At 40.4% G+C, this 125,856-nt stretch overlaps 2 protein-coding genes across 4 annotated transcripts; one reads left to right on the top strand and one right to left on the bottom strand.

Annotated features, from left to right (window-relative positions):
- The first annotated feature begins 16,409 nt into the window (after positions 1 to 16,409).
- SOD1 (superoxide dismutase 1) lies at positions 16,410 to 24,028 on the top strand. Its single transcript, XM_030880753.2, has 5 exons — positions 16,410 to 16,590; positions 19,714 to 19,807; positions 21,494 to 21,563; positions 22,379 to 22,496; positions 23,609 to 24,028. The coding sequence occupies exons 1-5, from the start codon at positions 16,519 to 16,521 to the stop codon at positions 23,714 to 23,716; spliced, it is 462 nt and encodes a 153-aa protein (XP_030736613.1). The 5' UTR covers positions 16,410 to 16,518; the 3' UTR covers positions 23,717 to 24,028.
- Positions 21,766 to 82,544, bottom strand: SCAF4 (SR-related CTD associated factor 4). Of its 3 annotated transcripts, none has more exons than XM_030880749.3 (20): positions 82,104 to 82,544; positions 61,404 to 61,487; positions 60,454 to 60,498; positions 58,780 to 58,941; positions 57,486 to 57,621; positions 57,020 to 57,159; positions 56,225 to 56,395; positions 51,521 to 51,741; positions 51,058 to 51,166; positions 49,470 to 49,634; positions 48,852 to 48,937; positions 47,981 to 48,171; positions 46,947 to 47,047; positions 46,384 to 46,497; positions 45,370 to 45,526; positions 43,604 to 43,761; positions 41,810 to 41,975; positions 41,634 to 41,720; positions 41,286 to 41,477; positions 21,766 to 27,526 (listed from the first exon to the last, which is right to left on the bottom strand). In XM_030880749.3, exons 1-20 carry the CDS (start codon positions 82,131 to 82,133, stop codon positions 26,613 to 26,615), a joined length of 3,429 nt encoding a protein of 1,142 aa, XP_030736609.1. In that variant the 5' UTR covers positions 82,134 to 82,544; the 3' UTR covers positions 21,766 to 26,612. The 3 variants fall into 3 exon arrangements, with proteins under 3 accessions (XP_030736609.1, XP_030736608.1, XP_030736612.1); XM_030880748.3 differs by having other exon boundaries at positions 56,225 to 56,401; positions 82,104 to 82,451; XM_030880752.3 differs by having other exon boundaries at positions 21,767 to 27,526; positions 41,286 to 41,411; positions 56,225 to 56,401.
- Positions 82,545 to 125,856: the final 43,312 nt, after the last annotated feature.

Below are 125,856 nucleotides of genomic sequence, written 5' to 3'. Positions count from 1 at the left end.
TTTTTTTTGCAGTACGTGGGCATCTCACTGTTGTGGCCTCTCCCGTTGTGGAGCACAGGCTCCGGACGCGCAGGCTCAGCGGCCATGGCTCACGGGCCCAGCTGCTCCACAGCATGTGGGATCTTCCCGGACCGGGGCACGAACCCGTGTCCCCTGCATTGGCAGGCAGACTCTCAACCACTGCGCCACCAGGGAAGCCCTATGCTTTGGATTTTGAACTATGTGAATATAGTTCCTTTCATAAAAATAAAATTTAAACAATTAATAAAATATCATTCTACTTCTTTCCCTATAACCTAGTTGTTTGGGTTTTATTTATTGCACTTTAAAGTTACAGTAATGGAGGACAATTATATTGAGTTTTTTCATAACATTTTGAATTGGAAAGATCTAAGAGATTGCCTAGTGTGGTAGGCAGAATAACGGCTCCCAAAGATGTCCACATCCTAATCTCCAGAACCTGTGAATATATTAGGTTATATGGCAAAGAGGAATTAAGTTCACAGATGGAATTTAGGTTGCTAATCATCTGACCTTAAAATAAAGAGGTGGGACTTCCCTGGTGGCGCAGTGGTTGAGAATGTGCCTGCCAATGCAGGGGACACGGGTTCAAGCCCTGGTTCGGGAAGATCCCACATGCCGCGGAGCAACTTACCCCGTGCGCCACAACTACAGAGCCTGCGCTCTAGAGCCCGTGAGCCACAACTACTGAGCCCGTGAGCCACAACTACTGAAGACCGCACGCCTAGAGCCTTTGCTCTGCAACAAGAGAAGCCATTGCAATGAGAAGCCTGTGCACCGCAACAAAGAGTAGCCCCTGCTCGCCACAACTAGAGAAAGACTGCGCGCAGCAATGAAGACCCAACACAGACAAAAATAAATAAATAAACAAATAAATTTATTTATTTATTTTAAAAAATAAAATAAAAAAATAAAGAGATAATTCTGGCTGAGCTGGGTCAATGTAATCACAAGGATCCTTACAAGTGGGAGAAGGAGGCAGAAAAGTCAGCGTCAGAGTGATGTAATGTGAGAAAGACTCAATTGGCCATTGCTGACTCTGGCCTTGAAGATGGAGGGAATGGCCATGAGCCAAGGAATGCAGGCAGCCTCTAGATACTGGAGAAGGCAAAGAAATGGATTCACCACAAGACACTCCAGAAGGGAACAAGGATCTGCTAATACCATGGTTTTAGCCCAGTGAGACCCCCATCTGACTTCTGACCTCCAGAAACACAAGAAAATAAATCTGTGTTGTTTTAAAACACTAAGTCTGTGGTAATGTGTTATAGCAGTAACAAGAAACTCATCCATCTTGTCAACCCCTCGTTCTGTAGAAGAAGAAACTGAGATACAAGAACACCAGAGAAAAGAATCAATACTCTACCCCAGAGATCCTGGTTAATAAGGGTGTTTTCACTATAAAATGTGTACACGAATAATTAGAGGATAAACTTCCTTCCACCTCGTACACATTTTGTCAAAATCAAACTTTCCTGGAACATTTAAAAAATGATTTGCTCTTTGAAAAATTCAGCACATTAACATTTCTGGAATGTTTCTCATCTTCAAAGCAAAAATAAACAGTAGGGACATTCCACACTCACTCTCAAACCAACTTATTAAGAAGCACTTTTTTAGGACTTGCCTATGGTTCGCCATAGTTTACCGTCCTGAATGGTAATTCCTCTGCTATTCCCAAATGAACTCATTTTCCTGTTGACATAACTGGCTCTTAGCAAAACCAAACCGAACAACTTTTCCTCCCAGCGGAACTGGTTTGACTTCCCTTCCTGGTAAAACTGGACTAAATTTCTCACTTCAAACCAATGCAGTTTTTATTCCAATGCCAATGAAGAGCTTTATGAGAAGAAAAACACACCATGCGGGTTCACACACAATGAATTGCACATGTAACAGGATTGCTATAAATTTAAATACCTGTTAACTGTCAAGAGTAATAAAAAGGTCACTTCTAGAATTAATGTGATTCTGAACCCTGTTATATAAGGCATTAAAAGGTTAACTCAAAGCACGTTTGTAAGAAAACTGGTAAGGGCAAAAACAGTCTTGATCAAGTGGCATATGAAAGAAAATTATTGTTATCTTGAGTAACAGAAAACCAAACATACCCTAGAGACCTTAGGTATTTAGTGTGTGTTTTGTTTGAATCCAGACACATGGGAGTCTTACAATGTTTAGTTACTTTCATCATGCTTAACATGTAAAATTAGAATAACCAAGTAAGAACAATGATGTCATTTTAGACTTTAAAACAAATTTCATGGTGTGGGTCAAAGAGTGCCGGCCTGGAATCTACCCTGGTTCGAGTCGGGGTTTTGCCATTTCTAGGCTGTGATCACCTCCCCAAAGTCTTAATTCTCAGTTTGTAAATTGGGAATATGCCTGGCCTCCTAACAGGCGCTTGTGAGCACAAAGTGGAATAGGAAGTGTGAAAGCAATTCATGGACTTGACTCTGCGCCTAGGACAGTCTTGTGTAGGAGGGCGGAGCTCGGAGTTGACAGGAGATGATAAGGCCTTGGGCACAGATACCCCTACAGTGTAAAACACCGGCCCTCTCTGGCAAAGAAAAAGTAGAGACCTATGACAATACAAGCAGTTTCTAGTTCAAGTTCATAATCCAGTCAGTTCTTTGCACTGGAAATTGCCCTGCTGCTGGTACTGGCCTGACCTTGCCAGTGACAAACGGGCACCTTAATCTACTGCCCTGAACTTTCTGTGGTTTCCTCCTCAGGATGACTTTCTCTCCTTCCTTTGTGTACCAGTTAGGATGCTTTAACAGGCAAGTGAAGAAAACCCTTCTCAAAGTGGCTTAACGAATCAAGGGGTGCGTTATCTTGCGGAAGAGATCCAGAGAGAGGATGGTTCCCGTTAGTTAACTAATGGGCTGGAAAATGCTATCTTTCAGCTTGACCATCCTCAGCTTGTTTTTACTCACATCATGTTTGCAGGATGGTTGCCCTAGGACATCCAGGAGAAAAAGCCAGACCAATTCTTTCTGTAAATCTTTTTTAAAGAAAGAACATTTCCCAGAAGCCTCCAAATGACTGCCCCCCACGTCTCATTGACCCGAATTGAGTGGGCGTCAGGCTTACCCTTCTACTCCTCACTGACATGCAGAATGGGGTGACCCTGGCAGGTTTAGACAACCAGCATTTTCTCCAGTCACACAGGTGAGGTTAGACACTGGAACAAAATCAGGGTTCTGCCAGTGTGGAATAAAGGGAACAGGACAGTTGGGCAGGCACTCAAGAGTGCCTGCTGGAATTGGAAAATAATCTTTATAGTTCTGTCTACGGTAATGGCATAGAAGTTGAAAGGGAAGGTCCATTATTACCTTTCTTATCTTAGATATTGAAAAGACATCACAAACTGTGTCCAAAATGAATCTACTGATCTTTTCCAAAGAAAACCTGCTCCATCTACACTCTTCCCAACCATCCTAATTAATAACAACCTCATTCACTGAGTCAAAACCCTGGAATCAGCCTGGACTCCTCTCCTCTTGCACCCAATATTCTAACCATCAGCAAATCCTATTTGTGTTGCCTTCAAATTACATCCAACTTGGGACTTCCCTGGTGGTCCAGTGGTTAAGACTCCATGCTTCCACTGCAGGGGGTGCAGATTCAATCCCTGATTGAGGAACTAAGATCCCACATGCTGCATGGCGTGGACCAAAAAAAAAAAAAAAAAAAAATCCAACTTGGGGCCCAGGAAACAAAGTGTGGCAGGAAGTTGGGGGAGAGGCTCTGCATAAAACCCAGCCATGCTCTGGTACCAGAGACGAGGGAGCACCCTTGGCCTAGAACGGGGTCCCCATGATGGGAAGCTGCAGGAGTGACACTTCTCCAGGTGGCTCTATGGACTACGGATGGGAACAAGAAGCCTGAGCAGAAGAGGAAGGACAAGGCCATATGGGGGCTGCAGCTGACATTCTGGTTTGTGGGCACTTGTGAGCTGCTACTTTGGGCATGCCCAGAAATAACTAAGGACACGGGGTGAGGAAGAAAAGGGCTAATTTCCAATAGAGCTGGTGAGGCTTGTGCCAGGAGGAAATGCAAACTGCCTTTATTTTGTGCCCACAGGCTAGTTAGGCGCTTTGGTGCTATAGGCGGTTAACTCCAAATGTATATACAGGAAGTCCCCTACATACGAACGAGTTCTCTTCCGAGAGCATGTTTCTAAGTCCAGTTTGTTCGTAAGTCCAACAAAGTTAGCCTAGGTACCCAACTAACACAATCGGCTCTATAGTACTGTACTGTAATAGGTTTATAATACTTTTCACACAAATGATACATAAACACACACACACACACACACACACACACACAAGAAAACATTTTTAATCTTACAGTACAGTACCTTGAAAAGTACAGCAGTACAGTACAACAGCTGGCATCCAGGGGCTGGCATCGAGTGAACAGGCAAGAAGAGCTACTGACTGGAGGAGGTAGAGGAGGTGGGAGATGGTAGAGCTGAAGGGTCATCAGCAACAGGAGACGGAGGGCTGCAATTCTACTCACACCTGACGCTGATGGAACGCACGTTCGCCTCTTTGAAAGTTCGCAACTTGGTTCGTATGTAGAGGACTTACTGTAATGGGGATATGTTTTGAAAATATTAAACCACTGTGTTTTGTTTCCCTCTTAAATCACATTCCCTGGCAGTCTTCCATCTCCAAGTTTTTTTGTTTGTTTGTTTGTTTTTTGTTTTTTTTTTTGCGGTACGCGGGCCTCTCACTGTTGCGGCCTCTCCCGTTGTGGAGCACAGGTTCCGGACGCGCAGGCTCAGCGGCCATGGCTCACAGGCTTAGTTGCTCCATGGCATGTGGGATCTTCCCGGACCAGGGCACGAACCCGTGTCCCCTGCATTGGCAGGCGGACTCTCAACCACTGGGCCACCAGGGAAGCCCTTCCATCTTCAACTTTGAGCCACCAACCTCTTTGTCCCAGGGAGGGAGAGCTTGTTTATTCCTAGAACAAGGAAGTAATTGCTTTGAGTTCCAAAGATGATTTTCTTGAGGCCGTAGCATGGGGTGAACAGGCATCCTGGTCTGCCTACGGCAGTCCGGACTACTCTTGTGGTCCTGGCATTATTATTATTATTAACCCATTTAAGCATCAAAGGTATCCCTGTCTGGACAATAAATTATAGTCATCCTCACCTTAGAAGATAATAGTTTGAAAATCTTTTGTTGAGAAGAAAGGATTTTCTAAGTCCCTTTAGCATCCATTAACAAACCAGGTATCAAGTTTTGCGAAAAGACAATAGGATTGTACTTGAGATCGGGGTAGCAAGAAATCAGGGTAGAAGGTAGACCAGTGGTCCTTAAAGTGTGGTTAGCACCAGCAGCAGCAGCATCTCCTGGGAACATGTTAGAAATGCACATTCTCAGGCCCCATCTCAGACCTGCTGAATTAGAAACTCTGGGGATGGGGTTGAGTCATCTGTGCTTTAATAAGCCCTCCAAGGGGTTCTGATGCAGCGAAAGTTTGAGATCCTCTGAGGTGGAGAAAGTAAAACACTCTTCCTTCAACATTATGGGAAGGGAGGGAAAAGGAGGGAGCTGTAGAGCAAGCAAGTGGCGTGTGCCACTTGGGTCCTCACTTCCTCTCTCCCTGTGAGTGCTGAGGGCTGAGGTAGAAACACCCAGATGAAATGGAAGATCTTGACAACTTTAGGAATGCCGCTGGCATTCATACAACGGTGGGTGGAGGAGGAACAAAGTTTTAAGAGAGGATCCATGTGGATACATTTCAACATGGTGCCCGGGCAGGGCAGTGGGGTGTAGAGGGAGCTGTCAGGATAGAAAAGTTGGAGCAGTAAAATGTGGCCTGTGCCTAGCACCTGACGTTCCTGTGGGCCCCCTTGCTGGGATACGAAAAGGCCGAGTTGACTGGGGACCAGCAGAAGACTGGGGGCCATGCAAAAGAAGTGGAGATTTGGTGACAAGATGGCAGTGGTCGGAACCACAGATGATAGTGGTGGGACGAGTCACGCCATAGCTGTCACCGGTCCAGAAGCAGAATGGACCAGCTGCTGTGCAGCAGAAACCAACGGGGATCCTGATGACAACACGTGGATAGGCAGTGCCCTCCTCTATTGCTGCCTGACTTCTGCCAACTAGATGCCCAGAGTCCATCCTGGGGTGCAACAGCTGGAAAGGGAGGAAACTCGGCATTTACACATGAGAGAGAAAACTGTCCACTTCCACTACCTGAGGAGGGCCGTCTGGAGAAGAACAGAGGGGCCTGGTAAAATCAACAACCTCCTGTGGAAAGTGTCTAGCATTCCTGATAAAATAATTGAGCAATTTTCTTGTAGACTCTGATGAGATTAAGAGCTCCCGTGGGCTGCTAGACTTACTGGCGTGTCTTGTTATGAATCACCCGAATTGTTGACCATCAGGCTGGTGTGAACAGAGAGTGTTTCACCCGACAGGCCTGTCTTGAAGCTAATGTTAACAAAATTATCTAGTAACCTTTACTTCTACCAAAAGTTTCCACCAAAAGGAAATATCTGAACTGGTTTTATTGGATGCCTTGTTCCCCTGCAGCAAGTTTAAAATAAAATTTTATGTGTGCTCATAATGAATTCATATCTGAGAAAGTTGTTTTCACATCTGAAAGAGATTGATTTAACCTAAAGCAGTGGGTTTCAAAGTGTGGTCCCTGGGCCAGCAGCATCAGCATTAGTATTACCTGAGAACCCATTAAAATTCAAATTCTCCAGCTACACCTCAGGTCTAATGAATCAGAAACATGGGGAGGAAGCAGACTTCCGGCTACGGCCAAGTGAAATGGTTAGCAAATCCTCTCCCCAGATAGCAACCGTAAAGCTAAAAAAAATTGACAAGAACAACATTTAAGTGCCCTGGAAATTGACCAAAGACGCACGACAATCTGAGAAGTGTTTATGTCTGAAAACTGCTGAACTTCGGATAAGAATAGTGGATATCCGAGGCATGCTTCCCAGTACTGCTTCCATCTCCTCCAGCCCAGTGGGTGTGGAGGTTCTGCCAGGGCTGGCCAGGCCGTGAGAACTGGCACTTATGGTGCTGTGATTAAAGGGGTCTCAATTGATCGGGTGTAGTGGGTGATGCTTACATCCAGGGGCATTGTTAATGGAAGTGATGACAGCCTTGCCTTTCAAGACATATTACAGAAAGTCCTTCAGACTGAAAGGAAGTGACATCAGATTGCAATTTGAACACATGGGAAGAAATGAAAAGCACTGGAAATGGTAAATATGTGGGTTAATATAAAAGACTCTATAAATATATTTTCCTTATTTCTTCTCCTGATTTCTTTAAAAGACATAAGATTGTGTAAAGCAATAATCATAACACTCTATTGTTGGGTTTATACTACATATAAATGTAATACATATAACTGTAATAATATAAAGGTGAGAGGAGAGAATGGAGGTATACTGGAGCCAAGTTTCTATATTTTACCAGAATTAAATTAGTATTAATCACAACTGGATTTTGGTAAGTTAAGATGTTGCAATCTATAGAGCAACCACTAATAAAATAAATTTTTAAATAGTAAGAAAATTAACAGAGGAATTTAAATGATATTCTAAAAAAAATTTTTAACACAAAAGAAGGCAGTAAAAGAGGAACAGAGAAACAAAGAAGATAAGAGATGTATAGGAAACAAACAGCAAAACGGCAAAAGTAAATCCAAACATATTATTAATTACATTAAATTTGAATGGTCTACAATCCAATCAAAGAGCAGGGATATTCATATTGGACAAAAAGGGTAAGAGTCAACTATGTACTGTCTGCAAGAGAACACCTTAGATTCTGAGACATAAATAGGTTGAAAGTAAAAAGATGGAAAAAGATATGCCATGAAAACAGTAACCATAAGAGAGTTGGAGTAGCCATACGGGTATCAGCTAAAATAGATGTTAAGACAAAGAAATATTACTAAAGACAGAGATGTTCCAAAATGATAAAAGAGTCACTACATCAGGAAGGTATAACAATTATAAATATATATGCATCTACTACCAGAACCTCAAAAACATGAAAGAAAATGGAGAAAATTAAATGGAAATGTAAACACAAATAATAAATGTGGAGAGGGTGTGGAGAAAAGGGAACCCTCCTACACTGTTGGTGGGAATGTAAATTGATACAGCCACTATGGAGAACTGGCATGGAAGATCCTTAAAAACCTAAAAGTAGAGTTACCATATGGTCCAGCAATCCCACTCCTGGGCATATATCCAGAGAAAACTCTAATTCGAAAAAGATACATGCATCCCAATGTACATAGCAGTACTATGTACAATAGCCAAGACATGGAAGCAACCTAAATGCCCACTGACAGATGAATGGTAAAGAAGATGTGGTATGTATATATACATAATGGAATACTACTCAGCCATAATAAATTGAAATAATGCCACTTGCAGCAACATGGATGGACCTAGAGATTATCATACTAAGTGAAGTCAGACAGAGAAAGACAAATATCGTATGAATCACTTATATGTGGAATCTAAAAAATGATACAAATGAACTTATTTATAAAACAGAAACAGATTCACAGTCATAGAAAACAAACTTATGGTTTTGCCACAGGGGAAAGGGCCAGGGTTGCGGGGGGCAGGGATAAGTTAGGACTTTGGAATTAGCACATACAAACTACTATATATAAAACAGGTAAACAACGAGGTCCTACTGTACAGCACGGAGAACTGTATTTAATATCTTGTAATAAACTATAATGGAGAAGAATCTGAATCACTTTGCTGTACACCAGAAACACAACATTGTAAGTCAACTATACTTCAGTCATTAAAAAAAGGAAATGTAGACAACACAATAATAGTAGTTGGAGATTTCAATATCCCACTCTCAATTAGTTATAGAAAAAGCAGACAGAAAATCAGCAAAGGTAGGGAGGACTTAAAAAACACTATCAACCTACGCAACCTAATGATATATGTAGACTATTTCACCAAACAACTGCATAATCACATTCATTTCAAGAGCAGGTGGAACATTCTCCAGAAGAGATCAAGCGCTAGGCCATAAAACAAATCTCACTATATTTAAAAGGAGTGAAATCATACAGAGTCTATTCTTTTAACTCACTGTGGAATTAAATTAGAAATCAACAACATGGGACTTCCCTGGCGGTCCAGTGGTTAAGACTCTGCCCTTCCAGTGCTTGCACTGCAGGGGGTATGGGTTAGATCCCTGGTCAGGGAACTAAGATCCCACATGCCCTGTGGCATGGCCAAGAAAACCCAAAACAACAACAACAAAAAACACAACGGAAGGAAATTTGGGGAATCCTAATATTTGGAAGTTAAGCACTATATTTTAATGCATGAGTGAAAAAAGAAATCATGAGAGCAATTAGAGAATATTTCAAATTATATTAAAATGAAAATGTGACGTATCATGTTATGGGTGTAGCTAATGCAATGCTTAGAGGGAAATTTATAGTTTTAAATACCCACACTAGAAAAGAAGAAAGATTTCAAATCAATAAACAATGCTTCCACCTTAAGAAACTAGACAAAAGAAGAGCAAAATAAACCCAAGGCAAGCAGAAGGAAAGACATAATAAAGATTAGGTTGGAAATCAGTGAAATAGAAAACAGAAGAACAATAAAGAAAATCAGTGAAACCAAAAGTTGGTTCTTTGAGGGGAATTCCCTGGAGGTCCAGTGGTTAGGACTCCACCAGAGTTTGATCCCTGGTTGGGGAACTAAGATCCCACAAGCCGTATGGTGTGGCCAAAATACAAAAACAGAAACATAAGTTGGTTCTTTGAAAAACGTTAACAGAACTGACGACTGTTTAGTAAAGATTGAGCAAGAAAATAAGAGCAACAAAGAAATAGGCAAAATCAGTAATGACGGCAGGGACACTACTACCACCCCTATAGAAATTTAAAATTTATAAGAAAATATTATGACCAACTCTATATCAACGAATTACACAATTTAGATGAAGTGGACAAATTCTTTAGAAGACATACATTACCAAAACTGAATCAAAAAGAAATAGAAAATCTAAAATGAATTCTAATAAGAACTGAATTAGTGATGAACAATCTTCTCACAAAGAAAAGCCTGAGTATGGATGGCTTCTCAATTCATTCAATGACACCAGTATTATCCTGGTATCAAATAAAGACATCACAAGAAAATAACATTACAGATATTAACAAATCAAATTCACAACACATACAAAGGATTATATACTCCGTTCAAATGGGATTTATTACAGGAATGCACGGTTGATTAAACACCTGAAACTCTATCAATGTAGTACACTAGATAAATAGAACAAAGAACAAAAACCACATGATCATCTTAATAGATGCAGAAACATCATTTGACAAAAGCTAACATCCTTCATGTAAACAAACTAGGCATAGATGGGAATTTCCTCAACCTGGATAAAAGGCATCTATGAAAAACCTACAGCAAATATCACACTTAATGGTAAGAGACTGAATGCTTCCCCTAACTATTGAGAACAACCCAAATATCTCAACTCTCACCACTTCTGGTCAACATTGCACTGGAGGTTCCAGCCAGTGTGATAAGGCCAAAAATGGGAATAGACTGGCATAGACATTTCATCAAAGAAGATATATAAATAGCTAATAAGCACATGAAAAGATGCTCAACATCATTAGTCGTTAGGGAAATGCAAAATAAAAGTACAATAAAATACCACTACATACTCACTGGAATGGATATAATAAAAAAAGATAAATAATAGCAAGTGTTGGCAAGGATGTGGAGAAAGTGGAACCTTTGTCTTGCTGATGGGAATATAAAATAATGTAACCACTGAAATATTGTTTGGAGGTTTTAAAAAAATTGGACAAAAGTTAAAAAGCAAACTAAAGAGAAATGAAACTGTATGTCCACACAGATGTGTATACCAATGTTCTTGGCAGCATTATTCATAATATTCAAAACCTGGAAATCACCTTGCATTAGTCTGCTAGAGCTTCTGTAACAAAGTGGCTTACATAACAGAAATTGAATTGTCTCAGTTCTGGAGACTAGAAGTCTGAGATCAAGGTGTCAGCAAGGTTGGTTCCTTCTGAGGCTGTGAGAGAGAATTTGTCCCATGCCTCTCCCCCAGCTTCTTGGGGTTTGCTGGCAATGTTTGGCTTTCCTTGGCTTCTAGAACCATCACCCTGATCTCTGCCTTCATCTTCACATGGTGTTCTCCTTGTCTGCCTATCTGTGTCCAAATTTCCTTTTTATAAGGATACTAATCATATTGCACAAGGGGTCTACCCTACTCCAGTATGATTTCATATTAACTAATTTCATTTCCAAAATCCTATTTCCAAACAAGGTCACATTTCGAGGTGGTTAGGACTTCAACATATGAATTTTGGAGGGGACACAATTCAACAACACAAATGTCCACCAACCTGTGACTGGAAAAACAATTTGTGGTATATTCGGCAATGGAGTACTCTTTTAGACGTAAGGAGCAAACTACCAAAATATGCTACAACATAGATTAAGCTCTAAAACATTACGCTAAGAAGCCAGGTGCAAAATCATACACTACATACTGTATGATTCCATTTATAAGAAATGTCCAGATTAAGCAAATTTATAGAGAAAAACGTAGATCAGTGGTTGACTAGGGCTCGGAGTGGGAGAATGGCTTAAGCAAAAACCAGATGACGAAATCTCCTATGCTGATGGAAATGTTCTAAAACTGCATTTTGGTAATGGTTGCCAATTACATAAATGTACTAAAAATATCGCTTAAGTGTATACTTACAATGGGTGAATTTTTTATAGCATATAAACTATATATTAATAAAGTGCTTTTTTTTTTTTTTAAAGAAAAAACTTCTGGGGTTGGGGACCAGCAATCTGAGTTTTAACAAGCCTTCCAGCTGATTCTAAGGTATATTAACGTTTGAGGATCACTGCTCTAAAGAGACTGTTTAAACCAGACGAACCCGAGAAAATGTCATTGATGCTTAAGTCTCACCAGTTGCCTACCCAGAGTGGTAGGGAATCGTGAAGACAATTATATCCCCTAAAGCGAACGAGTAACTACATTTTCCTTACAAATCTGAATAGCACGTGTGTTGAGTTTGATATAGAGCCTACACTTAGGGGTGACCCTGAGGTTCACATCTGTGTCCAAAAGGACACTTCCAGCTCAGCGCTTCGAGGTTTCTCAGGCACCCAGATGCACCCTGACCTCACCCATGAACACAATCAAGCTGCTTCCTGCTAAAACTCCTTTTGTGGCTTCTTATCTCATCAGTTAGAAATTGTTTCGACCTCATGTAACAGAAACCTGGTTATGCTTGTTTAATCAAATATAAGTTTATTTTCTTCATGGGATGGAAAGTGCCAAGGTAAGCAGCCTATTTCCAGTGAAAACCATTGTTGGTATCTTACGTATCTTACAGCAATGTAATGTGCATTTACTGTTTAAATATATGCAATTTGAAGCTGTGAATATAATTGGGCCCAAGCACACTGTTTTCAAAAATCTCCCAGGTGGTTCTGAGGTGCAGCCACTGTGGACAAGCACTGTACCCAACCCAGGTGCCTCTGATCTACAGTTGAGTTCTAGAGAGAATTACCCAAGATGATACAGTGGGCCAGAGTGGGCCTGAGCCCAGGCTGCAACTGCTAAACAGAGACCGTATGACAGGTTATAGCCAAGATTATTAAATATACAGCTAACTCTCAATTATAGTTTGCAAATTTCTAATCCCAGGCTGTTCACTCCTGTTTACTAACAATATAAATTAATTTTTATAATTTTCCCTCTCCAACTTTCAAAAATGCCTCAGAGGGCTTCCCTGGTGGTGCAGTGGTTGAGAGTCCGCCTGCCGATGCAGGGGACGCGGGTTCGTGCCCCAGTCCGGGAAGGTCCCACATGCCGCGGAGCGGCTGGGCCCGTGAGCCATGGCCGCTGAGCCTGCGCGTCTGGAGCCTGTGCTCCGCAACGGGAGAGGCCACAGCAGTGAGAGGCCCGCGTACCGCAAAAAACAAAAAACAAAACAAAAAATGCCTCAGATACTTTGTGATTCTGGGATATAATCTTCTCACAGTGTTTACTGGTAATAGCTTCCAGTTTTTGAAATTTACTAGCATTAAATATATGCAGGTAGGACTAGCTAATACTGCCTTTAACTGTTTTTAATTTGCTTCCTAGTTATTTTGTTTTTATTTTTTGGCTGCACCGTGCAGCATGTGGGATCTTAGTTCCCTTACCAGGGATTGAACCTGCACCCCCTGCATTGGAAGCGTGGAATCTTAACCACTGGACCACCAGGAAAGTCCCTGCTTCCTAGTTATTAGTGCATTTATTTCTTAGCATTTAAAAAAGCCTCTCTTGGGACTTCTCTGGTGGCGAAGTGGTTAAGAATCCGCCTGCCAATGCAGGGGACATGGGTTCGATCCCTGGTCTGGGAAGATCCCACATGCTGCGGAGCACCTAAGCCTGTGCGCCACAACTACTGAGCTTGCGCTCTAGAGCCCATGCGCCACAACTACTGAGCCCGCGTGCTGCTACTGAAGCCCGTGCGCCTAGAGTCTGTGCTCCACAACAAGAGAAGCCACCACAATGAGAAGCCCACGCACCGCAACAACGAGTAGCCCTCGCTCACTGCAACTAGAGAAAGCCCGGCGCGCAGCAACGAAGACCCAACGCAGCCAAAAATACAAATAATAAATAAATAAATATTTTAAAAAGCTTCTCTCTTTGTACTTTGCTTCTTTTGTATTTTCCCTAGTTCTGACATTTTCCTACAATTCATATAAAAACATATTTTCCATCAACAAAGGTCTTGGTGATAATCCCTTTGTGATGTGTGATGTGAAGGAAATTAAAAAACTACTTATTTCCTGAGCATGAGGAAGGTGTAAAGGGGGGAATCACCTTGGGATTACAGAAGAAAAAAATGATTTGGGGAAAGAGAGAGATGAGATAAAGGAGAAAGGGGAAGAGTGAGTCCTAAGAAAGGAAGGAGAGGAAGAGAAAAGGATGGAAACACCAGACCTAATTTCTGGTCTACCTTCTTGCTTACCTCTTAACCACAGAGGTCCCCAAACACCGATTTTCATCCCCAGGAATGCCAGAATGACACACGGTAAACTGCTTATTCATCCGCACAGGCTGCCTTAGAAGCAAACAAATACTGTTCAAGATCACATATTTATATTCCTTAACCTTGTTCTAGAAGGAGGGGTAAAATTCTGGGTGGAAGCATTTTCTTGGCAAAACACCCCCCAGGGGAAATATGGCCTGAGAGGAACAGAACAGGGTCCTCTAAAGTGTGGGACCCCCTTGCCCAGGTGTGAGGGTGGTCATAGGAATAAACCCCAGGGGTCCTCTAATCCTGCATGACACAAGCCCTGGCACTGACCCAGGCTTTGTCTACATATCTCAAAAGAGGAGGGACTCAGGGTCCCAGGGCCACTCTGTACATGGGCTGCTTTGTTGGCCAGCGAACTGAAATCTGATTCCAACTTCCTGGAATTTTGAAGCCAAAGAGAAACTCTGGCCTTGGGCAAAGACCCTGTGGCTGGAATTTGCACATTTATGCAATTGCCTAGCACAAGTCAGCTATCTGGGAAATGCTAGTAAGTACAACAAGCAAAATTACAAATATGTATACTTTCAAGAGGATGATAAAAAAATGTGGATTGTGTATCTCTGACAGAAGATGCCTTTGAGTCCAAGGGTGTAATTCAATAAATAAGTTATGGACAGCCAAGATGTGGTTGAATCAGCTTCTGCCTTGTTTCACTCTGGCCTTGAACTACGTGTCAGTGTTTCATCATCCTTACAACTAAATCCTCCCTACGGAGCATTAGAGGGAAATGCAGATTGCATTGGAGTTCATGGGGAGATGGGAAGGATTTCAATCCCACAAAACAAAAACAGAAATCCCCAGTAGCCAAAGCTCTTCTCCCTTAGGTGTGTCCCTTATTGGGTCCCCTTGACTCCAAGTTTCTTTTCGGGATGCTTTCTCTATCTCCTCTTTTGAGTCAAGTAGGTTCAGCTCTTGCCCTCAACTTGCATACTTCACTGGGCATGAACAACACCTGCAAGTCAGAGTTTCTCAAAGTGCCAGCATCAGTGCTACCTGGGCACAAGGTAGGAATGTAAATTCCAGGTTCCCACCCCAGACTCGCTGAGTCAGAAACATAGCAACCTGCAGTTTAATGAGTTTTCTGGGTAAGTCTAAGGCATACTTCCAGGTTAAATTAACCTCACCTCTGAAAACAGTTCACTCATCTTTGTTATTCAGGCAGCCCCGAAGGGAGGGAAGATGAAAATCCTTCTCTTGATGCTCCCCTCCCCAGCCCCCTGGTTTATCAAACTGTTCTGCCAACAAAAGTATGTGTGTGTGTTGGCGGGGGGAGGGGAATTCTCATTCTAAGCCGAACTGTGACAGACAAATGCACATGTATCGTAAAAAAATTTTTTGAGAGAACATTAGTAAAAGTTTAATTTGCACTCCCCAAAGGTACCCACCCATAGTCTCTTTGTACATCTTTCTAGATTTCTGAGCGCACAAGTAAATATGTGTATACTTTTAAATAAAAACCCACAGAAGTAGTTTGTACTGTTTGCTCATTTCATGTTTTTGAAGTCTTGTCCTTGAAGGATAAGAAATACTCTGAGCTACGGAGGTATCATAAATTATTGACCCCTTCTACCCTTTTCCTTGACATTTGGGGCAGCAGAGTCAGACAAAACGCAGAGGTATGGAGAAATCAATCAGTTGACATTCTTTGGTATTTTCACGTTTGCGGCCTTGCCAAACAGGAAATATTCGAAAAGAATACACAATTCTGATAACCAAGTAACTCTATACGTTTAGGACTACGAAAATTGCGGGGAAGAAAAGGTGAGACCAGGGGCTGAGATGCGTGGACTTTACATACCCTCCGAAACCCAAAACACAAGACAATTAAAAAGTAAAAGCTATCAAAAGCACCCAGCTTGACAGTCCCAACTTTTAAAAAAACAAATGCGACAATATTATGACCAAAGTCAGTTATAACTAACTACATTTCCAGACAAAGGGACTTCAGATCTTCAAGGCGTGCCGCGTATACCTCATTTTCCTTATTTTGTGTACTGCAATCCACGGACTACACCCTTTGGAGGAGAAGGGCTGCTATTTTTCGCCGTTCCAGGTTTCTGGGCGTTTTACGGGCGCCGGGCGGAGGGAGCCGGCAGCGCGAAAGGCAAGGCGCCCCAAGCAGCCCTTTGGCCCCGCCCCCGGTGATTCCCGGCCACTCGCGTCCCGTGGGGAGCGGGCTGAGAACGCGGGCGGCGATTGGTTCCGGGCCAGGGTGGGCGGGGTGCGGCGGCCCGGCATATAAAGGTGCCGCGGCTCGGCGCGGTGCTGCGTCCTCGGTTTGCGTTGGCGTCCTCGGCTGTGTTTCCCGCTTCTTCTCTGGTCTTCGCAGTGGACCGGAGCGCGTCCCCGTGAGTCATGGTGACGAAGGCCGTATGCGTGCTGAAGGGCGACGGCCCGGTGCAGGGTACTATCCACTTCGAACAAAAGGCAAGGACCGGCGGGGGGAGACCGGCGGCGAGGCCGTGCCCGCACACCTGTGCCCGGGAGCGGCCGGCGGGGCCTCGGGCCGACCTCGCCACGCACCCGGCGCGTGGGTCGGCGCCCCCCGGGTCCTCGGCCGTGCGGCGCCCTCAGAGCCGACAGCCGCGCGCGGCCGCGGAGTGCTGAGTCACCGGGCGAGCCCAGCAGCGGCTGTGCGTGGCGAGGCCTGGGCGGGAGTGTAGGGAGGGAACACCCGGCCGGCCCGGTGGGTGCCGACCACCGCGAGTTTCGGAAGGAGAGAAAGCGTGAGAGGAAAGCCGGTTGCCCTGGCGCCTCCTCGGCGTCCGTAGGCCCGGGCGGAGACCTGAGGTGCTTGAGGACGCTGTGGCCCTTCTTGCGGGCTCAGATTCTGGGTCCTGAGATACCGCGGATGCTGAGTTGCGCAGTCCGAGGCCTGGCCGGTCCTTGAGACCCGGGGGTGGCGGATGCGGCTGGGCCGTTTGGGTTTCGTAGCATCCGTATCCGTTTGGGACTTTCCACCTTGAACTCTCTAGTTCAGGTGGTCTGCAGACTGCGGCCCGCGGGCCTAATCTGTCCCGAGGCGGTGTTTGTACAGCTCTCGAGCCGAGTGGCTTTTATATATTTATGGTTTTATATGTTTGTGTTTAAAGGGTCGTGAAAACAAGAGTAGGTGACAGTGATCCTTTACAGAAAAGTTTGCTGACCCCTGCTCTAGGTCAGGGTCATCCTCTAAGGGCAAAGAGGACGGCCCTGGTCAGAGCTCCAAAAGCCAGAGATCTAACAGCCTCCATGGTTGGGGGTTTTCCAGAGGAGCGATTTTTAACTCTGGGTGCACAGCAGACTCATTTGGGGAGCTTTTAAAATACAGATAGCAGGGCTCAACTCCGGATCAATTACATGAAAACCTGATGGGGTGCAGTCTGAGTGTTGCTCTTTTTAAAGCTTCCAAAGTGGTTCTTAACAGTGCACGGAGGATTGAGAATTCCTGTTGGTAGAGGGTAGTGGATGAGGTTTGGAAGTCCAATGTTAGGACACCTAGAGTATTTCCATTGCATGGAATTGTCACTTCTGTTCTTGGAGCATTCGTTTAAACAAATTCCCTGTAAAGTGACTTTGAAATTTCTCTACCCGTGGGCCTGTTAACTGAGATGCAGGTGGATAAACCCGTGAACAAATCTTGTAAAGTGTACAGACATACTCATTGATGACACTGCAAAACACAGGTGTTGTGAGGAAGGTGCTTGTGATAAGCCTGTCCCCCCAGATCTTAGTGAGGTTACCAGTGGGTGGAAGATTGTTTATGTTGGCTTGTTAATCATGAGGGAATATGAATGAGATTTAGTCGTTAAAGTGGTTTATGGAAATGTGAGAGGACATGCAAAGTAATCTAGGTAAGTGTCCCCCATCTGTGAGATTTAAACGAGAGAGCTTATATTTGAGCTTAATTTTTTTCCTTTAGGTGGTTTCCAAATTTTCTAGAAAAGGCTCTTTGATATTTGACTGAATTTTGCTGTTTTCATTTGCAAGACTTTGTTTTGTCCATCCTCTCTCTCTCCACTAGAGAACCTAAGAAGTCTCTGAGGGATTCTTGCCCTGTGGCCATTGAGAAAACGGCTCGTGGTGTTGCATTCAGAAGTTAAACTGGTTTTTCCACCTTCCCTGAGCAGCTTCTATGGCCCCTCCTTTAAGTTCCGGCATCATTTTGGTGGTGCTCTTTGTACCTGATAAAGACCCTTGGATATGCAGATGTATTAAATTGACAATAAACTGTATTTCTTGGCCTATTGAGTGTTTAAAAGTTTGGATTAGTTTCCAGTTTTCAAAAATCGGAAATTTTCACCTATTAAGTCCAAATTCTTAGCTTCTCTTGAAAAATCTGGAGATCTGCCCATACTGAGCCTTCATTAGCCCAGGGCAACGCTGTGCTGGACCAGTTTACATTCCTCCTGCTTCCCTGACCTGTTTTACTCATTTGAGACAATAGCCTGGTCCCTGCAGGGTTGTACCCAGGCAGCTTACTGTTGAACTTCTTGTGCTCTATGCATTACCAATTAAGTGGAGGCTTGGAAGAACCTGCCATGTTTGTCTGTCTGTGCTCTTGATAACATGGCGTGTTTGGGGGAATTACTTTCACATTTGGGGTTCTCCAAAATTAAAGGTTGTACGTAGAAGAATCATAGTGTATCTATTCTCAAAAAGAAACACAAGAGGCAGCAGTTGCCAGGCTACTTCCGTTGAGCAGTGGTATCTAGCCAGTGGAAAGTACGATCTTCAAGGCTAACACCTCTTGTAACTGTTGGCCCTGGCTTTTTAAAAAACAAAGACACCGTCGTGTATTACTATATGGTGTGGATGCTGTGTCTATTTTATTTTACTTCCTAAGATCTCTTTGTAGCTGTAGAAGTAACTTCTTTGATTTCTATATGTAGCATGCGGTACCATTATCCATCAACATTGCCTGAATTGCAGTGTGTTTTTTTTTCACCTGTTTTAGTGTTTCATTGTCCTTTCTTTTTGGTCTCTGTAGTGGAAAGGTTATGTAGGTTTCAATGCCTAAAAAGACTTGAGAAAGCAGTACTTCTGTTTGGACTAGGATCAGTCCCCCAGGTGCAGTGAGGTAGGATATTTTCTGGCTGTAAATCAAAGATATCCACGCCGGAAACGGGTCAACACCCCTCTGGTGGAGAGTGGAGAACAGGGATCCTAGGGTAGCAAGTTGGATATTGTTTTTCTTTTTAAGGCAGATTTGTATGATTGCTAACATAGAAGAGTGCATGAAGAAAGTAGGGTGCTAAAAAGTGTATGATGTGCTAACATTTGGGTTCAAAAGTTTGATTTGTACACATACACTCACTATGCGCAAGTACGACCTATTCGAAATATTTACATAATAAACAAGAACTTATTCATATTACGTATGAATAGAGTAGCTTAGCAGCTTGCTGGAGGTTCACTGCTCCCGGCGGACCTGGGATTTGGACACAGATTTTTCGACTCCTGAGTCCATGTTCTTTTCACTTTCCTGTCAGTGGTAAAGATAATTCAACTGTTTTCTTTGTTCAGAAGCATTTGCTGTCTCAAACTTCTTGCACTTTTCTTTGAATAAAGGAAGATGGGACGGTCGTGGTATCGGGATCCATTACAGGATTGACTGAAGGCGATCATGGATTCCATGTCCATCAATTTGGAGATAATACACAAGGTGGGTGCTGTGCTGGTTTAGTGACTGACAGTTATTTCACCTAGTAAGATACACCGAGTAGAGTTACCCCCAAACATTAAAAACTTGTGACAGTTTTTTTAAAAGTCAAGTTAATATGACTACTAAAGTCGATCTCAGGGATAAAAATGGCTTTTGACTCTTCCGTGTGGAATGGAAGGAGAAGGAGTTGATGTTTTGTGATTATGGGTTGATTATGTAAGAGTCTCAGGTGTGTTTTAAGTAAAAACGCAGCTTCTTTCTGACCTTCCCCTTTACTCCCAGGTGTTGGTGAGCTGAGGCTTGAGGGCGGGTGTGGCAAGCAGGGTGCATTTATCTGCATAACCCTGCGAGGTAGCTCTGCGCTTCTAGCCTAAGGGCCTTAGCGGGGGCGGGGGGGGGGGGGCAAGGTACAAACTGATGAGGGGGTGTAAACTCTTCACACTTTGGATTGTGCTTCCATTTTCTCAAGTTGGGTTTAGAAGCAAGTCAACAAAAGCTTATGGGTTAAATTGCCATATTTGAGTAAACTTAGTGTTTAGACTTTTTATGGTGAGAACTTAATTCATTGTGCTGGAACGTGTGTGTGTATTGGAGTATAATTGCTTTACAATGTTGTGTTGGTTTCTGCTGTACAGTGAAGTGAATCAGGTATATGTATACACATATCCCTTCTGTCTTAGAACTTGTTTTTAATGTTCCATAATTTGGTTTCTGTAAATAGTGATTTAATGATCAGATTTGATCCATTTCAACAATTATAAAAGGTCCTGGGACTTCCCTGGTGGTCCAGTGGGTAAGACTCCACGCTCCCAATGCAGGGGGCCCGGGTTGGATCCCTGGTTGGGGAACTAGATCCCGCATGCATGCTGCAACTAAGAGTCTGCATGCCACAACGAAGACCTGGTGCAGCCAAAATAAATTATTAATTAAAAAAAACCTCCTCACGTCGTTTTTTTTTTTTTTTTTTTTTTGGTTTTACTGCTTCTGCTTTGGGAGGTGATTGCTCTGTGGCTTTGACTTACTGTGCTACTTCCTGTAACCTGCATGTCTTCTCCCTGGGTAGAGGATGGATAAAAGCTGTAAACAGGGGAAACTTTCTGTCAGCTGTTGAATGAAGAACCATGTCATGAAAGAGCCTCCTGCATTGTCGTGGTTGTGTTCTATGTGAACGCTGTTCCCTGGTGCACTGGAGTGCCATTTTTACAGAGTACAGTCTGAATGCCCCAGAGTTGTGCCGGGCAGCAGCCCTTGGATTAAGGTGCCGTTTTATATTCTGCACGCAAAGTAAAGGCCATAAACAGGAGAGCTGCCTGGTAGTATGTTGCTGGGGAGATAAGTTTTTTGTAGTTGAGGTGTGGTGTTGTCTAATGAAGTAGGATCATAATCATGGGATTTTAACAGAAGAACTATTGAAGATCGAGTCTTGGCCTTCTCATTTTACAGGGCAGTGAAGAAACCAGAGACCAGAGAAGGGTATTAATTTAACTTCACCAGTGTTACACAGTAGTTAGAATGTCTTTACTCCCTGCCTGTTTAATGTGTTGCTTTCTGTTTTTATTAGCCTAGAAGTCACAGTGTGGGTCAGTACTTTCTCCATTTGAGGTTTTTAGCAATGACCAGTTTCTTTTGAGAACTTACTTTGGAATTTTGATTCATAATTTAGCACTTTTTTTTTTTCGTAAACAGGCTGTACCAGTGCAGGTCCTCACTTTAACCCTCTATCCAAAAAACACGGTGGGCCAGAGGATGAAGAGAGGTGAGTGACCTTAACTCTTTTTGAAATAATAGCGACAGCTTTGAGGGGGCAGTATGGGTATATGACCTGCAGATTGCATGCTAAGATAATTGCACCTCTGCTCTTGAGTTTGTTGCCCCCATGTAACCCCTTGCCCCCAAGTGCTGGAATGGCTTACCCCTTGGGCTAAGGAATTAAATAGGGACACTTAAAACGATTTGGTTTTGTAGCATTTATTGAATATAGAGCTCATACAAGTGTCAAAGGGATCTAATACAGGAAATGTCATGAATAACAGTACTGTCAACCACTAGCAAAATAAACCATTGTGAAACACTGGAAGGTTTGTAGGTAAAAATTTGATATTGAAAATTCAGTGAGACTCCCATTTGTGTTTGTTTTCTGAGAGCCTTTCAGGAAAATATTAAATTTAAGGACAAGGATTAATTTATTTTTATATCAGAGGCCTAGGGGCATAGCTCTGCCATGCCAGGAAGTAACAGGCGTAACTCAGTAACTTAAGAGTTTACCCTTTGGTCCTTTACCTGTGAAATTAGAGGTGCACCCCATCCTACCACTCTTCCCAGAGCATTGCTTTATAGACTTGAAGCCTGTGTTTGAAGAGCTGTGTGTCTAGAACATCTAGTTACTTGTTTTTAAACTTACATGTTTTTCAGGGTTTTGTCAGTCTGGAAAAGTGGGTTCCATTTGATACAGACTATATCCACCTCTTAGCCCACCCTTACATATCTGACTCAGTCCATTTTTAATTTAGCTCATGAAGTAAAGTTAAATAGAAACCAGTCCTGATCCCTCTAACGCTTTTTCAACGTTAGGCATGTTGGAGACCTGGGCAATGTGAAGGCTGACCAGAATGGTGTGGCCGAAGTGTGTATTGAAGATTCCGTAATCTCACTCTGTGGAGACCATTCCATCATTGGCCGCACAATGGTGGTAAGTGTTCATATAATAAGAATATGCATAAAATTACTTCTAACACATGGTCACATATGTTTTCATGATTTCATGATTATTAGTCCTGGTTTCTAAGGATCCATATAAATTGTACTTTTAGTTCAGATTAGGAAAAGCAATTATTTTATTGGATGATTACAGTGAAGAATAATTAATGATCTAGGTCAGTTAAGAACACTGTTTTGCTAAGATGCGGTAATAAAGTAGATTACATTAGATCGTATTAATTAGATCTGTGTTACAGAAACAGGAGTGGTCTTCATCTAGTTTTTAAATGGCCAGACTTTCTTGCCACTACTGGGTTTTCCCCTTGTAGTTAACCAGAGCGTCTTAAGTCTGAAATCGGATGGACCTCAGTACTAATACTCATTCATGTCTGCAGGTTATCACCACTTATTTAATACGTGGGAAGCAGTTGCCCCAAGTTACGTAGAGCTGCGTCTGGTTCATACAGAACACCACCTAGGATAGGCTCCCTTTTGCCTGCCCCAGAGGACAGTTAACATTCAGGAGACACCTCCTTTCAGTTGACCCTTTTATTCTTAGAATTTTCTTCACCTGTAGTTGTGAAGCAGAAAAATCACGTATCAGTGTTTGATGAGCAAAATTTAAAATACTACTGCTCGAATACGTCAAGATATTTTTAGGATTACCTCTTGTTTATGGGTCCGTAATTAGGCATGATTTTGATGTTCTTTTTTGTTGTTTACTTTTTTTCCCCCCAAAGCAATTTATACAATAAAAGAATGACTACTGTAACTGAGATTACTAGAATTTCTCATGTTGGATTCAGCATGTGGCAGCCGTGTAACCTAATTGTGTGGGTTTTTTGTATTTCATTTAGAGATAGCACTGCTTACCTAGTGTTTGAGGGTAACTATTTCTTTGCTTTATCAAGAAAAAGCTTTGAGGAGTAGTTTCTACTTTTTTACTATTAGATTACATATTAGTATACTTTCCTCCTAGTAAAATTATTTTAACATGTTATTTTCTAGTATTAAATGGTTCTTAAAAGTCTTTTGGGTATTGTTGAGAAGATACGGTAATTGCTTGATAGCCCTAAGTTAATGTGTTCTTAAAATTTTTTAAAGGTCCATGAAAAACCAGATGACTTGGGCAGAGGTGGAAATGAAGAAAGTACAAAGACAGGAAACGCTGGAAGTCGTTTGGCCTGTGGTGTAATTGGGATCGCCCAATAAACATTCCCTAGGAGGTGGTCTTGAGTCCTAGTAACGCATATGTTATCTTGCTAGTTGTAGAAATTTAGAGAAACATTAAACACCGTAACCTTAAAAGTGTATTTTGTGTGACTTTTAATTGCTTTAAGTACCTGTAATAAGAACTGATTCATGATCACTTGAAGATTTGTATAATTTTATAAGACTCATACTCAAAGTGTCTTGTTTCAGTGGTCTCTGTATTTTGCCAAACTTAGTCACATATGGATATTATTTGTCTGAATTTCTTCAGTTCTCAAGCCTGCAATAAACATTCTCTGTGGCACTACTGTATTTTGAGCCTATTAAAGTATCTAAGTTGAAATTCTAAATTAGCTCTGATACTCATACACAGAGCTTGAATGGAACAGATTTAGTAATATGTTGACGGGTATTAACTTCCATAGAGCTCTTTTTTGAAAGTGTTTGTTCTAAATGAGATCAGAATGTTTAAAATGTTAGCAACTGGTACATTTAGCTAAGACTAAGCTGAACTTTAATCTCAGACAAATAGGCTATCCTTTGTTAGCTTTAGGGAAATTAAAGTGGTACCTTTATTTTAAAAAGTAGATGTTACAGTTTAAGAGAGCCCTTTGATAACTTTCAGTGAAATTGTGAATGGCAAGTTAGTTAGAGCTTCAGGTAGCTGAGAAGACTTACCTACCTGTCAAATAGCACATACTGCATTTTTGTAGAACTGTGAACGTTTAGTTTATAATAAAAGTAGAGGTTGGCACAATCTGCTTTCAGATAAGCTCCTTAAAGAAATACATTATGCCACTGTAAGGTGGAAGCAAAGAAATGTTTGATTGTGGGTTCTGTTTGTTTAAATACAAGAACTGACACACCCAGTTAGTGAATTCAAGTCTGTTTCTCTTAATGGAAATATGTACCTGTAAGAGAATGCTTTTAAGTGTTAATCTAACTCAGGTTTGACGGTGGGTTATAATATTACTTCTGATAGGGAAGCCAGATAAGCAACAGTTTTGGTTGGTCGTAAATTATATGATGGACTTTATCAAGCGAAGGTCACTTAGGAGAGGAAAAGCTAATTTAGAGTAAGAATTTGTAGTCTGTGTGTGTTTTCAAAGTTTTAAATTGGTGATAACAGTATGCTCACAATAATGGTTACAACTACCATCAGGTAGGGAATTTAAAAACAAACACTAACAAACAGATTTCATAATGTACAGTTTTGTTACATAAATGGGATAAGACTCAAATACAGGACTTGCTTGTGTCCTTTAAAGCCTCAAGTGTAATTACTACCACTTGGTACTTTCGGGGTTTTGTCACGTGCAAATAGGGTGACCCTTAATACTTTCAATTGGAAATACAGGGCTGCGAGTCCTTGAAATCTGAACACTAATCAGTCAGGTGTATTTTTATTTCCAAAAGCAGTTTCAGCTGGGACTTTTAAACTTCTCAGTGGGCCAACATAAAACAAACAGGATAAATTTTATAACTCAAATCTGCATATATGAAACCGGATTTTCTCTTACTTTCCAAAGGCAGGGACTCAAGAACACTGCCCTAGATAAATACATTTTCCCCCCATCAAAACAAACAAAGGTCTTGCTGCAGAAAACTCAAAACCAAAGTAATAAAGCAGCTTCTCGCCTGGGTATGAGGGTAAAGAAAAAAGTTATCTTACGCACACTGAAACAATGACAGTTTAAAAATGTGATTTAAGAAGAAAAAAGCTTCAAGGCCGAAAGTACTAGGATTATGTTAACGGTCTTTTCCTTGGCACTAGGTAAGCAGCTTTATGTAACTGCTTTTCTTTACTATTTCAGGTATAGGTTTGATTTGGCTTTGGATGTGTTCATGTAATAGCTCTTGGATAACCTACGACTATTTTTCCTAGTTAACCCAACAATTTTAAGGAAAAGAGAGAAAGTACTTTGTAAGTGGCAAAAAGTTCAGTTTACCTCTGCCCAGCAGGGGACTTTAAAAAATGGTAAAGAAAGGCAACAGGCGAGGCTTGTAGAAACAATAGGTTGCATTTAAGTCCTTAAACAGGTAAGACCATAAGCTCTTAGGTTGCAAATACTAACCTTGATTTCTTTCACCCTTTTGAAAAATTTCATGGGATGGTTAAGAAAAACACCCAACCTTCTTTCTAAATAAGTAATACCCAGGCAATCAGATAATTTATAGTACAACGGGTAATGTTGGGGTCCAGTTTTTCCCCCAGCGAAAAAATTTTTTTACAATTAATTATTTAGGGCAACATTTACCACAAAGTCAATGGCAAAAAAAGAAGACCTTGACTGAATTCCAAAACAAGCTTTTCAGTTAACATTAAAACCACTAACCTTTGCCTTATGATTGAAATGCTAAAAATAAAAAATATTACAAATGAAGTGTTTGAGACTAACTACATAAAGATGTCTATTTCCATCAAATATACAAGTCTAATTTAGACTCCAACACAGTATTAACAGCTCAAACTTTGATGGTGAACAATCCTTTTCCACCTTAATGCAGTGTAGGAAGAATAGCACACATTAAAGTTTGTTACGAAAATAGAGTTTATTAAAAACATCCCTATTGTTTTTGAGGAGCTTTCACCGTTACCTTGTCTTAAATTAAAAAAAAAAAATAGAGAGCACTTCTAATTACGATTTGTAAACTTTTTAAAGTCAAAACTTTTAAAAAGTTACAGCAAAAAGGGTAATATTTATTCATATTTTCAGTATTTTTTGTTATTTTGTGGCTATTTTTAAATAGAAGGGAAGCAATCAAATTGCTTACAATTCCCCACCAACTACTGCGGGGCTGTGATATAGCAGGAGCAAGTATAATACAGCATCTGTACACTTCAAGCTCTACACTCCAGGAAGTGTCACTGTCACATGTGGACAAATTCCAGTCTCTAACGAGGAGCCTCGGCTGCTGAGCCAGAATCCTTTTCAGGTTCAACGGATGAGGTAGCCTCAGCAGGTAACTCTTCAGAAGGTTTTACAACTGCAGACTCAGACTCCCCCTTATCAAGTTCTGAAACAGTGTCTACATTTCCCACTTGGCTAATGGGAGGTTCAACGGTTTTGTTACCGCCTGCCCTGTCTGTCACCTCAGGCTTCTCCTTGCCTCGGTTTTCCTCCTTCTCTCTACGAGACTCTCTATCTCTAGAATCTCTCTCTCTGTCTCGATGCCCACTAGAGCGTCTATTCCTCTCTTCCAAGTCTCTGTGCCTGTCCCGGTCAGGGCTCCTTCTTCCCCACTCTCTCCTTTCACGATTACTATTCTCTCTATCATCATTACGGTTCCCATACCGTTCCCGGTCATTTTCCACCCTATTTCCAAAAGATCTTCTTCCAAACCTTTCTTGGTCTCTACCTGAAGTGAACTGCTGCCTGTTATCGTTTCTAAACGGCTGTGGCTGCGTCGGCGCCGGCTGCGGTGGCTGCGTCGGCGGCTGTTGCTGCGCCTGCGGTGCCGGCGGCGGCTGCTGCTGCTGCTGCTGCGGCTGCCTTCCATCTCTGTCCTCGGGACCCCCTGGGCCTGGCCCTGGGCCCCCGAGCCCTGGCACTCCACCAGGCCGGACAAAGGGGCCGTGGGGAGGAAAGGGACCTTTCATTCCATGAGGCGGAGGCATCCCGAAGCCCCCGGGGCCTGGTGGCGGACCTCTATGCATCATATGCGGAGGCATGGGGCGAGGCGGCATCAGAGGAAAGCGTGGCAGGTGAGGTGGAGGCATTCCTGGCGGGCGCTGGAGTGGGATCAGGCCAGGTCGGGCACCAAGAAGACCAGTGGATGGGGCTTGGAGCCCAATTACTCCTTGAGTACCTGCAAGGCAATAAAAATTAAAGTGTAAATAAAATAACATAGAAGACAGCATATTCTATTTCCAATTATTTCCTGTGGGGCTTGAAGCAAAATGAAATTCAACCCCAAATTCAAATTTCATACTGTCTGCCTGTCTACCTAGCAGAAAAATGTGACAGCCCAGTAACAAGGCAGGGCAAGCAGTCCTGGAGACACATACTATGTATACACGTCTACCTAATATAGATACAGGTCAAAATAAGCTGCAAAAAGAAATCGTAATATACCAAATTTTGGAAAGAGTACGTCAGAATCTCCTTCTATAGCCTTGACTAGTAGCTGTTTACCACTCAAAATACTTGAGAAACACATGTGCGCTGAGATAAAAGAAATAATGAGATAAAGAACTGAACTATTTGACCCAACTGAAGGTTATTTCAGGTGTACTCTTAGAAGAAAACTTCTTACTCTAAGTCTTAATTTGACTTTTTACTAGGAAAAAATGGGATCAATGACCCAGAAAATCCAGTGAAGAGGGAGGTTTCTTTGATTCTGTCATTAAAATGCTTTGTGCAGTTATTATGCAGTAAGCATTACTTTAATGTTTATAAAATAAAGATCCATGCACAAACATAGTTTATTTTTACAAGTCCCTCTTCAAACCACAGCATAACGTGTAAACTGCTATGCCGAAATGACTGCTGAACAATGCTGCGTGCCCAGCCAGTCACCTTCTATTCACTTTCCCAAAGGTGGCAAAACTGATAAAGTTAGTGCTGCTGCTGAAAGTGACAATGCCTTTATTTCCCATTTACAGGAGTGTGCTTATGCTTTAAGAATCAAATTCAACCCATCATTTATAATACCATGGAAAAGGACGATCTGTTGTGGTTCACAACTTAAGTAACAGGTATCGTGGTCTCTCTCAATTTATTTCTCTGCAAATATAAACATCACAAGGCAAATACTATGACCAACAAGAGTTATTCTAATAAAGGAAAATGTTCCAGATATTGTCAGAATGTGCCATTTACCCATGTACTGCAGAAATGCCTTTGAGCAAGTTGTGCGTTATGACCATCAACTGGCAATGGTGAGAAAAATGCTTGCGTGACACTGACAGAAAAACCACCAGAGAGCAAACCCAATACTTCACCTTTTTGTCCCCAGCATCATATTATTTTATGTTTACGGTTTCAATCACTTCCACTCACTTTAGCAAACATTTAACAAGTCCTATTTGCTCCTAGATTTTCTGTATAAACAATTAATACTAATATGATAGACAAGAATTTCTACTTCAGTTTTTGTTCCTCAGGACATATGGTCCAATACTATTCTGTCAGACTTAGGCACCAAACAGAGTAGACTGGAAAATGTTATGTGCATCAGTTTATAACTCTTAACATGAAGACTCACCGCCTTGGTATTTACTTAAACAGAGTACCTTCTTTTAAATGCTTAAAGAGAAATACATTCAGTGAAAAGGATCTCACATAGGAGCAACCTTGGACACATGCCTCAGAAATGGGGATAATAATACCTGCCTGTTGTTGAGATTAAATGGGATAAAGTACATAAGCATGAGCTCAGAGCTTGGCACACAGTTAAGTGCTGAAATTATTATTCTACACATCTATTTTGACAGACGATAAGTATCCTAACACTAAATATTTCACTTTGCAAAAACACATTTTTCTTTTCTGATCATTGAGATCTTACTGGCCTCTCCTGGTCCCCCAATATCCACCAAGCACTTTGGTAACTGGGAAAAAATTATGCTTCCATATGTCAGGCCTAAAGTTGAGAAATGCTAATTACCATAGTGAAAAGCCAGAAATGATGAATTGGATGAACAAGGCCAAGACCCCATAGACTCTTTACACTCTCCTCAGGAAATCCCAGACAATGAATATATTACAGAGCTTATACTATTATCTCAGACTGATATAAAATTCATGGCAAACTAACATTCTTCATATCATTTAGTGAACATATATTGAGTACATACCATACAAGGGACAACAAGACACCTAAGATATGTCCTTGCTCCCACCTTTTAAAGAAATCGTAGAGCCGCAACATTTGTGGACTTTAACTTAAAACAAGCAACATAAAATGTGCACCCATGTACAGCCTCCTTCAATAGTCATCATATAGAGAAGCACACTTCAACAAATTGAACTTTACTTTCCCACCAGCTTTACTCAAGGATGAAACCGGTAAATGTTTACTCTGTTAAAGACTTGTTGTGGCACATTCCAGTACCTAACGATATGCTCAAGGGGCCAATAGCAAGTTTTAAATAACACTAGAAAAATGAGGAAGGGGTTCAAAGCATCTTATTGTAACAGAAGAATTAAGTTCAGATGAACCTTTAAGAGGAAACAGACCTTTGCAGGACAATGGGAAGGTCCTATTCCTGATTTCCCCATAATGATGGCTTCCTCAGCTACCAATCTGACAGCTTGCCAAAGGAAGCAAGGCCAACCTCAATCTTGTACAGAAGAGAGCAAATGGGCAATGATTCTTTGTAAAATATAAACCGATCTCTAGCAACACATCTCTAAGTTTTTTATAACATGCATTTGAGGGTACATACAGGTTCATTTAACAGGGTTAACTTTTACAGTACCCATATATTTAAAACTCCTACAAAGCACATTTTTTATAAAGAGAAAAACATAGCCTAATTCATCTATTCCATATATGTGGATATTTGTATTTGGGATTTACTTAAAATATTATTCAAATTCTTTCCCTCTTTTGTAAATAAGCTGATTTCCTTTTAACCCTTTACAGACCAACAAAGTTTACAGATTCCCCCAATAGAATTCCCACAGCTCCAAATGTTGGCCTTCAGGGCACAGAAGTGGTGGAATTAGATATTTTTTTCTCTTCTGTTGTTCTGCAGTGAACAAAAAAGTACTGCTTTTATAATAACAGTTATATTTAATTAAAAAATATATCAGGTGGCATAAGCCCTTGGTAGGCATAAGAGCTGAATTTCATTTTTATTTTTATTAGGAAAGCTGTCATGATGCATATACCAATGGAATACACAGTGAGTTACCCAAGTCTAAAGGACATTCAAAGCAATTATTCATTTTGTTTGGAAGTATGACGTGAAATACCTGACAAGTTTTCTAGAGTTAAAAACTTTATTTATTCATACATATGTTGAACATCTAAGCTTTACATTATTAACATATTTAATGTGCTGGGGATATAAAGATTAAAAAAAGTAATAATCTTTTCCTTCAAACAGCACATAACCTAGTAGAAACAGACAAATGTCAATTGCTGTCAATAGGAGACGGCACACACTATTATGGTGACAAAGGTGGAACTGACAAAGTCAGTGTGTGTGAATCTGAGCGGGAGTCCCAGGGGAATGTCTGAATTGGGTCCCAAAGGAAAGGAAGAACATTCAAGGCCAATTTAAGGAAGGACATTACTGGTTAAAGAGAACAGCGGCTTCTGGAAAGGCCTATTATATTATTAGCAAAGTGAAGCAGTAAAGTGTGTTGTTCTGAGAATTGCAACAGAATGTCTTTTGATGAGAATCAAGGAGAGAAAAGATGAGGTTTATTATTGAAGCAGCAAGAAAGAATCTGTATGAATACAGATTGCTATCAATTAAAAAAGAAACAAATGAGGTTTGTGAGGCTGAACAGTTAGGCCGGGGCAATCCAGGTCTTATATGCCATGGAAAGGAACCTGGACTCTGATCTAGAGTGGTGGGAAAACCGCGGAGAAATTTTTAGCAGGGATGATCCTCATGTTCATTTCTGAAAGACCTCTCCAGCAAATAGCATACAGGAAAGCAAGGAGGCAGAGGACACTGAATAGTAGTTAGGCTCTTATTCCAAGAATCTAGGGAAAAGAGGTGAGAGACAACTGAATGACGTGCGAGAGATGAAGAACAGACTTAAGCCCTTTAGTAGGCAGGACTGGCAGAATATGAGATGGAGGAACATAGCTGCTTCGAATGAGTGGGTGGATGAAGGCATCAACTCAATGCAGGAATTTAGAAAGAGGAACAATTTTCGGAGACAGACAACAAATTTCACATGTTAATACTGAGAGTTGGAGGGGCCTAGGCTACACCTGGTGGAAATGTGCTGAAGTCACTGATTAAATGTACAGAGCTCAGAAGACCCATGGTGTTAACTTATCCAGAACATGGATGAAACAAAAAAGGGAAGAGTTCAGACCTGGGGAAACTCACACTATAGACAGAAGACTCCAAATTTCCTAATACAGCAAGATTTTAAGGCAGACCAAAAAAGTGACAGCCCCAAATGTCTCTACTTCAATTCAAGAAGTATAAGAAATACACTGAAGTTTAAATAACCAAGGCTATTTCCTATGATGAATCAAAAAAAAACCACTTTCACAAAAAGTAAAAATCAAGATTAAAGGGGAGGTACCAGTGCTTTCTATAGCGAAGACGTTGGTAATTATGGGAAATAAAGAACAGGTATGTTAAAAGATTAAAGGGGTGGTGAAGGAGGGGAAGGCTGATATCATGACTGGAGACCAGTGTGGACCTTGAAATGTCAGGAGAATCTTTAGTTGAACCCTTTCATGGAGGATGTAAATTTAAGTTGGATCTTTCACACACACAAAAAGGAAGGGCAGAGAGAACATCTGAAAAGGGAAATCAGTAGAAAGGGCGGTTCTTCTACCTCTTCTCCGCCCATCATCTTGTCTTGCATTCTACCACAGCCAACGCCTCTAGGAAGTCCTGGACCTTTCATTACAAGTAACTTTATCACTTCTGAATTCTCATTTTCAAGTACCCCACTCTCTGACCCTCTTTCCCAAAACAACCTTCAATCCCACTAGGATCAAGTCCCCAATGCCCTTCACGTCTTTACTTTCCTCCTTACCTGTCTTGGAGTCCACGGTTCTCCCTTACCATGTTGCCTGGAAAAACCTCAACACTGGCTTTAAATGCAACTCTTCTACCTAACCTGCACCTGAATATGGCTGGGCACCACCTCCGACATGCTGACTGGTCTCATTTTATTTATAACTACAACCACAAATGCTCCCTTAATCCTGGCCAGCAATTCTAATTTCCCTAGTCAATTCACATTCTTATGTTTCTGGATATCTATTTCACATGTTCCTGTTTCTCCTTAATCCTGTCTATTCTTAGCTGGTTTTATATAGCTTCTGGGAGGTAAAATTCACATAGCCTACAATTCACCCACATAAAGGGTGTAATTCAATGTTTTTTTTAATATATTCAGAGTTGGGCAACCATCGAAATAAATTTTAGGACATTTTCATCATCTCAAAAGAAACCCTGTATCCATTAACCATCATTTCCTGTTTCCCCCCAACTCCATCCCAACCCCCAGGCAACCATACATTTTATTTTCTGTCTCTATGGACTTGCCTATTCTGGACATTTCATAAATGTGGAATCATACAATACGTGACCCTTTGTGACTGGCTTCTTTCACTTAGCATATCTTTTCAAGGCCCATCCACGTTGTAGCATGTATAAGTACTTCATTTCTTTTCATTATCAAGTATTGTTAAATGGAAATACATTTTATTTATCCTAGTTGGTATATATTTTTTAAAAAAAGGACTTTTAGAAAGGCTTTTTTAATCCACCTACCTACCACCAAATCTACCGATTTACCTGCACCTGTATCTGTATTACTCCTTCCATCTGTCAACATCTGTGCCCCACGTTCAAACTAAGAATCCATACCCTCACCTACATAATATCAACCTAGAGAATATCTCTTCTTTCTTGCAACAAAAATTTCCCCTCTACTGGGTTTTCCAATAATGAACATGCTAGAGTTGTCTTTTAGAAATAAACACGAAAGAACTGCCCTCACCTTCTATCTCCCTTCAGCTCACCGCCGTTTCACTGTTCCCCTATATAGCACATCTCCTCAGAGAGATGTCCAAAATCATTGTATCCATTTCTTGTATCTCTCATTCTCTCCTGACCCTATCTATATATACTTGTGAACCCATCACTCCAATAAAACCACATTTCTCAAGGTCATCCAGAAGCCTTCATTTTGATAAATCCCGTTAGCAAGTCTCAGCACTCTTCTTTGACCCAAAAATGGCATCTGATAGTTGATCTCTCCCTCCTTCCTAGGAACTTTCTTTACTGGGCTTCCGGAATACCTTCCTCTACTTTTGCTTCCTAGCCCTCTAGCTGCACCTTCTCAGTATCCTTTGCTGGATGGAACAGTAGAGGACAGTGGTTAAAAAGCACAGGTGCTGGAATAAGTGTACCTTGAATTCTAGGTGCTGCCACTGGAGCTGTGACCTTGGGCAGGTCACTTCATCTCTTTACGCCTCTGATTCCCCATCTACAAACTGGGGATAACTGTGTTGACTTCAAAGAACTGTAAGGCTTAAATGACTGATATATATACAAACTCCTTAGAAGAGTTCCCATCATGTCTTAGCTCTCCGTATCATATCTTCAACTGCTAAATGCTGACGTTTTCCTGGGCTCATCCCTCTCACTACATTCCCTCCCTAGGTAATCTCACATACTCTGGTGGCTGTAAATATTATTTTTATTTGCTGACTACACCAGAATTTACATCTTTAGACTTTACGAGTTGTTTAGTTGTCATCTGCACCTGAATGTCGAAGTTAAAACATCCAACATTTAACTTGACATCCTCATCCTAAACCCACTCCTCTTTGAGATTTGCCCATCTGAGGAATGGCAATTACACTCAACTAAATTGCTCAGGTCAAAAACATAGTCGTCCTTGACTCCTTTCTCTCACATATATAATAAGGCCATTCTGAAGGCTGTATCTTCAAAATAAGTTCAGAATCCAAATGCTTGTTACCTCTGCTGTGCCATCCTAGTGCAAGCTGTTAGCACTCTAATCTCATCTACTCCAGTGGCATCCAAACCAGTCTCCTCTTTCCACTCTTACCAACGCCTGTAGTTTGCTTTCTATAGAACAGCCATCCATAATCCTTTGAAAAATGGAAACCAGATTTAAAGTGTTTAAGACCTATACTTCTTGTTGTACTCTGACTGGCCCCTGACAACCAGTTCTGAACTCATCACCTGCCGCTCTTCCGTATGATTGCACTGCTCAACCCTATCAGCCCACTGTAGTCCCTCCAACAAGCCAAGTCTGTTCTCAGTCCAAGCTCCCCTTCTGTTCTCCTCTAAATGAGATGTTTTCCCTGTGTCTCTATGGCTCTTTCCTCTATTATTTCTCTGTATTACCTCCTTAGAAGCCTTCCTTGGCCATCCTATATAAAAGAGTACATCTCAAACGCCATTCCTCCAATCCCATTCTCTGCTTTACTCTCTTCATAGGAATAGCTTCATGGGAAATTATTAGTTTACTTACTATCTAAGTCCCCACTAGAACGTAAGCTCCAGGAAGAAAGGCCCTGTCTTGTCATTCAGGGATCTCTAGTACCCAGAAGGGTGCCTGGCACACAGTAGGTACTCGAGTAAATACATGTTGAATGTATGAATGAATGAATGGTGGTGGCATAAGGGATGACTAAACTCATCAACAAGATACCTCTCGGGGGGCAAAAGCAGTGGCTACAAGGTCCAGGTCTCTCCCCCAGGGCGGTGAGTCTCTTTCCATTGTAAACCTATGAATATCTGAAATTTTGAGAAAAGCTGCAATGTTCTTTCACAACCGCCTTTTCCGCTCCTAGTCGCAGTTCCACCTTTTCTTGATTCCAAACGAATGAATGTCACTGTGGCATTGTGCATGGACCTAACTCAAAATTTGTTCATACAAGGAAAAAGATATACCAGCCACTCTTATCTCTCCCACCAATGCCCTGAGAGCCCCAAGGCATATACATATATGTATTTGTTTAATCATTAAAAGTGTTTGTTTTTTTTTTTTAACTACAAACCTTTAGAAAATTGAAATAACAGTACAACCCATACATGTATTTCCTTCGCCTAGATTCACCAGTTAACTACATTTAGGCCGTAATTATTTTGAAAAGACTCCCAGGTGATTCTTACAGGAGGCACTGTGATGGGAGAAGGGGAGAATGGAAAAATGAGGAGCTAGTTTTCAAAAGAATGAGAGAGAGCACATTTTAGATTGCATTATACATTACTATACCAAAAAAAAATCGTTCTTAGAATGGTAGCAAAAGATTGCTAAAAGAATTTTGAGTTTTCAATAACATATAGTGCAGGCAGACTAACACGTGTATCTATTTTTAGCATGGGGCACATTATGTTTTGATAAAATCTAATACATGAAAACCATAATTTCAAATGAAGAATCAGAGACTACTATCTCTTTAAAATGTCTCCTTGGATTTTTTGCAAAATAACGTACAATAAGGTTTGGTCAATTTCCCTATGGCTCATTTATAGTCGTTTTTTAAGAATTTGTATATGAATTGCTATTTTATTGTAACTGGCAAAGTATAACAGCTGTGACTTAAGAGTTAAAGAGTTGTACTATTAGAGTCAAGAAGCTTGGGATATACTGGTAATCCATCACTGAATGAGATCATCCATAGGAAATTTTATTTTCAATGTTAGCTGGAAAAAATCTTACCTGAAATTCTTCACAGCATTATCTTTGTCTACCAAAATCAATCTAGAGCCCAGAGTTTCTGCCCCCTCCCACCTTCCTCAGGCCCAAAGAGACGTCAGAGAGATTTAAACTTAAAACAGACTCTTTAGGCTGGAGTTCTGCAGCCTAGGAAGTGCAGAGAGAGATGGAGACAATATGATAAGCAGCTTTCAAGTTTTCGTGCAAGACCTTCTCCATGTTTTGTTTGAACTGCTTCGCCTTCTGAGAAAATATAGTGTGTATTCATGCATAAATTCATATCCAAGGTAAATATCTGCTGTGGATCGATCACTATAAAAACATTCATTGAACAATGTTATATACAAAGTTGATGGCACTGTGATGAGTATTTGGGAAAAGAAACATAGTGGAATAATATAATGCAATATTTAGAGTACCAATTCAAATATTTTAAAGCTTTCAAAGAACACTTTTAAAAGGATAAACAAACATCTGGTAGACCCCTCTGGGTTATAATTTAACATAACCAATATTATAACAAAGTCTACAATAAGGAAGAATATTAAAATGCAAAAAGTGTTTAAAAAATTAGGTGTTACCATTAAAAAAAACTTTTGAGAATTTTCTTCAGGTTTCCTTTGAATGTTATTCACACTAGTAGATTGGTGCTCTAATGTTCTAATTTATAGTGTTAAAAATTACTAATTATAAAAGTATCAAAATTCTAGGCAGAAAAATCTAAAGCTAAGTGAAATCACAAGTCAAATATCAATTTTAAAGTACAGTTGACCCTTGAATAACACAGGTTTGAACTGTACGGACCCACTTATACACAGATTTTTTTTTCCCCAGTAAATACGTACTACATGATCCGTAGTTGGTTGAATCTGCAGATGTGGGACCTCGGATATGGAGGGCCAACTATAAAGTTATGTGTGGAGTTTTTACTGCATGGGAGTTGGCGCCCCTAATCACTGCGTTGTTCAAGAGTCAAATGGAATTACAGAACTTGATAGTAAAATTATTCATCTTCAAGGCAGTCTTAAGGATCATAGATAGTTATTGCATAAAAGCAAACACGCCTGTTGAATTCACAAACCAATTCTGTCTACATAATTCTTGAAGTGTCCAAAGTTTGGAACATCAAATGCCTATCGAGGCCAGGCAAGGATGTGTGAAAATCAAGCATGAAGTATACATCATACTACTGCCTAGCAAGTCAGCCTGTAGGCTACCAATCTGTGACTTTTGCTTTAAATATCTGGTAACAAATATTATCAATAAGAAGCAATCTTACACATACCCAATTCTTATTTATAAATTTTACCATCATCTATAGCAGTGTGACAAAACTGTATTAGAATCTCTGTATAATAATAATCAATGAGTAAATGTATCTGGCAAGAGAAGAGACTTTAATTTTCCACAATAGGAATGAATCCGATTTAGCTTAATTTTTCCTTGAAAAGATATTATGGATATGCTGGTAACACAATAGAGATATGTAACACAAACAAACATTTTTTTGTGTATTTTTTTATTGTTTGGAACACCAAAGTAACCCAAATTTCACATTTACAATGAAATTTTAAATAAAAATATGCTGTACATTGTATTAGAGATACATATACAAAAGTTTGGAAAAGTAAACACATACACTTATACAGTAAAGAGAATGTACTGATGAATTGCTATCACCTTTAATATGCCTTCTCTCCTAAATGGTCAACAACTGTAAACTGTTTCCTTTAGCTTTTATGAAATGACCACTGCTCTAGCTATTTTGAAGTGTGAGGTACTAAGAACAGATTCCTTTAAAATCAAGTGATAATGAGTGATTATTGTGCATCGAATAGTTTTATGTTTTCAGATTATCAGTTACTAAAATAATCAAAATCTCTAAAAGATGGAGGTGGTTCCCTACAAATCTGGCTGCGAGGGCTACTTCAGCCCAATTCAAGAAACAGGTAGTCATCACTCCCAAACTAACATCCACACTTAAGTCTGATCATTCAGAAAATTCTTTACACCAAACCATCCTTAAAGCACCCCACCACCTCCTTCATAACCAGGGCCTACAACAGAATTTCGGAAGATGTTTGTTGAAATCTTTTTTTTGGCCCCTCTACTTTAAAAATATAATTGCCACATTTCAGAAATTAGGATCCAAGAACTCAGTTAAGTCTCAAGGATACATTTAGCTTCCATTGTAAGAAAACAATTTGAGTATCATTAATAGGAAGAATACAGATACCATATTGTGCTATTTAAATGAAATGCCACTATGACTAACACACATTTTCTCAGTAAGCCAACTGATGGAACTTTAATACATGTGAACTTATCTCCTGGTCTAATATACCATGAAATATCTGAGGCAACCATGCCAAGATACATACTTTCCTAAAAAGGCTGCTTCCTCTGCTGACAATTATAACAGTTTTAAATAAATCACAAGTAAGTAATATAATTTTAGAATTTCCAGTACTCTTCTCTAGGTATGCTAAATATCGTCTATGACATTCCTTACCTGTAATAAGCACCCACCATTCACTGAGTGCCTACTCTGTGGCAGGCCCCATGTCAGTTGTTTATATATGTTAGCCCAACTGAATGATCACAACACCCCGGTGTGACATTTCATTCCTTTTCTCACAGTTGAAGAAGCAAGTTTAGTATCACCTTCTAGGCTTAAAGTTTTCTGTGTAGTATAACACTGCTTTTTATTATCGTAAGAGAAAACATTAGAGCACCAAGAGAAAACTTGAAAGCATCTTAGTTCTAGTATTCTGTTACTTGGTTAACATCAACAATATTCAACCTATTTACTGATCCCTTAGTGCTACAATATTGCATGTGATTACAATATTCCTTTATCAAAATGATGGAATTGTGACTAGTCTTTTGGTTAAATCCTTTATTTGCATATGCATTAAAAAGTCTCATTTCTATAAAAGGTCAAATTCATGGGATATTCTTTTCAAGATTTCTAATTGAAGGAAAATGGAAGGCTCTCTTTCTCATGATTCAACTAAACTACTGCAGTTTAGTTAAAAGTGCCTATTTTAACAAAAGTTTTCATTTTTATGTTATGTCATATTTTAACCTTTCCAGATCTGGAACAGCCTTCAATTTCTAAATTTTGTTTTGTAAGTTACAGACAAAGATCATCATCAGAGGTGAAGTATAAACAGTCCTACACTGAAAACCATCCATCCACTCACTTACATAATAATGTTCCTCTCTCATGGAGCTTCCATTCTTGGGGGTGGGAGGAGATGGACATCCAAATAGGTATGTTAGATAATGATAAATCCTAAGAAATTTAATTATTTTTCTAGCAGTGACTAGCTTACTAAGTTTATTTTTCATGCTCACCAACTTTTGATTTGTTTCACATGTTGGCTGAGAGTTTAAATTATACATTTCAGTAGTGATAAGAAATAAAAGGGCAGAGTCTCCAAGACCTAAATGTTAAATAAAAGGCAGGTAATTTATTCTTTTTTTGGGCGGGGGGGGGGCTGCACCGTGTGGCTTGTGGGATCTCAGTTTCCCGACCAGGGAATGAACCCGGGCCACAGCAGTGAAAGCCCAGAATCCTAACCACTAAGCCACCAGGGAACTCCCTGGGTTATTTGTTCTTAAAGGTTGTTCGAAAGTAGCAGTTATTAAAGTCTTGGAGATGAGGAAATCTTTTCATTCATTCAGTGAATTTACTAAGACCAGAAAAAAACCACAAATGCATGAAATTCTGTAAACAGTCTCAGGTGGCCTAATACCCATGGACACCAGAGTAGGAAACTTCATTTCAAAGAGAATTCACAATCAGGAGCATGCGTGTGGGGTGGAGGAAAGAAGCTGATCAGAAAATTCTACCCAACTTAGATTCTTTGATTCTTGTGTAACCATCTTATTACAAATATGGGGGGGTGGAGAATCATAACAAAACTGAGATCCAAAGATATTAAGGTTTCCTGGCTCCTAGTTCACTGTTCCTTCTACTATGACTTCCATTAGGGCACAGACCTCTTAAGCAACTTCTCCATTAAACAAATCATTTTCCATCATTATGATGACTACACTACATTACTTGTGACAAATTTTAACCCTAAATCCTCTTTTACCATTACCCAGTCTGTGTACTAAAAGAAATAAAAATCAAGTTTATTATCAGCCTAAACTCAGTCTTGGAGAGGGCAGAAAACAGCATGCCATTTAAAAACAAATTGAGTTTTATTATAAATGTAGTACATGCAACGAAGTGAAAATTTCCAACAGTACTGAAAGCTGTAGGTGAAAAGTAAAAGTCCTACATCACAAACCAATGTCCCACAGTCCTACATCCCACAAGTAACCAATATGCTCTTTCCTTAAAAAACCTAAGATTATGAAAGCGAACATTTGCACACACATACCTCTGAAAAATACAATGGGCTCATAGGACTAGAATATTCTAACACTAAGGATGAATTAACTACCCATTAGGAGAATCAAGTGTTAATTATAAGTGGCAATACCACTTCAAATACAACAATTTATTAATTGTTATAGGATGGTCACTATAACAAGTATATGACATATTCACTTATAATTCAAGCAAGCAAGGGTAAGGCCTCCTAAAGATGTAAACAATCTAAACCACACTTCCATGGATCACAGAAGTAGAGTTGTGGGTAAAGAATACAACAGATGAACTCTTGCAGGAGAAAACTGAGGGGTCAGTGGAAAAAGCATTGCCTCAGGCTGTGTAACTGTCACTCAGGTAACAAAGCCATTTTTTGGCAATGTATCAAAGATAATTTCTTTGCTAGCCCACAGAGAATGCTACCAAAGTCCAGGGATTTTAAATGTATAAAAATTAATCCAGACAGGGAAAAAACCCACATTGTTAAAGAAATGCTCTCTCTTATAAAGCTGCGATGTCTGGGGTTTTGTTCATCAATGGACTATGTACCAACTCCTTTTTATAGAGATTAGTTTAATCACTTTGCTATACCAAATTAAGATGTGCAAATCCAAACTTTTATTCAAGACAGACAAACAAACATGATTTCATTTTTGAGGCTGTCTCTTGAGCATATTCTTGGTAAAGACTAAAGTACACATATTTAAGAGAAAGATCTTCCTCAAAGAAAAATAGCCTCAGAGAACGTTTTACCAAAAGTAGCATTGTTTATATAAAAAGCCTAACTTGGGCAGGGGAAAGAAAACTAATGATAAAAAACTTAACTTACCAAGAAGTGAAACAGGCTGGGTTACAGGAGGGGTGGGCAGATTCGTGGGTGCAGCAGGTGGCACAGCAGAACCATACATTTTCACACTGTCACCAGACTCGGCGTTTCCTCTAGCCCCAGACACCACTGTTGGAATGGGATTTCCAATAGATAAGTCTTTTGTAGTGTCTTCATTTATACCAGCGATAGTAGCTAAGGAATATAATTACATCAACATGTGAAGCTGAATAAATAATTATCTCCCGGTCAACATTCTTTTGCCATACTATAGGTCCTATTACTGGTCCATTCTCCCTCCTACTCTCAATTCCAAGAGGACAAGTGAACACAAAGGAAAAACATGCTTACAGTTTGGGATGTTTATTGGTGGAGTGTGAGGAGGAGGAATGGATACTGGTGGAGTTATAGGAGGTGGGGGTCCAGGAGGAAGAAAACCTAGAATAAGAAAAATAATGTCAACTGAAGTTGTGTCACTTTATTTCAGGCTCTAAAAAAAGAATGTCTTCTCAAATAACTTAGTGTACCTGGTGGTAAATGCATTGGGTTGAATCCTGGGCGCAGAAATGGTGGAGGAGGTGGAGGAGGAGGAACACCAGGACCAAAGCCTGGAGGGGGAATTCCCAAAGGAGGCGTGAAAGTGGGTGGCTGGAGAGCACCAACTACAGGAGGTCCCGGCTGATGTGGTGGGACCTAGAAAGAAAATGGAAAATGAAGGCACAAATCTAGCCACCCTCCCACCCACAGTGTGTAGAGACAAAGAAAATACTTTGTTGAGAAAATCTGAAAAAAGGAATCTCTAAATTGTGCTTATTATGTGAGTACACTTATTAGATAACAGGTGGTAATCTGCACCTACCCCTAAACAATAGAAACCACATATTTTTTCCCTTTTTCTATTTGGCCGCACCGCGCGGCATGCGGGATCTTAGTTCCACAACCAGGGGTCAAACCTGTGCCCCCTGCAGTGGAAGCGTGGAGTCGTAACCACTGGACCGCCAGGGAATTCCGAGAAATCACATATTTACTCTCTACTTTATGACAGCAAACTCACACTGTAATTCACCAGCACCTGTATTGGTGTTCTGCTAGAATATTAATATGTTAAAAAATGTCTCATGGTTAGGTCAATAAGTTTGAGAAATACAACTTTTTTTTTTTTGCGGTACGCGGGCCTCACTGTTGTGGCCTCTCCCGTTGCGGAGCCACTGCGCCACCAGGGAAGTCCCGAGAAATACAACTTTTAAAAAAGCTCCCTGGTGGCGCAGTGGTTGAGAGTCCGCCTGCCGATGCAGGGGACACGGGCTCGTGCCCCGGTCCGGGAAGATCCCACATGCTGCGGAGCGGCTGAGCCCGTGAGCCATGGCCGCTGAGCCTGCGCGTCCGGAGCCTGTGCTCCGCAACGGGAGAGGCCACAACAGTGAGGCCCGCGTACCGCAAAAAAAAAAAAAAAAAAAAAGGTACCTGGTAATCTGCACAGTGACTAAGATCACAGGTCCTTAGGGTCAAAGTGCCTGGTCCCCCTTTCAGGTCATTTTGTGACCTTGAGCAAGCTACTTACATTACACTCCCTAGACCTACCTCACTCATCTGTAAAATGGAAAAGTGCCAACCTCACATAATTATGGGGATTAAAGAGTGAATAAATATTAAGTGCTAGTGCCTGGCACTTAATAAATACCCAACATATGTTAGCTATTGTTACAAAAAAGTATAATCAATCTTAAGAGATTAGTCAAGTTTCTTTGACTTTCATTGAATCTTATTTAGAACCTGCACTGGAAGGCATATCCAAAAGGTCAGCTAAAGAGTGCCAATTTGAGGACTCCATTTATAAAATATCACAGCTAAGTATGTATCAAAGCATGTAATTTTCTCCTAACACTAGGAAAAATGAAGAAGCTAGGCAACCCAGTTTTGTGATAGCTCAGATTTATCTGATTCAGTTTTAACGTGAGAAATTGGGGAAAGAAGGTATTGAAAGAAAAGAAAAATCTAATGGATCATACATAAAAGTATGGGTCAAATATTTATAATTTTTACCAAAACATTACTTACTTAGCTCTTAACATGTAACAGGAAAATCACATCTCAAGTCAAAAAGGTTATGAGGTAAGACACTGAATAATCTCGACAGATGTAAGGCAATATGAAATTTATTCTGGTTTTTAAAAGCATTTATAAATAATAGGTCTGACATACCAACACACAAAAAATTAATATGCACTCATATCTTTGACTATGAATCTAGACATACATCTATAGTAAGACTTAGAAAGGTATCTTTCTAAAAGTTTAAACAATGCCCCAAATAGTCTTACCTGTGGAGGTGGTACTGTTATAGGTGCAGGAACAGGAATAGGAGGGACAGGCACAGGTAAAGGCTTAGGTATGGGTGATACTGGTTCTGTGTGTGAGGTTTCTGCCCCTCCATTTTGAGCAACTTCATTTTCATGCTTTTTGGGAATTCCCTTCCAATCTATGAGAGTTAAAGAAATTTAACAAAAGCTTACATTTCAGCTTATAACTTTAAACCCAGAAATGATTTTTTAAATGTTGATATTAAAATCAGAAAGCAGGACTTCCCTGGTGGCGCAGTGGTTAGGAATCCACCTGCCAATGCAGGGGACGTGGGTTCGAGCCCTGGTCCGGGAAGATCCCACGTGCCACGGAGCAACTAAGCCTGTGCACCACGACTACTGAGCCTGTGCTCTAGAGCCTGTGAGCCACAACTACTGAAGCCTGAGTGCCTAGAGCCCGTGCTCTGCAACAAGAGAAGCCACCACAATGAGAAGCCCGTGCACCACAACGAAGAGTAGCCCCCACTTGCCACAACTAGAGAAAAGCCCGCACTCAGCAACGAAGACCCAATTTATTTTTGGCAGCCAAAAATAAATTAAAAAAAAAACCAAACCCAAAACAGAGAGCATTCTGATTATTAAAGAAATGCCTATGCTGATCTCATAAACATTAATTATTTAAATTAACAATAGCAAACATGCAAAAAGAATGCTTACTTACGTGCCAGGCACAGTTCTAAGCTATATATATATTTATTTAATTCTCATAACCATCTATAAGTACCATCTATAAGTAGGTCCTACTATTATTATTCCCATTTCTCAAGAGGTGAAATCAAAAGACAATTTGCCCAAAGTCACATACCTAGTAGTGGCAGAGGTGGGATTCAACCCAGGCATATTTGGCTCTAAAGTCTCTGTTCTAAACCACAACAGTGTATTGTTTGGATTAAAGACCCTGGGAGGGAGGAGCAGGATTCTTTTTACCCTGGACCAGAGTCTCCCAGAATGCCTGGCACATAGTAGACCCTCAATACCTGTCTGCCTGAACAGAAACCTAGTCCGATCCTTAGGCGAAGGCATTACGCACCAAGGAGGGAGGAGGTGGTGTATGGGGAAAGTCCAGCATTGTTTCACTGCCTTTTGGCTTTTCAAATCATCACTCCTGACTGAAGTTCTTTAATGCTTTAAGTATTTACTGTACTTTGCCATGCCACCCTGTGCTCCTTTCATCCTGCTATCTATCAATCTTCAGGTTATGCCCCCACAAGCTGCCATTTTTCCTAATGCAATTCCACTATCAACCTGGCATTTTTAATATTCAGCCTACAAATAACTGCACCTCCTTGTCTTACACGTTTACTTTTGATGGCTTCTCTGGACATTTAAACATTTTCTAAGAAATTACTATGAAACAGTGGATTTTACTAACAATGTTCAGTTTGAGACTCATTTGATCTGTTAGGTTTTTACAGTGAAAAATTCTACCTAAGATCCACTTAATACTATAATTAATAATTAAGCCCATAATCAGTATTTATTTGTGTCTGCAACTCTCCCACTAAATGTAAGTTCTCCCACTAAATGTAAGTTGCATAAGGGCAAGGACCACATTTGTCTTATTCACTGTTGTTTCCTCAGTTTATTATAATGGAGAGACTGGCACCCACATAGTGGGTATTTGAAAAATCTCGAAATTCAGATCCTAAGGCAAAGAATAAACATTTGTCATAGCACTACCAAGGAAACAGATGAATTTTTTTTAAAAAAATTAAATACTGCTTTACCTGGATTAAGTGTATCACTGTCCAACATTCCTCCTTCACAAAAACTCTCCAGTTCTTCAGGCTTGACTTTGTCCCACGGAATATAAGTAACACCAAGTTCTACATCCCAATACTGCTTATAATCTGCCTTTATTCCTTTGTTTAAGGCCCAGGCAATCTATTTCACCATTTGTTAAAATATAAAAAGAAAGGAAAGGAGAAGAATGTCATAAATTGAGAGTTAACTGTTCCTCATGATTCTAATTACTCAGACTTTGTCAGCAAGGGAGCAATCTGGCCTGGCTTTCTCTGGATCTCACTCAAAACTTTATTCGGTGCTAAGAAACTGGTTACCCTACCATCTCACTTTGTTTCTCCTAGGATGGAAATCTGACTGGCAATCACTTCCTTACTCACTCTTCCAACCACCCACCACCCCGCAAACCCAGGCAGCATAAAACTTAAGAGAAAAGGAAAAAGTTTATCAGGGACAGGCTGAAGTTCCCTATACAACTCAGCATAAAAAAGTGGGGAGCACTTTTAAAAGTCTTGGGTAACTCGGAATTACTCAACATCAGACAAAATCCTTTTGCGGTGCGATCCAAGGGTAGAACATGGTATTATAACATTAAGGAAACACTGACTCTGGCCCCTCAGAGTAATACCCATGTACCTATATCTTTTCCTCTATCTTCAGTGAGTATTTTTCATAGTTCTAAGATGAGATGGCAAACTTTAAAATTAAAATGTGAAGAATACAAAATTTTCTGAATGACAAAATATTTTACAAAATGACATTATATTTAAAGCGCCAAGTAAATACCTTGATGAACCTACCTACCTTTAAAAAAAAAAGACAAAATTCTACCATGCACCTAACATTTAAAATTTTATTTTAACTCTTAGGAGATAACCTCTTTAAAAAAAGATGCACAGATAATGCCCCGTGTCCAAAATTACAGTTTTTTTAAAAAAGTCACATAATATTATATATTAAGTTTTAAAAGAAATGAATTATAAACTATAAAACAGTACCTTTATGGATTTCTGGTTCACTTTATAGTTTCCTCGGCTCAGTTTCTGCAGGGCACGGTTAGCATCTTGCCTATGAACCATAACAATATAGGCACAACCTCTGGGAGGAATCATCTGCTCCAAAAGATTTGAATATTATAAAATATAGTAACAAAAAAATAAAAAAGCAACAAGATATAATACTACGTAATCAGTTCCAACAAGCCCAATTCAAACCCCCTGCACCCTCCAGAGCCAGAGTTCTATAACTGGAGATTAAATTAACTTGTTAAATTGGTGGTTCCAGTTTGGTCTCAACTTCCAATTATCGACAAATCTACAGTTCCCCAAGCTTTGTTATATAAAGACTTTTTTAGAAAAACTTTTTAGAAAAAGGTTTTAGGTTAAACTTGGTGACCCAAGAAATGTAGTTAAATGCTAAACATGAACTCAGAACACCTGAACGCTAGCCACATCTTCTACAAACATGGGAAAATTTTAACTTAGGTTTCAAGTCCTTAATTTCATAGAGTAACATTAGTCACATCTAACTACTGTCATTAAGTGATTTAATAAATACTCACATTAATTGATTCAATTGGACCAAACTCTTCTAAGAGACTGGCAACATCCTGCTGAGTAGTCCTTTTGTCCAGCTGTCCCACCCAGAGTGTAGTACTACAAACTTAAAATAAAATTATAATCATAAAAATATACACATTCGATAATGAACAGCACTGTACTTTACATGAAAAAAATCATTAAAGAAGATATGCATGAGTTACATTAAGATACCACAAGTTTAAGTAGAAAACCCCATATACATTTAAAAAATTCTAGAAAGTTGTGGTAGTACTTCCAGAAATGGAACCAGGATAGTGAAAGGTAAACCTATGAGTTGGTAAAAAAAAATTGGTCTTTTTGAAGACACATCTGAAGATTTCATCTACGTAAACTAGGGCCAGAGAAGCAGTATTTTGCCCAAGATCGCCCTTGGCAAGTGAACACAAGAGCTAAGACTTGATCCCAACTATCTTGATCACCAACCAATTCAGTGCTTTTGTTCACTGCATGTAGCTGTTCCTTTCCAACTGTCGAGAGTATATGAGTTTTGTTTCACGTTGTGTCCTCGGTAATAAGCCTTGCAGAGTCAGAAGTTTTATATATGCCCTAGTTATACTATAAATTAAAATTTCATTAATAGCTAGAGTTGTATCAAGAATATGTCTAGCACACCTTATTAAACATATTCTAAACACATCATGAAATTTAGGAGATAATGTAAGCTAGTACATTCTGTAAATCATAAATCTTTATAAAAGAGGGCACTAGTTATTCTAGGGGGAAAAAACCCCACCTTTCCACCATGTGTAGGAGAACTAGTTAATGACTCTATTTCATACATTCGATTCAAGACACACTTCCTCATCATTAGTTTGGTTCGCTCCTCATTGCTGCTTTACAGCTGGCTTAATGTACAAAGGCAAATCCAAGGGTATATGCCAAAGCACAAATGAGTAAGACCTCATAAAGTGGTATTCTGCTAACAGTTATAAAACATTTTAAACTCATGACATGAAAAAAAATGCAGGAAATTTGAATATAAACGTTCACGTACCACTAGCAGTTTCTGGTTTGATTTGAGGAAGGCCTTTTTGTCGGCGCTCTCTTTCTTTTTCCCGATCCCTTCTTTCTTGGGATCGAGATCTAGGAGAATGTCGGCGTCTATCTCTGGACCGAGATCGAGAACGTCGATGACGAGACCTTCGAGTTCTAGAACCAGATCGAGATCGTCTCCTTTTTGGTGACCTAATATTTTCAGAACAAGGGAGAATGGATTAACACATGGAGGTAAAAAAGAAAATGTAAGCACGTGTTAATCTGAAAAAGAAAAAATACAACTAGGTAATTTAATGTTTGGGTATGTAAGAATTTGACAGCAGGGAATTCATTTTAAAGATTTTTAATATGCTCAAAGTTAGAAAGCACAAATATATTATAAATGAGATAAATAAAGATGCTAACTTATAAAAGTACCTCCCATCTTTGATACCTCTGGTACTATACTAAATAACATCTTTATAGTGAAGAAGCTAATGTCATCATTGAGATATACTGACTACTATTCTCTATCTTCTCAGTAAAGTCTTTTCTGTGGGAATTAAAACATGTAATCCGATTACAGTATTATTTATTCTCTTTCCACTTTTTTGGGTTGATAAATTGGTAAAAGAACTCTGAATACATAAATCTTATGATTCCATGTATATCTGTAAATAGGCATTAAAGCAACTCAAAGGGAAAATATGTGGGTTAAGATGACTTAATTTTTTAAAATTAATACTTCTCCTACCCCCAATCCACACATGCATACAAACATACCAAGTGTTATTTTATTAGTCCTGGGCATCTGAAAACAATCCAACTAGATTTTAAATTCTATCACTCCTAAAACATACATATTTGGATTAACATTTTCTATAAACTACCTGGATGCTGATCTAGATCTTGACTTTCTGTTATCGGACATGTGCCGCTTAACCTCTTGAATACAAGGTTGTTCTACTTCCATTTCCTTTAAAAAGAAAAACAAAACACAAAACCCATCATTAAAAGAGAAAGTGGCAATTATAAATAGAAAAAAACGGGACAAAAATCTAAAAAATGCTAAATTACAAATCTCTTGCCCTGAAAGTTCTCTTTTGGTTACTTGAGACCAAATTACTAGTTTAATAATGACTGGCCATGAGTGGGAAAAGTTTTTTTTATATGGTTTACAAGAGTAGAAGAAATACTGATCTACTTCTGGAAATTATTTCGTAAAAGTTACATACTGTGTTTACCAACCATCACCTAAAGCAGTGAATTAGGCACTGTTTAAACATTCTATACTCTATCTCAATCCTCACAAACCGTATGGAAATTTGTAGTATTATTATGTCCACTTTCCAAATGAAAAACTTCGCTCACAGAGAGGGCAAATCTGTGCCCGAAGTAATAGTCTTTCTTCATATTCAAAATGGAAGATAACAAGCCAACAGGCAGCAATCTATTTATAAATCAAGGGAACCATAAAGATAATCAACAATCTGAGAATGAAGTTTTACCTGATGTGCCTTTTGTGTAAGTGGTTCACTTTGTGCCTGAAAGGAAGTTTGGAAAGGCTGCTGCACGGGTGGAGTTGGAGGAATCACAGACTGAGCCATGGGAGGAAATGGAGGTGTAGGAAGAAGGCCAAATCCTGGCATCTGTCCATTAGGAGGAAGTGGAACCTTTTGTTTTTTAAAAAAATTGTACAAGCAGACTTTAAGTAATTAAAAAAAAAAACCTTGATCACGGAACCATGACTGACAATTCCTATTGGTACAATCTCTATTCAAAGAATTGTTATATATCCAAGAATACAGGGTAAAAATCCTACAACTCGTTTTAAAATTATGAATACATGATCTGGTTTTATAATTTAAAAACATAACTTCATTTATATGAGGAAGCAATGTGACAGACTGAACTTAAACTCAAAGGTACTCTCTATTGCAAACTGTCTCTCTTCAACTTTAAAGGCAATTAAGCTTTGGGGGGAGGAAAAGTGGCTAGAAGAATTGACTTCTAGGTATATTTTAAACATTTTACGCCAAGGGGAGTTTCAACCAACATGCCTAGGGTTGAATACATAATACTTAGGGTTTGATATTTAGGGTTTCAAATATCATAATAATGAGAGTAATGATGCCACAATGTAACAATTTTCTACATGTGACATTCCAACGCTAATAGAATTAAAAGTATAATTGTAATGCCATTATAGTATCCCAAAATATTCTTTCTAAATTATTAATAAACTTTCAGCAATTGTTAAACATCTGGAAATAAGTTCATAGGCTTTCTTTGTATTTTAAACAGGCTTATAAAATATTTTTCAAACTTCATTCCTCAGCAAGTCATTAAAATCACAATATCAATTTCATATGACCAAATACAGGCACATCTCAGATTCGATTCCAGGCCACTGTAATAAAGCGAATATCGCAATAAAGCAAGTCACATGAATTTTTTGGTTTTCCAGAGCATGTAAAAGTTATGTTTACACTATACTATAGTTTATTAAGTGTGCAATAGCATTATGTCTAAAAAAATCAACATATATACTTTAATTAAAAAATACTTTACTGGGCTTCCCTGGTGGCGCAGTGGTTGAGAGTCCGCCTGCCAATGCAGGGGAGACGGGTTCGTGCCCCGGTGCGGGAGGATCCCACATGCCGCGGAGCAGCTGGGCCCGTGAGCCATGGCCGCTGAGCCTGCATGTCCGGAGCCTGTGATCCGCAACGGGAGAGGCCACAACGGTGAGAGGCCCGCGTACCGCAAAAAAAAAAAAAAAAAAAAAAAAAAAAGCTTCTCACAAGGGAAATAGCTGTATAACTAAACAGGCCAGTTCCCTGAAATAGAACCACAATCTCTCTCTAAATTATTTAAACAAAAATGCCTATTAAATTATCAGCATGTAATGTTTAGCATCCTTGTTTTAATTAAAGCAAAAGCAACTCAAATCAGTTATGTACTCAACAGCTTTTACTGTAGCTATAGTATTTAGCCATGCACACAGCTAAGTAACAGTGGTCTGGGAAGTGCAACCCATATGCTCTAATGAATAGATCTTCAGTTATTAAAACTCAGCTATAAGAAAAATGCCTCTACCTGATGGTGCACTGGATCCTGCTGTATTGCCATCATTCGAGGTTGAAACTGATCCATGTTTTGGTGCTGGGTATATGCTGGTTGCTGCATGCCATCTCCAGGAAATCCACTAAAAAAGATGAGTAGTCTTTTCACCCATTCGAAAACACATGAATCTTAGCCACATTTATACTACAGAAACTTAAAGAATGCTGTTCAGGAGTTATTAATAATCAACACTTTACTGAATCATATATTTGCCTGTATTAACTTAAACACAGCATTTTCCCCAAAAGTCATTTTTAATTGTAAATCTGACAGGATCTCCTCTCCATTCAGAAGAAAACTCCAAATACCACAATTTAAAAAAAGAATTTTAAAAGACTATATGAAAAATGATTTCGTTATTAACTGTTACTTGCATTATGCCTTATTATGACTACCAAATCCCTATCTGCTGAGGAATCAAAAGAAAGCAACTCACAAGGGTGCCTGTGGAGGAGAAGCAGCAGTCGCAGCAACAGAAGGTACAGCAGCAGCAGATGCAGGGGGCGCAACAGCAGCAGCAGGTGCTGTGGTGGCGGCGGCGGCGGCAGCGGCGGTCGCAGCAGCGGCGGCGGCGGCAGCAGCGGCCGCAGCATCTTCCTTCTTCGATTCTTCCACAGCTTCCGGCTCATCGTCGTAATCAAATCTATCAAGTAGCTTCTGGAATAGGTGTGTATGTCAATTTTCCATTTTAAAATTCAGACTGTGATTCACTGAACAAAAAACTTTATAAAAACAGATATTTACCACCATCTATAATCCCGCAATGCTGTCATGTACAATTTCACCTTCCCACATGCCTCTTAGGACCCTAGTTCACAGACAATTTTTACACAAATGCCATTTTGAAAAGACACTTTAAAAAATTCTGTTTTTCTTCCCCAATTCTAAGTACAGTGTTTTCTTTTTGACTATTTTCTATATGATTTTATAACTAATAGTGATAGAAAGATTTTACCCATTCATTTTCCTAGACTAAAAACTTTTGGAACTTTGCACATATGAAAATGGGTACACATTTTCAGTCGGCTTTGTAAAATGTACAGAAAGAAAGACCATCTTATCCAATCATTATAAATGCCTACAGAAAAATGTCCACATGCCGCTTGATCGAGAATATGAAAAATAAGAGAATGGCACAGACAGGGCTGCAAAGTCTACCTGTGCACTTGCTTCTTTCTTAAAACTTCACAACCCACCTTAGATTACCAGAAACTTTCATTAAAAAAAAACCAAAAAATCAAAAAAACCAATCAGTGCACTTCACAGGATCACGTGTCTAGAAGAAGAGCCATTTAAAAATATGGTTACATTTACTCAGAAAAGAAGGAATGAAAGTAATGCAACCACTACTGTGTTTTGATAGATTATACACAATATTTCATCATCAAAAGAAACATGCAACGTACATATAGCTTCTTCTTCTTACAGACAAGGAGACTAAGGCTCGGGTAATTAAGAAACATGACCAAGACTGTACAGTTAATACATGTACAATTAGGATGTGGACAATGGTCTTTTCTACCTCAAAGCCCTCAGTCTCTGGCATCCAACAAGGCTGTCATTTCTCTCAGGCTGTGCCCTTCCTGCTCATGGATTTCCAACCTCAAATTCCTAAATTTGTATTGTTCTGTGATAGTTCTGCCTGGAAATTCTGGTTCTACTTTATTGGACAACAGATTTTTAAATTAGGAAAGGAAGTCCCCTTCTTGGACAACACTTCTGTTTCTTTCTTCATAATTCTAGGCCACGTGACTAAAAGTTCTTATAACAGAGCGATCTAACATGGCCCAGGCACCTTGCTGCTTTACGCACGTTAGCTTACTTAACCCTCATGGCAATAAAAAAAATATAGGTACTACCATAGCTCTTTTACAGTGGTACACAGTGAATACTAACTCAACATCAAGATAGAGTCGATGACAGGAGCCAAAATTAAAACCTGGGTCTAAACTGTCTACAAAAAAACCACAAAGCCTATGATCTTTGCAGTTTATCGCATATACACATGTTCCTTAAAGTTTTACGATTTATACCTATTGCTTGGGAGAAGATTTGAAGCAATTAAAAAATTAAACTGAGATCTCTACTATCTAAAGACATTTCTGTTGCTTTTTAGGAAACTGAAGATCTATGAAGCAGCCAAAATAGAAAAACTGTTCCCAGTCAGCTGTCTGACTAGCTTAAAATAGACCTTTACAGTCAAAGGAAAAGCACAGAATTCCTTTTTCTAAACTTAATATAACTAACAAACATTGGCCAACCCACTTAAGATAAAACACTAGAGGAATTAGTTGTAATTCAAATTAACAACAAAACAAGCATGTCAGTAGCACTGCTATTACTCAACATTTCTTTTTTGGAAGTCCTAGCCACCAGAACAGTAAGAAAAGAAAAAGAAACAGGCCTAGATGTTGAATGGGAAAAGTCAAATTTAGTAGCCTAAATTTTCTCTTAGAAAGAAGTAGCCTTAGATTTTCTCTTAGAAAATCTAAGGGAACAACTAGAAAACTAAGCTTCTAATACCATGATAATTTACAACATAAAATAAAAATCAGTAGTTTTCCTGTATGGCATTATTAACTAAACGAAAGTGTTATGAAACACTAAACATGAAAAATGAGTAAACATCTAAGAATAAATGACACAAGAAATGTATGACATATTAAAAATCTAATAAATTGAGATTCTGTGTAAGAAATTATCAGTACTTGTTAAATTAACCTATAAATTCATAAAAATTTATGCTGAAGTTCATCTGGTAAAGTATGCTGTGATGATCAATTATATGTGTTAACTTGGCCAGGTTATGGTGCCCAGTTGTTTGGTCAAAGATTAATATAGGGCTTCCCTGGTGGCGCAGTGGTTGAGAGTCCGCCTGCTGGTGCCCCGGACCGGGAAGATCCCACGTGCCACGGAGCGGCTGGGCCTGTGAGCCATGGCCACTGAGCCTGCGTGTCCGGAGCCTGTGCTCTGCAACGGGAGAATTACTATAGATGTTGCTGTGAAGGTATTTTAAAAATGTGATTAACAGGGAATTATTCCCTGGTGGTCCAATGGCTGGGACCTGCCCTTTCACTGCCATGGGCCCAGGTTCAATCCGTGGTCGGGGATCCCCACAAACCACATGTGCATGGCCAAAAACAAACAAACAAAACAAAACAAAACAAAGAAAACATTGGGAATTCCCTGGCGGTCCAGTGGTTAGGACTCTGTGTTCTCAGGGCCTGGGTTCAATCCCTAGTTGGGTACTAAGGTCCCATAAGCTGCATGGTGCAGCAAGGGAAAAAAAAGTGATTAACATTTAAATTAGTAGACTATGAATAAAGAAATACACTCTATAATGTGGCTGTGCCTCAACCAATCAAAGGCCTTAAGAGCAAGGACTTAGGTTTAGGTTTCCCAAAAAAGGCATTCTCAAGACAGCAACATGAAAACCTTGCCTTGCAGAATTCAGACTCAAGACTGCAGCATTAACTCTTACCTGAATTTCCAGCCTGCCACTCTGACCTACAAATTTCAAATTTGCCAGCCTCAACAACTGTGTGGGCCAATTCCTTAAAGAAAATCCCTCCCTTTCTCCCCTTTGTGTGTCTCTGTGTATAACTGGTTCTGCTTCTCTGGAGAACCCTAACACATATGCCCAAGAATAGCCAAAGAATGCCTGAAAAAGAGTAAGGGCAGAGAACACATCTAGAAATGAAATACAAGTTGCAAGTGTTTAAACTGTTATGTTGCAGAAATAAACAAAGATATTAGTGGGACAGAACAGTGTCCAAAGACAGACACAGAAACAAATGGGAATTAAATGTATGACAAAAGTTGTGAGAATTGGCTATTTCCAAAACAAAGATTTAACTATCTTGAACCATATTCTAAAATAGGTTCTCGATAGATTGAGACAAACATGAAAAACAAAAATATAAAACTACTAGAAGAAAGAGAATTTTTAATACAAGTTCAGAGAGTTTTCCTCATCACAACACAACACAGAAGACTAAAAAACAAAACCACAATACATAACAATTTATGTTCACATATGGATGGGAACATACACAACTCTGTTCAAAGCAGAGTGGAACTGATTTCCCTTTCTACTTTAGAACTTTCTGTATTATTTGCAATTTTTTCCCTAAAAGCATGTACTTCTTTTGTACTAGAATAACAAGCAGTAATTATCATATGGATTCTTAATTTGGACTACCAGCAATAAAGTTTTGTATCTTAGAATGTTAGAAAGAATCAAAAATTTTAGAGATGATTGAAAGATACTTCGTTCTAGGATTTTCAAACTTTTGTGGTTTTTGCACTGCAACTTGTAAAATGAGATGAAACTGTATATAGTCATAAATCCAGTAAATAGACATGACATAAACAGACAAGAGTGGAGTTGTCTGGGCTAACATTTCAACAGGAAGCTCTAAGCTAGGCATATCCAGCACATCTATATCCTTAGTGGCAGCTCCTTAAACATAATGAAGGCCCAACAGAGAAGTTGGAAGACACTCAACCAACCCAAACCCTCATATTATAGATATGGTAACTAATGTTTTTAACAGCAGAAAACAGAAAGCAACTTAAATGTCTATCAATAGGGGAATGGCTAAATTGTGATGTCTCTGTGTAATGGAATACTCCTAATAAGCACTCAGTAAATGTGTAGATTTACATCTATTAACCTTAACAACAAAGAGACAAGAGGATTAATATCAAAACAAGCAAGTTAAAAACAGTGTGTATGTATATATATGTGTATATATATACTAAAAACACACATTTTTATATATGCACACACATATATAATGACCAAAAAAGAAAAGCATATATCCAGGCAATTAATTCTGAAAAGATACACAGCAAAATGTTACAGTAGTTACCTTCACGTATGGGGGTTAATGGTGAATGTTCCCCTGTTTACTTTCCTTTACACTGTTTACTTTTCCTTTATATTGAAAATTGTGCAATGAGTATATATTAGATTTTTAACCAGGAATAATAATCAATGTTTTGATGTCGAGGGGGAAAATCCCTCAAATTACAAAACAACAAAATGAACAAGCCAGAGAAGCTAGAGAAGGGGTAACTTCCACATTCCAAGTTGAGTGATGTAAACAATGGGGTGGGTTATGTGAGAGAAGCATACCTTGTCAAATGCAGTTTTTTGTTCAGGTTGGGGGAAAGCAGCTTTTTGTTCAGGTGGTTGTGTAGGAGCTGTCTTTAACTGAGCTGTGATAGCCTGAACCTGAGCCATCACAGCATTGTCAATGGCGGGAGACTGTGGTTTTGGAGGCTGTTGAAAAGTCTGAAGGATCTGCTGAAGCTTAAAGAATGGGAAGACTGATAAACCACATAATAAAGTATAATCACAGTATCAAAAGTTAATTTACTAAAAAAAAACCTTAATGGTGACTCAAAATAGCATAGGCACAGAGTAAACTGGAAAAAGGAACCAACCTTTTAATAATGGTTACGTTTATTGTGAATGAATGTATCAGGGATATAAGATGTGTCACTTAAGGTTAAAAATGTATGCTGATACCCCAACAGTAGAAAATGATGGTCAGAGAAAAGAGAAAATACACTGAATTGTGAACAAGGTAAATATGTTTTCTAAAAAAGTGTAAAAAAAATCATCTCCACCAATCCAAATAATTTTGAAATCTGGAAATGCTAGAATTGTGAGCAACAATACCACCAGTCAGCGGTTCTGCAGTTCTCTCCAAAGGGGTACTGCTATTTCTCAGTGTGCTGTTCCCTTGTTTCCCACATTTCCCCTATTATCCCTATGTAGTATCCCTTCCCTTCCTAGTAAAGGCCTTTCTATTTGAAAAGTAGAAATATTTCCTCCCCACAATGTGCTCATTAACTAGGAATGAAAAATAAGAACTGACAACAGTACCTAACTGCAAACAATTTAATCTTTGGATAGGCAGTTTACCTGTTGACCTTGAGTTGTCTGAAACAGTTGGGCCACAGCAGCAAAAGCATCAGAGCTGGGCAACTGTGGTACAGTTGGTATGGAGTTTGTAGTGGCTTGTGAGGGTTCAGAAGAAACTTTAACTGGAGGTGGAGGTGAACCTAAAAAAGAAAAGATCATTAAGCACTCGGTAAACTTTAACTCATAAATATTCCTTTTAATCTCCATTAAGCTTCTTTACTAAAATAATACTGCATTCAGTTTAACATAGAGTAAAAAATACAGATTATGGTAATACAGCCTATACGGTAACAAGCACTGAATACTTTTATTAGAAATAAGAATTATGGGAAGAAAACTATACCTTCTAAGATGTAAACTCAAGTTTCCTTCTTATAGAAAACTTCCATCACTATAAACAGACTCCAAACACTTCATGCACAAAAAATTATACCATCTTCTAAGCTCACAGATACATCTGCCATACCTTCATTATTAGTAACATTTTCTGTTACTGGGGCGGCATTACTGGTTCCTGCTGCCATGTCCAAAAGCGGTTGAATGATTTCAATTTTGAATACTCCATTTTTTTGCCAAAGGTTCAGCACACGAACTATTTTACTCTGTTATGTGTGAGAAAACATAAATATACAATAAATATTTGCATAAATAATTTATTATACCTCTTACAAAAAGAGGAGGAAAAAAAAACCACCCCAGGCTAATATTTCCATGCTATATCTGTTTTCATAAACAGAAAAAAATCTATCATCAGAATTACAACCTGGTTAAACTACACTAACTGACCTTTCTTCAGTAGTGCAATCTAGAGTAAGAAACAGAAGGGCGGAAAGAAAGAGAAAAGAAATATAACCTAGAGGATCAAAAGAAATGCATTATAATACTTAAAAATGTATCTGAAGTTTCCATTATATTTTACTTATGAGTACAAAGAAACAACCATTTATCTTACAGAAGTGAAGAATTTCCCGGGATGACTATAACAGTTAAAATATTTAAGACAATTATTGGCCTGTAATTGTTAGGTAAATTGTTTTGTGGACTAGTAAATATGAAGGAGATCCAGAGAAAACGTGTTATTCATGGTTGTAACTCTTATTTCCTACTCATGGAATGATCTTCTTTTCTCTTGTATATTTTCCCCACAAGAGCATTCCTTCAAGAATATACAGAATCCATAACACTCAAATTTATATGCCGTTTATTGTAGTCTCCAGTCTTCATTTTTCTGAGTCTACCAGTGCATTTCTCCCACCTACTGGAGTCTAGTTTTCTGTCTATAATGTTTTTCTATCTTTTTATAGTACATAGTAAAACCAGCTATAAATGTGAGGAATTAAATACTGTAGTCTGATTGCTAATGAATACCATTTACATTCTAGCAGCTCCATATGCTGGGGAAAGCCATCAATTATTGGTCCCTTCCTTTTGGAATAAGCAACAATCTGAGATAAGCACTGCTCTCCTCTACTTGCAGAATTTCTTTACCGTTCAACCACAAGAAATCTTTCCAACAATGTCTTCTTAAAGCAAGACTGTGCTCCTTTTATATTTCAACAGTACAACATTCCTGAAGGACTTCCCAAGAAAACAGATATGACTACTATAGAAAAAACTGGGTTTTGTTTCAAGTTCATGATTATCTTTCTAGTAACACAGAAGGCTTTAAATATCTAATATACATTTAAATAGATTTAAGTAGATACAAAAACAAAACCAAAACAAGAATACAAGCTTAATTTAAAAATTATAAACTCTACCTTATCTTCAGATGGACAAAGATACAAATATTGGAATGTGGCAGTTATGTTTTTAGAGAATCTTGGCCCAAAAACATCTTTATCAGTTCCAAACTGATGACGAGACTGTCTCACAATTGAGTCGATTACATATAATCCCGGAACCTTGTATTCTGGTTTACACTACAAAGATTAAAGATGTAAATTCAATACAGGAAAAGCAAATCACAATTTGACACCCATTAATCTCACTTTCATGAAACTATATATCCAAGAATTACTTCTATTTAGAAACTACTTGAATGTTTAGTTCTCACTGGCTAGCTTGTCAAATTTCCCACAGGTCTGTACAGAATTGCCATTCTCTTGATACTTCAGACCCCCAATATTTCACTTTTCTCTGATCCCTCTGTCTCCCCACACACAACTTCCCAAAATCAACATGACTTTACCAATCCCTAAGCCACCTCCATACAAATCCACTTATTATGGATAAATCTCTGCTGTAATTCATCCTGCTCAAAAAAATAATTTTTACCTTTTAAAATTATCAAGGAGATCATTTTAACAACATATCAATTTCAATTCTATTAAAGTACAGTACCAGAGAAACAAAAACTGAAAGGAGAGGTCATTTTTGGCCTTTCAAATTGACAAGGTAAAATGAATAGACAGACACCTGCACACATTTCTGGTGGTACAACCTTTACAAAAGATTTAGCAATAAAAGTAAAGCCTTATTTGATCCATCAAGTCTATTTCTAGAAATTTATCCTAAGGAAAACAATTAAGATGCCTCTGAATTTTTTCCACAAGGCTAGCCACTGAAGTGAAATGGCCAGTAATAGGGAACTGGCTTAGTAAATCGTGAAAAACAATCATATGTTAGAATACTTTGCAGATGTTTATAATAAATTCCGTGGGAAAAGCAGGTTATCCATCAGCCTATGTCTTCATTTTCCTTTTATAAATGTACATACTAAAACATGAGTAAATATTCATCATAACTGGGGTGGTGGCATATAGGTAATTTTAATCGTTTTTCCGTTTTATTTACTGGTACTTTGATTTGCTACTATAAAAACCTCTATTGACTATACTTTTTAGTCTGTTGGAGCTCTAACTCCTATCTCACAGCCAGTATTAAATGGCCATGGACCAGAGACACTCCCACACACATTTATTAGAGTGTACTACATGGCATAGCTCCAGGTTGGGGGAGAAGACAAGGATATCTAAGTAAGCCTCCGTTCTCAGTCCTTTACTGAGAAAGACGTGTGCTAATCACACCATATAATCGTAGAAGTGAAAAACTGTTTAATTATGAAGGGAGCAGGGGAAAGTTGGAAAAACTTTAAGAAGTGATTTCATTTGAAGTACTCCAAGATGAGTTAAATGTCAACAGAGCAGACAGGGCAAAGGGGAGAGAAAGCACATCAGGCTCAAGGAAGAGTCCTGTTCAGTAGAGAAGAAACTGTTGTTGAATCCTACCTCATAGTAAGTGCTCAAACAGTACTGCTATAAATTTTTGTTTTGTTAGAAAAAAAAAAAAAAACTCTAGTGATTAAAAAGAACTTCTAGTGACAACTTTTCTGTAGAGTGGCTTTAGAAGCAATTATCCAAATTACTATTTACAAAGTAAATTACAAATACTGATCACAACTAAAATGAGGTAATAAATAAATGGATAGTTACCTTTTTGATGAACTTTTCCACTATTTGAACTACATGCTTATAAAGCTGAAAAGAATGAAAAGAAAATCATTATCCAGTTTACATACTTCTACATTCCTTGTAATTAGAAAATACTTAAAAATCTTGAAATTTGCACAATTTGAATTAATTCCCAAGATGATACTGAAAAAACATGGGAAATAATCCAGAGTCAACCCATAGTCAACAACTGAAAACATCTTAACACATCATAATGAAACTACAAACTAAAACAGAAAACTACAAAAATTCCCCCAAACACAAGGTCCTTTTCTTAGATTTTTAATCAGTGAATCTTCATAAAGTAGTTTATTAAGGAACTTTATGAGAGGGCTAAGAACAATGGAACTGGAACTAAATAATGCAGTTTTTAAAGAGACTCACTTATTCAAGGTGTGACTGGGTAAGACATTTAATTTCATGAAGTCCAAGGTTTTTAAATAAAAATGAAGCTAATACTCCACTGATTTATGATAAGAATTAAATCAAAACAAAACAAAACAAAACAAACAAAAAACCCTCTGCCATTCTACTCTCTACTTCAATGAGTTCAACTTTTTTTAGCACCACACACAAAAAGGCAATTATGTGAGGTGATGGACGTGTCAATTGGCTTAACTGAGGTAATCATTTCACAATGTACATGTGTATCAAATCGTGTTCTATTACATTATATTACTGAATTTGTCAATTATACCTCAGTAAAGCTAAAAAATATAAAGGGAAAATATTAACAACAAAACAGGTTTTGAAATAATATGTTACAACATAGATGCACCATACTGTATTATTATGTACTTTCAGCAAAACCTGGTGAGTGTTCTTCGATTCAGGCCTGAAGTAATTCACAAGATGAATTCTCACATTTAACAATAACATTTTCAAAATTTCAAAAACATTTTCCAAATTAAATACATTTCTTTTACGCTTACCTTAATAGCTTTAATAGCAGCTTTCGTGATGAGAATCATCTTGGCTCGAGAGATGGGAGGCTTCATATCCATAAGTGAAAAGAGCTTAAAAAACAGAAAAAGAGGAAAAAAATGTTTTAATTACAAGTAAAATTAGAGGTTAATCCTTCAGTTCTACAAATATATCTGTAATATATTAACTAAAAGAATAATAAATTTTGGGGGCTTCCCTGGTGGTGCAGTGGTTGAGAGTCCACCTGCCGATGCAGGGGACACGGGTTCGTGCCCCGGTCCGGGAAGATCCCACATGCCACGGAGCGGCTGGGCCCCTGAGCCATGGCCGCTGAGCCTGCGCATCCGGAGCCTGTGCTCCGCAACGGGAGAGGCCACAACAGTGAGAGGCCCGTGTACCACAAAAAAAAAAAAAAAAAAAGACTAATAAATTTTTGGAACTAAGTTTAATAATTCGTCTAGTAAAGAAAAACAAGAGCGTTCCTACATACTGGCATCACCACTTCGAAAATACAATGGGAAAAAATCATATTAAAAGTAGCAAAAGAGGGGGAAAAAGGTAAAATATTTACAAAATCTGTAACAGAAAAAATTACAAAACTTTGCTGGAGAACTCAAAAATGATTTGAATGGAAACAAACACACCATGTTCCTGTACTGAAAATGGCAATACTGTGACTCAATATTTAATATTTCATTCCAAACCTCATTGAGATTTTGGAGAACTTCAAATAATTCTAACGTTCATTTGGAGAAACACATGTATTACATCAGGCAAGAAATTTAACATGCCATTATAAAGCCTGAATTCACAATTTCTTGATTTAGTCAGGAATAAAAATGACACCATATTTAACAAATCTCACTACAGTAAATCCAGCAATCAGGTGCTCACAGGAGACTTAACCACACATGCATACTCCTTCCCCCTGAAGTTTAAATCCAACCAAGATATAATGATAGCCCATAGAGGGTTACAAAGATAAAAGACATTAAGCTTATATCTAGTTTCTTAAATTCTTGTTTTTGTTTTGTTTTAATCATAGACACACACATACTCTTCTAAAAATACATCTTGAAATAAGTTTCAGGGCTTCCTGAGCATTATCAACCTTATATGAACCATGTTTCCATTTCTTTCTAATTAATGTTGGTATTTCAAATACGGAACCCCTAAGACATAGACCATCTTTACTAGACCACTACTAAGAGGCTACCCTAAAGAACAAAAGTCTCCTTTCCCAGAATAAATAGCCCTACCTAGCAACATACCTTAAATTCCCTGGCAACAGAATTTTCACAGCTTTTCAAAACTACAGACACAATGGACTACAGACAACGGTAACAGTAATTTTTAGAAAAAGTACGCAATGAAAGATATACTCAATATAAGAACCAGATACATACCCTGCCTAAGCAGAGAAAAGCAGAATTTTTCCATAAATAATACTAAGATACAGAAAATGGGAAAAACACAAAGATATTAACACAGAAATTCATTTTTTAAAAACAGATTAAGTAAATAAGGTCATTCTTTATCATTTTATTTACCAACATAATTAAAATTCTCCTTGAGAATAAAAGCTCACTAATTGAAAAACAATTAGAAAGGAGACAGTAATCTTTGAAACTATAAAAACTAATGAGAAAATACGAAATGATTTAAAATATTTCAACTTCAACACAAACTGAAAAATATCAACACTGCATGAAATATACAGCACACATTTTATAAAAGGGCATGTTCTGCCCATTTCTAAGTTATAAAAGTTATTAAGACAGTTGTTTATTACCGTAGTTCTATTTCCTTCTCTGGACCTTAAAGCAGAGAAAGGGGAGACAAAAAAGTTTACACATGGATCTTAAGAATAAGCAACAGTGGGACTTCCCTGGTGGCACAGTGGTTAAGAATCCGCCTGCCAGTGCAGGGGACATGGGTTCAATCCCTGGTCTGGGAAGATCCCACATGCCGCAGAGCAGCTAATAAGCCCATGCACCACAACTACTGAGCCTGCGAGCCACAACTACTGAGCCCACGTGCCACAACTACTGAAGCCCACGGGCCTAGAGCCTGTGCTCCACAACAAGAGAAACCACCGCAGTGAGAAGCCCGAGCACCACAACGAAGAGTAGCCCCCGCTTGCCGCAACTAGAAAAAGCCCACGCGCAGCAACAAATACCCAACACAGCCACAAAAAAAAAAAAAAAAAAAAGAATAAGCAACAGTGAGAACTACTTCTCTGGCCATTAAAAGCTTAAGAGACTCATATTTCAATGAAGCCTAAGCCAGAGCTAATATTCATTTAATGTCCCAAATAGCACTTCTTGATTATTTCCGCAGTAGGGAACTCCCCATATTAAAACAAAACAAAACAGACAACTGAGCACAGAAGACAGACCAGTGGTATCTTCTGATGAAACGTTCCACAGTTTATACTTAAATCATAATTTATTTAAAAAAATTAAAATACAGACTACAGGCAATAGAACAGCAAGAGAGCATTCAAGTGCTACCATCTAAGAGACAGAGGAAGGGTGTTTATTCCACTAAAGAAGGCACAACTCAGGAAAAGAGGAGGGAACCAACACTGAGTGCTTATGTATAAGGAAGAATTACCTTTGGTGGTACATTATCTCATTTAATCATATTAACAATTAACATAGATTGTTACACCTATTTTGAGATGATACCCAAAGGGATTGCATCTGTTTCGGATGATGCCCAGGGAACGGGTCTGGACTACAATTTGTTGATTTTAAAGCTTACAATCCTTAATAGCATAGTCATCTCCTTATACAATTGCTGCTTATTGACTAAATACATGCAGAGACCATTAACTACGATGGAGAACACAGACAAAATATCAAGTAGGCATCTGTGCCTGTCTATATGTATACTGTATTGATTCAGGGATAATGATAAGACATAATGAATTTAATTTGGGATGCCTACTGAATATTCAGGTAGAGCTATCAGCAGACTGGAAAATGCATCTTGAACAAAGAAGAGGTTCTGCTAGAAACTGAAAGGTCACAGAATCAAAGCCATGAGGATGAGTAAGACGAGAACAAAGATGATATAATTAACTAGGGTATACCAAATATTTCAATGTGGTACAGAGAAGGGAGTTGCACAAAGGAACACCAGGAAAATAACAGAAATTAAAGGTATTTGGCAAAGTCAAATGTTATAAATTAGCTTTTGTGTATGAACGACTAGTATATCATCTGCAACAGGGCAAGTGCCCAATAAACATCACTAGGTGCAGTGTTCTCCCTGTTATTACAGATCTGCATTCAGAATTAATGTAATCTGTCAAAGAAAACAAATGTGTCAAAGCAGCCAGAGAAAACCATGCAATTCTCTTATATAAAATAATAGCAGCAGTAGGACCCAAAAGGTACAAAACCTCCTTAGAAAGCCTTAGTAAGAAAAAAATACTTGTCAGCAACAGATATAAGTTTGTCTTTTTGCTGTCACCAGCTAAATAACTATTAGAAAATACTAAATATGAACACTGCTCTGCTGGGTGCCTGATTTACAAAGTATTCTAAAAATTATGAAGAATCACTCACAAGGATCCCTTATATCAATAAAGAACAGTTTCAAAAGAAGGAAGGAGCATATTTGGCCCATGACACCTGTAGAATTCAGTGTTTGGGGGTTAGTCAAAGTAACATGATACTCTGCTATTTATTAACAGTATAAACATTGACAAGTTTAGTTAACCTTTTCTAAATATCAAGGATTTCTGAAATCTGAAAAAAAGGATTAATAGCACTCACTTCACCTCGTAAGACTGTTAAGATTAAATGAGATAATGTATATAAATCTCTTAGCCTAGTACCTGACATATAAATGGCTCAGTAAATAGAGGTATATAATGCCCTGGGAATCTTGACACACACCTCGAGTTTAATTTTTTGTTATGGCTTACCATAATACCTTTTTTGTATTACATCTACTATTCAAGTGCTGACTGAATTTAGAGAAATTTTCTCTATACTGAAAATACAGTAGTATCAAAGAGTTTTAAAGCTGTATAGCACCTTAGTATGTAATCCAGTACTCATACCAAATTCAGAACTGCTTTCACAATACACCCGGCAGGTCCCATATTAGTCCACAGGCTTAATAACTCATAACTAACCTTACCCAACGGTTACAGCAGTCTTCTTTGTACTGACCCCAAATCTCCCTTCTGATAACCTTCCCTCCGTCTCCTGTTCTAGTTTTGCCTCTGGAGCACAGAACAACAGTGATCTTTCTCATGTGATAAAATAAATATAACTAAGCATGTTTCCCTTTCTCTTATCTTCTTCAACTACTAGCCAAATGATATGATTCCTAGATCCGACTATCCTGGCTAATTCCTTTCAAGTATAATAAACCAAAATAAACAAGAGCCCGGATATATTCCTGTAGAATCTAGTGGATTGTCTTTTGTATTAGTTTCCTATTCCTGCAGTAACACATTAGCTTAAAACAACACTTTTGGAAGTCAGAATCTCCAGACTTCCCTGGTGGCGCAGTGTTTAAGCATCTGCCTGCCAATGCAGGGGACATGGGTTCGAGCCTTGGTCTGGGAAGATCCCACATGCCACGGAGCAACTAAGCCTGCGTGCCAAACTACTGAAGCTTGCACGCCTAGAGCCCATGCTCCGCAACGAGAAGCCACCGCAATGAGAAGCCCGTGCACCACAAGGAAGAGTAGCCCCCGCCCACTGTAACTAGAGGAAGCCTGCACGGAGCAACAAAGACCCAACACAGCCAAAAATAAATAAATTTAAAAATAAATAAAACTGTACCTTGTTTTTTAAAAAAGAATCTCACTAGTCTGAAAACAAGGTGTTGGCAGGGCTGCCTTCGTTCTGGGTGCTCTAGGTCAAAATCTATTTCTTGCCTTTTCTAGCCAAAGTGTGCATAAATTCCTTTGGCTCATAGCTGCTTCTTCCATCTTCAAAGCTGGCAGCATAGCATCTTCTCTCTTCCCTAACCTCTGCTTCCACTGTCAGAGCACTTTCTCTGACTTTCCTGCCTCTCTCAAGGAAGGACCCTTGGGGTTACACTGGGTTCACCCAGATAATGCAGGATAATTAACTCAACTCAAACCCTTAATCACATCTGCAAAGTCTCTTTTGCCAGGTAAGGAAACATATTCACAGGTTCTAGGATTCAGAACATGGACATCCTGGGGTAGGGGAGATCATTTATTATTTTTTAAAAATACTGCTTAATTATGAACTCACATTTATAATCAACTGAAACCCTCAGTCTGTTTTCACTGGAATCTTTATCAAAACTAGATCTTCATGTTGATTTTATGTTGGTTTCTGACAGTACTTTCAATCTACTTAGGTAGTCTGGAAATGATTTTCTGTTTTCAGTGTAGCAGCTATTCCAATCAGTTTGCAAATTTCACAAACTACTTTATATGGCTTCCTCCAACCCCATGGTTTTTTAAATATTAAAAACAGGACCTACTTGTAGGATGACCTTATGTGATATTCCTTGGGCCCTGCCAGTCAGCTAAAATTCACTTAACAATACTCTCATCCTATGTATTTTTAAAATTTATTCATGATGAAATCATAACAAATATCTTTCTGAAATATTTGGTTTAGAGTCATCACTAGACAAACTTTACAAAAGAAAAATGTTTAATTTGGCCTGTGAGAATCTGTTCTGGCTCCTAGTGACTAGATATCTCTAGACAGAATCTCTTTCAATGGGATACTTACCCCTACCTTCCCCCCACTTAAACTTTTAAGTATTTGCTTTCCTTAACTTTATTTTATAATGAATTATACTGATTATATCTAGTACTCCTTCCTTTGCTATTATGACCTCCAAGATGATAAATTCTGGCTTAAGCTCCTGTTATTAATAATTACAAAGTTCAATTTCAGGAAAAAATTTGAATGCTTCCAAACAGAAATACATACACTCACAGTAACAGGCTGGTACTCAAATCTCCCTTCTGACAGATAAAGATATCAAAGTGTTCAAGTCTACAGTCTTCCCTCCTCTTTCGTTCATCTGACTCATCAAATCTGATACACTGGCTTCAACCAAATCAAGAGTTAAAGCCAACATAACTTAAATGTTTGCTTGTAAAATATATTTTATAAAAGTACACATTAGGGCTTCCCTGGTGGTGCAGTGGTTGAGAGTCCGCCTGCCGATGCAGGGGACGCAGGTTCGTGCCCGGGTCCGGGAGGATCCCACGTGCCGTGGAGCGGTTGGGCCCGTGAGCCATGGCCGCTGGGCCTGCGCGTCCGGAGCCTGTGCTCCGCAACGGGAGGCCACAATAGTGAGAGGCCCGCGTACCGCCAAAAAAAAAAAAAAAGTACACATTAAATTTAACAAAACAAAACTTAGTGGAAAAATCTTTTAAAATCATCATCTCCACAAAGATGCTTTTTTGTCCATCTAATTATAGCCTGAAGATAGCTCCGTAAAACACTTACTGCTAGAACAATTACAGTCCCTTCTTACCTGGCATTTCAGTTTATGCCTTTACCAAAAGGTAATACTCTCTTAATACTGGGCATTTAATGTGATGGGGGGAACAGGTGTGTGTGTGTGTGTGTGTGTGTGTGTGTGTGGAGGGGGAGGGGGAGAGAGGTGGGGCACACAGGGAAAGGGGAGATGCAAGCACATGCTAGACAAGTATCATTATGCCACTCTACCTGAAAGCAGAATATTGCATATGAGTTAATCAATAGCACATACAAACAGTAAGAGAGAAAATAAAACTGAAAACTGTACATAGGAGAGTAACTCAATTAACAAAGAGAACCCCAAACTAATATAGAAAAAAAAATGTTCAGTCTTATCAGTAGTCAAAAAGGTATAAATTAAGACAATGAGATACAGTTCTTCAATTATCTAACTGTCATGAATGTAGATTAGCATGAAGCAAAGAACTAAAAAAGTCCATATCTTTTAAACCAACAATTCCACTTTTAGAAATTTATCTAAAATAATCAGATGTTCCCAAATCTCCCAAGATGACTTTTAAAATTAGAAGATAATTCATGTTATTGAAAAGATCTGGTAACCATATATAAAGTTTCCATACACAAGTGGAAGGGAAAAAAAGACTGAAATACTCTAAAATGTTAATGGTATTTGGTAGAATACTTTCTTATTTTCTAGCTTAAGTTTACCTAATTTGCATTAATTTTATTCTTTTGTTTTTATAAACTTTATTTTTAAACATTTTTTTATTTTGTTGTGATTTCTCATTCTTTTTAAAAAATATTTATTTAATTTACTTATTTTCTTTATTTTTTTGGCTGCTTCGGGTCTTAGTTGCAGCACTCGGGATCTTCGCTGTGGTGCGCGAGCTCAGTAGTTGTGGCGCGCAGGCTGAGTTGCCCCACAGCATGTGGGATATTAGTTCCCACATGCTGGGGATCAAACCCACATCCCCTGCATTGGAAGGTGGATTCTTTACCACTGGACCACCAGGGAAGTCCCATAATTTGCATTAATTTTAAAATGAAAAAATTAAAATTCATGGATTAACAATGAAAAACTTTGTGTCTGAGACACAAAAATGCATTTCTCCAACTTGACTGTAAAATATACAGAATCATCATTATCAGGTACAACCTGTCGATGGAGTAAATCGTGTCTTTGAAGTTAACAGTTATGTTTAAATCAATGCCTTGTAAACCTTTAATACAACTTTTCAAAATTGCTAAAACAAAATTTTAAAAATAAAATTTGCCATTTTAAATCTTTATAACTGAAGCCTCTATGCACACAAAACCCAAATCTGAAAAATTTCTTAAATATATTTTTGACATCTGTGCATTAAAGAAAGCATCCCTTTTAATTACTGATATATGATTTACTCCCATGTAAACTCTATTTACTTTCCAGAGAGTCAAATCCTTTGAAACGCAAATAATTAACCAATTTTCCACTTGCTTAGAGGACTGTCTGGAGACAAGACAGGTCTGGCATTAATACAAAATATACCTAACAATAGAGCAAATTTACATGGCTCTTTAAAACAGAGATGAGAAAAAGAAACTGTACTGTTCTCCTGCTCCTACAGAGCAGGGTCTTTACTTTGACTTAAACACTACAAAATAGTTCTATTTATTTCTCCATAAAAGTCACTTTTCACACTTCTAAAGTTTCCAAGCCAGATATTTTTACAAACAACAAACCTGCAAATAATATTCTCAAGTTTAAAGAGTTTTAAAATTTTTCATACTTAGGTCTACACTTCTTTACCTTACTACACTTTCCCACAAACATAAACTTTTCTCCTGGTTCCAGAATTTAGAGAAATGCTTTACAAAATACACACATATAAGTTCAAATATATACTGTTAATATTAAATACGAAACCACTTTCAAGTTAACTACTTAAGTTTCTATGTGCTTTATGAAAATAGAATATAGTAATATAGCAAACAGGAGTTTAAACTTCATCACTTTTTAATTATATCACCAACTCCTAATTCTGTTACCATTTGCTGCTGGCAGGACTACTTTTCTAAGTAGTTAATTTCTGACAACTCACTTGCTACCTTGCTTCAAAGTATGCCCTAATTTATTCTTCAACTAAGACTAACTCCCTTACAATTTCCAAGGGTCTACCCTTCACTCAAACTTTTTACTTTAGAACCAAGGCTGCCTCCCCCGAATCAGGGCTTTTAACTCCTTCAGCTCCACTTACTACAACAGGTCATTTTTTATTCCTTACCTCCATTTTGATTCACTGAACTGCAATCAATCCTCAACTTCCTTTTCACTTGTTCGAGAAATAGGTCAGGATGTGATTTTAGGAAATGCCAAATATTTTATCCATGCCATTACTCTACTTTACTAGCATAGACGCCAGGTTTCAAAATCACTTTTACTGTGCCTCACTAAGTAAACTTTGTGTCCACCCAAAGTTGGCCATAAAACATTTTTATGAATTACATAGTTCCTTCCAGACCTCAATCGAAGAAATAAAAATTTGTTCCAGGATATAAAATCATCTGATTAGAAGAAAAAAAATTATCTCATATATTATATATTTTATCTATACCTATTTTTCTCCCACAAAGTTGTAATGACTAGATCTATACAAAAGAATGGGATTAAAACTGAAAATGCTAACATTTATAAAATCCCTAATTAATTTTAAATTTTAATTGTGAATATAAATTAGTAAATGAAACATAAACACCTAAAAGCATATCTTAAGTTTTAAACACTGATTGCATCTATTGCATTATTATGGATGACTTAAAAACTCCCAAACTTCATCATTCTTAAACTTTGGCGAATCCTTCCACAAATATACATTACAGTGCCTTGCTACCTTTCTTCAAATATACAAAAGTTGTTTAGGGAGCCCTCTCCCTTCATAAACAATAGACAAAGGTCAGCTGCTCAAAAAACTTCCGAGTAGCCATGTGGGGCTGTAGACTGGGCTCAGGCAGCCTCTTACAGTACTCTGTCAAATCACACCACCCCTCCCGTTTCCTTACCTCTAAAATGGAAGGAAGGTAAAGGCATATATAAAACACCTAACTGGTATGCTGGCATCTGGTTGGTATTTAATGAGCAAATGCAGGATTCATTTCCTGTCCTTCCCTTGAACTGGCTCCACTGGATTACTTCTTAAAATAGCATGTAAAAACTAAAGATATCCTTTGAACAAACTTAGGATTCAGGATCAACAAAATAACTTCCAGAGCCACTCAGTAGCTAAGAGATATTGTTTTCAACCTGATAGAAAATAAGATCAAGCAACAAAACAATGAAAATGGTGTTAAAACCTGACTTTTTTGTGTTTTTCTTTAAACAGCTTTGAGATATAATTAATATACCATAAAACTCACCCCTTTAAAATGTACAGCTCTGTAGTTTTTGCTATATTCAGAGTTATACAACCATCAACACTATTTAATTTCAGAATATTTCATTACACCCCAAAGAAATTCCATACCCATTAGCAGTCACTTCCCATTCCTCCCTCATACCACCACCAATAAACTACTTTCTATCTCTATGGATTTGCCCATTTTGGATTATTTCATATATTTAAAAAACCCCTAACTTTATAAAATATGCTCTTATATTTACTCAGAAATGGTTAAGGCCTTTATAAAGATTTGAATGTATCTCTGAATCCCAAATGTGGCTATCCTTTCTAAAGTGATTTATCATCCAGCAACTCTTAATTACAGTAAACTAGATAATATATGACCATTAAAGTTTAAAAGAGTATTTTATGTTTCCTAAAAGCTTAAAAGCGATATTACCATAAATTTCCTTATTATAGGTTTCCTTTAAGCAGGGTATTATAATTCTACATCAGCTAAAACTAACCTCTGACAAAAGGAGGAATAAAGTGGAATACTCATGGTAAAGTGCATAAAGATATTTAGGGGATATTGCAGAAAAAGATTTACAGACTATAGGGTTAGTCAACTATCGCTCTCCAGAGTAATAACACACCTAGAGAGGGACAGTGGGAAAAGTCCACCCAGGGGAAGGCAGAAAGTGGGTGAACTGTCTATAAAGACTCTAAATAAAACAATAAAACTGTTTGAGAATTGTTTTATTTATCACCAAATGCTAGCAATTCTAAATAATATCAGGGATAAAATATTCCTTCCCCTAAAACATTTTGTTGACTGAGATTCCTGTTTTAAACTACGGCTGTGGTAACTGATAAGTTTTTAATACATAAGCATCAAACCTGTACATTTTTATTATGTATCCTTTAATAAGCGATCTATTCTAAGTGGAATTTCATTAGGAAACCTTCCAGTTATATGATCAGTGCATAGAACATGCAGATTCGTTACACCTGTTCATTTGGAGAATGACTACAAAGAGGTTCAGGACGGCCTGCACTCTCCTCAGGGTCAGTTTACGTCTGCAATTCTGTAGTTTCTATGTATATATATTCGTATGTTTAAATGGTACGTTTAAAGTATGATAGCTGTTTGCAAGTCTTCTTTCCTGATATATCTTTTTTTTCTGGTGTAAATACTTAAAAGCAGCCAGAATTAGTCTTTAACAAAGAAACACAAAGCTTGATGATCCATGAACAAAAATTATGGAGAATGCCATTACACATAATTTCAAAGATGTTCACCAATCATAATAGAGACCTACACTGAAACTCTGGGTGAAAATATTTTAGTGAAAATTTTTTGACTGAGAGTACATTTGGAAGTCACTAGAATCGATGCCAAAAAAAGACATGGACAGTATTGTGATTTCTAGAGTTTACTGTGAAGTGAGCTTTTTCTAAATTTCTGCTAAAGGAAACCTTATGTTTAAGTCATCCCAACTACTGTATATGTGCTGCTTCACATACAACCTTTAGTAATTAGAATTAATGAGAAGTGTTTTTTCAGTCACTTACAGGTGAAGGTAAAATTGCTAAATCTGACTATAACTGTCTACTGAACTCAAATATTGTGAAAATCAACTGACAATCATTGACAAATATGCAGAAGTTAAGGCTTAAAAAGAAACTGGAATATTATTATTCATTACTGTGACAGAGCAGGATGTAGATAAAATTTTCTACTTTTATCAAAAAAGTATTAATGAAATTTAAAAATATTAATCAATTAATTCTCTCTGTTGTAATATTTATTTGTAACCGGCATGAAGTTCAAATTTCTTTCCTGGCCAATTTCATGATTATTTCTGAGAACTGTTTTGTTGTAGAAGATGAATGTGTTAAAAGAAAAAAAGAAGAAAGAAAAAGAAGAAAGTTCTGCTCTGGTTGCCAAATATGCTAGGTACACTACTGCTCTACGATCTCTTCCAAGTGACCCACATGGATTTACACCAAAAGTCACAAATTATCCAAACACCAATTATAACTTTCAAGGGGTACTTGGATGACCCTCTACTTTTCACTGAGCCCTGCTATCTCCCAACCGCCCCCCAATCTAAACCTTGGCTTCTAATTCTTTTTTTTTTAAACATCTTTATTGGAGTATAACTGCTTTACAGTGGTGTGTTAGTTTCTGCTTTATAACAAAGTGAATCAGCTATACATATATCCCCATATCTCCACCTTCTTGCGTCTCCCCCCTCCCACCCTCCCTACCCCACCCCTCTAGGTGGTCACAAAGCACTGAGCTGATCTCCCTGTGCTATGCGGCTGATTCCCACTAGCTATCTATTTTACATTTGGTAGTGTATATATGTCCTTGCCACTCTCTCACTTCGTCCCAGCTTACCCTTCCCCCTCCCCGCGTCCTCAAGTCCATTCTCTACGTCTGCATCTTTATTCCTGTCCTGCCCCTAGGTTCTTCATAACCTTTTTTTTTTTTTTAGATTCCATATATATGTGTTAGCAGACGGTATTTATTTTTCTCTTTCTGACTTACTTCACTCCATGACAGACTCTAGGTCCATCCACCTCACTACAAATAACTCAATTTTATTTCTTTTTACGGCTGAGAAATATTCCATTGTATATATGTGCCACATCTTTATCCATTCATCTGTCGACGGACACTTAGGTTGCTTCCATGTCCTGGCTACTGTAAATAGAGCTGCAATGAACATTGTGGTACATGACTTTTTTTTTTTTTTTTTTTTTTTTTTGCCGTATGCGGGCCTCTCACTGTTGTGGCCTCTCCCGTTGCGGAGCACAGGCTCCGGATGCACAGGCTCAGCGGCCATGGCTCACGGGCCCAGCCGCTCCGCGGCATGTGGGATCTTCCCGGGCCGGGGCACGAACCCGTGTCCCCTGCATCGGCAGGCGGACTCTCAACCACTGCGCCACCGGGGAAGCCCACATGACTCTTTTTGAATTATGGTTTTCTCAGGGTATATGCCCAGTAGTGGGACTGCCGGGTCATACAGTAGTTCTATTTTTAGTTTTTTAAGGAACCTCCATACTGTTCTCCATAGTGGCTTGGCTTCTAATTCTTAACTCCAGAGTTTCACTGGATTTCTTGTTGAATTCACTACTAACCTGTACAATGCTTCATCAGTATTATCAAAGTTTCTATGTATTTATCCATGAATTCACAAGCACCAATAAAGAGCTCTAACTATAACACAATAAAAAGTAATCGACAAACCATGCAAATATTGAAAAGGATCAAGGTGACTGGAGCATAATAACTTACAATACTGTTTGAGCAATCTTCTAGTTCTCAAAAAAAAAATCATGACAGTACATTTTAATTACACTTACTATTAACACAGAAATGTAGACATGTCTCTTCAAGACTAAGCTCTCAACAGATCTTAGTAAGGCCTAATACAAATTTAACTATTACCAACTTTACCAAAACTTCAACTGTTAATAGCTAAGCTGCTTATCCTATATACTACCTGATAACATAACGTAACTTGTTTTAGGCTTATTATTAAATCTGCATGCTGTTGCTCTGAAGTATGCTAAAAAAAAAAAAAAGATTCCACATATTATCTCAACAAATATCAATAACACTAAAAGTTCATCATTTATGTTAACAACTTTTTTCCTATCATGTTATCAAGGTGTATCTGAAATGAGTTTTAAATGCAGGCAGACATCTATAGAAAAGTAACCTGTCATACAACTCAATATCAAAAAAACCAAACCAAAAATGGGCAGAAGACTTAAATAGACATTTTTTCAAAGACACACAGATGGCTAACAGGCACATGAAAAGATGCTCAACATCGCTAATTACTAGAGAAATGCAGATCAAAATGACAATGAGGTATCACCTCACATGGGTCAGAACGGCCATCATCAAAGTCTACAAATAAATGCTGGAGAGGGTACGGGGAAAAGGGAACTCTCCTACACTGTTCGTGGGAATATAAATTGGTGCAGCCACTATGGAAAACAGTATGGAAGTTCCCTAAAAAACTAAATTAGAACTACCACAGGATTCAGCAATTCTACTCCTGGGTATATATCCAGAAAAAACAAAAATTCTAATTCGAAAAGATACATGCACCCCAGCGTTCGATACCAGCACTACTCACAATAGCCAAGACGCGGAAGCAACTTAAGTGCCCATCAACAGGTGCACGGATAAAGAAAATGTGGTATATATACACAACTGAATATTACTCAGCCATAAAAATTGAAATATTACCATTTGCAGCAACGTGGATGAAACTAGAGAATGTTTAGTGAAATAAGTCAGAGAAAGACAAGTACTATATGATATCACTTATATACGGAATCTAAAAAATAATGCAATGAATCTATGTACAAAACAGAAACAGACTCCCAGACACAGAAAACAAGCTTATGGTTACCAAAAAGGAGGGGGGGCGTATGGGATTAACAGATACAAATTACTATATATAAAATAGATAAGCAACAAGGATTTACTGTATAGCACAGAGATACCCAATATTCTGTAATAATATAATAACATATAATGGAATATAATCTGCAAAAAAAAAAACGGAATCTATGCTGCACACCTGAAACTAACACAATATTGTTAACCGACTATGCCTCAAAAAAAGTTTCCTGTAATGATTAAGTGAATTATATTCACTTGGGCTCCATGTCAGAGGACAGCAACCTACAATTTGTACCTGGTAAACAAAAAAACACTCCCACAAAAACATACACATACAGGGACTTCCCTGGTGGCGCAGTGGTTAAGATTCTGCCTGCTAATGCAGGGGACACGGGTTCAAGGCCTGGTGCAGGAAGATGCCACATGCCACAGAGCACCTAAGCCCGTGTGCCACAACTACTGAAGCCCAGGTGCCTAGAGCCCGTGCTCCACAACAACAGAAGCCCGTGCACAGCAACAAAGACCCAACGCAGCCGAAAACAAAACAAAAAAACTCCCACAAAACAAACAAAACATACACATACAAAAACCAACTACCATTCTGTCAACTTTTTATTAGGTACTTTTATCTCCTGAATTCTGTTTCACAAGATTTACAAGCCAACTTTTCCATTACTCCAATTTTTCTCTGAATCAGTTCCTTATCATATGTCCACACATTTTTCTGAAACAAAATACTAAACAAAATGAGAGACTAGGGAGAGGAATATTTTCAACAAGAACATCAGTGATAAATCCTGCTACAGAAAGCTCTGAAGAGCCAGCTTTATTCCACTCACCATAAAGCCAGACCTCTACTGTTGTCAGAGATAAGCAATTCTCTGAGTCAAGAAAGAGCAGAGGAACAAAACTATAACTTTTAGTATCCCAACTCCTGTGATTAACAGCGTGACATTGTCAAATGAGTCAAGAGAAACCTCCAATTTTACTTCTGTTGCCCTGGTCCTCTACATCTCTTCCACACAGTAAGAACCGTGTTTCAAATCTTTGTCCACTTCTTTAGATAGACCTCTCAAAGAAGAAAGGAATGATCAAAAAGCAACCAGACTGACATTACAGGTTAAAAAAAAATGCTTTACAATACTCATCATATGACCTAAATTCTAGAAGACAATCATGCCTAGTAATCAATAGGTAAAATATACAATAGTTCATAAAGAACAATTTCCAGTGGGAATAAGAAGAGTGGCAGGCTCCCCAATGAGATGTGGAGCTCAATTCTTCCTTCAGAGTAACATGATTCAAGACTGTCAGCCCAAGTGAATAAGAGCAGCAAAATCAATTCATGTATTAAAATTACTCATAAAGTTTAATTTGTCTGATTTTAAAGATAAACAAATATAAAAGCACTCATATTTTCTTCCTGCACTTCAAAGTAGCATTATATGCATACCACACCTCGATACAGTAGTTCTCACAAAGTAACTCCAGGATCCTGGGGGCTGTGGGGAGCGGTGTGGGGAAGAGGGTGTCTGAGTTCCTTTCAGTGGTCTGTGAGGTAAAAACTGTTTTCATATCAATACTAAGACATTTCTTGCCCTTTTCATTCATTTTCTCACAAGTATACAGCAGTTTTCCAGAGGCTACCTGATGCAAGAGACTGAATGAAAAAGTATATACAAGAATTCAAGTTTTATTAAACGTAAGTTTAAATGAGATTTGCAAAAATATAAAACCATGTCACTCTTCTAATTTTTTTGTTTTGGAAATGTTATTTTTCATTAGAAATGTTATTTATGTTCACATGCAATAGGTACATTATTTTTAATAAATGTGTTTCTCAGCTTAAATTTCTGATATGGTAAATATCAAGATATAACCCACAGATACAAAAGCTCTCTGTGGTCCTTAACTTTTAAGAGTTTAAAGGAGCCAAACTCCAAAGTTTGAGAACAGCTGTCCTAGAGAAACTCTTCCACAAAGAGACATGATTGAGAAAGTTCATTGCAGTGTTTGTCAGTAACAAATGAGAAACAAATGTTCATCAACTGGGGAACCAGATAAATAAAATACGGTCTATTCAAATAATAGCATACTACACAGCAGATAGAAAGAACTAAATCTTAATATACAGTATTAATAATGTTTAAGCAAAAAAGCATTGCGGAATATGTACAATATACTACTCATGTATACCAAAATATAGAATATTGTTTAAGGACCAGAGATTGATATTATACTAAATTCATTACTTGATTGCTTCTGACTGGGGGGGGCGGGGATAGAGGAGATGGGAGGAAAGAAGGACTTTATAATACTTTATTTTAAAATTAAAAACACATAAATAACAACTGTCGATTCTTGTTATATTCTCTGCACGTTTTTTGTACTTTAAACATCTTAAAATCACAGATGTTGCCCCCCCAAAAAAAAAGTGAGGGAGAGGGAAGAGTTCTTCTTTTGAATTTAGCGAAGACTGATTAAAGGCTAAAAATGCAATCTACAGATTTAAAAAATCCTATCTATAACCTTTATCCATTCAACAAACTTATGAACTACCAAACCCTTCTTATTAAGGAGTGTATATAAACATAATAGAACACAATTAAGTATCACTGATTTTTTTTTACTCATCTTTCCATCTTTTACAACACTTAACACAGTGTCTTGTCATAAAAGTCCTGTCAAAATGCCTTTAATAACCTTGGCTTTTTTTATCTTCCCTCCTCTCTTATCACAGATATACTGACCTCTTTTACCTGTGCATCAGATCTGTTCCCTTCCTCTCATCCACAATTTTGCTCTAAGTTAACCAATCCCTCTGGCTGCTTTAAACTATGCTTTTTTTTTTTTTTTTGCACATTCCGTCCCTCAACATGCTTTAACTTCTATGCCCATCTAATAGAGACCAGGGCTTGAACACCACTTACTTAGGTTAAGACTTTATATATACACGCTATATAAACATACCAAAGGGCTAGCACCAGTGCCTACTACACTGTTAATTATTCTTCCTTCCCTTCATCCTTGAAGCAACTTTTCCCTGGGAATACCTCCAACCAAACTTCTAAAACAACAAAAACAAACAAAAAACCCCAACTACTTTACATTTGCTACCTCTTATTTCCTTATCTCTCCTATCACCATTCAACTTTAAACTACAGATTCCATTACCCTCAAAGAATTTTGTGGCCTTTTTCTTACTTAAGTCTTAACCTGTGACCACTCCCCTGGTATTATATAAAATATTATCTTCAGGCAGCAATTAAGAGGGGACCATCTGTATTCAAATCTCAGCTCTGCCATTAACTAGTAGTATGCCCTTGAGAGATTTATTATTCAACTTCTTTGAAAATCAGTTTTCTCACCTATAAATGGACGTCTACGCAAGGTTGTAGGAGTATTAACTTAGATATGTATATATAAAGTGACTGACATGCTATATAGATGCTTATTAAATATTAATTCCTTTGTCTCCCCCTCTCAATTTTCTCTAGGGCACATCTGAGAGTGACTCCCTGATGTCTCCCTCTAACTCTTGCTTCCAAGTTTGAGTCCTACATGACCAACTGCTTGCCAAAAATTTCTACACGACTGTTCCACTCAAACTCAAGCTGTTCAAAATCGAGCATATTTTCCCATCCACTAAATATACTTTTGATGACTGCTTGTCATGTTAACAGCATCCCCCCTCTCCCAGCACTCAGAATGTGGGGGCAAAAGGTGCTTCTAAACCTACCAGATGTCAAGTCCATGGATTCTTCTGGTCCACATCCTTCCCCTCCTCTCCACTCCCTCTACAGACGTGCCAAGTTCAGATTCTACTTGCTTCTCCTACCTCAGTCCCCAACCCGCCAAATTTCTCCAAACCTCTGCCTTCTCCAATATATACTACAAATCAAGCAGTACTTTGATTATCACTCCACTACTTAAAACCTTCAATTTATCCACGACCTGGAAAAAAAAATGGAATTCAAACACATCAGAGATGTAAAACTTGTCAGACCCAAAATTATTGATACCTTAATGATTCTTACTTTCCAGTACTCTCAGGAGTCAAACTACTGTTCCTTATTTCTCACCACTGTAGCCTCTGAATTACTTTTCCAACACCTTCGGAAATCCTGAGACTGATACTATCCTCTCCGCCCAAGTCTAATCCCCCACGGCCATCCCACAGTACTCTACAAGGGCCCCAAAGGAAGCCATTCTATCCCATATTAAAGCTACTTGCCTAAGTTTTGTGTCCTCTATTAGTTTAGGCTCCTATGGGACAGAGGTCCTCAGTAGTAGTGCCATCGTATTAAGGACACAGCTTTACAGCTAAGCAGGTTTGCAAAATGAAGATTTGGGAGATCTGAAGTTACAGATTTGAACTAATCAATAACATTTCATGAATGGGGGGAATTAACTGAGAAGCACTACAATCAGGCAGGCACAAGGAGATGGATTTTAAAGTCAGACTATTTTCTCCAGAAAAAAGTGTTTTGGGAAGAAAGTCTGGCAGAAGAGAGTTGGAATTGGTAACATACACCTAACATAATGCAATTTGCAGTGATAAAGACTAGGAATGGAAATAGAAATTATTTAAAGAGGAAAATGATCAATGATAAGAAAATTCTCATTTTGTACATTTAAAAAGGTTAAAATACCATTTTCCTTTTTCAAGGAGTCAGTATCATTCCTAATTTTGGTTTTCAAAGTAAAAACTACTGATGACATTTTTCCAGAATTAACATAAGACACTTTGCTTAATAATGTGCTTAATGTGAACTTCCATAATGTCTCAATCAGAATTAAACACTTCTGATCTTAAGAATACACTAAAAACCCTCCTCTTTGTTCGTTAAAACCATTCAAAAAGTTTTTATCTTGAGAAAGAAATGTACTTATCTTCTAAAAAATTGTACCATTTGTATAAAGTCTCATTCATTCAACAAGTATTTGCCAACCATGTGCTATGCTGGGGGGGGGGGGGGAGAAAGCAAAGAACAGAAACTCCCTGCCCTCATGAAGCCAACATTCCAGTGTATTTTGCCTCAAGGAAACAAAGTCAACTTCTAACCCTGAAATCTTTGGAGGATTATCACAAATTCTCTAGCCATCAAAAATGAGGAAATACTATTTCATCATTTTGAAAATAATCAATACTGAACTTTACAAGACACTGCCCAACTTCTGCAGTTAAGACATGTTATGTATCCATCAGTTGAAGACAAATCATTTCTAGGATAATTGATAAAGCAATAAACGGTGCTAACTGCAGTGTCAGTGGAGGGTACGATATTATAGCACTGCAAAGTGAAAGTTACTGCACCCTAATTCTGTCACAAGTGAAACTACAAAAATCTCACTGTGAGATGCACCAAGTTTTTAACGCTGTCCTAAGACATCTAGCACTACACTACTACATCTGACTTCTTCAGTGCTGGGTTTATCTTTAGTACTTGGAAAAGAAAGATAATCCAACTCAACACATGACAATTGTTTCCATTCTGTAACTACATTTTAAATCATCAATGGTCAAGACCTCTCCCCTCAAATCGATTCTGAAAAATAGAAATGTGTGGACTCTACGCTTCAAAAACAGCACCTGGAATGTTTGGAGATACAACCAGAGAGCTTTAGGGCGGCAGGCAGCTTTGTTCCCGGTTTTGGGAGGTTTTCACATGTAAATGCTCCCAAAGAAGGGAGCCGAGGATTAACTACCGCGAGAAGGGTGCAAGGGTGGGGGACTGGAGGCCAAAGCCGGCATTCTAGCGGTCTAAGGCGGGGCGAATACTCTTCCCTCCCATTCAACTTTTTAGGTGTCACGTTGGGGCCACAGAGCCCATAAGACGGTTGGGTTCACGACTCGGTAAGATAAGGAGCCCCGTTTATTAAGCCCATTTCCCAAGTGTAGGAATCCCGGGGGAGAGGGATGAACACCCTCTCCAACTCCTCCCCGACCCGGGATCAGAGTCCAGCCGCTGTCGCGCCGCGGCCCGAGCAACAGGAGAGCCGAGGCCGCCGCTCCGCCAGCCCTGCGACCAGCAGATGCTCCGGCTCCCCCCGCCCCCTACGCCCGCCCGCGCTTCTTTCTTAGCCCCTTGCGGGCTCCCGGTACCGCGAAGCCAATACGGGGCTGGGAGCAGAGAGCGAGAGCACCCGGACCTGAAAGGGAGCGAAGTTAGAGGCACCGGCGCCGACGCGGGCTGGAGAAGGCCGGAAGGGGGCGAGAGGGGCAGCCCGAGGTCGCCGCCCGGGAGTGGGAGGTGGGGGAGGGGTGTGGGGTCGGCTCCCGCGGCCGCCGCGACCTCCCCGGGCCACAGGCCGCTCCGCGCAGGCCCCGCCGCCCCGGAACCGGGGCAGGAGGAGTCCCCACCCCGACCTAAGCTTTAAACCTCCGGCGGCAGGAGAAACGACGCCCCGACTCCACGGCAGGCCCGGCACCCTCCTGTTCCAAGCACCCCTTACCTCTTGGTTGAAGGCGTTGACGGCGTCCATGTTCGCGCTGCGGCGGCGGCTGCTCCGGGCCCGCCGGTCACATAGACCTCGCGCCGCGGCGGAGCGGGGCCGGGGAACCGGCCGGGCCTGAGGGGCCGGCGGAGGCGATGTGCTGCGGAGCTGGAGGCCGGGCAGGAAGAGGCTGCGGCCGAGGCGGCGGGGCGGGCGGCCGAGGCAGAGGCGGCGGGGTGGCGGGCCCCCTCTCAGTCCCGTTCGGAGGATAAGGAAAAAGAGGCGGCGGCGGCCCTGGGCTCCAACATGTCCGTTTGTTGGTGGCGGCTGCGCTCTGCGTCTCGCTGACACGGCCCCCCGCGCCCTCACGCACTAGCCCACACTGGCCCGACCGGCAAGCGGGCGGGCCTCTCTCTCCTCCTCGCCAGCGGGATGGCGGCAGCTGCCCGAGTCCACGCCGCGCGGGGCACGCTGGGACGGCTTGGGCCTCCCAGCTCTTCCTGTGCCCGGCTCCAGCCCCGCCCCGCCCCGCCCCCGCTGGCCCCGCCCCGCCCCGTCCCGCCCCGCGCGTGCGCGCGCGCCGCCCGCCCAGCCGCTAGCGCGTGACGCTGGGCAACGGAGTGCTTTCCCGCTCGCTGCGGCCGCGGGCCGAGAAGTCGGCTTAGCCCAGAGACTGGGTCCCCGAGAGGGCCGCCGGCGAGCGCGGGGTCCCAGGGCCAGGAGTCTGGCACGGAGAGGGCCAGTGCACACGCGCGCCCCTGCCCGACACGGCGCTCCCCGGTGCGTTTTTGTGTGCCATTCTGCCCAGGCAGGCCCTGCACCCGTCAGGGCTGGCGGGCTCGGAGCCACTTGCCCTCCGCTGCCTGGAACAAAGGGCTCAGGATTTGACCTCAGCCCGCTGAGCGTGCATTTGCAGGCTCCCGTGCAGGCTCTGCCGATGCAGTCCTGTGTCTGCCGTAATCGTGAGGGTTAAATCTGCCTGAGCTGAAGCCCCGAGAAGGACATGCAGGCACTGGATATCCACGCAGGCCTAAAGGAACCCCTGTGCAGCCTTGTGCCGCGAGAGGAGTGGATTCGCTAAACACTAATATCGATTCCCCAAACCACGTTGTTTCCTTTTAGGTGGAAAGACTGTTCTGATTAACTTCCCGTGCAACCTACTGCCTGCCGGGCACTGTGCTGGGTTCTGGGAATATGGAAATTAAAAGATACTTTTTTTTCCCGCAGGTAGCTCGATTTAGTGGGAGAGGATAGGCAAATGAGCAGGTAATAACTAAAGCATGGTAAGTGTTAGGGCAGAGACTCTGTGGAACAAAGGACAAAGATATTCATCTGACTGGAAGTCCAGGAAAGCTTTTTAGAGGAAGTGGCACCTGAGCTACATCTGGAAGAAGCAGCAAGAGTGGTTGGAGAAGGCACTGTGGCCTAACTGAGCTTGACGAGTACTGTGGCATTACCCAAGGAGGACGAGCTGGAGCTTATGGAGTAAGGAGGAGGACTGAGACCAGGTCCTGAAGAGCCTCTGTGTCCTTCCAAGGAGTTTGGATTTTGTCCCCAAGGCAGTGGGAAGCCATTGAAAGCTTTTAAGAGGAGAGTGGTGTCATGCAATATGCTCTTTCACGACTAATGTGTAGAGTAGCAAGAGTGGGGTCAGGGAAAGAATAGCCCTAGCCCTCAGCCCAGGGGATGCTGAGAGCTTAAGGCAATGGAGTAGAGGAGAGACAACCTCAGGTACTTAAGAAGGGAAATGGATGGGTTGGGACAGAACAACTATGAGGTTAAGGAAGAGGGAGGTATCAAGGAGGATGCTCTAGGTATTTGCTTGATGAAGGACATGGGTGGTGGGTTTATAAGTTAGGGAATATATGGGTAGGAAGGAATGGGTTTGAGTGAAGTCACAGTAATGGTTTAACACTTGTAGATCGTTTACCATGTGCCAGGGTCTGACATGCCATTCTGTGTTATTTCGTTTAATTTAATGTGCTTCTGTGTGACGTGGCTATTGGTAATGCCCCTGTTTTATAGTTGAGGAAGTGAGACCCAATTCGGTTAGCTAACATGCCCAAGGCCAGATGATCTTCTGGTGCCTGTGGAGTTTGAGCTGCCCCTGGCGCAAATAAGTGAAGGTGTCTAAGAGGCAGTTGGGTAAACGCGTGTGGAGTCAGGAGAGATGGCTGAGAGGAGGTGGAGGTCTGGGAGTCAGTAGTGCAAAGCATGCTGGGAGGAGCTGAAACTGACAAAGGGACACGAAACTGGAAACTCAGCTATGTGAGGGGTAAGAAGCTAGAGTGAGAACAGGCCGAGAAAGAGCATGGGAGAATCGGTCAGCCTGGTCCGGTGCTGAAGGTAGAAGTCAGCAAGGTAAAGGTTAGGAAGTACCTGCTAGCAATGGGATCTCAGGAGGAACGTTGGCAGGAGTGGAGAGGGCCGAAGCCAAACTGATGTGCCCTCAAGAAGGGAATGCAGGGACTTCCCTGGTGGCGCAGTGGATAAGACTCCGCACTCCCAATGCAGGGAGCCCAGATTCGATCCCTGGTCTGGGAACTAGATCCCACATGCATGCCACAACTAAGAGTTCTCATGCCACAACTAAGGAGCCATGGAGCCACAACTGAGGACACCCCTTGTCACAATTAAGACCCGGTGTAGGGACTTCCCTGGTGGTGCAGTGGTTAAGAACCCGCCTGCCAATGCAGGGGACACGGGTTTGATCCCTGGTCTGGGAAGATCCCACATGCCACGGAGCAACTGAGCCCGTGCGCCACAACTACTGAAGCCTGCACGCCTAGAGCCCGTGCTCTGCAACAAGAGGAGCCACCTCAATGAGAAGCACACCCACTGCAACAAAGAGTAGCCCCTGCTCTCTGCAACTAGAGAAAGCCCGCGCACAGCAACAAAGAACCAATGCAGCCAAAAATAAATAAATTTTAAAAAAGACCCGGTACAACCAAATAAGTAAATAAATACATTTAAAAAAAAAAAAAAAAGAACGAAGGGAAGGCAAGCAGGAGATATTTTACAGCCTTGACTGTGAAGGCAAGTTTGTGAGGGACCCAGGGAAAAGCTGCAGGATGAAGGAGGAGTGTACTTGTTTCTTTTAGGATGTGAGATGATGTGTACTCTTAATTATTTGTTGAAGGAAAAAAAAGTATTCTTTGGGGGCCCATCTAACATCTACTTCATTTCACTCCCTTTTTATCTCTCAGCTGAACTACGATTATATTTTTTTAAGCCCATTTTGCTTCTCTCAGAGTAGTCATACATAGGACCACCAACATTGCATTAGAAAATATAGTTCTTGGGGACTTCCCTGGCGGTCCAGTGGTTCAGACTCCGCGCTTCCACTGTAGGGGGCACGGGTTTGATCCCGAGTGCTATGCGGTGTGGCCATTAAAAAAGAAAATATAGTTCTTAGTAGATCTACCCTTTGGCTTTTCTGGATCTCCATTGTCTACCAAATCCTGTCCAAGACCCCCATACCATGTTGCCAGCCTACTGCCAGGGCACAACCCAAGTTTTGTCATTTCCTGGACACGTCTGGGAATTGACACAGCTTGCCTTTTTTGCTCTCATGTAAAATCTCTCCCGGCTTCTCCATGTAGGCAGGCCCATTTAGCATCAGGTTGATATTCAGACATTACCTCCTTTCAATCATTAATCACTTATCAGTCACCTACTTTGTGTCAGGCACTGTACTGAAAAGCTTCCCGACTCTCCTCCTAGCCAGACTCAACGTCTCCCACCATATGCTTCCACGAGCCGGCTATAGCACATCTTACCTTGTCTTGTTATTATCCGGAAAAGTCTGCTGTGCCCTTGCCCTTCCCCTCCCTCTTTCTGTGAACCGTGGCAGATCTTAAAAATGGGCCCACAAAGCCTAATGAGAATTCCTTCTCCCCCAGCTCATATCTGTAATCTTCTTTCCTCCTGTGAGTCAGAGAAATGGATTTGCCTAAGGAAGTTTGCAGTCTTGAGCTGGGCGGAAGGTGATGAGTTCAGCTTCAGACATTTTGCATTTGGGACTCAATGCATGATAGCTATTGAGCTCTGTAATGGCTGCTGAACTGAGGGAATGATGGCCAGGAGGAGAACATTTCCTGTGCACCATTCTACTGAGATATGAACGTACAAGGAACAAGATTTGACATCTGAGATCCTTGTGTTTGAGGTAGATAATTTAGATTCAGGGGGTTCTTTTCTGTATAGAGTTGTTTGGTTTATATGTTATAGTGTTTGGGAGGCCTTTTAAACAAGTTGTTTGGGGAATATGTGTTGCTGACTAGGCTTTGGGTGCCTTGGCAGCATTTCCTACCATTTTTCTTTTCAGAAGATAGAGGCAGCACCTCTATCTGCTTTGGGACGTCTGGCAACCACTTGCAGAACTACTGCTGGACTTCTGTCTCTCTCTCTCTAGGCACACAAGTCAAATCGTACAACAGGAAATTAGGGGCTAATAACAAAAACTCATGAGATCTGTCCTTTGTGAGCACACCTTGAAGCAGTAGGAATGCAGCCTATTAAAAAGATGGCTGGAGGATCATAAATGCATGCGACAAGAATCAGCAAGACATTTTATCCACTTGCAAACTTGCCTTCTCTCAAAGAACATTGATTTAAACAGATTCTTGTATTCATAATGTGTGCGTGGAAATAGACAGTTCTGAAAAGCCATTCCAAACAAACTTGTTTTTGAAAAGAGTAGATGAAATCAATATTCAGAGGAAAGAGAAGATGGCATTCAGAAAGTAGTATTCTGGTTAATTCTGTGCCCTTCACATGTCAACTCACTCTCTTAAAAAGAATGCTGGCTACAGTCTGCAGGTGTGGAGAATACAGAAAGAAAGCATCTCACTCCTGAAGAGCCCAGAAGAACATTCATAGATAAGAATTCAAGAGAAAACAGATTCTTTCTAATGCGTTACCCCATATACTTTCTGGAGCAAGTATAAACTAATGATACTGTACAAGATTCTTCCTTTCTTCTTGGTCTGCTTTCCTTCTCTGGCCAGCTTCCTCCCCTTCCTGAGATTTCACCTGACACCTCTGTGACCCCTCTCCCTCCCCACTTAGAGATCTGAAATCTCTCCTGGTTTACATTTCCAACTACCCACTAGAAAATTCCACATGGACATCCATCCCCCTCTGTCCCCAAGGGACCCACCTGATTCCTTTTTGTGCCAATCTCTATCTCCATGCCCTTTATGTTGTTAGTGCCAAAATAGTGGAAAAAACTATGAGGAAAACAGGAAGTGGAAGAAGGAAGAGCTCAATGTCCATTGGGGTGATGGGATTTTAGGGAATTTTCACTTTCTACTTAATTTTTCGGCACTTTCTAGACTCCATACAGAAGGCATGTATTACCTTTGTAATCATAAAGAGTAAGCTCCTTACAAAAAGAAATCATACAGATAAGCGTGTAGCAACCCTAAAGTATTTTGGATAGACAATCTTATTTATGGTAGTAAACATATGAGCATATGAGTAATGTATCAGTTAGGGTTCTCCAGAGAAACAGACCATTAGAATAAATATATATATATATGTGTATATTAAAATATATATTCTCTCTATATATTCTCATATATATACCATTAATATATCTATATTTTTTTCTCCATATATATTTTATATAGAGTTGATCCTTGAAAAATACAGGTTTGAACTATGTGGGTCCCCTTATATGCAGATTTTTTTCAGTAAATATATAGTTGGCCCTACATATCCTCAGGTTCTGCATCCACAAATTCAACCAAATGTGGAGAGCAAACTTAATACAACATCCACAGTTGGTAGAATCCGTTCATGCAGAACCGGTGAATACAGAGGGCAGACTATGGGACTTGAGCATCCCTCGGTATTGGTATCCACAACAGGTCCTGGAACTAATCCCCCTCAGACACCAAGGGATGACTGTATATGGAGATACATATATACGTAAAATCTGCCATCTGCAAGCTAGAGTATCAAGAAAGCTGGTGGGGAACTTCCCTGGTGGTGCAGTGGTTAAGAATCCACCTGCCAATGCAGGGGACACAGGTTCGAATCCTGGTCCAGGAAGATCCCCCATGCCGTGGAGCAACTGTGCCTTGTGCCACAACTACTGAGCCTGCACTCTAGAGCCTGCGAGCCACAACTACTGAAGCCTGCACGCCTAGAGCCCGTGCTCCGCAAAAAGAGAAACCACCACAATGAGAAGCCCGTGCACCGCAATGAAGAGTAGCCCCCGCTCGCTGCAACTAGAGAAAGCCCGTGCACAGCAACGAAGACACAACACAGCCCAAAATAAATAAGTTTGTAAAAAACACCCCCACAAAACTCAAGGCCCTTAAAAACACAAAATATTATTTAAAAAAAAAAAAAGGAAAGAAAACTGGTGGGCAGTCCTAGGCCATGGCCTGAAAACCAGTGCAAGGGCAGGAGAAGATGAGATGTCCCAGCTCTTGCAGTGAGGCAGGAAAAAAAAGAGCTAATTCCTCCATTTTCCACCTCTGTTCTGTTCAGACCCTCAGTGGATTGGCTGATGCCCACCTGCATTGGAGAGGGCATTCTATTTTTGTGGTTCCATCAGTTCAGACGCTAATCTCATCCAAAACACCGTCACAGACACACCCAGAAATAACTTATCTCGGTATCTGGTGGCCCAGGCCAGATGACACAGAAAATTAACCATCAAAAGTAACTGCTAAAGGAAAACAGTTTCTCTTAGCCATATTCTGTCTTACTTAAGAATAGAGATCTAAGATTCTTTTTCCAAAATTGAAATACTAAAATTGTCTTGACTGAAGTGAAATGTGACCTCTCAGGACCGAACTACCCCAATCTAACATTTGCCCTTTTATTCATTCATTCACAAAATAAAGGCAAACACCTACTATGGACAGGCACTGCACTGGGTATTTAGGATATTGCAGTAAGCAAAAACAGATACATTCCAGGACTACTCTGGTGGCGCAGTGGTTAAGAATCCGCCTGCCAATGCAGGGGACACGGGTTCAATCCCTGGTCTGGGAGGATCCCACATGCCGCGGAGCAACTGAGCCTGTGCACCGTAACTACTGAGCCTGCTCTCTAGAGTCTACGTGCCACAACTACTGAGCCTGCCTGCCGCAACTACTGAGCCCGTGTGCCACAACTACTGAAGCCTGTGCGCCTAGAGCTTGTGTTCTGCAACAGGGTAAGTCACCACAATGAGAAGCCTGCGCACCGCAACGAAGCGTAGCCCCCGCTCGCCGTAACTAGAGAAAGCCTGTCCACAAACAGATAGATTCCTTCCTCATGGACTACTTCCCCAGAGTCTAATACCTGGCCCTGATGTTGAGCATTTTTTCATATGCATATTGGCCATTTATACATGATCATGTCTTGCAGGAAGACAGTTTTATGTTTTTCTAGCCACTCTGTATGTCTTTTATTTATTTTTCTTGTTTGCACTTAGTCCTCCATTATAATTTTATTTTTCACCTTTATTGGAGTATAATTGCTTTACAATGTTGTGTTAGTTTCTGCTGTACAAAAAAGTGAAACAGCTATATGTATACATATACCCCATATCCCCTCCCTCTTGAACCTTCCTCCCACCCTCCCTATCCCACCCCTCTAGGCAATTTTAAATAAAAGGAGGGAAAGGTGGACATCGTTATCCTGTGTCTTATCTCAGGGGTAAACATTCTTTCACCATTACATTGTTAGCTGTAGGTTTTTCACAGATGCCCTATAACAGGTTGAGGAAGTTCCTTTCTATTAGTTTCTTGAGAGTTTTTAAAAAAATCTTTTAAATCATGAGTGGGTGTTATATTTTGTCAGATGCAGTTTCCATGTCTATTGAGAGGCCTGTATGGTTTTCTATTTTATTCTGTTTTAATGGTGAATTACATTGATTTTTTTTTTTTTTTTTTTTTTTGTGGTATGTGGGCCTCTCACTGTTGTGGCCTCTCCCATTGTGGAGCACAGGCTCCGGACGTGCAGGCTCAACGGCCATGGCTCACAGGCCCAGCCGCTCAGCGGCATGTGGGATCTTCCCGGACCAGGGCACGAACCCGTGTTCCCTGCATCGGCAGGCGGACTCTCAACCACTGCGCCACCAGGGAAGCCCACATTGATTGGTTTTTGAATGTTAAACCAACCTGGCATTCCTGAACACATACCACTGGTCACGGGGTATTACCCTTTTTATACATTGCTGGATTCAGTCTGCAAATATTCTGTCAAGAATATTAACTTCTATGTTTATGAGTGATACTGGTTTGTAGTTTCTTTGTCTTGTAATGGTTTTGGTGTCCGAATAGTCTGTCCTCATCAAATGTGTTGAGAAGTAGTTCCTCCCTCCTCTATTTTCTGAAAGAGTTTGCATAGAATTGCTATTATTTCTTCCTTAAGATTTTGTTAGAATTCACCAGGGAAACCATGTGGGCCTAAAGTCTTCTTTATGGGAAGGTTTTATATTAATAATTCAATTTTAAAATTGATATAGCGCTCTTTGGGTGCTCTATTATTTTGAGCCAGTTTTGATAATTTGTATTTTTTGAGAAATTTGTCTATTTAAAGGTTGATGATCTATTGGCATAAAGTTTTTCATAATATTCTCTTATTATCTTCTTTATGTCTGTGGTGATATTGCCTCTTTCAACCCTGATGTTGGTCACTTGAATGTTCTTTTTAGAATTTTCTTGTTCAGTGTTGTTAGAGGTTTACTTATCTTGTTGATGTTTTTGAAGAAAGAGTTTTGGTTTTATTGATTAGCTCTACTGTTTGTGTACTTTCTGGTTCATTGATTTTCACTCTTTATTATTTTCTTTATTCTGCTAGCTTTGTATTTAATTTGCTCTTCTAGCTTCTTATTTATTTAGTTATTTATTTTTGGCTGTGTTGTGTCTTCATTTCTGTGCGAGGGCTTTCTCCAGTTGTGGCGAGCGGGGGCCACTCTTCATCGCGGTGCGCGGGCCTCTCACTATCGCGGCCTCTCGTTGCGGAGCACAGGCTCCAGACGCGCAGGCTCAGTAGTTGTGGCTCACGGGCCCAGCCGCTCCACAGCATGTGGGATCCTTCCAGACCAGGGCTCGAACCCGTGTCCCCTGCATCAGCAGGCAGACTCTCAACCACTGCGCCACCAGGGAAGCCCCGTCTTCTAGCTTCTTGAAGTGGGAGCATAGATCACTGATTTGAGACATATTTTTTTGTAGTATAAGCATTTAAAACTTTCAGTTTCTCTCTAGGGAATTCCCTGGTGGTCCAGGGGCTAAGACTCTGTGCTTCCACTGAAGGGGGCATGGGTTTGATCCCTGGTCCCGGAACTAAGATCCTCCATGCCGCGCAGCATGGCCAGAAAAAAAAAAGGAAATTTCCCTCTCAAAATTTTGATGTGTTGAAAAAGAAATTTTTTTTGATGTGTTGTGTTTCCATTTCTGTTTAGTTCAAAGTATTTGTAATTTCCCTTGTAGTTTCTTCTTTTATCCATGAGTTATTTAGAAATGTATTATTTACATACAATATATTTGGGAATACAATACAAAATATTTGGGAATTTTTCAAATATCTTTCTGGTGTTGGTTTATAATTTAATTTCATTGTGGTCAGAGGTCATACTTTGTGTGACTTCAGTCCTTTTAAATTTATTGAGACTGAAATCTATTTTGTCTGATATTGATATAGCCACTCTAGCTTTCTTAAAAAAAATTTTTTTAATACCATGCAATTTCTTTTTAAAAAAATTTATTTTATTTTATTTTATTTTATTTATTTTTGGCTGCGTTGGCTCTTCATTGCTGTGCGTGGGCTTTCTCTAGTTGTGGTGAGCGGGGGCTGCTCTTCATTGCAGTGTGCGGGCTTCTCATTGCAGTGGCTTCTCTTGTTACAGAGCATGGATTCTAGGTGTGCGGGCTTCAGTAGTTGTGGAGTGCGGGCTCAGTAGTTGTGGCGCAGGGGCTCAGTAGTTGTGGTGCGTGGGCTCTAGAGCGCAGGCTCAGTAGTTGTGGTGCCCAGGCTTAGTTGCTCCACGGCATGTGGGATCTTCCTGGACCAGGGCTCTAACCTGTGTTCCCTGCATTGGTAGGCAGATTCTTAACCACTGCGCCACCAGGGAATCCCTAGCTTTCTTACGATCAGTATTTTCATGATATATATTTTTCACGCTTTTACTTTTAACCTATCTGTGTTCTGTCCAACCCTTGTGCTCAGTTGTCCTGTATTTTACTCCTACATATGTCCACAACACATTAGTATCGTTTTTGCTTTAGACAGTCATTTTTCTTTTCTTTTCTTTTCTTTTCTTTTTTTTAATCTTGGCCATGCTGCGTGGTCTGTGGGATCTTAGTTCCCTGACCAGGGATCAAACCCGGGCCACAGCTGTGAAAGTGCTGAGTCCTAACCGCTGGACCACAAGGGAATTCCCATTCTTTTTTCTTTTAAAGACATTTAAAAAACAAGATAATCCTTTTATATTTTCCCATATATTTAACATTTCCAGTGCTCTTCATTTATTTATATAGATCCAAGTTTCCATCTGGTATTGATTTCTTTCTTCCTGAAAAAGTTCCTTTAATATTTCTTTTAGCGCATGTCTACTATCACTGAAAATCTCTCTGCTTTTGTTTACCTGAAAAAGCCTATATTTCATTTTTATTTTTGATATTTTCAGAGAAAATATCTGGTAAAAATATTTACCAGAACTGAGCTATACGATCATCTCTAAACAAATGAAAAGAAGAATGAGATTCCCTATTTAAAACCAATCCAGATTCATTTTTTAGAGCTAGAATATGGGTGACTTTCTTCATACCAAGAGATCTTTGCATACTATCGGAACAAATAAATTCTGTTAACAAAGAACAAGTGGGAGGAAGGGCCCTAAAGTATGGCTGTTGAGTGGACAACAAAGATTGACTGCCATCTAAACAAAAGACACTCCACGTGTGAGTGTGTGTTGTGTGACTGTATACGCATATGCAGAAATGTGGAAGGATATAAACCCAGTTGTTGGCACATGCTACATCACAGCTGGGAAAGGAGCCCTAATGTGGATATGTAGATGAAGGCGGGAGAGGATGAAAGCAAAAAAAAAAAGTGTCCAAAAAATACATAGATCACATGTATGCATTTATATAAAATTCTATACATTTGTGAGTACATAAATCAATCAGAAGATTAAAAAAGCGATTCTAACCCCATCCAAAACAAAGGTCATTTCTGGGGGCAAAATATTAGCCGCACGGCTGAACCCTTGCATTCAAGCAAAAGATAAATAAATGAAGGATGAGTGAATGAATAATATCTGTAAGCAGCCACAATAAATGTTCCATCTAAACAGACAAATAAAAACAATTCTGTAAGCAGCCAAAATAGATGTCTTATTGTCCACATATTAAGACCATATATGCTACCAACTGGACAGTCACTCAGCCCTCACTCTTACTACAATTATCCAACAATTCTAACACCTTGAGTCTTTGATTTTTAAGTCCAAGCACATTAAAGGTAGCAAAATAGGGAAGGAGGCTGCTAGGGATAGGCAAACTGACAGCAATGTGAAGTGACTGCTGACAGGCTGACAGTGAGGAAGGAGACAGAAACATCTGTAGAAAGCAGACACAAGAACTCATCAAGGCAAAGTTGTCAGGGCCATTCTTTTTAAAGGAAACTAGTTCTAGGCACCTCCATAACCCCCAGTGACATCTGTTTTACAGCAAGTCACAACAAGGCTGCTGTAATGTCACACCCCAGTTAACAAGGAAACTGAGGGTGTGTGCCACGTTCTTTAAGAAAGCAAGACAGCCTATGATAGAATGGAGGACGATAGCTATGCCTTTTTTGAGAAAGGAACTCAGTTCACTCTGTGACTTTCAAGGCACAGCCTTCAGTTCTCTACTGGAGGCACCAGCTGGAGTGTGCAACCCTCTCCAGGCTAACGCATTTAAAACATTTCCTGCCTCATTTTCAATTAAGGTGCCACATGAGTGGACAATTTGTTATCAGTTACAAAAGTGTTGGTGAGGCAGGTCCATGTGTGAACATTTTCAAGGGAAATGTCTGAGAAAGTGTTTCTTAAACTCTTAAACATCCTTCCCCACTTTGAGATGATAAAAGTGGTCAGATTACAAAGAGAGAGAAATTGGTGTAAGGAGATTGGTAATGAGAAAGCGGCTGCTTCCAACCCACATAATTGGGAAGTGAGATGAGGGGTAGAGGAATACGACCCTCCCATTTGGCAAACTTTTGGTTTGGTCATCACCTTTTCATAAGTGAAGTTTTGGGACTTCCCTGGTGGCGCAGCGGTTGAGAATCCGCCTGCCAATGCAGGGGACACGGGTTCTGAGCCCTGGTCCGGGAAGATCCCACGTGCTGAGGAGCAACTAAGCCCGTGCGCCACAACTACTGAGCCTGCGCCCTGAGCTCTGAGAAGCCCGTGCAGGGCAGCGAAGAGTAACCCCCGTTCTCCACAGCTAGAGAAAGCCTGCGTGCAGCAATGAAGACCCAACGCAGCCAAAAAATAGATAAATAATTAAAAAAATAAAAACACTCGGAGTTTTTTTAAACAAGAATATGCTACAATAAATAAATAAGTAAAGTTTTACTGAGACACAATCATGCTGATTGGGTTACGTATTGTCTATATTGTCCATATATTGTGTTTCAAGCTACAACACAGAACTGAGTAGTTATGACACAGACCTGGAGCCCACAAAGCCTAAAATATACTACCCAGCTCTCTTCAAGCAAAGTTTGCTGACTTCTAATCTCATGCTTCATGAGGAAGACTTCAGGGGTCACTGGGAGAGTTTTGAAATGTGTTCTGTGGAGGGTGGGAGACAGGTATAAACCATGCCTAAGGCAACTAACGTAGCCCACGGGCTGGGGGTCTGACGCCTAAGGAATCTAGAGGGTAAGACCTTTCCTAGTGGCAGAACCAGGGTGGTGACACCTGGATCCAGGGTGGGTAGGGGAGGTGACTCTGAGTGTTTCCTGAGGACCACTCAGGATTGAGTGGGAGACGGAAAGCCGTGATGTGGTTCATTTGGGGTCTTACTGGATAGGCCACCTGGAGACCTTGACAGAAAGAGGCTAGAGCTGACCAGGTATTGCATGCCCAGAGATTAAAGAAGGAATTGCAAGAGACCACACAGAATAGGTACATCCTTCGTGGTCAAAGGAAGAGGGGAAGAAAAGGATCCAGAGAAAAACCTCTAAAGAACCCACCAAAACACCCATGAGGGAGATCCGGCACTAACCATCTGTCAGCCCTGAGACTCAGCATGAAGCCACCAGCAAAACGAGAGCTGGTCTAGACGCCTTCTCTCCTCCTTCCCCCCTCCTGCTTCCCCCTGGTGGTACCACACTAACAACCGGCAAGTTGGGGAGGACATGAGCAGGGGCAGAGGAGGAGCAGAAGCTTCCAGACAAAAAGTCAAGGAAGGGTGAGGATTTAACACTGTCAAGTTGAGTTTTCTGCCATTTAAGTAGTAAATTGAAACTGTGACTTAAGGTGACTCATTTATTACCTAGAAATGAGTAGGAAAGCTCTAGGACCTCGTAGAGTTTCATCTAGGCTTATGAGAAGACTAATTTCACTGAGGAGAGGTTGAAGGGTGAGGGGAAACACAACTAAGGTTTTGTTTGTGGTGCGATTCATGCTTGTTCAACATATGGGATATGATAACTAATAGTTATGAGCACTCACACGTGCCAGACGCCATGCCAGGCCCTTCTCACGCGTGAGCACATTGAATCCTCCCGGCAAGTCTCTACTGTTAAGCCAGCTTTATGGGTAGGGAACCAAGACAAAGGAAGGATAAGCTGTGGTCCACAGTCTCACAATTAGTAAGTGGCAGAGATGAGATTCAACCTCAGGCAGCCTAAAGCCAGCCCGAGCTCCCAATCACTATGTCATGCTGCTGGTAGCATAGCAACCCAAGAGCTGGTTCTCTAAAGGTTTGTTATTTGCTGAGAGGTTTGTTTGTTATTTGCTAGAACCATAGGGTCATCTGTTGGTTCTCCTATCAGAGCCTGCCACAGACTCTATTGTATCCCAAATGGCCAGAGACATGTCAGACCTCATTGGATTAACTGGATCACAAGTGCTAAATGGCAGAGTTGCTGATACTACAGCCTGGACCAGCTCTGGACTTTCTTCCTCTCCAAACTGAGAGTTGAGTCACCCATGGAGTCAGATGGCACACCCAATGTATTATACAAGTCTAAAGTCAAAACATGGCACCCGACTCCCAGGGATAGGGCTTGCAAGGTGTAACAGCGTACTCTTGGAGAGAGAGCCCTACATGTCCTCCATTATTGGACCCCTTCCCCGACCTCTTCCTCAAATCCACTACCCCAAATCTGATGTAGTTTTATGAATTTAGCTTCCACACTTTTTAAAAATTAATTAATTAATTTATTTTTGGCTGTGTTGGGTCTTCGTTTCTGTGCAAGGGCTTTCTCTAGTTGCAGCTAGTGGGGGCCACTCTTCATCGTGGTGTACGGGCCTCTCACTATCGCGGCCTCTCTTTTTACGGAGCACAGGCTCCAGACACGCAGGCTCAGTAGTTGTGGCTCACGTGCTTCGTTGCTCCGTGGCACGTGGGATCTTCCCAGACCAGGGCTCGAACCTGTGTCCCCTGCATTGGCAGGCAGTTTCTCAAGCACTGCTCCACCAGGGAAGTCCAACTTCCACGCTTTGATGTGAATTGTCTAACCCAGTCATCCTGGGTGTCTGCTACTTCAGCTCCCTGGATTCTGTCAACTTGATGTCCTTTGGACAACTGAGATTCCTGTAGACCAAACTGTGGCACAGTATCAGAGAAGTAACATAATACTGAAGTAAGATAGTAAAGGTGTACTATCGTCCTTGCCAGGTAAAACAAACAAGCAAACAAACAAACACCTGCTTCTGGTGTTCTTTGGGTGTTGGGATAGAGAAAACATGCTTTTGGCAAATTCATAGATGCATACCCAGTGCCAGGGTCTCTGTATGTTTGCTTCTGTCAAATGAAGCCTGCTGGAACAGCAGGTGTAACTGATTAAGATTATAATAATCTACTGTTACTCCCCAAAACCAATCTGGTTTTCTTCACTGGCCGAACTAGAAAGTTAAATGGGAATGTGGTAGCAATCATCACCTCTGGATCTTTCAGGTCTTTTAATCTCTGAAATTCTCCTAGGGATGTGATATTACTTATGATGTGCTATTTTATGTAGGGAGAGCTCCATCAGTTTGCACTTGGCCGTTCCTATCATAATGACCCTTATTTCATGGATTTTAGAGAGCCAAAGTGGAGAATTACTCTGTTGTGTGTATCGGTTCCCGTTATACCTTTGTAAGCTGAGGAAATAAATACAGATTTGGGGGCTCTTTGAGCCTAATGAAGACAAACTTAAGTCAAAACTCAATTTATTACCTTACTCCCCATAAATCTCTCTGACTGGTAGACAACAGTGGTATTCTGCTTCCATAGGAGTTAGCATTAGTAACAGACCCAGTTTCTAACAATGCTCTGAAGATCTAGGTATTTTCGCTTCTCTAGTACACATTTATTCTGATTAATGATGGTAACTGTTTTGGAGGAAGATCAAAATGAGGATTTTCAATATATATGTGTGATCATATTGTAGTGTTCCTCACCAAGAGTTCCTGACCTTTCCTTCATTCAAGAGGCTCTGGGTCTGTAAACTAATTCAGGTCTAGCATTTGAGAATCTCTCCTGAAGTGTCTCAGACCATGCCTCTGTTTATGAGCTCCTTATGATTTTGGTCCTAGAAATTCCATGGTCAATTAACCATGGTGAAAGATCCCTTCCAGGCAGACCATTCAGATTCTATTCTGACCCTGCTTCCTTGGGTCACTTGCTACTGATTCATCTCTGGGGATGACTGAGGGAAGGAGAGGTGTCCAGTTGACCAGGTCTAGGTCATTTGCCTACACCTTAGCTACAAAAGTGCCTGGGGACTGACAAATCTGTTTTTCAGTTTCAATCATATGTAATTAGAGTTTGCTTTCCACCAGAATTTATAATCTGGGAAAATAAATCCAGATTCTTATCCCAAACATAAGGAGGTTCAGAGGCTACTCAGCCAAAAACAATGACAAATGCCTCCCCTGATCCATTTCATCCCTTTGCTGTCTAACAACTATGAATCTGGATCTGCTGGATCTGCTGGATTAAACCAACCCTGAAGCCTGCTCTACTTCTGGACTTAGAATTATGAAAGTCAATACATTTCCTTATTGTTAAAGCCAGTTTATGCAGTTATTCATAATTGAGAATATCTTAATTGATTCAATATAAAATCTTCTGCATTTATAGCTCCTAATGGCATCCTCCAGAACTGGTATTCCTTTATAATAATCACTACTGTCCTGAAAGATGGGAGTGGCTAGAATCTGGACTAAGATGGCAATATAACATGTGTGAATATTGACATGAAAGGAAATAAATAGATTAAAGAATGATTGAGGGACTTCCCTGGTGGCACAGAGGTTAAGAATCTGCCTGCCAATGCAGGGGACACAGGTTCGATCCCTGGCCCGGGAAGATCCCACATGCTGGGGAGCAGCTAGGCCTGTGGGCCACAACTACTGAGACTGCGTGCCACAACTACTGAAGCCCGCACGCCTAGAGCCCGTGCTCCGCGACAAAGAGAAGCCACCACAATGAGAAAACCGCATACCACCCGCTCGCCACAACTAGAGAAAGCTTGCGCTATGCAACGAAGACCCAACAGAGCCAAAAATAAATAAATAAATAAATTTATTTATTTAAAAAAGAAAGATTGAAATGTATAGTTTTATAATGAAAGAAATACACTTTAATTACCAAAAAATTTATGTTGACAACTCAATTCCAAGTAATACAAATAAATGGGCACTATTAAGCATTTAGAAAATACTTGTGCAAGTAAAATAATAAACCTGTTTATGCCTCACTGTACCATGTCCCTCACATTGAGCTACTTTACTATTATGAAGCCTTGGACAGAGTCCAGGGAATTGGTTTTTAATACGATTTAATACGATTTAATAAGGTGAACTTGATTCTCTGAATCTTAGATTTCTAGTATGCAAAACAATTGTTGTTAGCATCAAATTAATTCATATATGTGAAAAATCATTTTAGAGCCCAGGACATTGATGAGGCAGGTTTTATTTATTTAAAAATTTTTTTATTAGAAGTTGTCAACTAAATTCTAATTTATTTTTCATATATGGAAGCATTTATATTTCTTTTTTTTAATTTATTTTTTTATTTTATTTTATTTTTGGCTGTGTTGGGTCTTCCTTGCTGTGTGCGGGCTTTCTCTAGTTGTGGCGAGCAGGGGCTGCTACTCTTCGCTGTGGTGCACAGGCTTCTCATTGCAGTGTCTTCTCTTGTTGCAGCATGGGCTCTAGGCACGCGGGCTTCAGTAGTTGTGGCACTCTAGAGCTCTAGTTGTGCTCTAGAGCACAGGCTCAGTAGTTGTGGCACACGGGCTTAGTTGCTCCACGGCATGTGGGATCTTCCTGGACCAGGGCTTGAACCCGTGTCCCTTGCACTGGCAGGCGGATTCTTAACGACTGCACCACCAGGGAAGTCCAAGAGGCAGGTTTTATGTTTGAATTCTGCAAGGCTGAGATGGTCACAGTGATCATTCATGAATTTTGGTTCTAGTATAAATACTACATTTCCTATTTCGGTTGTTGATTTTCATATCCGAGAAAATAACAGATCTATTGGTGTTTATATCCCAGTGCTTCATAACTGAGTATTGATATCAACTAACATATTGTGGAAGCAAATAGAAGTAATGAAGCCCTTTCCAATGCATAATCACGTTTGAGAGATGCAGGGACTCTGTGCAATCAAAAGGGAGGGCAGCATTATGATCACAGTTTTCTGAGGTACTTAGAGAGGAGTGTATACCAGCTAGTTACATGGTCTAACTAGTTAGTTGTGGAAGGGAATTTTAATTTAGTCTTCCAATAATATTTCTATGAGAGTCTCTCCTAATTTGACTTTCTTGTCTTCCCATCATGACTAGCGTTTTGATGATGGGCAAGTGACAGCCTCTTTATGTCTTAGTTTCCTTATCTGTAAGATGGGGATAATAATGGCTGTTTATGATAGGGTTGTTTTGGGAACTAAATGAGCTAATATTTATAAAGCATTTGGATTAGAGCCTGGAACTTAGTAAGCACTGTGTAAGCATTTGTTAAATAATAAATAAACATGCTTTTTTTCTTCCCTTGTTACTTGCCATCATCACCACCATTAATTGTCACCTTCAAGTATCTCTCCTCAAATACTAGTGTCATTTTGATCTGGTTTGTCTTTGCCTACTATGCATGAAAGAATGTTTTATGTAAAAGCCCATTATTTGTTACTTTTTGAACAGTGTTTTAGATTGGGGTAGGCATACTATGGGCCAAATCTGGCCCACTGCTTGTTTTTAGAAATAAAGTTTTATTGGAACACTGCCATGCCCATTCATTTGCATATCGCCTATGGCTGCTTTCATGCTACAGTGGCAGAGTCATGTAGTTACAGCAGAGAACCTATGGCCCGAAAAGCTTAAAACATTTATTATCTGACCCTTTACACAAAACGTTTGCTGACTCCTTTATTTTAGATACATCTTTTTTAGAGAAATACTTGGGTTTTAAGGTCTTTAAGAGAGAGGAAATCTCACACTTTTTAGATTCAAAAAAGATAAATATTTCCTTCTTGTTTCTATTGGATTACGAATATAAAACTGTTCACCCACCTTACCTATATCACAAATAAGGGGCAATTATTATTATTGTTGTTACTATTACATCAAGTGCAGATTGTCATTGCCTACCCAATGCCTGCCAAGAAGTTGTGGATTTGGCTCTTCTGTATTTGAGGAGGCTCATTTTCCTACTCAAACGTGTCTTATGATCTGAGGCTCTCCTTTAGATCAAAGGAGTGATTCATCTCCCCCTGAGATCAGATCAAAGCGAAATGGGGGCCTAGGTCTTGTGCTGTCCCCACCCCCTACCTCACATACACTTCCTGAAACAGAGCAGTTCCCAAGCTTGATCCCGTGTTATAACAGCTAGCTTTCCACTCTTTCGTGATTGCCTATCACCCTCTTAATCTCAGGTATTCATCTTCTACATCTGTGCTTATAAGAGATTCAAGGAGAAGAATTTGGATGGATCAGATCAAATTCATTATGATTTCTCCCTTGGGAAAATAGTTTGGGGCCCACGACATATGTTTCCTGCATAAACAGATCCAGTTTACGTGCCTGGAGTGGGGTTATACCGTTGTGCATTTTTAATATCCTGATGTTTTACGTTTTAAAATGATCTATTAGTGGCTACGTGAGAGTTACCTCACATCTGGTTCTTTCAGTGGAATTGCTTTTCATGGATCATTTTTGGCAATTTGTCTTTAAAGTTCTTAAAATTGTCGCAGTATTCTCCTGTAATACCTGTCACTCTAAGAATCTGTCTCCCCTAGACATAACTCCTATCATTCTATAATGTAAGGACATCGCTTCATAAATTTTTAATGTATGTTACTATTCAGATTGACAGATTCTGTACTTATTATCTACGACATTTTCATTGACTTCTCTTGAAAAGTGACATTATTGCCATCCCAGTCTGGGTAAGATTTAATACCTGATCTTCCTTCCATCCATTTATCAAAATCATTCATAACTCCCTCTTTTTTCCCCTCCCCCTATGCAAAGTATCAATGCAAAGATTTTTATTTTTATCCTATTTCCTTGGATATTTTTCTCTAATTATTACTTTGGTAAAGAAATATTATCACCTAAACGACAGTAGCTGTTCCAGTCCTTGTCTGCATTCTGATTTATTGAGATAGTTTATGGGCTTTTTATACAAAATTCCTAAGGAAGTGTCCAAATATATTGCTAATGCCAAAGGACCCTTGTTTCATTACTTCCTTATAAACATTATTTATAATGTCCTTATTAGAAACATTATAAATTGTTTCTAAGTTACCTCTATCTAAAATTTACTATTTATGAAAATTTAAAACTTTAAAGCCTATTTATTAAAAATATTATAATATATATTTAGTATATTTGAAAGCATTGATCTTAAATTTTCAGGACAAATCAATAAACTTGAAATACTAATTTATTTCTTAATCCAAAGGCAGTGGAGACACAGATCTGAATAAACATAGATCTGAACAGTGTCCCTGCCCTCATGGAGACTGCAATTTCAGGTGAAAGTCTGACAAGTTAAAAAAAAATATTATAACGTGGGAAGTGCTAAAGGAAGTACTGCTGTGGGTGTGTTGTATGGGTTTTACTGGAGCCCATGTGATGGTGTCATTAGGGAGGACTTCCTGGAAGAGGTGAACTAGGTCTTAAAGGAAGCACAGGATATCCCTGTGTTGGGAAAGGTCTTCCAAGATGAAGGAACACATTGTACAAAGTAAAGTAATTCTGTTTGGATATTATCCAGCAGGTCCATGTGAACATAGAGTTGAGATTATCTAACTATGCTTATAAACATATGTGCTAAGGGAAAAACTAGACTAGACCACAGGGTTAACAGGCTGTCTCTGGGAAATGCAACAAGGTCTAGAGATAGGTTGGGGGTATGGGAAAAGCATCAAGGACCTTTGACATAAGAAATGACTATAGCTGCAGATAAAAGAAGTTTTGAGTTGGGAACTATATTCAGTGTCTTGTAATAACCTATAACGGAAAAGAATCTGAAAAAGAATATATTTGTGTGTGTGTGTGTGTGTGTATATATATACATACATATATATATATATATAACTGAATCACTTTGCTGTACACCAGAAACTAACACAACATTGTAAATCAATTATACTCTAATTTAAAAAAAGGTTTTTTTATTTTAAAGAAAAGGTTTTTGTTTTTGTTTTTTAAGGCAACAGCATTCTTCCCTAGCTGGCTATGCCTCAATAGGGATTGCCTTTCCCTGGGGAAAGGTGCAGAAGTTTTGAGCAATGAATTATAATTATGTGGGTAATTCTGTTTTTTTTCTTTTGTTCCCCTCATATCCCCACCCCCTTTTTCTTTGTTTGTTTCTTTCTTTTTGTTTTGTAATTCTTTAAAATAACACTTTATAGTCCCTATCTAGGGTCCTAACAGGGCAATCATATTTTTTTCCTGATTTTGTTTTTTTGTTCTTATTAAGATTCAGTGCACAGGTCTATAGTGTGAAGGGAGCAAGCTGAGGGGAACACTGTTTCCTTTCTCTTGGCTAAGTCTAGTTTTAGGAGGCAGCAAAACTGATACTTAATAAAAACAGATGTTTCTAAGCAGATTGTGTGTATGTTAGAACCTTTGCCCTCCTCCTGGCCTCAGCAATATCAGAAAACTGGAGTGAGCAAATTGATGCTCTGATGATTTTTTTTTTTTATATCTAAAACACACACATGGCAGGTTGGTTTCTGGTCTCACCCCCGGAACCAGGGTACTGGCTTAAAGACACTATACTGTAGTGATTTTGAGCAAAGACCCTGGAGCCAGGCTGCCTGGGTTCAAATCCTGGTACTACCCTTGCTAAATCCATAAGCTGGGGTGCGTTGCTCAGCTTTGTTTTCTGTAAAATGGGAGTAATATTAATAGTGCCAACCTCATGAGAGCTCTGAAGATTAAATGATTGACATAGACAGGTGCCTGGGAGAGTGCCTTGTGCACCCTTGTGCGTTGGCCAGCATCATCTGTTAAACAGCGTCTAGGGTTATATGCCGTGGCACCAAGAATGTTTGTCCTCAGCACCCTCTCTCTTCTTTCCGTCTTAGTCACCATGCAGTGTCCCCCCGTCTTCACCTCAGTTTGCTCCTGGGGCCCCAACTTGTTCAGAGGCACAGTGGCCTGGCCAGTGTCAGTCATTGGTAGCAACGAGGTGTATTGTGTTTTAACTGAGGCTCCCTGGCATCGAGGAAGAACTTGATTAAGAATAAGAAAACCTGGGGTCTATTCCTCCATCACTGCTTACCGGCCCTGTGTCTTTAGGGAAATCTAAAAGTGCCATGTCCCTGAGGTTCCTCATCCTGAAAGCTGGGATGACAATCTTTGTCCTCATCTCACCTGTACACTGTGAGGGTTGCAGGAGATAGCACTTATGGAACTCTTTTTAAACTGTAAAATGCAAACAGATATAGACGATTGGTTCTGTTGACCCAAAGAAAAGACTTGTCAATGAATAGCATTCGCTTTTCCTGGTCTTGATGTATTTAGTACCTGCAGCACAATGTTGAATAGGAATCTTGTCTTATCTCTGACTTTTATGGGAAGGATTTATGATATTTTACCCATAAAATGGAACTTGCTTAGGTTATTAACACACTTTATCAGGTTTAAGACATTTCTTCTCCTGGTTTGCTATCTCAAATGGGTGGTGAATTTTAGCAAAAGCCTCTAAAACATCTGTGAATGCATTTGGTTTTTCTACTTTCATCTCTTTGATAGATTCTTTTTTTTAAATAAATTTATTTATTTATTATTTTTGGCTGCGTTGCGTCTTTGTTGTTGCACGCAGGCTTTCTCTAGTTGCGGCAAGCGGGGGCTACTCTTCGTTGTGGTGCGCGGGCTTCTCATTGTGGTGGCTTCTCTTGTTGCGGAGCATGAGCTCTAGGCACGCGGGCTTCAGTAGTTGTGGCACGTGGGCTCAGTAGTCGTGGCGCACGGGTTTAGTTGCTCCGTGGCACGTGGGATCTTCCCGGACCAGGGATCGAACCCGTGTCCCCTGCATTATCAGGCAGATTCTTAACCACTGCACCACCAGGGAAGTCCCTCTTTGATAGATTCTTAATATTGAAACATCTATACATTCCTAGAATGACCCTTTTTCATGATTCTTTTAATACACTGCTGGATGTGGAATTTTGTATTTTTGTTTTAAGTGAGGTGTATATATATGTGTGTGTGTGTGTATTTCTACCATATACACACACCATATATATACCATCTACACATATATGTGGAGAGTAAGGGTGTATCCTAGTATGGAATCTATAAAATGATTAGATAAGCTTCCTGTCTTTTCCAGGATCTGAAAACAGTTTATATAGATTTATCTCTTCTCTAAAGATCTGGTAGAATCTACCTGAAAATCCCTCTGAATTGATGCCTATTTTAGTAGATCTTTGAATAGCTCTTCACTTTCTTCTATGGTTGAGATTCTATTCAAGTTTCCTGCCTTTCCTTGGATGAATCTTTATAACGAATATTTCCCTAGGAAATTACTCACTTCATCTACAGATTTTCTAAAAGCTTGTCACAAAGGTAACATTCTTACAATTTTTGACTTAATATTTTGCCTTTTTTCTTTCGACAGGTATGCCAAAGGTTTGTCTTTCCATTAATTCCTTCAAAGAACCAGTTAATCGAGTCTATTGTCTTTTTAAATTTTCATTAATTTCTACTTTGATCTTCCCTGGTTCCTTTCTTCAACTTTCTTCAGATTTATTTTCTATCTCTCTCTCCCCATCTCCCCCCAGCTTCTTGAGTTGAAAACTTGGTTGATTCATTTATTTTCAACCTTTCTGGTTTTCTATCAGTGTTATATGTGTTTAAGGCTATATATTTCTCCTCTGAATGCTGCCTTATCAACTTTGATACATATGTAGCCCTCCCGTGATTCTTTTTTAAAAAATATTTATTTATTTATTTATTTATACAGCAGGTTCTTATTAGTTACCTATTTTATACATATTAGTGTATACATGTCAATCCCAATCTCCCAATTCATCCCACCACCATCACCCACCCCCGCTTTCCCGCCTTGGTGTCCATACGTTTGTTCTCTACATTCTGTGTCTCTATTTCTGCCTTGCAAACCTCTTCATCTGTACCATTTTCTAGATTCCACATATATGCGTTAATGTACAATATTTGTTTTTCTCTTTCTGACTTACTTCTCTCTGTAAGTGCTCTTGTGATTCTAAATAGCTTATAATTTCCAGTTTTATTCCCTTTAAAACCTAGGACTTAGCTGAATGTTGTAAAATATCCAAGAGGATAGATTTTTTGATGGTTATCTTTCTGTTATTATTTTCTAATTTATTCCATTATAGTTCATGAATATGTACTCTCAGAGTTTTCCTTTTGGGATTTTGTGTTATGATTTCTTTTGTGACCTAATACACTTGGAGAATGTCTCATGAAATTTTGAAAAGATTGTGTAATCTCTGTTGGGTAAAAAGTTATTTCTCTCCAGATATCTGTTAAATGATAATTGTTAATTGTATTAGGTGGGACTTCTCGAGCCGTATTCATTTTTGTAATAATCAGCCAATTTCTGAGAGATGTGTTTAAAGTCACCAATTACAAGACTTCCCTGGTGGCGCAGTGGTTAAGAATCCGCCTGCCAATGCAGGGGACACGGGTTCGAGCCCTGGTCTGGGAAGATCCCACATGCTGTGGAGCAACTAAGCCCATGTGCCACAACTACTGAGCCCGTGTGCCTAGAGCTCATGCTCTGCAACAAGAGAAGCCACTGCAATGAGAAGCCTGTGCACCGCAACGAAGTGTAGCCCCCCACTTGCCGCAACTAGTGAAAGCCCGCGTGCAGCAACAAAGACCCAACGCAGCCAAAAATTAAATAAAGAAATAAATTTATTTTTTTAAAAAAGAAAGGCTTAAAAAATAATAAAGTCACCCATTACAAGAATTTTTCAGTGTCTCCTCACATTTCTATCAGGGTTTGCTTTATATATTTTGAGGCTAAGATTTTTAGGTCATAAAGGTTTGTGACATATTTGGTAGGTGATAATTTTCTACCTGGCATGCCTTTAATATGTACCTGGCATGTCTTTTTCTATCTCTTTCCACATCTTTATATTTAACTTTCCTGTGTTATTTTCATTAGGTGTTATAATTACTGATATGTTTGCCCTTCTTTCTGGTAGCGACATAGGTGACCAGTTGACCACCAAAAATTTATGCTCTCCCCTCCCCAGTGTGGAAAGTGACTGCCCAGTCAAGGGCTACATCCAGGTACAGTCACGTCATTAGTTCTTAGCAATGGAATGTGAGTGGCAGTGATGGGAATCACTGAGGACTTAATTATTTTCTCTGCTTAGATTTGATGCTCATTAATTGGAGATGATTTTGTGGACAAGTGGAGGAGGCAGATGGGGAGGAAGGAGCTCTGTTTGTGTATTGATTCTGAAACCCCAAAAAGCCAGGGGACCAGAGGTATCTAAGTCCTTGATATAGTCTAAATGGTTGTGTCTCCCTAAAATGTATGTGTTGAAATCCTAATCCTCAAGGTGATGGCCTGTGGGGGGTGATTAGGTCATGGAATTAGTGTCCTTATAAAAGAGACCCCAGAGAGACCCCTCCCCTCCTCTGCTGTGTGAGGGCATAGTCAGAATACAGCCATCTATGAACCAGGGAGCGGATTCTCACCAGACACGGGATCTGCCGACATCTTGGACCTTCCAGCCCCTAGAAGTATGAGAAGTAAATTTCTGTTGTTTTTAAGCCTCAGTCTATGGCATTTTGTTATAGCAGATGGAACGGACTAAGACAGTTGGTGATGACTTGCTTGATGTTTGCTTTCTCTGTAAATTCCCTGAGACCCAGGGCTTCCCTGCCTGGTTCACCATAGTCTCCCTAGAGCTCAGCGTATGATAGAAACTTCATTAATATTTATTGGATGAATGAATGAAGTGCTGACCATCTTCTCCGTCACATTTACTTCCTGGTGACTCGACTGATTCTTTTAATAAGTGAATCTCTGCTTACACCAGGCCAACATCTTTTTCAATAAGAAGCCAAGCCAATGAATGAGGGAGTGAGACCAAAAAAAAGAAGCCTCCCCTGTGTCTTTAAGCCTCCCCTGTGTCTGTTAAGTCATGTGTTACGCAAAGAGTGGCTAGAAAGGCCGTAAATTGAGATTAATGAAAAGGAGCTGTAAATAGTAATAATGACAAAGACCTGCATTGTGTCAGGCACTGATCTGGGTGCTTTTTATACATTCCTTCACTTAATTCTCACAATGGCTACCACGGAGGTGTTATTTTTTCTATTTTACAGATGAGTCAACTGAGGCCTAGGTGTAGTAAGTGAGTAGCAAAGCTGGGATTCAAATCCACATCGTGCTACCTTCACGCTTGAGTTTCCCTCTTCTATAGTTTGTGAAAAAAATTCAGCAGACTGAGGTCCAAAGTTCAGCTGTTTGAGTTTAGGAAGTCATTTAATTTCTCTGAGCCTCAGTCTCCTCAGCTGTAGAATGGAGATCATGATGATACCGATTTTCAGTTCCTCTTGGGATTACTGTGAAGACTAAACGAGCGGATGTTTATGATGACCGGGATTTGCAAACTCCTAAACTCTGCAAATGTTGGTTATTTTATGGTCTACTGGAGAAACTTACATCAGACTTTGAAATTTCCAAGTTTGAGTGTAAGCTTTTTCACAGGCAACCTCTCCGTTATTCAGAGCAGAAATAATGTTCCCAGTCCCCTGACAGACCATTCTTCTATTTTCTTCTATTTTAAGTATTCAACTTTCTCTGCAGCGCCTTTTGTAGGTAGGCAAGCCGTCACCAAGTTTCTGTTCCTCAAATCAGTTTCTTAATTTGCACTGGGGAGAAGTGTTACATAAGCTTATTTTATTGTTGTCCAGCCTTTCATAAATCTTTTCCTAGGGTTATCAAAAGAGGCCTTGGTTGGTTGTCACGAGCCTGGGATGGAGCTGAGCCCTGACACTCAGCAGCCTTGTGACCCTCGGTGAGCTACTTCAAGCTTCCCATCTGTAAGGCAACGCGTGGCCCTTCCCTAAGGGCCCCTTGCTATACAGCTTAAGAATGATTGCAAAGGGTCTTAAGCAAAACTGAACGTCTTCTGTAAAAGCCTGCACCTCAGCAACATGGTCCACAGTGGAATCTATATTTAGTTGTGTTGGAATCATTTTCCCTCCTCTTTTAGCTTTAGAACTTCCTACCTCCAACTATTTGTTTATTACAGCTGTGCCCCCTTTTTGCTCTACTGATGCGGGTGAGATGCAAATATGCCTTTTGCAACTTTTGCTGGGGCTCCTGGGCCGGAAATTGACAGATACGTGATAGAACTGTTGTAGAAGTGCATCTTGGGGCTGGCAGGCTTCGGGGGCAAGAAGTGTGAATCAACACACAAGAAAAATGAGGCAAATAGCTGGAAAAGGAGGAAAGAAGATTTGAATCTAGGAAGAGGGCTGAGAAATGGGTTAGTTTCAGAGATTTCTGGCTCTGGGACTCAAAAGAGGGCCCTGCTGACTTGAGTATGGCCAAGTTAGGGCTACATTAAAGAAAAAAATCAGATCATAACACTCCCCTGCATAAAACTCTTCAATGGGTTACCATCTTACTTAAAAATAAAAGAATCTGTCCTTTTATTGGCTGACAAAATCTCCATGGTCTAAGCTTTGCTGTTTCTTCTTTTTTTTTTTTGCATTACGCGGGCCTCTCTCACTGTTGTGGCCTCTCCCATTGCGGAGCACAGGCTCCGGACGTGCCGGCTCAGCGGCCATGGCTCACGGGCCCAGCCGCTCCACGGCATGTGGGATCCTCCCGGACCGGGGCACGAACCCGTGTCCCCTGCATCGGCAGGCGGACTCTCAACCACCGCGCCACCAGGGAAGCCCTTTGCTGTTTCTTCTTCACATTTTCTGCCACTCTTCTCCTTGCTCCCTTGGGCTAGCAACACTGGTTTCTCAGAGTTCCTTAGCAGGGTCCTGCCTCAGGGCCTTTGCACTTGCTATTGGAACACCCTCTTCCTTTATCCAAGTGGCCACGTCACCTTCTCAGAGGCCTTCCCTGGCCACCCAAACTGAAGAAGCCAGCCTCACTCTAGGCTTTCGTCGTCTCCCTGCTCAAATTTATTTTTCTTTGTAGCACTTACCGCCACTTGACCTTATATTGGGTTGGCCAAAAAGTTCTTTTGGTTTTTAAGTAAAAATAGAAGACACATTTTTCATTTTCATCAAGAACTTTATTGAACAATGTATTCACCCTTCCATCTTCCCAAAACTTTTTATCTTTTTGAGCAAAGAACTGTTCCAGGTGCCTTTTACAGTCTTCCAGGGAATTGAAATTTTTTCAATTAAGAGAATTTTGTAAAGACCAAAATAAATGGAAATCCAAAGGTGCCATGTCTGGTGAATACGGTGAAGGAATCAGAACTTCCCAGCCAAGCTGAAACAGTTTTTGCCTGGTCATCAAAGAAACATGCGGTCTTGTGTTATCCTGAGGGAAGATTATGGGTTTTCTGTTGACTAATTCCAGATCCCTTCCAATACCACCATATACACAACATCACCTTCTTGGATGAAGACTGGCCTTTGGTGTGGTTGATGGTGGTTCATTTCGCTTGCCCCATGATGTCTTCCCTGCCACATTGTTACACAGAATCCAGTTTTCATCACCTGTCACAATTTGTTTTAAAAATGTTTTTGTTACATTTAAGTAGAGAATAGCACGAGGAAATACAATCAAGAAGGTTTTCTTCGCTTAACTTATGTGGAACCTAAACATCAAAGCGATTAATGTAATCAAGCTGGTGAAAATGATTTTCAGCACTTGATCTGAATATTTGTAGTATGTCGGCTATCTCCCACATGGTATAAGGTTGATGGTTCTCAATTCATGTCTGGATTCGATCGTCATCAACTTCAACTGGTCTACCCGATCGTGGAGCGTCGTCCAGCGAGAAATCTCCAGCATGAAATTTCGCAAACCACTTTTGACACAATCAGTCACAACACCTTCTCCATACACTGTGCAAATCTTTTTTTGCGTTTCAGTTGTATTTTTACCTTTCTTGAAATAATAAAGCATCATAGGCTGAAAATGTTGCTTTTTTTCTTTCATCTTCAATATTAAAATGCCCTATCACCAATTTTGATGACTTTTTAAAAAATGCATGCTGATATGACAGCGGTCACAGTACAATCTAACAAAATTCTTTCAAAAGAATTTAAAGACAGCTAAGCGCTACTAGAGCCACCTTACGGAAAAAAGTGAAGGAACCTTCTGTCCTCCTTCACTGGTATGTGAACACTCAAGGCCTAGAGCATTGTGGGGTTCTCCATGGTGCCCCCGGCACAGAGTTCAGTGCCAGACCCATTTGTAGAGTAAATGGATGAGTGAGCAAATGAATGAAGGAAGAGATGGATGGAGGAAGGGTTGCTAGGCTTACCAGAACAGTAAGCTTTGGGTCCTGCTTCTGGTTCCTCAGATTCCTCTCGGTCATCTTAATCTTTGGCCTCTTATTTCCATGTATGTCTAAGTTCTACTCTCTCCTCTGGTTTTCTTTGCTTACCCACAGTCCCAGTGAGAAGTTTCCTTGCCCCATCCTGGTTCCATGGCCCCTCACTGGTCAGGTGGTGGCCTTGAGGAGGAAATGGGGCACTGCCGGCAGGACACAGGGGCAGATCTTCTCCAGCAGAGAGGATGCTGTAGGTAAGGCTGGCTGTGCCCAGTCACCAGTGGGTGCTCAGGGGCCTCAATATGTCAGAGGCTAAGCATTAACTGATAGGCTCTTCAACAGTCCAGCTGCCCTAGGTCAAGGTCATGAGAACAGTGGGACAGGCAGCCAGGGCCAGTGGAAAGGACATGGTGCCAGACCCCAGAGGCCTCAGGTCAGACCCTGGTCCTCACTTAATTACTACAAAGCTTCTAAAGGTATGACCCTCATGGATTGGCTACAATATGTTGTTGCCTTCAAAATAAGACAGTCTCAATAACCAACAGTCATTTCAAAATATCTCAGATTTGTTTCATCTATTTCCTGTACTCGAGGAAACCCATAATCACTGTAGCTCTGAAAATCCCCCTTTCCTGTCTCGCATTCACTGCAAATGTACAACACAGATGCTGTTCTCAAGACACCCCACCTAAAATACTCCCCTGGTCCCTGCTCCCTCCCCTGCTTGCCTCTGTGGTTTTTTTTCTCCCCTCCCCAATTCTCTATCTCAAAAGACTTGCCTTGGAGGGAAGAGGAAGGAGAGAAATGGAACTCTTCCTTAGTAAGTACAGGTACAGGGTCGAGTCAAAGCCTTAGTTTCCTCACCTGCCAAATAGGAATAATAGAAAATCCACTTGCTAGTGTGGAAGGATCAACCCAGCTAATGCGCAGGGAGCAGGGGTCTCCATCAGAGCAGAGAAAACAGTTGGTTTTCTGAGTATTTTCCTTCCTCTCTGCTGAGGTTGCCCCCAGGACACACAGGAACCGAAAGGGATACATACCTCTGACCCAGATGAAAGAAGGACCTGGAGACTTAAGAAGATCTTGAGGGGGAATTCTCTGGTCCAGCGGTTTCACTGTTGAGTGCCAGGGTTCAGTCCCTGGTCAGGGAACTAAGATCTTGCAAGCCGAGATCTTGAAGGATGTGAGGGCAAGGTGTGGAGGGGGCAGAGCTCCTAGACTGGAGCAGGGGAGGTGGGGAGCGTGAAGGATCCACCCCTTTAGATTCCCACATTCCCCCAAACGCTGGACAGACACTTGAGACTGGGGATCTTTCCGTGAGAAGAGGTGGGCAGAGCAGGAAGGGGACACTCTCCCCTGACCAAGGACAAGTCTAACTGAGGGAATTTCCCTCTGAGCTGGGTGACTAGACACAGCCACACATGGGCCGCAAAGGCTATAATTTGCCCTTGGTCTTGTGATCAATGCTTGTTGCCAGGAAGGGGCGTGGCACTGGCCTACAAGACACTTCTGTGACCTTCCTGGGAAGTCACCCCTGGGCTGACATCACAGGTGTCCCTGCTCCAAGGCTGTCGTCTGTGGCCTTGAGGAGGGAGACGGGAGAAGCAAGTCTTTCAGCTTGTGCAGAAATGGAGTGGAAGCTGCGTTGAGCATCCCCCCTGGGTGCCATGCAGGGGGCCTGCAGGGTAGAGAGAACAGGTTCCTCTCTCTCTTCAAAGTGCAGCAGGGAGGGTGGGACGGGGCTCCTTGTGGTTTTTTTGCCAAGAGCCCTGTCTGCCAAATGAAAGCAGTTAGCTCCTTCTTCCTGTCTCTCCTTCTCCTACCCCTCTTCTCTCACCATCAGGATGAACCATAACATATTTGCTTGGTCTTTCATATATACATATACATATAACAAATAAAATTTTTCAAAGTGAACGGAAGTCCCATTGATCCTTCCCCAGTCCCTGCATCCTCTCCTTCTTCTAAGATAATCTGTGCTATAAATTTGCCAAGTATCCTTCTGGCCCATCAAAAATATATATCGTATACCTTTAAATATATTTTCCATGAAAAAATATAACATTATTTTATATGTTTATAAAACACATGATACTGTATTGGATGTTCATTTAGAAACTTACTTTCACTCTATACTAAATTTTTGATAGCCAAACACACACACACACACACACACACACACACACCAGTGAGAGAGACAGAGAGACAGAGAGAAAGAGAGAGAGAGAGAGAGAGAGAGAGAGGGAGAGAGATATAATGTCTTTCTGTTGTTGTCTAGAATTCTATCCTATGGACATGTCACATTTTATTTAGCTATTCCTTTACTGATGTTCTGACGTTTAGATTGTTCCTGGGGGGTTTTCAACATACAAACACTGCTACAGTGAGCTTCCTGGTCCAGCCCTCCTCGTGCATGTGATAAGAGGGTCCTGCAATCACATCTCTTGGTTCTCATTTTTGCTCTGCAGTGGTTCACAAGTTACGGGCTCACTGCTGCTCCCAAAGCACCCCAATTAGGCTGTGTCAGAACACCTGTGTGTCTCAGTGGTCTGTATTTGGACCCCAATGATTTCTAAGAATTGCTTTGCAACACATTTTATTTCCCGATGAGAAGAGGGCATTGTTACAATTCTTTCAGTCACCTACTGCTGGGGGTCAGCTCTGCTTTCAACACAGCTGACCCTGTCACAAGGCAGGAGGCCGCCAGCGGGATATGTTTTGGTCTTGTCAGTCTTGGGTTAAGCAAGATTCAATGGCTGATGAAGATGAGACCATGGCTTTCCTGTGGGGGGCTGAGCAGGCCTGCCCAGGGAGGTGTGACCTATCAGGAAACCCGCCTACCTCTCCAGGGACTGTCCCATTTAGCTGTGCAGGAGGCCAAGGAAACCAATGGTTTTGGAAAAATCCTGTCGGGACAAACCTAACTTGTTTAAAATTTAGTGGGATTCCAGCTGTAGCCTGGAAGCACTATTTGGGCCAGTCATGCTCCATACCACTTCTACCGTAATGTGCGTATCTGTTTTTACCACTGAACACTGACATCTGGATTTATAGGTGTCAAGAGCCCTTTGCTATTAATTAGTTGTTATGCCACATAGCAATTCTCCAGGGCAGATAATGATGCCCAAAGTACCTTGCCTGGGGCCAGATGCTTTTTTTTTTTTTTTTACGGTGCGCGGGCCTCTCACTGTTGTGGCCTCTCCCGTTGTGGAGCACAGGCTCCGGACGCGCAGGCTCAGCGGCCATGGCTCACGGGCCCAGCCGCTCCGCGGCATGTGGGATTTTCCCGGACCAGGGCACAAACCCATGTCCCCTGCATCGGCAGGCGGACTCTCAACCACTGCGCCACCAGGGAAGCCCTCTTTCTTTATTCTTTTATGCAGCAGGTTCTTATTAGTCATCAATTTTATACACATCAGTCTATACATCATGTAGGATTTCTATTCCAAGAACATTTTACAAAAATTAAAGAGAATTCTGATTCAATAGTTGCACACAGTTCAGCTGAAAAATTGTAGTTAATGGGTACGCCCAGTCTGAACAGCAGAGGGCTCTTGTGTCCATCACAAAAAAAAACTGTTTTTTTTTTTTTTTAGAGAATAAGCACAGGTGTGCATACCCTCTGACGTCATCTGTGTGTCTCAACAGGTATAAGTTTCTACAGGTATAATTCCTGTCCTTATGGCCACCATTGCCCAGGCCTTCTAATTCCCAGTGTGATTTACAGGAGCGAAATGTGACAGAGACAGCCCTTGGGGAAGTGTTTAGGCAACTCTAACAGGAGACACAGACGCAAAGTATTAATATTAACCAGTAAAAGTGCAGAAGTAGTAACTCCGTCACAAGGAGGCTGTGCGCTTACTGGGCTCAGGCACACAGAACGTGCTCCACGATGTGACAGATGCAGCGCACATGCATTCTTTGTTACCTACACGCATCGGCTACTCAGCTGCCTCTCGCTAGAATTTCAGGCCCGCATCTCCAGTGTCCTGCTTGGAATTCCTCCCCAATGTCAAAGAGGCATTTCAAAATTAATGAGGCTAAAATAAATTCTGGATCTGTTTCCTTCTCCACTTCCAAAAAGAGAAGAACCAATTACTCCAACCACGGTCTTCCGCATTTCTGTAAGTGGCACCCGTATCCCCTGAGCAGCTCAGGCCCCAAATCCAATCCTTGAGTCCGTTCTTTTTCCTCTTCCACTAATCCCCAAAAAGGTCCTGCCCACTCTCCTAAGACACATCCCGACTCTGCCCTTCTCTTTTCACCCTCTGTCTTCCAGCCTAGCAGAGCCACCGTGATTGCTGGCCTGGACTTCTGCCAAGAACCTTCCTCTTGGTTCCCCTGCTGCCTCACTTGTCCTTTTTAACCAATTCCTCAAACACAGCCAGTGTTCTTTACAATCACATCGTGCCACTCCCTTAAGCTGCCACCACCCACCTAGGCTTCCCTATAGCACTTAAAACAGAAGTCAAGATCCTTTCCCTAGCTTAGAAAGTCCCACCCGGTCACGGCCTTCCTACTTGTGCAGACCCTTCTCCCTACCTATTCCTTCGCAGTCTATGCCACACCTTCTTTCCGTGGACGCTGCACATGCGGGGTCCCCATCTTCTCATGGTGGCTCCTGTGATCATCCGAGTTTCAGCTTAAATGTCATCTGCTCAGGGAAGTCCTTCTCATCTCCCCATCTAAAGTTCTCACAACTTTTCACCCTTTTCACCAGGCACTCTTTTCCACCCTACCTGAATGCTCTGTGAAATACTTACCACCAACTGATGTTACCTGCACATCACATCATGTCCCTAATAAAGCATCTGCTGTTAAATCCCATCCATTGACACAAATCCACGAATCATATCAGACCAACAGTCATGTCTTGTTTCGTAATGGACATGTCATCCACATCCCCTCAGTATCGTCACTCAGAGACGCAATGATTTCAGAATCCAGGGGTTAAAATCCACGTAAAATATGACTACAAATGTGTTATCTGTGGAAACTAAAAGAGATTGACAGTGACGTCACTGATGTCGAATCAGACTTCTTGCTTTAGAGATGTCCCTGGTATATTTCATGAATCCATCCCTTTAGTTATTATCAGCAAACATTCACTGAGCATCTACACTATTCCAAATCCTGAGGAAATCATGATACCGAGTCAAATCAACCCACCAGGGCTATTTTATCATCTTCTCTACCCTCCCTACCCCATCCCCTTTCCCTTTTGTTAAAACGTAGTTGGTGAATACATTAAACCTTTCTAAGCCTATTCCTAAATACATGTTTTGGTTATTTGGGATGCTGATACAATTACTAGGCAGTTGAAACCATCATGGTAATGATTTCCAGTGACAATTTGAACCAATATGTGGTCTTCGGAAGCCCTGCACCAGCTTTATAAGGATGGAATCCATGACAGTACCAGAAAAATAAACCAAGGTCATACATGTCAAGAGCAGTCTCTTGGAAAATTTACAAGGAAAATAAGCCTCATGCTTGGAACCCTCCCGTTTTCTGAAAACCCGATTTCTTTTTTTTCTTTTTTTTTAACATCTTTATTGGAGTATAACTGCTTTACAATGGTGTGTTAGTTTCTGCTGTATAACAAAGTGAATCAGTTATACATATACATATATCCCCATATCTCGTCCCTCTTGCGTCTCCCTCCCTCCCACCTTCCCTATCCCACCCCTCTAGGTGGTCACAAAGCACCGCGCTGATCTCCCTGTGCTATGTGGCTGCATCCCACTAGCTGTCTATTTTTCATTTGGTAGTGTATATATGTCCATGACACTCTCTCACTTTGTCCCAGCTTACCCTTCCCCCTCCCCATGTCCTCAAGTTCATTCTCTACATCTGTGTCTTTATTCCTGTCCTGCCCCTAGGTTCTTCAGAACTTTTTTTTTTTTTTTAAGATTCCATATATATGTGTTAGCATCCAGTATTTGTTTTTCTCTTTCTGATTTACTTCACTCTGTATGACAGACTCTAAGTCCATCCACCTCACTACAAATAACTCAATTTTGCTTCTTTTTATGGCTGAGTAATATTCCATTGTATATATGTGCCACATCTTCTTTATCCATTCATCTGTCGATGGACACTTAGGTTGCTTCCATGTCCTGGCTACTGCAAATAGAGCTGAAATGAACATTATGGTACATGACTCTTTTTGAATTATGGTTTTCTCAGGCTATATGCCCAGTAGTGGGATTGCTTGACACCCTGTTTCTGACTCAAATGCATGTGCCTTCTCACTGCCTGAGTCAAGCCCCTCCAACTACAGCAGCCCCTCCCCTCAAGCCTATTCTTCAGGCGCTTCTCCTCCAATGCCACCCCTCCCTTCCCACCTTCAATGAAAACTCCCAAGTATTTGGAGTAATATTTGATTAAGGTACTTCACACACATGTGTGAATGACTGATGGCCATCACTAACCAGCTTATACTTTTCCTTTGAGAGAGAATCTTAACGAAACTTTAATTAGGAACAAACTATTAGGAAATTTTATTTAATTAATATTTTAGAGCAGGGTGTTACGGACCTCTCGGTTTCTTGCTTGGGTTTCCTCACGTCTGAGTAGGTATCATAAAAGTACCTGCGCCAAAAGACTGTTGTGATGATTACATTAATGAATGTATGTAAAGCATTTGCAACAGAGCCAGGCATGGAGAAATGTTACATATGGATTAGATATTACAGCCGTCATCACCACCAGCATTATCACCAGCACCATCACCAGCAGCCACAGAATATTTCCTCCATCATTAGAAGGTCTTAGGGCAGAATTGGCCCGTTTCTCCTTACCCTCCCCCTTTTCCCTCAGTAAATTCAATCTCAGATGAGTTTGCTTCATAGTAACGTCACCAGAGGGCAGACTATGGAAGGAAAATGTGATCCAAGTTAATACATGGAAGAATTTTACTCGGTGTTTGAATTTTGGAGCTGCCTGAGTGTAAATACCTCCAGACTGCTCCCCAAACCAGGCTTTATAGATCTACTAAGCCGTTCTATTTTTTTCCCCTATTTCTCTGTCACAGTGAGTTTCTCTTGTTGAGTGAAATACATATGGTTTTGAATATTTGAACCCAATGTTTCTTCTTTGCTTTAAATTCTGAAATGTTTTGCAAAATGTGGGAAGATGGAGCTTGATATGTCAATTGCATTTTTTTTCCTGCCAAAAAGCTGTTATTTTTTTTGCGGTATGTGGGCCTCTCACTGTTGTGGCCTCTCCCGTTGCGGAGCACAGGCTCCAGACGCGCAGGCTCAGCGGCCATGGCTCACGGGTCCAGCTTCTCCGCAACATGTGGGATCTTCCCGGACTGGGGCACGAACCCGGGTCCCCTGCATCGGCAGGCGGACTCTCAACCACTGCGCCACCAGGGAAGCCCCAAAAAGCTGTTTTGATTTTAGGCTTCATTCACAGGCAGAAGATGTCCAGAGTAAGAGGGTTTACATTTCTGAGTCCGCACACATGTGACACATGGCCACCCTTGCCTCATTCTTTTGCCCTCGGAAGGCACTGTTGATAGATTTAGGTGATCTTCCTTGCTGAGTTCAAAGGCAGGTTAGATGCCATCTCACCATAGCACTTCGGTCAACTTCCAGCAATCAATGGAACTTGAGAGAAAACCAATTTTTGGCATCCCTGAGATATTCTCCTTCACACTTGCATCACTCCCCGTTTAAAGTATAGTGTTTGGGCCTCAGTTTTTTTTTTTTTTTTTTTTTGGCCTCGCTGCGAGGTTTGTGGGATCTTAGTTCCCCAACCAGGGATTGAACCCAACCTGGCAGTGAAAGCGCCGGGTCCTAACCACTGGACCGACAGGGAATTCCCTGGGCCTCTATTTTAAAAAGCATATTTGATGCTTAATTGTGCAGTTCCACTCTCGGAGAATTTTGGAAATCTGCAGGACTTTTTTTGCTATTGCTTATTTTTTTTTTTCTATGTTATCAGTATCTCCAGTTTGTGTGTGTGTGTGTGTGTGTGTGTGTGTGTGGGTGGGTGGGTGGGTGTGTGCGTGTGATGAAATATACATTACGCAAAAATTAATATAAAGACAGTCCACTGCTATAGACAAGGTGTTGCTTTTCTTATCTCTGTTGAAGAGGGGGTTGCAATGAACTCAATGTGCCACCCCAAAATTCCTATGTTGAAACTTAACCCTCTTATGATGGCATTAGGAGGTGGGTCCTTTGGGAGGTGATTAGGTCATGAAGGTGGAGCCCCCATGATGGGATTAGTGCTCTTATAAAAGGGACCCCACAGAGCTCTCTCACCCTTTAGCCCATGTGAGTTTACAGTGGAAAGATGGCCGCCTAGAAGCGGGTTCTCACCAGACACTGCATGAGTTGGCACTTTGATTTTGAACTTCCCGCCCTCTAGAACTGTGAGAAATCAATTTCTGTCATTTATAAGCCACTCAGTCTACGGTATTTTGTTATAGCAGCCTGAATGGGCTAAGACAGAGGCATTACATGCCGGCCTTCTAGGAAGCTGAGCTTGGGTGAGGTGCGTATGTGTGAATGTGTGGGTTTAGTTTTTTGTTTCGTTTTTCTAATAGTGGCAAATGATTTAGGCTAACCACTTCCACTCTTTCCAAGTCCATACATTGCCAAAAGTGCAGATTTTTGAGAGCAACGTCACCTGGGAGATGTGTCACTCTGATTCAGATGCTATAGGTAAGATTCTCTGATGTACATGAGATTGAAGGCACCAATGGGCCCTCATTGCTGCCAGTCTCTGACTAACCGTGAATTCTGGGTCTTCAAATAACTTTTTTCTTTTTATTGGGGTATATTTGCTTTACAATGTTGTGTTAGTTTCGGCTGTACAACGAAGTGAATCAGTTATATGTATACATATATCCGCTCCCTCTTGGACCTCCCTCCCACCTGCCATCCCATCCATCTAGGTCACCACAGAGCACCGAACTGAGCTCCCTGCACTATACAGCAGGTTCCCACTAGCTATCTGTTTTACACATGGCTGTGCACATAAAATAACTTTTAATTTTATGGCATCTTAAAATAGATTTAGAAATGACATGATATGAGTAACTCTACCTCATCTGGCAACATTGATGAATTCAACAGATGTTGACTGGCCTCTATTTTGTGCTGGGCCTCGTTTGAGGTATGGAGGACAAGGTGGAGAACAAAATGAGTCTCTTAAAAAAGGTGGTGGCCTAGTGGTTAGGATTCCGGGCTTTCACTGCTGTGGCCTGGGTTCAGTCCCTGGTCAGGGAACTGAAACCCCTCAAGCCACGCAGCAAAAAAAAAAAAAAAGGTATCAGAAGTCTGGAAACTGCATTCTTTTTGATACAGCGATCTCCTGTTTATCCGAAGGAAGCTACCAGGCAAATGCAAAGTGTGCATTGTTTATCGGATGAAAGTAAAAACCAGGAAAAAGCTTACCTGTGAAACAAGAGGACTGATTGAGTTATCATACATTTATATAATGGAGAACTAGACAGCCATTAAATTTAAATTTATTAAAAGGGAAGAACAAAATGGACATATATTTAGTAAAAAGTTGATTATAGACTGTATGTGTATTATCCACTTCAAAATTTTTTTATATTTATATGCATATATTTTTGTTTTTTAAAAGTTTTGGAAGGATTTGCACCAGTGGTGAGGGAAGGGGAAATATAAATTTCATCAAATTTCTGTTTTCTTTTCTCTTTACAAAAATGTTTTACAACGATCAGGTATTAAGTATGTAATTTCAAAATGAATATGTTTTCCACAAACATCTGAAATAAACAAAATTTGCCTATATACTTGCTATATTTGATTACTAGCGCTGTCATAAAAATGTACCACAGGGCTTCCCTGGTGGCGCAGTGGTTGAGAGTCCGCCTGCCGATGCAGAGGACATGGATTCGTGCCCCGGTCCAGGAAGATCCCACATGTCACGGAGCGGCTGGGCCCGTGAGTCATGGCTGCTGAGCCTGTGCGTCCAGAGCCTGTGCTCTGCAATGGGAGAAGCCACAACAGTGAGATGCCCGCGTACTGCAAAAAAAAAAAAAAAAAAAAAAAAAAAATGTACCACAGACTGGTAGCTTAAACAATAGAAATTAATTTTCTCACAGTCCTACAGGCTAGAAGTCTGAGATCAAGGCATCAGTAAGATTTCTTCTGAGTCTCTTCTCCTTGGCTTGTAGATGGCCATCATCTCCCTGAGTCTTTACACAGTCCTGTCTCTGTATGTGTCTGTGTCCTAATCTCCTTTTCCTACAAAGACACCAGTCATATTGAATTCGGGCCACTCTAATGACCTGATTTGAACTGAATTGCCTCTTTAAAGACCTTATCTCAAAGTGTAGTCACATTCTGAGGTACTGGGGTCAGGCCTTCAACGTATGAATTTGGGGGAACAAAATTTAGCTCATAACAGTTGCCTTCTAAATAAAGTAAGGAGGTCTAGTTTTCACATGAAACACTTTCTGCTGTAAAAATGTAATTACAGCATGAAGCTATAATGATGCTAATAATTATTTTATAGCAGGCTAAAAGTTTAGACACATTTAGACATAGAGTTCCAAAATGTCACTGGTGATGTGAAGAAGATCCAAATTCATGCCCGCACAGCAGTTTTCCTTCCTAAGTGGATTCATAATTTGTACTATTTGAATTGAGTCATGCTTTCTCCCTTTGAGGCCAGCAGTCAATCAACCCACACCTACTGGACACCCACAGGATGCGGCACATTTTACTAGGTGTGGGGCTGAATTAAAAATAAATAGAAGCTCAACTGATGCCCTGAAGGAGCTTTTAATTTCTGAGGGACACAGAACATTCCCACTGAACATAAACACACTCACAATGAAACATTTCGCGTGGGGTTTAGAGACCAGCAGCCTAATTTATTTTGTGGAGAGTGACATATTTTGTAATTAAGGGACCACAAAATAACGTGATAAGCCAGGACTAGCCTGTAGCCTCTTGACTCCACGCCCAGTACTTTTCCCATCAGATTAGCCGTCCGCAGACCCCAACGAGCGCCACGAACTGCAGTGCTAAGTTGTGCCCTAAATGCCTCGGAAGTTTTAAGCAAATGAAAAAAAAATCAGATCCTGGTATCAGGAAGAGCATTTCAAATGCATCTTGGAGGAGGGAAGCATCAGGGAGGAAAGGAGCAAGGAGAGCAGTCTTATGGCTGGTTATCCTCTTGGTCTAAGAGTTTGCTGTGTTGAGTAGCACAGAAAGTAAGGAGCTTCTTTCAGGCCAAGGGAGGGAGATTGGCAAGGTGGGGGAGGGGATGAAGGGGGTGAGGGGGGCGTGAGAGGAAGGAGAGATGCTCCCCTGGGGGAGTGTGGGTGGGGCGGGGTAAGGTCACTGAGAGTGAGCCTGGCAGAAGCTGAGTTTGCCAGAACGCCCATCACGTTCCATAGCTTCTTTCACTGCCAATTATTTCTTGGTATGGTTAGAAGAGATTTAAAGTTTTCTCCTGGGGACACTGAAAAGCCTATACGTATTATTCCATGAAGTCCAGGGCAATTGCATGGATTCATTTTTAAGGACAAGTGTGTGAGTATGTGTGTGAATGAGTGTGTGTATGCGAGGGAGCATGTGTGAGGAGTGAGTGCGTGTGCATGGGTATGTGAGTGAATAGTGCATGTGAGTGTGTGTCAGTGTATGCGAGTGTGCGAGTGTACATGAGTGTGCACATGAAAGAGAGTGTGGGTTGGTGGGAATATGTATGTGAGTGTGACCACATGAGTGTGTGCGAATGTGTGTGAGAGTGAGTGTATGTGTCTGCACGTTGGCCCCAGAGGTCACTGTTTTTGTTTCCTGTTGCTGCTGCAACAAGATGACACGTATTTAGTGGCTTGAAACAACACAGATGTATTATCTTATATTTCTGAAGGTCAGGGGTCCAAACTGGGTCTCATTGGGTTAAAATCAAGTTGTCAGTGGGGCTGCATTCCTTCTGGAGACTCTAGGGGAGAATTTGTTCCTTGCCCTTTCCAGGCTCCAGAGGCTGCCCATGTTTCTTGGTTTGTGGCCCTTCTTCCATCTCCAAAGCCAGCAATGGCAGAAAGAGTCCTTCTCACATCGAGTATTCTGACCTATTCTTCTGCCCCTGCTTCCACTTTTAAAGATCCTGGGGATTACATTGGACCCACCTGGATAATTCAGTGTAATTTACCTAAGGTCAGCTGATTAGCAATCTTAATTCTATCTGCAACTCAATACCTTATGCCATGTAACCTAACGTATTCACGGGTTCCAGGGATTAAGAGGCGGCATTATTTAGCCTACCACGGTCACTATCATAATCACTAGAAGAGCTTCCATAAAGCAGAAATGTCTCTTTCCCCTTTCTCCAAATGTTGACTTGCCTTGGAGGGGCAGCAGCCAGTGCGCTGGAAAAGCCGGTGTACTTAGCAAAAGTGATTCAGCTCCACCTCTATTGAGATCCACTGGATGAAACGTTATCCTGAAGTAGTGTCTGTCTTTTCCCAAATAGCTCTTCAGGACTTTTGTGATGACCTCTCTAAACCTTTATTTTTATTCATGAGAAAACGAAAAGCCAGGCTGTCTCCAAGGTTTCCCAGCTGTTGGGGCAGAGCTGGATCTCTAAGAAGCTCCTCAGAATGCCATCCACTTCCCTTTTTACTGTTATGCTCATCAGTGTTCCAAGATTATTGCCCTGCCTTTTTTAACCAAAAGGGATGGTGTTTAATTCTCTTGACTAACAAAGCGTATCTGTCTGTGTGTATGTGTCTTAAAAGCAATTACAATAATTGGACAAGGTGCTTACATGGGTTTGCTGCGTTTGCTGCCTGAGGCACCTAATGAGATGGGGAGGTGAAAGTCTACACAAACGTGCTTGGCGTTCAATCCGCAGTACCATGGTATGAAGAAGATGCAGACAAATTGGCAGAGGTTCCAGAAGAGATCAGCTAAAATGATGAAAAGCGAGAAGATTGAAGCAGCTAAGCGGGGAAATGCTTCACTAAGCAGTCAGCCGGCTGGAAGAAAGCCGGCTCCAAGACTTCTATGAATATTTTCAAGCTATGATAAAGAGGGGACATAATTACTTTAGCATTTTGGTAGATCTAAGAAAATGCACTGTGTATAGACACAAAGGAAAAAAAAAAAAACTACTTGTGCCAACATGCAGTTGATCTCTGCTTGTAGGCATTCTTTTTTTTTTCCACTTTGGCTGATTGTTAGGTTGACCAGTTGTCCCAGTTTTTCTGGGACTGAGGGTTTTCCTGGGATGTAAGACTGTCAGTGCTAAAACTGGTACCGTCCAAGGCAAACCAAAACAGGTTGCCTCACAACTGACTGCACTGCTTGTCTCATTGCATGTGAGGGTCATGATCTAGGCCTAACCTGTCTGTCCACTTGGAGACACTGGGATACCAGAGGTAACCAGAAATCCTGTTTGTGTGAGGATTCCAAATCTCCTTGGAGAAATGAGAAAGACATCCCTGGGACTCATGGTAGAGCCTCAGAATACCTGTTTGAGGTATTTGGTTCAAATCAGGGAGGCAAAGCCTGCCCACTTTGTCTGAGATCAGTAGGTACCTGGGTATTTCAAGAAGGTGGAGAAAATGGTCTGAGATTGCCTGGGTTGTCCTGTGGCTCCTGGTCAGGTATAGTGACCAATACATTTGATGTAGTATTTGATGGATCCCTCAAATCAACTCTAGTCTAATCAGAAAGATTGAGGCTACTTTTTGGGGCCCTGGAAATTTATAATCACCGAGGAAGGAGAGTGTCAGTGTTGAGGGCCCTGCAGAAGCAGTGGGACAAGTGTTGGGGCTCGGGCTCTGGTATCAAGAGGATGGCTAATCACTTTTCAGTAGCAAAAACTGCAGCCATCAAGCCAGGCTGTCAGATGAAGGAAAAACAAATACAAAAACATCCAATGAGAAAGAATGTGAGGTTCCCCCCAAAAGGGAAGACAATTAGTGGAAACTTAGAAACACAGTAATAAGACCTTGTGAGCCTTCCTTCAAACCAAATACAATCTCTGTTTTTCCCAAGTTGTTAGAGTCTAAAAGTCCTATTTTACTCACAGACTTAGAGAAAGAACTTATGGTTACCAGGCGGGAAGGGTTGGGGGGAGGCATAGATTGGGAGTTTGGGACTGTACATGTACACACTGCTATATTTAAGATAGGTAACCAACAAGGACCTACTCTATAGCACAGGGAAGTCTGCTCAATATTCTGTAAAAACCTAAATGGGAAAAGAATTTGAAAAAGAATAGATACATGTATATGTATAACTGAATCACTTTACTGTACACCTGAAACTAATACAACATTGTTAATCAACTACACTCCAATATAACAAAAAAATTTTTAAAGAAATGCAAAGAAAAAAAAAAAGCCTGCTTTTCCAGAACAGAGAGATTGGGCCCTGCTGCCCTGGAGTTGGATGAACCCCTGGAAACATTAGGCAAAGGTACATAGCAGAGGCAAGAATCAGGATCCAGACAGGTTGCTGAAATGTGAAAACAGAAAGAAGGGAGAAGAATTTAGTTCAAAGTAGCCTCGTCTGAATAGCAGAACTGAGGTGTGGGTCAGGTTATGAAGGGGTATTTAATTACCCTTCTTGCATATTCAAAATCAGTCAATATTCTTAGTTGTATGCAAGACAAAATGACTG

The sequence above is a fragment of the Globicephala melas genome, chromosome 4, assembly GCF_963455315.2.
Source record: "Globicephala melas chromosome 4, mGloMel1.2, whole genome shotgun sequence".
NCBI lineage: Eukaryota > Metazoa > Chordata > Mammalia > Artiodactyla > Delphinidae > Globicephala > Globicephala melas.
The sequence above is the reverse complement of the archived record's forward strand: the minus strand, read 5'-3'. Positions and strand labels throughout refer to the sequence as shown.

What these genes read in the sequence shown, in the direction of transcription:
- SOD1 (XM_030880753.2), top strand. Translation starts at nt 16,519, where the DNA reads ATGGTGACGAAGGCCGTATGCGTGCTGAAGGGCGACGGCCCGGTGCAG. An exon ending in CTATCCACTTCGAACAAAAG is followed by an intron (nt 16,591 to 19,713) that starts GCAAGGACCGGC and finishes CTTTGAATAAAG; the next exon opens with GAAGATGGGACGGTCGTGGT. An exon ending in GGGCCAGAGGATGAAGAGAG is followed by an intron (nt 21,564 to 22,378) that starts GTGAGTGACCTT and finishes TTTCAACGTTAG; the next exon opens with GCATGTTGGAGACCTGGGCA.
- SCAF4 (XM_030880748.3), bottom strand. Translation starts at nt 82,133, where the DNA reads ATGGACGCCGTCAACGCCTTCAACCAAGAG. An exon ending in AGATCTAGATCAGCATCCAG is followed by an intron (nt 48,172 to 48,851) that starts GTAGTTTATAGA and finishes TGAAAATATTAG; the next exon opens with GTCACCAAAAAGGAGACGAT. An exon ending in CAAACCAGAAACTGCTAGTG is followed by an intron (nt 47,048 to 47,980) that starts GTACGTGAACGT and finishes TTTTATTTTAAG; the next exon opens with TTTGTAGTACTACACTCTGG.